This window comes from Apodemus sylvaticus, chromosome X (assembly GCF_947179515.1).
Source record: "Apodemus sylvaticus chromosome X, mApoSyl1.1, whole genome shotgun sequence".
NCBI classification, from domain to species: domain Eukaryota; kingdom Metazoa; phylum Chordata; class Mammalia; order Rodentia; family Muridae; genus Apodemus; species Apodemus sylvaticus.
In genome coordinates this window covers 131,422,114-131,544,009 of record NC_067495.1, presented here as the reverse complement: position 1 = coordinate 131,544,009, position 121,896 = coordinate 131,422,114, and the positions used below count along the sequence as shown (strand labels likewise).

The 121,896-nt window shown below is 40.9% G+C and overlaps 1 protein-coding gene across 1 annotated transcript; it reads left to right on the top strand.

Annotated features, from left to right (window-relative positions):
* The first annotated feature begins 1,124 nt into the window (after positions 1-1,124).
* Gpc4 (glypican 4) lies at positions 1,125-114,570 on the top strand. Its single transcript, XM_052171339.1, has 9 exons — positions 1,125-1,888; positions 74,715-74,873; positions 90,518-90,909; positions 102,183-102,348; positions 107,933-108,063; positions 108,157-108,303; positions 111,289-111,425; positions 112,007-112,182; positions 112,278-114,570. The coding sequence occupies exons 1-9, from the start codon at positions 1,729-1,731 to the stop codon at positions 112,481-112,483; spliced, it is 1,674 nt and encodes a 557-aa protein (XP_052027299.1). The 5' UTR covers positions 1,125-1,728; the 3' UTR covers positions 112,484-114,570.
* The last annotated feature ends 7,326 nt before the right edge of the window (positions 114,571-121,896 follow it).

Sequence of the window (121,896 nt, the reverse complement as noted above, 5' to 3'; positions counted from 1 at the left end):
TCTCACCCTAAGCTCTTAAAGCAGATTGTAACAATAACAACAGTAATGACAAGTTCACAATCTGCATGGTTCCCTTCATTAAAGGAGCCCTGGGAGCTTCAAAAACACTCATTAATGGAATCTGACAAAGCTTGGAAGGTGGGAAGACTCACCCATTCCCAGTTTTCTTGTGGCTAAATGCAGATCGGGAAGGACTGGAGATCCGGAGCTGTCCTTCCTTGCCACCACTATGGTCTTCCATTCAAGAGTCCGGGGACTTTGGACACATTGACCTTAGGTGAGTGCTAATTCTTAGCGTTTCTTTCTTTCTGCAGGGTGTCAATTCTTATACCCTACACAGGGCAGTGTGGGGCCAAAAGTTTTTCTGAGCAACCTTGCTCCTCGAGGTTCAGTCATTTTTTTCTGGTTAGTTTCAGAATTTGTTTACATTTATTGCAGAACGTTGGGGTGTGATTGTGAGGCGATCACCGTGTCGGGATGAAGCAGGCTGAGAAAGTGATTGCTTGAGTTAGGGACTAGCTTGTGTTCTTGGGGGAACACTGTGTGATGGGAAGCAGGTCAAGGGAGGCCAGGTGAGCCTCCCAGCCCAGCTGTGAGTTCTAACCCCCCCCCCCCGCCCCTGCCATCCCCCTCACTGTTTGGATCAAAACAACGCCAGTAACGTGAATGGGTTCCTTCCTCGTCCAGGTGCTGGTTAGAAGTGACCCTGGATGCTGGGTGGCAGCAGCGAGGCTGGTATTGGGGCTGAAGCGCTCAGTGCTGCTCTGGCCCATGGGGATAGCGTGTCAAGTGGCTGTGTGGTAAGGCTTGTGGCTCAGACAGGGGCTCAAGGCCCCAAGACCCAGGCCACCAGGATCTCTTGAGACTTGGCCCCTTAAGCGGGAAGAAACTGCCCTTTCCTCTCTTGGTGGGGGGCGGGGGGGCAGGTTCCCCGCCTCTGAAGAGGAGGGCAGGAGGGAGGAGCCCAGCAGGGCGTGTCGCAAGAGGGAGCGCCGCGCGCCCCATGCGGGCCCCCTAGGAAGTGGATTTGGCCCGCTCCAGATCCAACCCAGCTTCCAGGTTTTCTCCCGGCCCGGCCCTGCGTGCTCCCGCCTGTCTCGGGCTCGCCCCCCCTCCCCATTCCCGCCCCCTCCCTCCCTAGGGCCGCCCCGCTTGGCCAAGTTTGCAGAGCCTCGCTGTGCGAGCCGGGCCAGTCAATCAGCGGCAGAGCTGAGAAGGGCACAGCCGTGCGGCCGAGGGCAGTGAGCTGAGCCGTGCTGGGTGAGCGGAGCAGCGCCGGGTAGCTGGAGCCCCGCACCAGCGATCACCCGCCGACGCCGCCCACACTCTGCTCTCCTGCGACGCCTGCCACCTTCCCTTCCTTCCCTGAACCCCTCCGCCCCTGGCTAGCTGGCCTTGGTTCTCTAGCCTTCGGAGCCCCGAGGTCACGGATCCTCTCCCTAGTCCCTTGGGTCCCGCGCCCATTCCACGCCTTTTTCCTTGTACCCCACCCCGGCTGGACGCCTGGCACCGGGGACCGTTGCCTGACGCGAGGCCCAGCTCCACTTTTCGCCCGCGTCTCCTCCTCCTGCCCTCCTCCTCCTCCTTCACTACCAACTCCAACTCCCCGGTTCTCGCTCTGCTCGTGAGTGTCTACTCCGCGCCTCTCCGCCCGCTCCGCAGCGCTGCTTCCCATCCGGTCTCATTCTGTCCCCTAAAGGTGGGAGCGCGTCTGTCAGGGTCCGCACCATGGCACGGCTAGGCTTGCTCGCGCTTCTCTGCACCCTGGCTGCGCTCAGCGCCTCGCTGCTAGCTGCGGAGCCCAAGTCTAAAAGTTGCTCGGAAGTGCGACGTCTCTACGTGTCCAAAGGCTTCAACAAGAACGATGCCCCCCTCTATGAGATCAACGGTAGGTGGGAATCCTACACCCCCTCCCCTGTTACCGAGCGGTGGGTACCCCGGGAAAAGGGGCGGCCCCCCACGCCGCACCAGGTAGCCAAGAAGGAGAAACTGGCCGGCAGGAGCCAGCCCCGGCTTTGAGCGGGCACAGCGAGTGGAGGGACGCTGCGGGTTTATTCAGTGCCACTGAGGTCCTCTGCGGCTGCCCCTCACCCAAACCCGCTCACTCCCGGGAAGCCACTAGGAACTCTGGCCCTCAAAGTGCGTGGCATGGGCTCTCTTGCCTTTTCCGGGTTGAATTCTTTACAGGGTTCCCCGCTTTGTTGTGTGGGTGACGACGAGGCCGAGTGGGGGCGGGGTGGGGGAACCTCTTGGAGTTTGCAGATTCCTGGGGGCGCAAAACGTGCGACTCGAATGAGCGGCTCATTGACGTTCTCCTAAAACCCCCTCTCCCCGCCTCTCTTCCACCACTGACGCGGATTAGTTTTTAGGAGCTGCAAAGGCTTTAGAAGTCACCTTTAGAAAGTGAACGCTTTTCTCCGCACTCCTTCAAATCCCGACTTTTGGGAAGTCTCCAGCTTTCCGGAAGGTGTTGGATAGAAAGGGTATTTCCCTTCCTTTTCTCTTTTCTCACCTCATTTTAAGGGTTAATTGCACTTTCAATTACAGACCTTTGAAAGGACTGATTACAGGAAACCTAAATCTCAGTTTGGAGATGGTTATGCAAATGAAGATGGCTTTGCCTCTGAAAAAGTTCACCGGATTTCAGCGCTGGGAGGTTGCGGGGGGGGGGGGGGGGGTGCGTGCGGTATTTGAGGAAGTCCTCCTGGAGCGCTGGGGAGGCAGCTTCAGGTACGCCCTCCCCTCCTGTTCCCGAGGTCTCCAGGCCCGCCGGTGGCAGTGCCTGGGCGAGTCCTCCTTCCCTGTTGTATTTGATTTTTGAAGCCGCCAACTGTTGCACACAGCCCTTACGGGCTGGCGGCCGAAGCGGCACAGGTAGCTTGTTCACCCCGGGGGCTCAGAAGGAGCTATGAATCTAACTGGCTTTTGGCCAGCTTAACCTAACGGAAGAGTTAGAGATTCGAGCCCCGAAGGCCAAATCTCCATTCCAAACCTTTCATGGAAGTGTGCGGAGTGTGCCTTTGCCTCGCTGCACTGGTTGCCCGGGTGGGGCAGGCAGGGGGCCAGCAGCCAGCGAAGGAAATACTGTAATGTTAACCAGGCGCTTCCAAAGACTTTAGAAGACTTGGGGGTCATCTTTTGGAAGGGTTATTAATAACCTTGGAGATTAAGTGCAGTCATCAATTACATATAAATTACAAAAGTAATTGAGGGAAGTTGCTAGGCACTTTCAGAGTGTAACCGGCCTCCGTCTAGAAATAGAACTGAAGACATTGTTGGTAGTAGCCCAGGCGTCCATTGCACCTTGGCAGTTGTCAAGTAACTCACAGGCTACTGATGAAAGGCTGTTTGCCCTTCAGCTGCCTTTTTGGGAACTCAAGTATGTCCTCCCAGCCTCATGATTTTATTGGTTGTAGAGCTCTGAAAAGCCCCCTTTCTTTTCCCTTTTCCTCCTGCCCTGCCAGTAAAAGAGAATTGAGCCAGCAGCCTCAGAGGCTCGGAGCTCTGCAGGTCAGACCTGAGGTCTTTGTGCCCTGCGCTCTTTGGGCCTGGGTGCTTCAGAGATGATTGGCGTGAAGGTTACAGTTGTCATTCCCACATTCTGAAGGGAGGAGGCATACAACTATGCACTTAATGGGACAGTGACAAGTTTCCATCTGCTCATGCAAACAATATGTGCCTCTGAGAAGGATGAGAGGCATTTTGGCAGTGGGCTATCAAATCACCCTCCCCAGGTCCTTCAGGTTTGTGGTGTGCAGTCTATAGAGATGGCAGGGCATCTTCCCCAGACAGCATCTGATGGTAAAGGAAGTTTGAAAGGTGCTCAGGGACTCAGGGTGTTCCCTTTGATTGTCAAGGGCACTGGGAGATATCTGAGGTACTTCTTTGCATAAATGTGGACCTCCCTATCTGGACCTCCCCGACTCCCCAAAAGATAGGGAGTTAGTGCCCAGCAGCAGGAAATGGAAGCTAGTGTGCTCACACCCCAAACATTTTATTCTTTTTGTCTTGTCCTTCATCTCCCTCCCAGGGCTGCTGCTTTTATTTCCCCTTTTCAGTGACCTACTGGACCGCATTCTCCTGAGGAACAAAGGAAGTGCCTTTTTAGCTGGAATCCTTGGAAGACCACCAAGGACTTTAGCTCATGCAGTGCAATTTCGCACCACTTTCAACAATAACAAAAATGCATGACTGAATGGCTCAAAAATGTGGAGTGTTATAGGCATTCATTTGAGTCTAGGACACTGTCACAACACAGACAGACCCCAGCAAATACCTTTAGATGGCTAGTATAGAAGCAGGGTAATCTTTACCATCACCCTGGCCTCTCCAGTTGCTTACATTAGCCTCATCTTATGTGGACTATCCTTAGATAATTTTGGTCATTTGGGGGAGGCAGTTCTGGGGAAGTCAATGTAATGACTTGGCATGAGCCTAGATCTGAACGAATTAGTTGCCAAGCACTTTACTTGGGAGAAGTATATATTTTCTTCAAAGCCAGAGATGATTTTACAGGCAGAAGGTTGTGATGTCTACAGGACTAGTTCACCGAACCCTAGGCTTATCCAGGTTTAATGTTATATTTTGTTTGGAAAGAATAATGAGGATTGAACCTAGGGCTTTGTACATGTTAGATAAGCATTCCAACCCATGTGATATACCATACCCCACTTCCTGAAGTTTTATTCTTGATAGCCTTGCAGTTGGTCTTCTAGAGGTCTAGAAAGACTTTCAGCAGATTTGGTGTTCTGAAGGACTCTCAGTTATAGATCATAGTTGGGACAATCTTGATGTTCCCTTGAGGGTGTCAGGGAGGAAGTATATCATGCTGCCAGAGTTCTGCAGGTCCTGCATTGCCCACGTGCGTGACTCCAATACTTTTCAAATAATGACCAGTCCAGATGCCATGATCACAAAGCGTCTGTGATAGCTTTCATTGGCCATATTTTTTGGAGTGCCTGCTATGTGAAGTATTCTGTGCTTAGCATCACAGAAGCAACAAGAAGGGTAGGAAGATCAACCCCATTCCACCCCCCAAAAAACCACAGGGCTTGGTAGTAGGGAGATAAGCCATTCACACATACTTGGAATTCACCATAAGGTGTGATAAGTACCATGTGAGAGAGATGAGAAATGTGGGCTTGGGGGTATGTAAGTGGTAAAGCATGTGCTTAGCATGCGCCAAACCCTAGGTTCACTCGCCAGCACAAACAGAACACAAGGAGAAGGGATTGCAACTAGAGTACTAAATAGGTGGTGATAGTTTAGTATAAAATAATATGGTATTTATATGTTTTTTAAAGATCCATTTTATGTACATTGCTGTTTTGCTTACATGGATGTTTGTGTGAGGGAACTGGAGTTACAAACAGTTGTGAGCTGCCTGTGGGTGCTGGGGATTGAACCTGGGTCCTCTAGAAGAGCAGTCAGTACTCTTAAACCTTGAGCCATCTCCCCAGGCCCTGCCCTCTAAAATCCTAACTGTTTTCATTAGGATATGTGACAACTAGACCATAATAGCATGCTGGAATTGCCTTGAAGAGCATGGCATTTAGTTAGAAATAGAGTTTGTAAACAGTCCCTTTTCACAGCAACATAGAATGATACCTAGGGAACTTTGTACCAGTCACTGTGATCTTGGAGTCATTGTTTATGTTCTGTTTATCTTTATGAGCAAAGAACCTGTGAACATGTACCCACACTTGAAAATGCTCATATATGTGTCTCAAAGAAATCAGGGAATTACTTAAGCTATGTTAGGACAGAGGGGAAGGGAGGGATTGAAATACTGAAATTTTATGGTAAATAAGACAGCGTATGTGTTTCAAGATTTGTGTTTTCCCTCCATTTAGCTAGGTTAGATTTTTATTTTATTTTATTTCACTTATTTTTGAGACAAGGACTTAGGATGTAGCCTTGGCTGTCCTAGAACTCACTTTGTAGACCAGGCTGGCCTTGAACTCACAGAAATCTGCCTGCCTCTGCCTCCTAAGCACTTGGGTTAAAGGCATGCACCACCACCACCACCACACACAGCTGGGCTTGGATTTTGTTTTTGACCTTGTAACTTCTTAATATATTGGCCTCAGCAGTTTGGCTCCTTGTGTGTCATTTGAGAGGGTCTTGTTGAACCCCAGAGCCTGTCCCTTCAGTGATAAAGCAACTGTCTTTTGGATGTGCTAAAAAGAGAATTTAGTAATAGTTCTGGCTTATGCAGTTGAATCTCCTTTAGAATGTATAAATATAAAATGTTTGATTCAGTGTAATTACTATTTTACCTTTATTTGATTCACATCAGGTTGCATGCAATTTTGGGATTAGCTGAAGACTCCACTGAGGAAGGAAAAAGGGAGTTTTCTGTTATCTGAACATCAGTGTTAGTCTGAGTCACTCTTCTCTGGTTGTCCAGTAACATTAACTATTTTATGTAGCACAAGGTTTGTTCTTATATGCTCACAAAAATAATTTTTGCCTTATAATAGCTAATAGCTATTGTGTAGTTTCTTTCGACTCAGGCCCATTCTAAGGACTGTGTCTCATTTAAAGTCTACAACTATTGTCTATGCAGTCAAAAATTATCACCTTTAATTTACTCATAGAAACTGAGATTGGAAAGAACTAAATATATTCATGGGGCTGGAGAGATAGATGGCTCAGCAGGCACCAACCATCTGCAATTTCAGTCACAGGGGATCCAACGCCCTCTTCTGGGCTCCAAGGGCAGCAGCCATGCACACAGTACACAGGATCATGCAGGCAAATCACCTGTACACATAGGAGTAAATACAGTAATTAAATAAAACGTACATTCCGAGTTGTACAGATTGTGAGTGGCAGAGGCAGGGTTGGAACCCAAGTCCTCTGAATAAAATATGCACTCTGTTGTGCTAAGATGGGAAGATATATTTTCTGGTTCCATTGGAGGTTCCAGAGATCTAAGTTAGGCACTCACACTGTAGTGGAGAAGATCTAGTCACCTGTTCAACAGGTAAAATGTCAAACCCAGTTATAGATAGTATAGAGTCCATGGTAGGAGGAATATACATTATTTCTTCGACCAGAGGGAGCAGTGAGGGTTCGTAGAGAGGGAAATGTCATGGCCTATGTTGTTTTGGAAAGATAATTAGCAACACTTTGGAGTTAAAGAGTTGGTGAGGCAAGAGATAAAGGCAGGCAGATCTATTAGGAGGCTATTTAAATAGTTCTCAACTAGTCTACCTGCCACTTGACTTCCCATTCTGATTTGGCTATTGTCAACTGCTTTGGATGGAGTCATCCCTCTGTGTTGAGCTTCTGCGGCTCCAGGTATCTTAAATCACCCTGTTTTCATTGAGTCGCTGCTGAACTCTCCAAGGGTTCTGTACCCACCAGTAACAAGTATGTTCCAGGTGAGGGCCTCATGCATATGGTTCTATGGCACCCGTGATGTAACGGCATCATACTTCCATAGTATATGACAAACCCATTGGTCTGTTCTACTCCCAAGAATCTTGGACCTAAACACTTAAAACTGGAAAAAAATGAGAGTAAATTTTATAATATGTTGATGTTCCCTCAAGAGCATCGTTTTGCTTTGAGGGAGTAAATGTAGTTATAGAACCAATAACTGAACATTATAGGCACTTACATTATATTGTTTACATTCGTCTATCTGTGTGTATATGAGGCAGCAGCAGGAAGTTGGGGCACAGGTGCAGGTCAGATGTGCTTGTGAATGTCAGGATAGCTTGGGAGTGTTGATTCTCTTCTACCTCCGTGTGGGTTCCCAGGATTGAACTCAAGTGATCACACAGGAGGCACCTATACATGGTGAGACATGACCAGGGTCCTTTTATAGATAGGAAAGTTTAGAAAAATTTTGGAAAAGATTTAGAATTCTGTATTTCTTCATGCCTTCAGATACAGTTTTAGGAACAGACAACTGAAGTGGTTATGATTTTGCACACTAAGAAGAGCACATTACCGTGTTAGGTCTAGAATGTCGAGCTTGTTCAATGTACATAAATTATGCTTTTTACCTAAAATCTAAATTTTATATTTACTAAGTATGACAGGATCAGAATATTTTATATAAATAAGCAGATACATTCAAATGTGAACAGGTAACAGCATTTCCAATTCCACTTGGTGAAACATCTGTTGCTTACTAGGGAGAACATGAAAGTGCAGAGAATTCATGAAGCGATTCCATCCTGAAGGTAATTTGAAATATTATATTTAAGTTCTGATGCATTTAATTTAGCAATCTGGTGGGAGAGAAAAAAAATCAAAGAGATCCATCAGCCAGGTATTCAATTTTTGAAAAAGAAACTCTAACAAATGTTCGAAATTAGGGGAAAAATTGAATGGAAGAGTTAAAGAAAGTCAATAACCTCCAGGAAGCCTGGAAACTATGTAAAAACATCTTATTGGAAGCCCAGATAAATGTGTGCCAGACATCAAAAAGACCAGCTGCTTGGGGGAAGGAAAAAAAAAAAAAAAAAAAAAAAAACCAACCCGGCATGACTAACTGGCAGAGTGAAAGAAGTTGCTTCAGGGAAAAAAAGACTTCTCTCACAAAACAGAGGCTAGGGCAGGAGAAGTCCACCAGGTATGGCGAGAGGCAGGTACAAACTAGAAATTAAGTGAGACAAAAGATAATTGCCGGTGAATCTTGTGAGGTAGATTGAAAATTCCTCCATGTTACCAAGATGGTGAAAAATGTAGGTGGAGCTCAACTTTCCAAAGGAGAAGCAGTATGGTTTCTTTAAAGGGATATCATGTCTGATTAATCACCTAGCGTTTCTTGCCAGGAAAAAAAAAGATCATGAGAGGGCTGGGTGTGTGTCGTGCAGTGATAGAACACATGCTTAGCATGCGCAGGGTTCTGGATTCCATCGTCAGTATTAGTCATTCAGTCCGATCAATAAAAGCATTTGGATACTGGCAAACAGACATACATAATTTAGGTTTAAAAAACGTTATGTAACGGGATACCAGAGCTGAGAATACTTAAAATGTCTATTTATTTTGGGATAGGTAGGGATGTTGGTTTATTAACACTGGAAAAATTAATTGAGGGAGAAAAGCGAGTCTAGTGCCTTAGAAGTAAATGGAGACCCGCTCTTTTAGAATGAGTAGCTCTACCCTAACTCTGTGACAAATTTGTTGTCTGATACTTTTGAGGAGGATTTTCTTTCTTTGAAAAGGAGGGGGTGGGGTGGTTTTAGAATGGGGAATTTGAATGTAGAATTAGATTAATGGTTGTCAGTTCACATTGTACTATAGCATCATTTGGGGGAGATTTTAAAGCACACTGATGTCAGGGGTAGTACTCAAAAGCAGAATCTATGAGCTGGGCTATGTCTTGGCTGACTGGGTTGCCTCCTCATCTTCCCCCCTCCCCCGGTGTCTGATACTAGGAATTAAACCTACACTAGGCCCTCCCCCGCAGGCAAAGCGCTCTACTCCTGAGGGATGCCATGGGCCTCTTTTTCCTTTTGAGACAGGGTCTCATTAAGTAGCCCTGGCTGGTCTTGAACTCACTCTGAGGCTGAAAGCAGGCCTTTGACTCAAGTTCTTCTGGCTCAGCAGCAGTGGCTGGAATTTCAGGCCACTGTGTCTATGTTTTTTCTTAATGATTATCTGCAGTTAAAAACTGCCATTAATGATGTCTAAGGTCCACCTCATCTCTGAATTGCTGTGATTCTGAGATTCCGAACTCTCCAGTGCAATTGGCTCAGGTAAAAGCTATCATTGCTACACATGAACACTTGCTTTTTAATTTTGGCTAGTCTGGGCTTAAGTGAATGCCTATTAGACTTGGGGAAAGATATTTTAAATTCAAGATACAAGCACAAGCCAGAACCGACTCTTTCAAAGTAGAGACATAAGGACATTGAAAGCACTTCGGAGGGAATTAGGGTGAATCCAGCCTTCTTGTCATATATTGAATAAATGTCAGTGTGCATGGTGATATTTCTTCCTTTTCTCTTTATTGGTAAAATAACCCCAAATCTCTTTGTTCCCAACTTTAATGTCGTCTTTGCCACGTCTTTACTCTCTTCAAGTGTCTTATCAAGAAAAAGAAGTACCACAAATCCCTGGGCTTCTCCTCAGAGCAAGCATCCAGAACACAGCTGGGAATGTGGGAACTGGTGGAAAAGCTAAGTGATGGAGACAGCTGTCAGAAAGCCTGTGTATTCTGCTTGGAGAAAAGGCCTTCAGGACTTTATCATCAGTAATCACTGAGTGGAGCAGTATGCTAGGCTCCGGGGATTCCAAAAGGTGTAAAACTGGAATCAAGCTTTTGAGTTTACATCTGAACAAGACAGATAGATTGTGTAGATAGCATTTACCCAGGAAGAGATAAAGTACATCTGCTTTTCTAGCCTATAAGTTGTTGGAAGTGTGTGGCGGGGATGTCAGAGGGTATTATAGAAACTTTTTGTTTTTTTGTTTTTTGTTTTTTGGTTTTTTTTTTTTTTTTTGAGAAAACCTAAAACTTGACATCTGATGGAAGTGAAGAGGCTAGTGTGAAACTGGGTGAGTGTCCAGAAGCTGAACACATCACACATACAATCAGTTTGTTGGTCTGGGCCCTTTGATGCCTTTTAGGATGCCTAGACTGGAGACACCCTTGAATTTATAAGAGTTTTTTTAATTATTATTTTAAATTATGTGCGTGTGTGTTCCTGTATACATTGTATAGATGCTTGCAGAGGCTAGAGGTGTCAGTCCCCTGGTCCCCTCATGGAACTCGAGCGACAGATGGTTGTGAGACCCCAGCCATGGGTGTTGGGAAATAAACCCGTTTCCTCTTTGAGAGCAGCATGTAGTCTTAATTGTGCAGCCTCACTGTGGAGCCATCTCTCCAGCCCACAAAACACCCCTTTTAGGACAGGAACTGTTGGCTTTGATATGTTCTGAAGTGAAAGTTCTGAAAGGACATTTGAAAGAAAGAGTTTGCTGGAAATACTGGGAAAGTGAATGAAAGCCTCTCAAGGCAGTGGCAGGTGACAGGGAGTGGGGTTCAGTTAATTTATACTTTTGCCTATTGAGAATACTCAGGGTCTCAGTGAGTGAACCAATGAATATGCTCCTTTGTCTCTCCCTTGCCCGTCTTCCTCTTCTCTCTTTCCACTTCTCCTTTGCCTTCCCCCTTTCCTCTCAGCCACGTCTTTTGATTGTAGCCCAGGATGGCCACAATTTGCCATCCTCTAGTCTCATCTGCCCAAGTGCTACCAGTACAGGTGTACCTTTCATTTTACCTGGCTCGTGTTTTTATTTTTAAAATAAAGCTCAGCGGTAGAGTGCTTGGCTAGTGTGTTCAAGGCCTGACTTCTGTCTCCAGCTTCCCACCGCTAAAATAGGTTAAAGACTGTATATTATTAATGTAATGGTTTATTCACTTGAGAGCGTTTGTTCCCCTCTAGCTTCTCTTCTGAGCCCTCTAGAACATCCAAGTTAGATGAATCACCTGCTGCGCCCAGTTTGGGAAACCAACATTTTGACCTAAAGTCACACGGTGCAACAAAACTGGCTCTCAGGTTTAAACATTTGAATATTGGTTTCTCTTTTAAACATTTACCAAACTAAGTAAATGTATAATGATAAGAAAAGAAATGTTAAAAGTTAAGGATACTTAACTCTGTAGGTGTTTGAGCCTTTAATGAAAAAAGCCTCTTTTGCCCTGTTAGACCTGATCTGAGAGACCGGACCCCAGGTAGCCCCGTGGTAGGTTCTTGAGAAATCTTTTGTAGTTTCCAAAAAGTACAGGAATTATTAAAGTTTTATATTAATTCTGTGAATAGATTTTTTGGGGGTGTTCTGAGGGTGGCACCCCAAGGCCTTGGACATAATTAAAAGGCAAGGGCTTTACATCATTGAGCTGACCCTATTTCTGGGAACTGGTATTTTTATCCAACCTGCTCTGTTCCAATGTTTTGTCTTCCTCCAAGTTCATATATTGTGAGCTTAACACTGCACATGCTCATAGTATTGGGACAGTGGACTTATGGGAGGGAGGTGAGCGGTTTTTGAATGGGGTTAGTATCCCTATTTAAAGGCCTCAATGAATTTCCTTTAGCATGTGTTATATGCAGTCTGTAGTGGGAAGCCTGGCCCGTGTGAACTAGGAAGTGGCCCCTCAGCAGACACCGACTATGACTATGCCAGGACCTTGATTTTGAACTTCTTCTTAGCCTCCTGGTGGCGTGCAGTCCACTTCTGCCATCTATAAGCCACAAGCTCTACCTTACAAAAGAAGCAAGGCAAAGCCTAGCAAGCTTTGTCCCTCTCCACCTCCAGTGGGTGCTGTTCCTTGGCTTGCTCTGGGGTGAGAGGACAGCTGTGCCTGTGCTGTGCTTTGGTCCCAGCAGGAGCAGCAACTTGCTGGGCTTGCAGATGAGCTCCTGCCTGCCAGGTGCTCCTTTCCTTACTCTTACCCAGGCCCTCATCTCGGCTTCTCCCCACCACTCCTTTTACATTGGCTCTGCTCGGGCATCCAGCTTGTGTCTCCCACAGTGGCTGGAAATGGTTGCGTTTGCACTATAGTGCTTGGTTAGCCCAGGCCCTTGATATCAGCATCCCAGCAAGCCTGAAGTTCCCAGCATAGAGGTTTTTTTTTTTCCTTCTTCTTCTTCCTTTTCTTATTTCTATTCTCTCACACATTTGTCTCCATTGAGTGTTCAGTCTGGTGTTTAGTCAGAGACAAAAACAAAGTACTCTGTCCTTGCAAACAGCACTGGGAAGCATGTGCTTAGCAGCTCCTACTTGCAATAGTCCAGTCTGAGTGGGAGTGTCGTTTTTCTGGCAGTCACTTCACAGAAGTCCCTGCGCGTGCGCGTGCGCGTTTTGTGTGTGTGTGTGTGTGTGTGCATGCACACACATGCACCCCAGAATAGGTAGCCATTACATTCTTTACAATTTATAGTTGAATTTTTATCTACTATTGTCAAAATTGCTTTAATTATACAATATTCCCCTGTGCCAAGACTTTTTTTTCCTCAAAAAAGCAAACCAAGACAAACTTCTCAGCAGCATATCTTTATAGTCCTTCACAGTTGCTCCTCCAGGGAAGCCAATGGGTTAGTGCTTGGGTCCATGGAAAGGTTTCTTTTTTGTTGGCATTGGGGTGAGGGGGGTTGAAAAGAGTTCATTTTAAGCGGCACTTGAATGAAATGCCCTAGCTCGCTATGTCGTTAATGTTTGGCCTTGTTTACCCGCAGTGTGGTTCTGTCTTTGCTCTCTTTGGTCTGCTGCTTCAGGTCCACTGGGCCTGGATGCCCTTTGGAGACTGTTCTCGTGGGAGGAGGTCAGGTAATTGATTATTAAGCATTCATGTACAGAGGCAAAAGAAAGAAATAACTTTCCAATTTAAATGTCTGCATCCATTTTCTTACGATCTGAACCAAGATTCCAGTGACTGGATGGAATGTATTTTTTTCCTTTGATGGTCTTCTATGGTACTTACTACTGGGCCGTGTTTTCAAGATGTGCCCCGAATCTGCACTCTTCTTGCGATTGATCTCAAAACACTGCCATGCTGATCCTGGTGCCTGTCACCTCTTGCTTGGATTCATTAGTGGCTTATCACTGGTGTCCTTGCTTTCAACACAGCAGCCAATGTGTTCTTGTTTTCTTACACTTAACTCAGGTCACATTACTTTCCTCTGCTCAAGAGGCTCTAGTGGGAGATGGCTCGTAGGTAACAGCATTTCCCCCCAAGCCTGATGACTTTACATTTCATCCCCAGGACCCACATGGTGGAAGGAGAGACCAATTCTCTCCAGTGTTCCTCTGATTTCCACTTGTACACACCATCATCAAGTACATACACAAAATCAAATCAATCTAAATAAAGGTTCTAGTTGCTCTCTGTTTCCCCCAACACCAGAGTAAACCTCAGAGCTCCCAAAGCCCTATGGTGTCTGCCCATTAGGTGTTTTCGGACCAGTTTCTCTCCTGTGATGCCCCTGGCTCCACTCTAGTCACACTACCTTCTCTTCCTCAAGTACCCAGGCATAGTTGGATCTTTGCATGTCCCATCCTAGGCCCTCACCTGTGCTAGGTAAGTAGGGTTCCACCCTCAGACTTTGTACTTCTCAGTGCCGAGAATAGCCTGTGTCCAGACTGTAGCTCACCCCCTCACAAATTTCAGACTTGATCACTTATGCCTTACTACTGAAGCTTTTCTTTATCCATATGTAATAGGAACATGCCCTTCTCCACCCCCAGATTTTGTCATGCTTTTTCTCTGCTTTCTTCTTTGTGTTATCACCATCCAACCTTGGGGGAAGGAACTTGATCTCTTCGTTCACTGCCCAGCACTCACTGTCTTTAACACATTGTCAGGTACTCAATATTTGTTGAATGAAGGCATAAATGAGCATTATTATTTTTTTTTTGTAGGTAAGCTGCTCTTAGGAGAAAGCTTATGGTGACCATGAGACAATATCCACATCTTAACCTTTTTTCCCTCCAGGAAGGGGTACTCTAGGCTGAGGATTCCATCCCTATTGAGTTGGCTTTTCACTGGCAGGCACTGAAATTGAACTAGTGGGAAAGAGAGAAGTTAGCACCAGGCTTCATAGTCTTGCAGCTCACGGACTACCAAGGATGGGAGGAAAACTGTTTTCTTGAGTGTTTCAGACTATGAGTATCTTCTTACTTTCTAGGAGTCATGCTTTCTCATCCTCTCTAGCTGCCTGCCATCTCAACCCATGAACGAACGAACATATAATTTGTGTTTCTGGCAGTGAGTCCTGAGGCCAGTTGTAGAGTACTTATCAGAGCAGTGCAGAGGTTATGGACCTGTTATCAAGACCTAGAAGGAACCCTTTTTTTTCCTGGCCATATACTCTGGATGGACATCCTTATTGATGCTTGTTGGACTTGGATGGGTACTAGAAAGTTCGAAGTTAATTCTTGGATCACTTTTCTGTTGCATTCTGGAGAGAAATCAGTATATAAGCACCAAAGACTTCAGGTGTTTGTGAAAAGGCAGTGTTCACTCTCATCCCATAATGACAGAGTGCCTAAGAATAGTGTCCTTTAGTCCAGTAATGATTGTTAGAGTACACCACTGGCTCAGCAAAATATGGCTGGAATGCCCCTGTCAATTGGTAACTTTCTTCTCTGAGCCTTTTATTAGCTGTGACTAGGTGGTGTGTGCAGGTTGCCTCCAGGAGGAGAGTAGGACCCTGGCCCCTAGCGTGGAGAGCAAGTACAGAGAGGCTGGTCACACAGATTAGGACAGAAACAAATGCAACCCAAGTGATAAGTGCAGCATTTACAGGGACACAATGGGAAGCCCCACGATATGCTCAGCCTGGGCTTTTACCATTTCAAGAGTTAGTTTTTCATTTTATTCTGTTTTACTTTGTTTCTCTCTTTTCTCTCTTACTTCTTTTTCTGTGCTTAAGATTGAAGGACTTCACATAAACAGAAAATGTGGTCGACCATAGAGCTACAATCCATGCTACATTTCCCCCCCCCAAAAAAATTAGATGACTGTTGTGTATAAAATCCATCTTTAGATGGTGATTTCTTCAGAAATTCAAAGTCCTAAGGAGTTGGTACCATGTATGTAGATACCAGAATGTAGGCAATTCACTTACAGTCACAATGAGTAGCCTTGAAATCCCAGTATTTGGAGCATTGACTAGTCACACTTCTGGGTTATCTGCTCTTTCCCAAATGGTAAAGGCTGAAGGTCCAAGCTCTAACTGATATAGAATCCTGGCTGCATAGTAATGAATGGGATATACCAGTTTGTACTTAGAGAGTCAGGTCTTTGCTTCATGATGGCAATTCAGGTATACCCTGGTTTCAGTACAAATTGAAATGTGATGATTATGGCCAATGTCTTATTTGAAATACTGTGGCTTACTAGTATGATGAAAGATAAGTTGTCCAAATCAAAATAAAAGTATTTTTTAAAATTTAATCTTTGAGATGGTATTGGGATTATGAAAGACTTGTGATGTAGACTAAGCCGTGGGAGATCATGATAGAACTTAACCTGCGCTTACAAGAAGAGATTCAATATATTTTTTTGTTGTTTGGTTTTGAGACATGGTCTCCTATGTAGCTTAACAGAGATCCACCTGCTTCTGCCTCCTCACTGATGGGATTACAGGTATAGATCACCATGCCTGGCTTCTGCTTTTATTTTATTTTCATTTTTTTTTTTTGCATGCTTATGTGTTTGCTTTGAAAAAGAAAAAAAAAAAAAGAACAATCTATTTTTAGAGCACACAGCATTCAGCACTTCCATCAGCAAACTCCTAGCTTCTGTTTTGGGTCCTGATCATTTTCTTGGTTGCTTCTAAGCTTCAGAATGAATTAAATACAATGGAATTCCGGGGAAGAACATGTTTATTATAACATGTTACAGTGCAGTGTGTGTAAAAAAAAAAAAAGGCTTGCTAATCAAATGAGTAAATGTAACTATTATATTAGAAAGTGTCTAACATCCACAAGGAGGAAAAGTGTTAATAAATATGTCAGGAACCATTGAAACAGAACCATTGTGTTAATTTCAACAATATCTCTGTTTATTTTCTTATTTTGTGGTGTGTGTGTGTGTGTGTCACATACATGTGGAAGCTAGAGAATTTCTTGTTTCCACCCTTCCTCCAGTGCTGGGGTTATGAGTGTTCATAGCTCTGCTGGCTTTTTTTTTTTCTCCCAACTTAGGATTCAAACTCAGGTCCTTACTCTTTTCCACTGGGCCAACTCCCCAGCCCAATATGTCTATTTATAAAAGTAGATCTCTAAGTTGTTTTCATTGCTATACTTCCTGGGCTCACTGTGTATTAGAAAGTGGTAAATCTTCATTTCCTTCAAAATACTGTATGGTCCATCCCATATTCATTTCAATTACTCGAATTTATGGAAGGCATTTCTCCAATTGACCATATTAATATAAGAGACTAATAGTCGCTCTGCTGTAACGACAGGATATTTGTTTTCTTTCTTGAAGTCCCAGCAGCTGTTGTACCCTTATGTTTTGCACAGTGGAAAAACAACAGGGAAAATTGAGACATGCTTTTAATATGAGGAGAATGTAGTTGATCACTCAGAATAAGAGGAAATGATTGCTTTGGCACAGTTACTAATTTCAGAAATGTCTTTGAATGTATGCTATATGCTTGAATATTATGCCAATGCTTTGTGGTTTCCTAGGGTGACATTTAAGAAATGGAGATTTTGATCCTGTGTTTTGCCAAATATGAATTGCCCCAAGTTTTAGGGCATTTGTTTTTAATTGATTATAGAGGAATATTCATCATTTTCAACAGTTCCTAGAAATGTGATCAGTAAGTTAGGTCAGAACTTGCATGTTTTTTTTTAAATTATTTTTTTACTTTTCAGTTTTTTCTTTTTCTTTTTCTTTCTTTCTTTTTTCTTTTTTGTTTTTTTTTTCTGAGGACAGGGTTTCTCTGTGTACTCTGGCTGTCCTGGAACTCACTCTGTAGACCAGGCTGGCCTCAGACTCAGAAATCCACCTGCCTCTGCCCCCCAAGTGCTGGGATTAAAGGTGTGAACCCCTATACCAGGCTAGAGATTATATTTTTATAAGTCACATACTTTGTCATATTGAGGAAAGTAGTGATTGGAGAGATATCCAAGGGATCATGAATTTGTCATGAAGGAATTTCGATTATGACAGTCATTTTATGAAATAGTGCATGCCGTAAATTATTTATTTATTAAAAATTTCTCTGTAACATAAGCCTGCCTGGAACCTGCTATGTACCTCCGACTGGCCTCCAACTTCAAATTATCCTTTACTTGATATACTTTCTCCTGATGGTTGGGATTGTCATGATAGGTATGAGCCATCATGCCTGGCTCATCATTATTATAATGCAGGCAGAGTAGTAGTCCATTTAAATGTTAATAGATGAGCAAATGTTTGCGATTTTCTCTTACACTACAAATTTCCTTGCACTAGATTCAGACCCGTGAGATGGGTGATTTGTGCCCATGTCCCTTTCCAAACAATTTATTGCAACTTTGACCCAGCACGTCTCACCTACCTCTCTTCTCTTCCCCCATTTCCTAATATTTGTTTTCTTTTAATCAATCAATATTGAATTTTTCCATTTAAAGAAAAAACAACAGACTAAAATGATTTCATCAGCTCTCTAATTGTTGTACTAATGGATATCTTTTAGTCCCTCAAACAGCATAGGGACAGTTCTAAAAAGAGCTGGTTTCTGATCCTTGAACCATATGTGTTTAATTAAAAAAAAAATTCTGGCAGGACATGAAACTTTAAAAAAAATCACAAAATAATTAATGAAAACCCACCTGCTGAAAATTATTTTAGCCATATTCAATTGGATTCCTACAATCAGAAAGAAAATTGTTATTTACAGCATCTATTTTGAGTCACAAGAGATGACATTGACCGAGCATTCATTTTAGATATAATTTGAATACATTATGTGGATTAATCCACTTAATGCAAATATGAAATACAAAGAGTGAACACGGAGGAGAGAATTCCAGATGGAATGAAGAATTTAAAACCAGACCTATTACAGTAAATGGACTTTGGGCTTCTAAGTCACTGAGGCAAAACAGGACATCCAACTGCTTATGCTCCCCCGCCCCCCTATCTGATACAAGGAAACATAACAGTTCTTCAGGCAAGGTATTTTCTTAGTGTTTCTAAATCTAGAAAGAATTTATTATGGCAGGCTCTTTTGTAAGACATTAGACAGGGTAATAATCAGTGGTGTCAACATGATTTCACATGGCCACTTCTTCCACTGATCGCCCATAAAAGCCGAAAGAAACAGCAATCAAGAAACTTAGCCAGGCTGTCAAGTCTGTGGTGTCGTCGTGGATCTTTAGTCTAACGAGTGAGACTCTTCCCATCTCTAGTGTCCTTTGTGTCTGTGAGTTCATATCTCTTACTTTAGGAGCCAGAGTTCTCCTACATAATAGCTACCAACACCATTTTAACAGTAGTAAACAGCAGCCCTGTACAATAACCAGAAACCGGAAAATACTTTTGTTCTTTGTTGAATGTATATCATAAAAGTTCAAGAAGCTGTGTACCTTCTGATACTTTGTTCTTTTTTAAAATTTGCAAATTACATATACTTGTTTATTTCATGTATTTTTGTGTGTATGTGCAATAATTCATATGTGACAGTCAGGAGACAAGTTGTAGGAGTTGGCTTTCTTTCTTCCCTGTGGGTCCCAGGGATCAAACATAGCCGTGTGCCTTACCCCGCTGAGACATCCCGTCAGCCTTTTTCTTTAGTATTTATTTTTTTTGGTGTGATTTTTTTAAAACAAAAATTTTTAAGGTTAACTTATTTTTAAAAGGATTCTTTTCTTTTAGGTGTATAGATGTTTTGTCTGCTTGTACGTCTGAATTTCAGTGCCAGATGCTGAGAGTTACTGACAGTTGAGAATTACCATGTGGGTATTGGGAATCAAACCTAAGTACTTTGAAAGAGCAGCTAATGCTGGGCCATCTCTTCAGACCCTAAAGACATTTTTTTCTGGTTTTGTTTTGTTTTGTTTTGTTTTGATTGTTTGTTTTGTGAAAGAGGGTTTCTCTCTGTGTAGACCTGGCTGTCCTGGAATTCACTATGTAGACCAGACTGGCCTTGAATTTAGAGATCTGCCTGCCTTTGCGTCCCAAGGGCTGGGATTAAAGGAATATACCAAAGCTGCCTGACAAAACCTTTTATTCAAGTTCTGAAAATGAAACCCAGGGCCTCATGTATTCAGGGCAAGTGCTGTGAGCTCTAGCCCTGGCCTGTGCTGGTGAGATCTAGAAAGTGAAATGAATTTGGGGGTTCCAGATGGTACCTTCTCTTTTTTCAGATCTTTGTTTCCTGCCAGCCCTGATTAATAATTATGCTACTGGGACTTTGTACCTGGGTGCAAGTGTTGGCCTCTTGAGATTATGGTTTATGGCAAGTCACAAGTCAAATGCTTTGCAGTTGAAGATACTCTGTAACAGCCACAGTGACAAGTCACTTCTATATCTGGCTTTTTCCTATCACAGTCCAGCCCTGCTCATATGGGTATATTTCTACTTGGTTGAAGACACAATACATAAAAGGCAGGCTCATCTGTGTTTTGTTTTGTTTTCCCCTTGTGCTACCAGTTGAACCTTAGGGCCTCATGAGTCAGCCAAGTGTTGTACCTAACCACCAGGCTACATTTTCAGTTTGTTTCTGCTATTTCAGAAGTGAAATTATGAATATGGTTCTGTGGCTCTATACTGACAGTTTTTTCAAGTGGCTGAATAGTACCCGTGTGTGTGTGTGTGTGTGTGTGTGTGTCTGTGTGTCTCTGTGTGTGTGTGTGTCTGTGTGTCTGTGTGTGTTTGTGTGTTTGTGGTACGTGTGCTTGCCTTACACATTCTAGGCAAGTGTTCTATCTACTTCAGCTCCAGTGAGCTCTTTGATTTGATGCTGGGACAGAGCAGTGACCACCTTTATTTCTCACTTCAGTTTTATTGCCAAGTTTTTTACTTTCAGGAGACGTTAAAGAAGGCAATGTGCCCTGGGCAGAAAGCCTAGTCTAAGCACAGCATACTCTTAAACTCTTCAGAGAGCAGGCAAAGCAAATTCGACTGTTCACCCAGCGAATTAGCACCATAAGATCAGGCGCCCCTCCCCTCAGCATTTCCCAAACTGACCTTCAGTCTAGCTCTTGCCAGGAACCTGCATCTCCTTTGGTTTCTAAAAAACCAAGTTTAGCAATATTCCTGGAAACAGCCAGAGCATTTACTGGTGGAAAGGCGGGTTCCGCCTGCTGGTTGAGCATCCCCAGTTGAAGGGGTAGTAAGTACCTTTACCCTTGGCTTTTATCCTTTCATCAGTGGAAAGTTTCCCATATGTATGTCTGTGTATCTCACTTAAAAACATAGACAGTGGACAAACAAAACCCTGTCTGCTTACAACATTTGTCATCTGAACAGAACTTTTAGAAAATACTGACTGCTATCTTTCTTAAAAGAGGGGCTCGCCTTAACTTTCTACCCTCCCTCCTCTCCTACTTCATTACAATGAAATGATTCTATGACTATTACTTGTGAAATGGATTAATTCAGCCTCACATTCTTTTATGAAAATAAGTCTGCCCAGCCTAGTGTCTGTGTCTGGTCAAAGGGCGTTTCCTGTGTCATTGGCTTCCACGGTTTGTCTGCATCGAGCTTTGTGATCGGGAGGGTACAGTCTCGCCTTTTAAATTGTCCGCTTCATCTTTTATCTTCCAACAGGTCCTGGAAAGAAATCATCTAATAGCCTCTTTGCAGCATCAGTTTTTGAAAGATCCAAGGAGGCTTGTTTTATTTTGACAGGTGGCCAGTGAAAGAGGCGCTTAAAGGGTGGGGTAGAGGGAGGTGGAGCAGAGACATAGAAAGAGCAAAGGTTAGCCACTTCACTGGGGGCAGTCTGCCACATGGGGACCAAGTTTTTTATATCCTTTTCCTCAGTGGGACCTAAAAAGAAGATCTGGCCAATAATGCCCCATTAAACAAGACAGATTGTGCCTATTCTGCAAGCATATCTGGACCAGTAGGCTGAGGTATGCTGAATGGAAACTGATTTAGGACCTACAAGATACAGTCTCTGTGAGGAACAGGGGTAATGAATCATTGAAGGGTAAGCATGTGGATCCGTGGGGGTGGATAAGCTGCAGAGATCAGCCTCGTGTGGGGTCACAGCCTCAACCCTGGTGTTCAGAAAGAACCTTCACACAGCGTGATTTGCCCCAGGCTCGCTCGCTTCTGTCCACGCTGCCTGCACAGGTGGGAGAAATGGCTCCTGGCTGCTTACTGGATCAGGCAATGATGCACTTGGCTGAAGCTAAATACAAGGTTCCATTTCTTTTAACCTTTGGTGATTGGTATCACCCTACCCTAGATTACCACTTGTAGGACTAAGGGGCCTCTGCGAGATTTAGGACCATGGATATATTCCTGTACATGTTAATATCCTCTGTTATTAGGCTACTTTGCCCCTCAAGTCTCCATAACTTCTACTGAGCCCCCAGTTTAGTTTCTGTCTTCCAGCCCAGAATTATGCAGTACTATTCCAGGGGGCTTGCAGAAATGCTGAGAGAGTTTGCTTTTCTAATCCCATGCCTCATCTCTGTTCATGAAGCCTTTTTAAAAAATTGTTGACTATACTTCATTTAATGGGTTACAGCCTGTTAATAATTAAGACCAATATGTAAGGTTCAATGCAATTTAAAGAATTAACCAGTAGAAACCAGAGATGCTATGATAGTATATAACTAAATGGATGTGGGATCTACACAATTCTTTTGCAAACCCTCTTTTCTTGCTCTATCCTAGTTCTGACCTTGTGAAGAAGTGGTTGATAAGGGTAGAAACAGGGGGCTAAGAGCAACCCACGTGGCTTTTTGTAGAACTATTGTAACAAATTCCTTGCAAAAAGGACCATTGGAAGCAGAGAGAACACTCTGTGTACTGGGTTGTAAAGGGGGAGGTTTTATTGTGGCAGTCATTTTCAGAATTCACAGTGAAATATATACAGCACTCCTATAAGGAAGGGTGTTCTAAGCTCCAAAGTGAAGACATATGCCAGCAATAATCATAAGAAGAATCAACCAGGCCGGGTGGTGGTGGCACATGCCTGTAATCCTAGTACTTGGGAGGCAGAGGCAGGAGGATTTCTGAGTTCAAGGCCAGCTTGGTCTACAAAGTGAGTTCAGGACAGCCAGGGCTACACAGAGAAACCGTGTCTCGAAAAACCAAAAAAATAAATAAATAAATAAATAAATAAAAAAAAATAAAATAAAAAAAATAAAATAAAATAAAAGGAGAAGAAGATTCATCAACCAAATTAGACATGGGTCTCTACATACTTCACATTTGAACCTTGTTTTTAAAGAGATTTGGAAGTTTTTTTTTTTTTTCTGTGAATGACTGTTTTACCTGCAGGTATGTCTGTGTACCACATGAATATAGTTCCTGTAGAAGCCCAGAAGAAGGTCTTAGATCTGAAGTTACAGATAGTTTTGAGCCTCCATGTACGTGTTGGAAATCAAACCTGGGTTCTCCAGAAGAACAGCTAGTGCTGAGCCATCTCTCCAGGCCAAGTTGGACAATTTAAAAAAAATGTTTTATTTTGTATAAGGGAGTATATGTATACGTACATATGTGTATGTATCTGTATATACACACACATATATATGTTTATATATATATGTATGCATGTATGTATGTATAGGTACACATGTGCCATGGTACATGTATGGAGGTCAGAGGATAACTTTCAGGAGTCAGTTCTTATTCCACAATGTGTGTCTGGGAGATTTAGGTTTAGGCTTGTTGGCAAGTGTTTCAACCTGTTGACCCATCTTACCTGTCCTTTTGCTATGTGCTGAGCCAAACTGTTTATACTGCTTCTTTATTTTATTTTATTTTATTTTATTTTATTTTATTTTATTTTATTTTATTTTATTTTTGGTCTCTGTGAAAAGGGGCCTCTTGTCAAAGGAATTCTTTCCCTTGGGCTAAGTGCTTAGTGCTTCCCTGCCTCTTCTCAACCCCTGCTTATCTGTATGTATTACCTACCATACCAGCTACAACACATGCCATAGCATAAACACATCAAGATTTCACTGTAATACAGGAGGTGGTGCGTTAGACCTGGCCTGGGACTTGAAGCTGAAGTGCCTTCTCCCTGGCCACTAACCAGCTGGAGGAAGGCCGTGCAACACGTCTTCATACCAGGCCCTTGTTCCTAGCATTTGTAAAATGAGGGCATTGAGCTCGATTATTATGAAGATGCTGTCCAGCTATGACACTCTTTGTCTCATGGACAAGTGGGTTGAGAGCTGATGAGATGATCGGGAAAGAGAAGGGGACTGTGAGGAAAGACCCTTCCTCATTGCATATGGATTCTTGAATACAATCAAACCTTGAAATGAGCAGTTCTGGGTAACTGAGCTTTCTGAATGGTTTTTGTCTCCTTTCCTGCTGTCAGCTGTCATTCTGTGCTGGCTTTTAGCAATTCCTGTCCCTCCTCCTTCTTTGGCTGCACCCCTTGTGGCCTTTGGAATCACACCGTTAAGCTTATCAAAACTCTGTGTCATGTAAGTGCACATACATTGTAAGGTGAGGGCTCTTCTCTTTCTTCAGCCCATGATTTTGGCTGATCAGAGTCTTTGGAGGCTCATTTTTAGATTTTAGATAGGTAGTATGTTATAGGTTAGTATTGTTAATTCAGCCATTCAAATTAATAAATTAAGAGGGGGTTGAGAAGTGGGAACAGGCCTGACGTATATGGTGTACATATGTTAGAAGAGGCCCCCTTTCAGAAGAGATTAAAAAAAGCAGTATGAAGAGTTGGGCTCGGAGCTTTTGAAGACAGCTGGAGTCCATTCTGTAGCTTGGATTCTAATAAGCAGACTGGCTGGGATGTGTCTTTCTGCTCAAGGTTGCTCTCAGCCAGTGTGCTTGTCTGGCTGAGCCCTGGGATGTTGTATGAGAACTTCTGAATGGCCCTAGAGGGCCTATTCTTTTTTATTCAGTGCCTTATCTCAGGGTGAACTTGAACTCATCCATTTTTAGACAGTTAAATGTTAAGGCATTAACATCCCGATAGACTCTTCCTATACAAAATCTAATGGCAGGCACAGTCATTATGCTCAGAACAGTCTCTCAGACCAGTAAGCCAATAGGCATATGTACTTCCAATCTATGGACCTCACTACAAAGGTCTTCTATGGTCATAAATAGTGAGTTTGTGACAGACCATAGGCTACTTTTCTCCACCATTCTCACATTGCCATCTTGTGCCTGCCTCTTACCTCTCAAGAACAGCTGGGACTGCTCTCTCTTTCTTTGGGTCTTGACACACTGTTTTTGACTACTATTGAAGTTTTTCCCTCCCTCCCCTCTCTACCTTCTGCTTCTTTCTTTTCTGACCCACAGGATGGAATCCAGGGAGTTAGTTGTACATGCTAGGTAAGTGCTTAGTTTCATCCCTAGATGGTTCTGCTGGTCAACAAATCTCTCATGAACCTGTTTATGTTATGTTTGTTCACATACCCATGGTTAGCAAAGCCCCATATAATTTTCTATGAAAGAGTAAATGATTTGATTAGTGAATTGTTCGTTCATTTCTTGGGTAAGAATATATTAAGTATTTTCTACAGGCCCAGCCTAAATGCTAATTACTAAGATTTAAAAATGAGTCAGGTAGACATAGCCCTAGTCCTCAAGGCAATACATTTTATCTTATTTTAAAATTGGCTGTTGTATCAGGTGTGGTGGCTCAAATTTGTGTTCCCAGCACTGAGGAGGATGAGTCAGACGGTCAAGAGTTCAAGGCGATCCTTGACTACAGCATGAGTTCTAAGCTATCCTGGACTACAAACAGATCCCTGGCTCAAAAAGGGGGGTGGGTATGGACTTTTTATAATTGCCTCTGTAGGAGCTCCATGACTTCAGACATTATGTCTTACTGTGTTTTATAGTTCCCCATCATGTCTTGCATATAAGGTCAGGCTTAAGTAAATCTTTATTAACTTGATTTTAAAACTAATTTTCTCTTTTTGTGCCCCTATCCCCTGAAAACTCGTTTTCTTTCCCATTTAGAAAAAAAAAATAATAAAAGGAGTACCTCTGTGTGACCAAAACATCATCTTGGCTTTTGTACTTTGATCTTAGAACATCAGGGCCATTAGGCTTTGAAGCATGTCTTTCCGTCTACATCAAATGGACTAAAACCACAGCAGGCAAAGACCTAACACTGGAGAGTAGAGAAAAGGTCTTTTCCCTGTGAGGTCACAGCGGGCAAAGACAACACTGGTGGGTAGAGAGAAGGTTTTTTCCCCCGTGAAGTCTCAAAAGTATGGACTTCTGAGGCTATTTGTGCTCCCTGATTAAGTGCACACTGTAACTCCTCATCTACTTCTTAGGGTCAGCACTATTTGTACAGCAAACATATATGTTTACTGGAAACATTCAGTGTTGTTGCTAGCATAGAAGAATCCAGCAAAAGATTTGTCTCAAGAAGAACCAAGCGATTGTGACCACATGAAAGGAAAATGGTTACGGATCATCTGGTTCTCAAGTTTTCATCTAGCCTGAAAACAATTTCATCTAGCATGAATTCCACGTCACAGCTTGGAGAGGTTAAGACAAGAGTTTGGTTCAAGTCTTTGAGCCCTCATGACTGTCAGTGCTACATTAAAATTAGGATGCTAAGAAGCTGCAGCCTCACAGGTGGGATGTTCTATGTGATTAATAAGCAGCAAACATGTTCAAGTCTGATTATAAAATTAAACCCTGCTCTTGTTTACAGGAAATCCTGCTTCTGGTACAAATTCTAGACATTAGGCTTGTCTGGCATTGCCTATTAAGTGCTATGTAATTGTTTCTAAACCTTTCAGGAAATAATATTTAATATTTTAGACCCTGAAGATACAATTTGCTAATAAGGTGGAAATCTCATTGGGGATCTCTCTCTCTCTCTCTCTCTCTCTCTCTGCGTGTGTGTGTGTGTTTGTGTGTGTGTCTGTCTGTCTGTCTCTCTCTCTCTCTGTGTGTGTCTGTCATTTTTTTTTTTTTTGGAGATAGAGTTTCATGTATTCCAAACTGGCCTGGGATTTCTTACGAAGCTGAGGATGACCTTGAACGTCTCATCCTTCTAGTCAAGCCTTTCCAGGACTGGGATTAGAGGGGCACAGCATGGCCAGAGAGACTGCTCAGGGGTTTAAAAGCATATTCTGCTTGCACATAGGACAGGAGTTCATTTCCAGCATCCAGTTTGGGCAACTCACAACTGCATGTAGCTCTAGCTTCAGGGGACGTGGCACCCTCTGAGGGCACCTGCGCACACGTGTTCATACCTCCTCCCCCAACAATTAAATCTAAAAAAAAAATCTTTAAAAAGTAAATGTTTGCTCATCAGAATGCCTTCTACTTCTGTACTATTTTTTTTCTGACAGACAATTGGAAATGAGAAGAAATTAATAGGGCTAGAGATATAGCGTAGCTTAACGCCCTGTGTTTGATTCCTAGTACCTCATAAAGCAGTTGTGCTGGCCCAGTGCCTATAATTTCAGTCATCAGGAGGTAGAAATAGGAGGGCCAGAAATTCAAGGTCATTCTCATCTACATAAGGAGTTCCACAGTCCCAGCCTGGGCTACAAAGAATTCTATCTCAAAGGGTAAGAGGGAAAGAAAAAGAAAAAAAAAGCAGAAGGAATTAATGTCACTATAAGGATTATCAGCACATGTAATTGAAAGCCACTTCTGCTTCTATTACTGCAGTTGAAAGGACATACTGAGAGATCAGTAGCCCTGGAGCCCACCCCAAGCATAAGTGCCAGGCTTCCTCCATAGCCAGCCTTATCCATAAAGTCACTTGGTGCTTATGAACCAAGGCTACTGTACTATGGCCAAGTAAGATTTAGTGGCCATATGTGAAAGCAGGGTCCTGTCAGTCCACAGTAGATCATAAGTCACGGCGGATGTAAGCGCCTGCTCATGAGAGGTGCAACCATTTCTCCTTTAGGAGAGTTTCCAACTTCTGCCAGCACCAGCCTGTCAGATGGCATGGAATATCCTGATCTAACCCTCAGAAAGAGGGGCTAGTGCTTGGCTACTGCCTCCCTCAACTATGAGAGAGAGAATCTGGTCTCTAATGGCTGTGAGAATTAGCTCAAAGTCCAAAAACACCAGGTGGATTAACATGTGGGCTTTTTTTTTTTTTCCGTCCCTAAAAACCTAATTCTGTATAAAATTGCCCATCTTCTCAGAAAGCATAAACTTAACAGACTAGAAACCGGGGGTGGAGTAGGACTCCTTTGTCCTGGGAGAATAGGTACTTTTACTTCAAGTGTATCAGTGCAAATTAGGACTATTATTAGTGCTTGCACAGCATGCTAGTGATTGAGCAGGCCCTTAAAACAAGGGAGGCTAGGGCTTCTGAATAGACAGATCTCTGAGTGAATAGCCACCTCTCAGGTTGTTTTTTTAGTCTCCGAAGAATATGCACCTGCCTCTCATTTCCATTAATGTTATTAGGGGCTGCATATCACATGCTACACAGGATCATCAGGGTTTTTATTGCTGTCCTTTGAAAGGGAATAAAATCACGTCCCTTTCATTCTCCTGAAGACGTTATGTGTTAAAATTAAAGAGTCCTTGTGCTGTGCCCACTTGCTTTCCAGATAAAGTTTCCTGAGAATGTGCCTAGCCTAATTTTAATTAAAACAAGCAAATCCGTGTTCTTTGTTTAAACATTTTCCTATTTTATTTGTGTCCCTGGTAGAATCCTCTTAGAAGGCAGCTTAGAGGTTGGAAGTAAAAAAAGAGGTAAGTGAACTGAAGCTTCTGCTCAAGAAAATAAATGGCCGGGCCCAAATCTCCTGCCAAAGTACTGTTTTGGAAAAGTCCTTTCATTTAAGCATCAGCTTAATAATATACACACATTTCATATGGTCATGTGGGCCACAGAAAAGACCTCAGCAGGTAGATGAACTGTATTTTAACTAGTAGTAGAGTGCTTTTCACTATTTTAAATTAGTATCAGAAGTAACAGAATGGCTGTAGTAGATAAAGATCAGCGGCCGGGATGGAGAAGCTTATGGTTTTTACAGATTTACGTTCTTAAACAATTATTCATTTACTTTGTGTGTTTGTGCCCACACACCCAGTCAGAAGACAACTTCCAGGAGTCTGTTCTTTTCTTTTACCCTACAGGACTTGGGATTAAAACTTAATTGTTGGACTTGGCAGCAAGTGACTTAACCCATTGAGCCACTTCACTGGCCTTAAACTGTGGATCCTGATGAGTCCTCTAATAGTTTCATCAAGTGGCATGGAGAGAGTTCACCAGCCTGCCTGCCTGCCTGAATGTCTCTGCTTATCTTGCCTGGTTTGACTTCTTCCCCCCTTGCTCCTACTTTCCCTCCCTCCCTCTCTCCCTCCTTCTACCTTGCCACCCTCCTCTAAGGATTGAATAGGATATTCACATCCAAGACACATTCTATACCACTGAGAAATTTATATCATCTCCTGCTGGATAGTAGGGGCTTCTACCAAGCAGTACTTTAGATATGGTCAGATACTGTGCTAAGAGGGCCTCAGGTTCCAGGAGAGTCCAACATGACAGTTAATACAGGTAGTCTTCTCATTTTTATTGTGGGGGATTGTGGCAGGTCAGAAAGGGGGCTCTTGGCTAGTAAAAGAGTCACTGGGAACATCTAAGGATGGATAATGAATGGTTCAGATACAGAATTAGTTTGCAGCTCTTTAGGATGACTGTTTACTCTTGAGGTCTTGGATTTCAGTCTTTGGAAACGATGCATGACTTCCTGGTGCCTTGGTCTTACCTGCAGTTCTATTGCTCATGGCCTTGAAGCTTCAATGAGCCACGGCCAATGCTTTGTGTCTGCTTTTTGCTGGGACTTCACTCCTACTCATGTAATTGTGCATCCTTGCGTAACCTTCCAAACTGAAGACAGAGACATTTATAGCAACTCCTAAGTTTCTCTCATCTGTCTCTTTCCTCTTTTAAAGTTTGAACTTTGAGATCCTCGGGGGGGGGGGGGGGGACGACACTTAAAAAATGAGTTTAATTTACTGCAGGTTTTAAGAATAGTGTATTGCCCCTCTCCTGTCTGCAGCAGAAGGATATGGCCTTGTTTGACAGAGATCCTTGAGACTTACTAACTTCTGAAAATTCAATAGCACTATTCTTTCAGAAAACAAGAAAAATAGCATGTAAGTCCCATCTATAAAGGAGTCACAATTGTCTGAATTGTCTAGGTCTTTTACATGTTTATCCCATATATAATTGATTGTCTTGCTCATTGAAACATGTCAAAGTACACATCTCATCATTTTCATCCCTTTGATGAAAATTCTTATGTTACATAAATAATCATAAATTATTTATTTTTGAAGGCCTTTGAACATTAAGATTTAACCCTTCTCATATATATATTTTAATTTTAATTTTGTGTGTAAGGGTGTACCTGTGTAGGTCACAAGAGAATGTCACATGCCCTGTCACTGGAGTTACAGATGACTCTGAGGCATGTTGCAGGTGCTGGGAATCATTTGTAAGAGCAAGTGTAAAGAGTCATCTTAATAATTCCTTGGTCATCTTAATAATTCCACCCTTAATATTTCAGAATATTTTATTTTTAGAATTCTTATAGAATCAAAGCAAAATTGAACAGAAAGCATATCCTTCCTTCCTCCATGCGCATAGCTATCAACATTTTGGTCAGATTGGTACAGTAATTGCAGTGGATGGATCTGTATTGGCATATCATTATTAACCTAGAGTCCATGGTGTACATAAGAGGTTCTTCTTGGTGGCATATATTCTGTGGTTTGGGGCAAATAGTTAACATACACTAACCATTATAGTATGTTACCTACACATTCAGATGGGTTCCCTCCATTCCTTACCAGGGCTCAATAGTTCATTTCTTTTTACTGATAAATAATACTCAGTTGTACGGATGCACTGTAGTCTATATTTTCCCTTTTGACACCTGAGTGATATCTTGGTAGCTTCCACATTTCACAGTTATGATTAAAGCTGTTGTTAACATTTGTGTGTGAGTTTTTGTGTGACCACAGATTTTTCAGACCCTTTTGGTAAATGCCAAGGGACATGTATATTTAGTTTTGAAAGAAATAGCCGAAGGAAATATATCCCCAGGTGCCTGTGCCTTTTTTTTTTTTTCATTTGTGCCAAATGATTAGAGGTCCAACCACTTTGTAATAACCTCACCAGCACTTAGTGATGTCCTGACTTAGATTTTGGCTGTTTTATTTGCATCCCTATAAAATTGGAGTTAGGGTACAGCACTAAAGGACTGACTGAAGAGACGCACAAGTGCACTTTTCTACATGCTGAGTGGTTAAGAAGCACCTAGTTGTGACAGTGACTGTGGTCCTTGACCCTGAAGACACCTAGACTTTGCTTAGAGCATGGGTGCCAGTGTGAATGTGAAGTATTAGAAGGGGGAGGTTATCCAAACTTGAATGGAAAACATCACTGACTGCATTTGAGGTGGCTCATGCTATACAGTAAACACAGAGGGCTGGTGACTGTTTGCTCTGTACAGTTGGTGTCTTTGACACTCAGGACAGCTGGCTGCATTTTTCGACGCTCAACTCGTGTTTCTTGTGGACAGAATTGTGTGCATAAGTAAATGTGAAATTCCATATTATGCTCAAATTATGCCCTAATATATCAGTTGCCTTGAACCAAATTCACATTTGCAAAATAAATGCTATAGCATAATGAACTCTAATTAAGATCTCATATGTTCATTGTACCTCAGTGGAGCTGTTAGTGAGTGCTACTCTAGTGCTGGTATTTGGCCTACACTAACCAGGGATTCTTTCCCCAATAGTCAGTTGCTACACCTTGGCCTTCTTATGCTGCTCTGGAGGGCAGGTAGCCTGTGAGGCAGGAGTGCATATGTCTGGTTTTATATTGAGGAAGGAGTGCTGTCTTGTTAGGAGCTATTGCTTCCTCAAATTGCTGGTGTGGACAGAGCATTGGTTATCATTGAGCCTGTCTAACTAGGGCTGGCTCCATAGATGAGCCCTTAAGTGGACTGTCTTTCTGGAGTAATGAAGACTATATTAGAAGCAGGTCTTCTAAGCCGGGCGGTGGTGGTACACGCCTGTAATCCCAGCACTTGGGAGGCAGAGGCAGGCGGATTTCTGAGTTCGAAGCCAGCCTGGACTACAGAGTGAGTTTCAGGACAGCGAGGGCTACACAGAGAAATCCAAAAAAAAAAAAAACAAAACCAAAAAAAAACAAAAAACAAAAAAAAAAAAAAAGAAGAAGCTGGTCTTTTTTTGGGCTCTTGAATGGGGTAGTAACTAGCAGGGGCCAGATCCAGTTGTCTCTCTATCCCTTTCTTTGTACTTTCCACTTTCCAAGAGAAAACACTACTTTAGAGAATAACTGATTTTCAAAAATAGATGCAAAATCCCCGTTGTGTATAAATAGCATCCACAAGCCCTCCAACAGCAAGCAAATGCCTAGAACTAAACAAGGTGTTCTCTCTCTGTCTTGCTGTTTCTCCTCCTCTCTCCCTCTTCCTCCCTCTCCCTCTCCCTTCATCTGTGTGTGTGTGTGCGCGCGCGCGCGTGTGCGCGCGCGCGCGCGTTCGCATGCGCACACACACCCAGAGGTTGACTTCAGGTAGCATTCCTCAAGAGCTATTGACTTTGGTTTCTCTTAGCACACCATCTGACCATCTGTGCTCAAAGCCAGGGCTAGAGAGCCCCAGGGATCTATCTGTGTCTGTCTCCAGTGTTGGCAATTATAAGCACACACCACCCAGCTTTTTCACGTTGTTTTGGTGGGATAGAGTTTAGGTTGTGATGCTTTCACTTTAAGCTGAGCTAGCACCTGATTTATTTATTTTCAGTTTTAAGTTTTTATATGATTATTTTCAGTTGGAAGGTTTTTTTTTTTCCATAAATGTTCTGATCTATGTGTTTAACTTCTTATATCCCTCCTCACTAAGGATGCTTTGTATCCTGAGTGGGTCTCTTATTCTTGAAAGTTTTTTTTTTTCATTGACTGATTCAATAGGATCTTATTGATAGATAGTCTTACTTATTAGCGGTCTGTTGCAAGGACAAAAATGAGAGAACCAACTTAAAGGAAGAGAATGTTATTTTGACTCATACTCTCAGAGGCTTCAAGTTACTAAGTCACTTGACTCCAGTGGGCTTATGTTGAGGCAGATAATCATGGAAGAGCAAATCTACTCCCTTTGTGACAGCTAGGAAGTAGGGTGGAGGTGATCACAGAAAAGGTTCACATGAGGACTAACTTCCATCAATTTGGCTGACCATGTATTTTTACCTCCCCAATAATGCCATCAGGTTATGAATTCAGTGTCATTGATTAGGGCAGCGTTCTCATGATCCAGTCACTTTCCCAAAGCTCCACCTCTGAATATTGTGTTTGGAACTGAGCCCCTAAACACTTACTTTTTTTGGGGGGGGGGGGCATCGGTTTCATTGTCATATCAGACCTTAACGGTGTCTTGCCATGGAGAAGTTGCATGAGGTTTATGGGGCTGATGGGATGATTAAGATGGAGTCTTGGACCTAGAATCTGTTACTTTGAAGGACCTTTAGAGCATTAAGAAGGCAGGGCGATAGCTTAATGACATGACTAAAGGGCTTGCCCTGCAAGTGTGAGAACCAGGTTCAGATCTCCAAAACACAAATAACTAGAGAGTGGGCATGCCAGCCGCCTGGAACTCCAGCCTTGGAAAGGACAGGCGGGCTCCCTAGAGCAAGCTGATTAGTGAGACTAGCCGTGCTGGAAAGCATGGGGTTTGTTTTATTAGACAGTCTCACCATGGAACTGACCTATCTGGAACTTGCTGTATGTGTGAAGTTGGCCTAGAATTTAGAGACCTCTCGCCTCTGTCTCTCAACTGCTGGGATTAAAGGTGTGTGCCATTATATCTGGTGAGCTCTGTGTTTGATTGACTCTGTCTTCAGTAATAAAGTGGATGACAGAAAATGTTTCTCAACATCAACCTCATCCTCAGGTCTCCACGTGCATATTTACACATGTTCAAACACACACAGGTGTACACGCATGCATACACACAGAAGGAGGAGGGAAGGGGGGGGAGAGAGAGAGAGAGAGAGAGAGAGAGAGAGAGAGAGAAGTAAAAAAAAGAAAAAGTAAAAAAAAAAGTTTAAAAAAAAAGGCTGGAAAGATGGCTCAGTGGTTAAGAGCACCGACTGCTCTTCCAGAGGTCCTGAGTTCAAATCCCAGCACCCACATGGTGGCTCACAACCATCAGTAACAAGACCTGACTCCCTCTTCTGGAGTGTCTGAAGACAGCTACAGTGTACTTACCTATAATAATTAAATAAATCTTAAAAAAAAGAAGTGAAAAATAAATAAAATTTAAGACTCCCTAAATTCTTCCAAGAAATCTAGTTTTCATGGATGCCTAGATTTCTTGGTTATTGGCTTATTTAGGACCACTGATGTGTTTCATGAGTACATTACTGTGTCTAGTGTTTATAAGATAGGCTTTCTTAGGTTTGGGCAGCTGGTTTAGTGGTTAAAAGTACTGGCTACCTCTTTCAAATGTTCAAGGTTCAAGTTCCAGCACTCACATGATGGGTCACAACTGTCTATAATGCTAGTCCCAGGGAATGTGATGCCCTCTTCTGGCCTCCATGGGTGTCAAGTGCACATGTGGTACATAGATATCACACACACACACACACACACACACACACACACACACACGCACACACACACAAACCCAAATTGAAAAAAAAATTGAGAAAGTCAGCCATTCTGCTTTCTGCTTAAAGTAGCAAGGGTGGTGATTTTCATTCTTCTCTTTCTTCCCCTTTTCTTTTTCTTTCTTTTTTTCTTTTTTATCTTTCTTGACCACCACTTCTGTGCCAGTGCTCCTCTTGATTTTTATGGGTCTTCAAGTAACTCTCACAAACCTTGTTAAGATGACTCATTCCCCTGCCACTTTATTCTCCCCACAAGGGAGCAGAGACTTGCCTTCACTTTTACAAGATGAATCCAGGGCTTTAAACTAACTTTTTTTTCAATAGAAGTAAGATTTATTTAACAGCATGTAGCTTGGTATCCAGCTTAAAAAGAGCAGTTCAGTGGCAGTGAGTGGTCAGAGTGGTCTCAGTGGATTCATATTGTTGTCAAGCACCCACTGACATAGGTGACTGGGAGGAAGGCAGTGCACAGGATGCAAAGTAAGTTATACACACACAGACACACACACACACAGGCACACACACACACAGGTACACACACACAGGCACACACACACAGGCACACATACATACACACAGGCACACACACATATACACAGGCACACACATACACACAGGCACACACACAGACAGGCACACACATACACAGGCACACACACACACAGGCACACACACACAGGAACACATACATACACACAGGCACACACACATACACACAGGCACACACATACACACAGGCACACACACACACACACACACACACAGGCACACACACACACACACAGACAAGTTAAAAAAGATAGCACCTTTCAGTCCTTCCCTTCAATTTCTGGCAATAATCTATCTGGTTTTTTGTTTCTGAATTTCTCCATTTATCATTTGATAAACATTTTGGTTGTTTTTAGCCTTCCCACTACTGTGATCAACACTTCTAAGATTCGTTTACATTCCTGATTTATTTTCAGTCTCTAGGTTTAGGAGTACAGTGAACGAGTACCTAGTGTTTTGACATTTAACCTTTTGAGGAAATGTCAAGGTGTTTTCCGTAGTGACTAGACCATTTTGCATTTCCAGTTATGAAGTGAAACCAGGTCTTTCCGACTCCAGAGACTGTGCTCATTTTCTCAGGCCAGACCATATCCTAAGAACTCCCAAGAGGTTCCAGCAACCCTCTGCCAAGCCTTACCTTCAGCCAAAAAAAAAAAAAAAATGTCCCACATGTATCTCACATTGCAAAGGGAAGTTGTTGGTAATAGGACCCTTGGCTTGGGGAAAGAACAGGTGTTAGAGATGTGTCAATACTGGAGAAACTCCTCTTCCCCTTCGACAAGGGCTCACTCAGAGTGGAAGTTTTAGAAGCATAATTTTATGACTCTAATTCCAATTTCATGAAACATCCATGGTGAGTAAAATGATGGAGACAGAAATTAGAATCATACGGGCTGTCAGGAGTGATGGGGGTGGTATAGAGTTTGGACCAAGGATAATGAAAATGTTAAATTTTTGTTTGTGGTGGTAACTAAGCATCTCTGAATACACTGGAAGCCATCTTCTGGCATACTGAACATGGAGTAATATGTCTGAACTGCCCTCTTCATAGCTCACTTTGGATATGGATGTTTTCAAGGGTCTACTCCAGTGTCCTGATGCGATGAACAATGGTGCTGGGGGAGGGGAGAACAGTTCTCTGCCTGCCTCACAAGAGTTGTGGCACTGCACTGAGTGAAGATAGAAAGCACAGCACTTGGCATGGTGCCTGGCCCGTAACAAGCACTCATTGCTGGTTACTAAATATTAACATTAGCATCATAACATATTTTTGAAGTTCCAACTGATAGATGATATTTATGATAGGGCAATGAAGACAGGAAATAGCTAGAATTATTCTTAAAATTGAACTTCATCCAGCCATGCTGCCAAAGGGGGAAATGAGCAATACAGGACATGGCAGTGAGGCCATAATTTGAATGGTAACAGGAGATGAAGTCATATGGGAAGAGGTGTTGGGTACACGGAAGAGCTGGGAAAAGAAATTTGGTACTGAGGCAAGAGATAAAATTTTATTTAAAAGACTGCTTAGCCCTTAGAGCAGATATCAGGAAGTCCTAGACTCTGAGCTTAGGGGCCTCTGACATCCGTGAAATTCTCTCTGGTTCCTCCAAATGTTATCCCATAGATGGTTTGACCCTTACAGGCATTAAGTCCTTGAATGTGTCTTCTTTCCCTGATGCCTCCCATCTCCAGTGGCTATAGAAGTAGTTAGGTATTCGTGCTACTATAAAAAGCAGAGGGATAAGCTCAGATGGGAGGGAAGGCTGAGAGAGACAGGCATATGAAAGAAGAACGAAAGACAAAACAGCCACCCATCCTCCTTGGCCCATGGTCAGATAGGAGGCCCTCCAGGAAAAGCAGCCCCAGGGTTGTCTGTTTCTTTATTGAAAGACTGTGAGTACCTATGCGATGATATCCAGCCTTCTGCCCCTAAGGTTTTTGAGGAGTCAGATCTCAGAGGAAACACCGGAAGGGGCTAAAGCATGCTTCTAGGGAACAAGATTGCTGTTGCAACTGGATGGGGCTTTAAACTGCTTGTGTAAAGCATTCAGGCACTCTGGTCCATGGTTTATTTTCAGAGTGCTAAAGCCATTTCCTTAACTCCTTTTGGTAACTTGGGACAATTGTATTTTACAGCTGGGAGAACCCTGAGTTCCCTGCATATTGTCATTTGCTACCCAGAGCATCTTGTACATGAATGTCTGTTTCTGCGAGGGTGTTTGTGCATGGAGGAATGTCAGGTGAAGGCACATGTGTGCACACAGGAGCCCACACATGCTCAGTCATGTCACATAAGAGAGGTTAATTGGGAAAAGTCTGGGGGTGTAAAATGCCATGGGCTAAGAAAGCTATCCTATAGCTCAGAAGACAGACTTATCTGCTTATGTGCCTACCCACTGCCACCCCACCCTGCTTGTCAGCTCACTGTGGTCCCTCAGCTCCAGCCTGAGCACTTGGCCTCTTCTTGGCTTTGAGCCAGTGTCGAGTTAGGAGCCTGTGACTTTGACACTCCGGCCTTTTCAGTTCTTTTTGTTCAGAAGAAAGTTTCATCCTGGCTCTCTTCAGTGGCTGCTGAGGATTAGGAGAAACCTGGGGAGCCTTGGCTATGGGACAGCTCACAAAGCTGAGTTGGGCCATTTGAAGGGAGCTGGGGGCCCACTTCTCCCCGACTCATGTCAAATTCCCTTCTTCCCTTCTGAAATTAGTTTGTCCTGCTTGAAGGCCTGGTGGCATGATCTCCTAGAATATTTCTGTGATTCTACAGCAGCTACCTCAAGTGTCACACAGGTATCTAGACGAATCAAGTATTTTAAAGACTCAACAAAGATGTGAAAGAAGGCTCAGATGTTTTTAATGGTAATCACCAGTCTCAGACACTACTTGCTTTCCTGGGCTTGTGTTTCCCACTCTTAAACAAGGAAAGAAAGTAAAAAGCAAAACAAAACAAAAACAAACAAAAAGACAGGTCTGCTTTTCAGTGGTTGGAGAGAAAGGGAAAGAGGGAGGTGTGGCTCTTCTGAGAGGAACAGAGCCTGGGATCTGGTTCACTAAATGCCCACAGGCCATGGTAATTCCTTTGTGTACTGTTCTCTTATTTATTTATCTTATTTGTTTTTTTGTCAAATGTGTAATTGTGTGAAGTCTTTCCAGTTTGTCATTAACACATGGAAATTGCCACAGTTGAAAGGAGTTCTTATTTTTATGTTGAGACTTGTGTGTGGGGTGTGTGTGTGTGGGGGGGGATGGAGCTTAGTGGGGGGGGCACTGGATTAGTGTATGCCCTGAGTTCAATTCCTTACCCCCCCATCTGTTCCTGTAAGTAGTTTTTTGCTTTTAAATATGCATTCCATGCTTATAAATAGATTGCTTTTGAAAACCTGTTTCTATCACAATTAAAGTTTTACATTTCCACAAATTGTTCTTTGGGGTAAATTTACAAAAAAAGAAAGAAAGAAAGAAAGAAATACCTTTCTCCATTTTGTTTCTCTTACTACTTGAGAGAGAATTAGGTTTTGTACTGCCTCTATTAGAATTATTTCCCTGAGGGCATGTTAACAAATCAAAAAGCATAGACTACCACTATATACACATACCAGGGCCACTCAGTTCAGTTCCCGCAGTCCCTTAATACCAATGTTGGCTGAATTTCAATGATTGTGTTGTCCTGTGAGATTCTCTGTTGTGTGTGATAGATGCAATTTACGAATTGAGGGCTGAAATGGTCAGAAGCTTTGAGAATACTTTATTATGCATTGTGTATACATGGAAGTGTCAGTGCTATTTGTTTTCACCTACACTGACCAAGCAGGGAGCCAAACCCACGCAACCTTACAGTACACTGCAATAGTGTTAGTGCACACCAGAAGGGCCGTCCACGCTTTGGCCAGGGTCTCAGGCCCTCTGGATATTTGCAGAATTTGGAAGTTGCATGTGTACTGACTAGTCCAACAGCATGGTCAGGCGCATGCAAGCTCAATGCCCCCTTTCATAGACTTTTGTAGTGGGAATCAGAGAGGATTTGAGCACACTTGAGATCATAGTGTGTCATGGAGTGGGGATTGACTCTCTAGGTCCCTTTTCTTTGCGACATGTGTACCTGTAGCCTCTGCCCTGCTTCCAGCCGAACCATTCGAAGCTTCTAAAGATTGCCATATTGAGAGATGTTCTTGGTTCACCCTGGCTCAGCTCTTCTGTAACTCAACAGTTTCCTGTTCTTTTCCTCGCCTCCTACTTTCCATCTTTAGTCTCCTGGGATTCTCTTTCTTTTATTTTTGTTGCCCTCCTCTAGAACTTTCCTTCATACTGCCCATGACTAGGATGTGTACCTATGTGCATAAATTGCCATTTACATAAAGAATAGGGTTTGCTTTATTCCTTTGGTGGATGCCAGGAGCCCTTTATCTTGGTTCTCCAATTTCTTCCCATGATGCTCAGTAGTTGCAGCAGTGGCAGTATCACAACGTGGGCTCCTCTCTCCAGCTTGAAGGACACATACCTCTAGTATTGGGACTCTGTCTTGTTAAAGTAGAGGATTTTCAGTATGTTCAGAATTGTACAACTATAGCCCAATCTAATTTAGAACATTTGTCCCCCCCCCCCCAAAAAAAACCCATACTTCTGAGCCGTTACTCCTTCCTCTTTCTCTAAGCCTGAGTTTGATCATTTGAGATGGCTCACGGTATAGCCTAGGCTGGCCAGGAACTCTCTAGGTAGCACTGGCTTGGCCTCAGATTCACATCAATGTTTCTGCCTCACACTCTCCTGAGTACTGGTGTTAGAGGTCTAAGCCACTGGCCTGACATATCTATCTACTTTTTCTCTGCACACTGCTATCCATGGGCCTATTCCACAATTGTTTCTCAGCAACAGGTGTAGTCTTGACCTACTCACTTGTTCACCCTGATAGCTTTGCTTGAATTGTGCTCCTTTCTTTCATTAGCTCCATATATCACTGACTAGGGGCCTAAAGTTGGTAATGGGTCACAGTCATTCCTATTCTGGAGACTCCAAAATGGGACTATGGACAGCCTGTGACTGTGAATACCTTTCAGATGCCTGTTTTTTTGTTTTTGTTTTTGTTTTTTTTTTAACCCCAGTTTTTGCCAGATGCTTGCCTGCCTTTTGCCTGTGGGCCCCTAGGGAGAAAGTCTAGACTATTCATTGCCTCGGGAGAGAGCTTTTGGAATTTGTCCCAACATAGAGTGCAGTGCTCACCTGTCTTGTAGACCCGTGACAGGCACTGAATAAATGAACTTAACGCACTGATTAATGAAAGTCCCATTAAAGTCCCTTTGGAAACACCAGTCACTCTGGGAACTAGTTATAGTTATGGTAGTGAGCTACTTTAGAGTCTCTCTCTCTCTCTTTCCCCTCTCTTTGTTTTTCTCTCTGTTTCTCTGTCTCTGTCTCTCTCTCTCTCTCTCTCTCCTCTCTCTCTCTCTCTCTCTCTCTCTGTGTGTGTGTGTGTGTGTAAATAATTGAACTGTGAGATTATTTTAAAACAGGTAAAGTCCATGTGTGGTTGTGCCACCTGTAATCTTAATCCTTGGGAGGCTAAGAAAAGAATGAGATTTTGAGTCTACATAGCCTTCGCATTTCCAGCCAGGTTTATATAGCCAGACTCTGGTCACCCCAACAACCCCACTTTTATAAAAAAAAAAAAAGAAAAAGTACAGATGTTATCAGAGTGAATTCCTGGCATATCCCAATTTGTATTCTTAGCCAAGATGGGTGCTTTTACTGCCCACCATTTATTTCTGGCCAAAAGAATTCATAAAGTCTGCTTCCTATCCAGAGAAGGCAACATGGCTTTTTAAGTTTTAAAAGTACATGTGGCAGGGAGTAGAAAACACAAGGAATATTTTTCCTTTCGTTAAAAATATTTTTAGATTAATTTTTGTTTTTACATGTGTGCTTGTTTTGCTTGTGTATGTGTGTATGTGCCACATGCCTGTCGTGCCTGAGGCCAGGAAAGGACATCAGACTTCCTGAAACTGGAGTTTAGGTGACTGTGAGCCACTCTGCGTGCTGGGAATCAAACCCAGGTCCTTTGCAAGAGCAACAAGTATTCCTAAGCACCTAATCAGCTCTTCAGCCCTGGAACATATTTCTTTTTTTGTTTTGTTTTGTTTTGTTTTTTTTGAGACAGGGTGTCTCTGTGTAGCCCTAGCTGTCCTGGAACTCACTCTGTAGAGCAGGCTGGCCTCGAACTCAGAAATCCGCTTGCCTCCGCCCCCCAAGTGCTGGGATTAAAGGTGTGCGCCACCACCGCCCGGCTGGAACATATTTCTTTCTTTTTTTAAAAAGATTTATTTATTTATTATATGTAAGTACACTGTAGCTGTCTTCAGATACTCCAGAAGAGGGTGTCAGATCTTGTTAAGGATGGTTGTGAGCCACCATGTGGTTGCTGGGATTTGAACTCAGGATCTTCGGAAAAGCAGTCAGTGCTCTTCACCGTTGAGCCATCTCTCCAGCCCCTGGAACATATTTCTTAATCATTCCTGATGATTCTATGAAAAAACAGTACTCTGAGCCAGGCATAGCAGCTTCTGCTTAGTACTCGCCCACAACTCCAGCACCAGACGTATCATGGGTTTGAGGTCAATTTCTCCTTGAGAGTGAGTTTGAAGACAGCCTGGCTATGCCGTACAAATCAAAAGGAGGAGGAGAGGGAGAAGAGAACTCAGAGAGTTTAGATTTTTTTTTCAGCTCTTTTAATTTCCTTTGTAGAGTGGTGTTCATGCTAAGCATGTATGTTACCTCCCGGTTACACCTTTAGTCTTAGTTCTTAAGTTCTTTATTAAGAACTCCATTTGCTTGCAATGCACTGTACACTGCCTGGGCTGCTCAGAAGTCAGTGCGGATCTCTCTGCTGGTCCTAAGCGCCCTGCTGTAGAAGTTTCAAGAGTGTCAGTAAGTGTTGAGGGAGATTCTCATGGAGTCAGGACCTTTTGATGTCCAGCACTTGTTCACATCACTGTGGTAATAGCCAAAATTCTAAAGTGCAACCTGTAGAGTGATTCGGCTTTAAGGTTATCCAACAATTCAATATTAAAAGCCACACACTAAGGAAGAGAATTTTGAAAACTGCTTTGAACTTTCAAAGCTTGCTATCTAGAATATCCCAGGGACTTGCAAGACGTGATAAGCAGGAAGGGCAGAGGTTCAGAAGCCACGTGCTGGCTTTTAAGCAAGTGCCTAAAATGCTCCTAATTTGTACCAGAGACCTTATCAAAGGGCTTTTGCAAAACTTCCACTTCGTCAATTATGAGTGTTCCTTTAGCTTAACCTCCGAGTCCCAGGGTGGGTAGTGGAGACTTGTTGTCTCATTTGATTGTCAGCCATCAAAGCAGGTGAAGTCTTTCATGAGCAGATGGTGGCTGATCAGAAGAAGGATGGAGTTTAAACAGTCTCTTCCTTTTGGAGCTTGCTGACTGCTGACAAGAACACTGTCCCACTCGTGTTTCATGGATGTGAGCACTCATTCACAGTAAGCGTGTTAGCCCCATTTTGAATTGCTCCGTTTGGCACCTGTGAGGGAAGCATTCGCTATTAAAAAGAAAGAAAATTTGCACTGTTAATGTTTTACTTCTAAATTTTGTGTCTGTGAAAGTGTAGCTATGTGGGCTTTGTGTTCCTGCATGTGTGTTTATGTGCTTGAGGAGGCCAGAGATAATTGCTTTCCACTTGAATTTTCGAGACAGGGTCTCTCCCTGAATCTGAGTAAGCTGGGTTGACTAGCTAGCAAGCCACAGGTTTTGTAGTTTTCCTGTCTCCACCTCTGTAAGCTGAGTTTCCAGGCCTAGCTGCACCTGGCTTTTGATGTGTGCTTTAGAATCCAAACTCCGGTCTTGGTGCCTATTGTGGCAGACACTTTCCTGACTGAATCGTCTCCCCAGTGCCTCATTGTTAATTTTTATCAAAGATGGTTTTTCTGTGTGTACATTCTAAGGAAGGTCCTGACGGCAGGCAAGCTAAGCATACAGTGTCAGTAGTGTTGAGTAGTTTTATGAGTAGTTTTGCTTGATACAAAAGGCATACTGGTTGTTAGGAATAAAAGTAACATATCTGAATTTTTGTGAACTTTAAATCACTTTTCATAGAAATAGGATCTATGTTTTTCAAAGAGAAGCTTTAAAAGAGGTCAGAAAAATGTTTACAGAGACACAGAGCGTGTGTCTTTGGAAATAACTCCCAGTGCAGGCTCCTTCATGTACCGCTGAGGACAGTGCTTCTGTCGGTACACAGGGACAATAGCTGTTTGTCTCCAAAACATGGTAAGGGAATACAAAACTTTCACTGTATTTTGGCATTTTGAAAAAGTCCTGTAAAAGAGGGTGGTGGGATAGGGTGGGAGGGGAAGGGAGAACATATTCTTCTTAATGTCAGATGTCAATTGATCTATAATCGTTTTCAGCAAATGGGAGACTCTGTAAGAGCCAGGGCATTCTCACTGAATCAGAGTGCAGTTTTAGACCACTATCCCTGTTAACATGTAAGAGACGTGGCTATAGGGAGGAATCTTGACGTTGGTTGGCTCTGGGGTCCTTGGTCCTAAGAAGGTGTCTAAGTGTAGGGAGAGAGTGGCTAGTGATGAGCTTAAAGGTTTGCTTAAGAGACTTGAGTTTTCTAGGAAACAGACACCAGCATATTATATGATTATAGTTTGGTTATATCCTTGGAGACTTTACAAAACAATTGTGTGTGTATGCTGTGTATGCATATCTGTGTACACACACATATATGTGTATTAGTTTGAGACTTGTCACGTAGCTCATATGTGCCTCCAAATTGTTATGTAGCCAAAGCTGACTTTGAACTGTGATTTCAGATGTTGAGTCATCATACTCATTATTATTATTGTTGTTGTTGTTGTTATTTTGAGACAGGGTCTCACTGTGTAGCCCTGGCTGTCCTGGAACTCTCTATGTGGATCAGGCTGGTCTCAAACTTGCAAGATCCACTTGGCTCTGCGTTCTGAGTGCTGGGATTAAAGGTGTGTGCCACTATGCCCAGCTCAACTCAATTTTTTGAAAATTATATTTAAAAAATGGTGTTATCATATAATCTCTTCGAGGCTGCAAATGCAGGGCCAGAGCAGAGCAGTGCGGTGGCATGTAGGTTAGGTGCTGAAGGAGTACAGGCACTCAGCTCGTGCCATCACCTGCACTCCTATGTTGGATCATTATGTGCCATTAGAATGTCCTGAAAAGTAAATTGCTTCTCCTGGGCTGCCATTTTCTGTTTTGTGAGGTCATTGTTTTTCCCTATGAGAAATACAGAAACTGGTATAATGGCCTAAGGTTAAAGTTCATTATATTGGCCAATTTCTAACATTTATTTGTGTGTGTGTGTGCAAGCATGTGGTGCTCAGAGTACAACTTACGATTCCTGGGGATGAAACCCAGCTCATCAGGCTTGGAAGCATGTGCCTTAATCCACTGAGCCCTGTTGCTGGACCTCTTAACCAACTTCTGTTCTGTTAATGAAGTGGAGTACCTGTTAAAGGTACATGTCATGTGTAAAGAAGGCTTTCACTCTCTTAAAGCTTTTATTTGATGTGTGTTCCGATTCCAGAACTCAAACCCTGTTTTAGCATTGGGGTAGGGGCTGCTGAGGTTCCTGAAAAGATGACAGTGGGGGAAGCAAAAAGAAGTACAGTTCATACTGATGTCACTTCTGAAGTTCTGAAAGCAGAAAATAACTTTAAAAAAATGAACATTGGGACTGCTGTACTGTATAATACGGAGAAGATAATTTTAGCACTCCGGGAGCAGAGGCAGGTGGATCTCTGTGACTTGAGGCCAGCCGGGTCTACATAATGAGTTCTAGAACTGTCAGGACTACATAGAGAAATCCTCCCACTCCACTCCTAAGATAGAGAATACAGAGAACGAATTGCTTGTTTGTAATATGTAGGCACCTCCCCTCATCAGGCATATTCCTCTGCTCATGATAAACTCGAGAACTATGGAAGCCAGTGGTCTTAGACCTAGAAGTCAGGAATTAATTAATTAAGCAACAAATTGAAACCTCCAATTATGTTTATATTTAAACAAGAAGAAGATTCAGGACTTTGCTTAATTGCATAGTTTTGCTCATAACATACTGAATGGGAATTCGGTCAGAGACAACATGTCACATGCAGATACACACATGTGCAGAGAGCTCCTAAACATGAGTGGGGGAAGACACAGCCGGATGCATTTTTCCAATATTTTAACAAAAGTTCCAGAGCACTTCTGAAACAAAAGCATTAAGTATTGTTTGTCATCACTAATAAAGTTTGCTGGGATCTCACTTAATTTTTCTGTTTTACTTCACAAAATAATTGAAACTTCCTTTTTGCTTGGAGCTCAAAGCTACATTCTTAAAAGAACATCTCTTGTTTAGCATGTTTGGATTTTTTTTTTTTTTTTTGGACTCCTGAATATAGACCTAGTCTGAAAATAGTGATTCAGCTGGTGGTCGTTTAGGCCCTGGAAGGGAATGAGGTAAATCTGCAAGTGGTCCCTGGAGACTGAAGAGCATCCAAGGAAAGAGAAACAGAGGAAGGAAGAAGGCAAGAAGAGAAAAGTCTCCTCATGATGAAATGTCTATTTCAAGCATTGCTGGAGAAGCTTGGAAAAGTGGTCCAGGCTATAAAATCCACAAGATAAAACTGTCCCACAGCTACTGTGATGGTAGGAAAAGCTAAGCTTTAGTCTCCAACACATAAAAACAGCCCATCCTCTGGTGGAGGGACCCTCACTCCCCACCGATGAGCTGAAATGGAGCTTTTTTCAATGATTTTGGTCCTGTCGTTTTGCTCCTTTCTCTACAAAATTGCTTTTCCTAATTGAATAAGATGCCCCCACCCCCTAGTAACCATAAACCAATTCTTTCAAGAGAGCACACACCCCCTTTCCCTCCAGCCAGATTTTGGAACAGTGAAAGACAAAACAGATGGTTGACTATACCCCAAAATTTGGGGGATAGGTTTTGCTGCTGTTGCTTCTGAAGTTGGAAAAAGAACTCAGATTACATATCTGCTATTCTCAGTATAAGACAAAACAAACAAACAAAAAAAACCAAAAGAAAAAAAAAAGAACCATCAACTTTTTTTTTTTTTTGGAGCAATGTGGGTGGGTTTTAAGGAGCTCTTCTGTTTTTGTTATAAAACATTTGGTAAGAAGACACTTGACTTTGAAATTTTCTTTTCCTATGTACCAGCTCCAGAGAGCTGGCTGCCCACCTTCATTCGGCCTACCTTGTCAACTCCCATCTTTGAGTGAGTAATCAACTACTTGACAGAACTTTCTTATTTTAAAAGCAATCATATGGGAGTAATTTGGCCTCCTCTCTCTCTGTCTCTCTTTTTTTTTTAAATCAGGTTGAGTGTTAATTATTTTGATCTGCCTCTTGCATAGCAGCTCCCTAATAGCAATATCAGTCACAGCTGCTCTGTGGGTGCCCAACTCCAGATTTCTTGGTTCAGTGTTTCGTAGGTCATGAAACATTTTTTTTCTGAGTAAAACGATTTATTTTAGTCCTAATTCTCGAACTCTGGGCTTCCCCCCATTCCTTTAGGATAATTAAATCCTTAGTACCATAACCTTAACTAGTTATGTGCTGTTCAGGAATTGTCTTCTAAATGATTGTACTCTATATGGAAATAATGGTTTATTCTGCAAAGCAGGCTGTGCACATGCTGCAGCACTTAACTCAGTTTAAATTCATTGTGAACAGAACAGTGCCATGAGTTGAATCAGGCTGTGTTATAATTCACCGTGCAAGGAATTATTTTAGAAATATTTTGACATCCTCGACTAGGTTTTCATGTCATTCTTTATCAGATGCATCGTAATACTATGTTAGGCTTCTTTGCTTAGCTCATATTGTCTAATGGGAGAAAGCTCAATATTATTTAAGACAGATTCTAGTTATCTCACTGAAGTGACAGTGGTTTTGTGAGAACTGTAACTTAGCAGAAACATAAGAAAAACAGGAACCAGGGTCAAAAGCCCCACAGGGTATAAAAAGGTCATAACCTCTCTTAGAGAAGGCAAATGTAACCCATATACTGGTTTTTAAAGGGCACTTGATTGCATGAAGGAATGCAGCAACAGGATTTAAAGCAAACATACAGCACTAAAAAGGATTAAATTGTGTGCCTCACTGTGGGGAGATTAAAGGAATGGTTTTATATGACATTATTAATTTGATGTAGAATGAAATTAATTTCTGAGTGTCATAGAAGAGTAAGGACTGTAATTTGTGATATCTACTACAGTTATTATGTTTAAGGGAGGCTCTACATTTAGATACATGAACAAGGCTAAGGAGCTGTGAAAATAAGTGAAAATAATGTCAGGTACCCAGGATATTGAAATAATTTAAATACCTGGGATATTGAAATGATTTGTCTATTTTCCTAGACAGTAAAATTACCATGTTCTTAAAAGAAAAAGTTTTATTTATTTAATGTATATCTGCATGTATACCTACATACCAAAAGGGAGCATCAGATATCATTACGAATGGTTGTGAGCCATCATGTGGTTGCTGGGAATTGAACTCAGGACCTTTGCAAGGGCAGCCAGTGCTCTTAAATCACTGAGCCATCTCTACAGCCCCATATTGTGCTCTTAAAAATCCTAAAAGAGTGAAAAATGAGCCATCAAAAGCTTTTAGATGATTTGTCATGGCTCCACAGAACATGTAAAAACGGGGCTAGGTTGATTTACTTCTTTGAGAGCAGCGCTGGAGAGTGAATAAGGTTCTGGCTAGTGACTGCACACACACTGTACAAACATGCTGTATTCCTGACCCAATAAGGGATTTCATGAGTTGAACAGATGAATTTAGATCTGAGGTGTGAAGGTAAGAATGACTTGCAAGGAGAGTGTGGACATTGGGACAAGGAGAACCGCTCTGTGCAGCTACAGCCTTCAGGGTTTCTTGATCGGGGAGGTAACAACTACCCTTGGTAAAGCACCTTGACTGTGCTATGCTGCCAGGAAAACAATATCCCCAAACTTTCTAATACCCTTTCTATAGAACTCATTTTAAGAGAAGATAGTGTGGAATTTAGCAGGCTTTTACCCTTTTATTCCATAGAATCTCATGGCCTCAAACTCACTATGTAGCTGAGGATGACCTTGAATTTCTGATCTTCTGATATTACAGGTGTAAATTGTGCCAAACTTTGTATATTAGATGCTGAGGTTGGATCCTAGGGCTTCATGTAATTTAGATAAACCAGTTGAGCTATAGCCATAATCTCCAGTGTCATTATTACTAGTAATTTTTTGCAGTATCTTGACTTGGACAATAATATATGGGCACATTAAGGATATTCAAAAATAAAAGGTATTCAAAAATATTTTTCTTAAGTGCTTAGGGGTAAAAGATTACAAGAACTTTATATTATATAATATAGCCTATTGGAGGAATGAGGAAGGTGTTGATTTCCTAAAACAGCAGAGTCTATACATTGTAGGAAAGCAGAGGCAAAGAAGTCATATGGGTTGAGGCTCTCTAGTCTGAAATTTTCAAAGCTTCTAAAGTCTGAAACTTTTGGAGCTCTGACATGATCCCACAAGTGGAAAATACCACACTTGGTCTCAAGTGACAGCTAGGTCAAAGTAAAAATGCATGCCCACTAAAAATACTGTATAAAATCACTTCCAGGTACGTGTATGATGTGTACATGAAATAAATGGGTTTGTTTAGATGTCAGTCTCATCCTCAAGATGTCTGACATGTATGCAAATATTTCAAAATCTGAAAATCTCTGAACTAAGAAGGATTGCTGGTCCAGATAAGACATACTCAGCGTGTGCATAACCAGAAAAAATGGACAGACAGATGGACAGATGGGTGGATAGATGGATAGATGAATAATAGATAATAGATAGACTATACAGAATAGAATGGTGTCTGGCTCTGATGACATGTTATCAACATGAGCATTTCTTATTCCTGCCCTGGCTGCAGCTGTAGTTGAAGGAAAACCAGGATCTGTACTTCAGAAGGAATTTTATGAATGAGTCTCCAAAGATTAGCCTCCCTTCACACTTTGCTTCTGCATGGAGATCCAACATAGAATATGCAGCTAGATCCCTCCAAGACCTGTTAATATTTCTGCATTTGAAATAACAGATAGTGTGAATAATTTTTTGTGTGAGTCTCTTCCTAGGGAGCCACAAACCAGCAAAGAAGTACTCTTTCTGTTCCATCGGTGCTTTTAGTTTTTGAAAACCGGATGGAATACTGTAGGCTAAAGTATGAATTATTGTTTTAAGTTCAGTGGTCAAAGATTGCCTAGGGATCATCACAATACCCATTTGTACAGAAGTGTCCAAACTCTGTAGAATACATGTTTTGGAACCGGATTTATGTGTTTACAATTACAGTGTGTAGCTCAGTGGACTAGGAGCTAGAAGACTGATCCCCGGACTGTGCTCGATAACCTTGAATCAGTCATTCAATTCTGTGTCTTGAGATCCCATTTCTACCCTCTGAGGCCCAGGGTTGGGTTAAGAGAACCAGTTGTTTCCTTTCTCGAGAAGCAACCACTTGCCTCCCCTTGTGTTTTACTAGATAAAGGAGGAGAGAGAGGTCATGAAGGCTTTAATGTGCTTTAAGTTCTACCCTTTGCCTGAAGCATGAGAGGAAACTCAGGATGTGGAGTGAATTCTTTGGCAGGAGTGTGCAACCTAAGACTATCCAGGGTTAAGGAGGTCTAGGCCTGAACCTGGCTAGCCTGCAGGCCCTCAGGGTTATTTTTAGTTGCAGGGCACTAGGGTGGGTCAGCTTCTTTTCCAGGGCAGTGTTGTAAACTGGAGCTTTGAGTGGCAGGGCCCTCTGGGCAAGCTTTGAGTGAAGGCAGGATAGGGTCTCAGGCCAGCCCTGGCTTTATAACTAGTAGGACAGTATTGTAAAGAGAGCTGGCTTAGTGGGTGGCAGTTTGTAACTCCGTTGAGCAGCCTGTTTTGCGGGGGACACTGGTAGAGTACAATATAAGTAGCAAGAATGAAACTGAAAATCATAGATTTCAGTTAGAAAATGCCTTATAGAAGAATGTCTCTGAAAATGAGGGTATGGAGCCTCGATGATAGATCTGAGCAGTTATGTTAACAGGTTCCATTAATCTTCCTGATTTCCCTGTTGGTGGTTATCTGAACAAGTATTAAGATTTCCTTTCTTTTATAAATTACAACTGTTTTCCTCCGAACTAGAGTCATTTAAAAGGGACATTGCCTAGAATATTTTTTTTTTTTTTGGAAACCAGAGAGGGTGGTAAACTGTGTGTAGTTTCAGTTTTGCACGCAGGATGCTGAGGCAGGAGGATTCCCTTCAGACTGGTAGTGTGTTAGCCTGAACAACATAGGACTTTTATAAACATACATTAGAGCTTAAAATAATCCATAGGACATCTTCTTTGATGGGAAAACTGATACCCTACCACCATTTTAAGAGGTAAGAATTTTAGATATATGTAATTTGTGGAGTTGGTCCTGTGGACCCACTTGTTAGGTCTGTGTTGATTATTATTTTGGAAATACCTCTGCCATTCATAGGCAGTGAACCACGGAACTGACCCATTAAAAACATATGTTTATGTTTTCACGCAATAACATTTGGAATTCAGTCTTGGAACTCGGCACTGTGATCTAGAATCTTTTTATACTTTCAGTCATCATCCCAGTACATACTTGATTTGTGCCTTCAGTGGACACTCTTGATCTCTGTAACCTCTGAAGCTAGTTGCTGAGGACTTGAGATGGCCTTTGTGATAGCATGCTTACACTTGGAGGGCAGATGACAGTACTGGTGCCGTAATGTCCTTCCTGATCCACTCCTGAGGCTTGCTCTGTTTACTGCTGTCTAGTCACCTGCTGTTTCTGAACTCATTGCTCTCTGACCTGTTGACTACTGTGGGCTATTGCTCCATCTTTCTGCAGAGAAATGAAGGCGAGACAGCTGTAGACATTTAGGAAAGATGAGTAATATGGAAGGAACATAGTGCATATTTGAAACTTTTAACGGGCTTGATTCCTTGTGTGTCATTCCCCTTCCCTCTACAACATCAGTTGGTAGGTTTTGATTTTTTTTTTTTAAAAACAAAGTAATTGTAGCTTTGGCTTATTTAAGGGAGGTGGAGATTCCTGAGTCATTAGTGTTCCGGAGACTCTTCTATTACTGCATGTGTTCAGCATCTGAATAAAATCAAACCAATTGAGTATGATGGAGATATTAGAAGGTCTGCCTGGAGAAGGGATAGCGGAGCTAGTCAGATCTCAAACCTAGCCACTCCTTGGGAAGGTTCTCTCAAGTCTGAAGCTTGCTAAGACAGGGATAGAAATGGGGCTAGCAAGGAATGGGTTGGCACGAAGAACCACACTACACTCAAAAGCAGAGTGTGGTCATTTTTGTCTTTGATGTTTGGCACTGTGTACCACTGCATTTAGATAAACACTAAATGCTTGTTGATTGGCTAGGGACAGCTGGCGAAAGGCAAGCATGATAATGGTGAGAGGCTGAAACTCTGGAAAAGAGATGAAGTTTAACAATTAGGTGGAAATCACAAGATAACCACCCAAATTATTGCTGAAAGAAAAGAAAATAATAAATAAAAGAGAAATTTGGGAAGTAGAAAAAAAATAATTCCTTGACTATGGGGCTAAAATTCAGTAGCTATTATCAGGGGAAAGGCTTTGCCCGGCAACTGGAATAATGAATAAAGAATTTTTTTCAGAGTGAAAAGACATCAGCAAGCTCCATGACTTTCACAAAGGCCAATTACTGCCTCCCACCATCATTTGAAAAGGACATTCAACTCACCCATGCCAGGCTCCTAAAATAGTTTGATCATGTTTGCACTCAACTGTATTATGAGACTGTCTTGTTATAGCCCAAGACTGTCTTGAATTGCTTAGTGACTAGGAAGCCCACTTTTTAGCTGTGTTCAGAACACTGGGTATTCTTAGATTTTTCAGCTGCATTCATGTCTAGATATCTTGGGATAATTCGTTGTGTTCTGATCCTGAGAGTTGATTATGTGTTCCCTCTACCATTTTTGAAAGATGTAATCACATGAATGTTGTCAAGGCAGAAGGTCTGCCTCTTACTAGTTCATTCTGCTTTTACAATTCTCTCTCTCTCTCTCTCTCTCTCTCTCTCTCTCTCTCTGTGTGTGTGTGTGTGTGTGTGTGTGTGTGTTAAAGTTCAGCATGCAAAATTCTAGGTTGAAAACAGGAAGTAGTGACTAAATTTAAGTATGTTTTCTTACTTGAGGGATTAAAACCCTTGTTTTAGAGTGCTTTGTGTTTTGGTCCTCTCTCCCAATTTGAATGGCTTTGTTCTTTCTGTTCTTCTGAGTAGTAGCAATGCCAGCTTGTGGAGACCAGTGGTGTTAAGTTTCTGTCATTAGCCCACAATGTCTGTGGGCTTTCTTTTAGATGGAGATAGTTGGCTCTTACCAAGCATCCTACTCCCTGATAGCTGCTCAAGAAAATTAGAACCCTAGCCTGGTAGTGGGAGCTTGTCATGATTTAGGAGACTTGTCTGGTTTCGGTGTTTTAAAGAAGTTACTAATATTTTATTCCACATCGGAATAAAAACAAAGTATGTATCATAAACATGTTTGGATAAAGGAAAGGCTTTGGAGGTGGGGTATATGTTCTTAGCAGCAGTAGGGCAATGAGCTATCTAGAAAAGGCAAATTCAGAGCAGCAGAACGTTGACAATATCTGTTTAAGACTGTATATATGGGTTGCGGGGGGAGAAGGTGGCCACTTGGGTCTTCTGTTGGGGATGATAGGAATGGTTTGAGCTTGGTGATAGAAAGCCCTGTGAGTAATCGAAAAGTCACAGAATTGTACACTGACTTTGGGTAAATAGTGAGTTACATTTAAATTTGAAAAAAAAAAAATCTGATGTGGCAAGCAAGCAACATACCCAATAGCACGCTACATTCAAATCATACTTTTTGATTGGCATTATTCTAATGTCTAGTATTAACTAATGTGGGCTTAAAAATGTTACATGGGCTGAAAACATGGAATGCTTCAGTGGTTAAGAGCACTGGTTGCTCTTCCAGAGGACCCCGGTTAGATTCCTGAGGAGTATGTTTTATTTCTTGTTTTAAAAGATGTGTTTCCATTCTCACTCGCCCTCCCCTAAACATCTCGCCTCTGTCAAATGAAAAAGGATGATTTCTCTCAATTTCTCAGTCTGTGACTATTTCCAGGGGGATCTTACCCTCTCCTTTGCTGGTCACAGGTTAGAGAACAAGAGACCAAAGTTTACACCTAGATTAAATGTTGTGATATGTTGGATAAGTTTACTTTACTTTCACCTTTTCTTTCCTTTTTTCTTTTCTTTCTTTCTTCTTTCTTTCTTTTGTTTTCTTCCTTCTTCTTCTTCTTCTTTTTTTTTTTTTGCTTTTTTTTTTTTTTTTTGCTTTTTTTTTTTTTGAGACAGGGTTTCTCTGTGTAGCCCTGTCTGGCCTGTAACTCACTCTCAGAAATCTGCCTGCTTCTGCCTCCCAAGTGCTGTGATTAAAGGCATGTGCCACCATTGCTCAGCTGCCTTTACCATTTCTTAAGGAAATTCATCTTATGGTCTTAAGCTCTGTCTGTGTCTCAGTGGCTTGAAACGCAGTGAGTGAGTGGCCATTCACACACAGCCAGTTTTCCTACTTACATCCCTAGAGTGTAGAGGGAGACTTTGAGAAGTGAGAGAAATCATCCTTTTTCATTTGACAAGGGCGAGGTGTTAAGGGGACGGCGAGTGAGAATGGGAACACATCTTTTAAAACAAAAATAAAACATACTCCTCAGTGGAGTGCAGTTAAAACAGACAGATACTTGTGGTTTTTTGCTGCTGTAGCTGTTGCCACCATTGTAGCCTCCTCTGCCACCAGGCTGGCTCTGTTCTCTTCTCACCTATTTTCTGTGGTGGGAGCAGCTGTGGAGTGGTGGGAGCTGGAGAGGAGGCAGGGAGCCTTGAGGACCACAGCAGTGCCCGTTCTTCCCTCGGAGAGGAAACAAGGAGTTTACAAGCTTTCAGTGAAAAGTCGGCATTGTGCAACTTCTCATGAAATAAATACTGTGTGCCCGCACAGAGGATGCTTGTTCCTTCCAGAAATGCTGGCAGGATTGTAAGCTTTTCATCCCTCCTGTAGCGAGGCATCACTCTGGAGCTTTTAGTGTCTGATCCTGCTAAGAAGTAGGAAATGTTAAGAGGGCATAGTTCTTAAGAAGTGCTCTCCAAATATCAGTACTAAGTGCCATATATGACCACACACACACACACACACACACACACACACACACACACACACACACGAAATGCCATCTGAGATTGGGAGCAGTGATAGGCTCTGCTCAAGTTCCATTTTACGTCAAGGCCACCTAAAACTAAAAAACTACTCATAACTCATCCATCCTCATATAGAACATTTGTATCGTCTGTGTTTTGTCTCAGTTCCAGGGCATGTGACATTTAGTATATTGGCATTTAGAACGTAAAAGAGTGACTCACTGTTTTCTTTCCTGCCCCTTTTCCTGTCAGTCCATTCTTGAAGGTCTTTGCTTCCATCATGTGGAATTTACAGTCCCTTCTTGCAAAGCCAGTTTTAACATCACTTTTTTCTCCTTGACCTTGCAGGCTTTCTCATGCACAGGGATGTGACTTATATAATATAAGCAACTTGTTTTTTTCTTTAAAGAAACTGCTCTTTAGTCCTTCTTGTCACCCAGGCACCATTTTATTCCCTGGAGCACCCGATCCATTTCACGGTGAGTGGGGTGTGTGCCGTCCTGCTTCTGTGGCATGCAGTCTGAGACTGGCTTAGTTCTCTCAAGCACTCTTCTCTTGTTCTGTTCCTGCTTGTGTAGGTTCTGCTCCATTCACCATGCCCAAGTTGCCTCAAGAGGAATGCATTTAGCAGATGTGAAGTGTTCAGCAGATTTTTTTTCCTCTACACACTTGGGAAATTGTGTGTTTGAAGAAATAATTTGAACCCACCCCTTATTATCATGTTCACTTAACTCCTCTTTTAAATCTTCAGGGATTAATTTTTCATCCTTTATTTGCCTTGCTCTGCCAGTCAGTCCTCAGATGTTGTGTCTCTGGCAAGGACATCACACTCAGGTGGCAGGACCACTAATGTCCTCCCTCGGAATAGTCCTTAAGATTCCAAATGTACACCAAGCAAACCGGTTTTCCTTCCAGAATCCTCCCATATAGTTTTCTCTAGAAAACTCTTTTGTGGAAGTCTTTCAAGTTGTACCTTGTATCATGTGTTGGCTTATGTCTTTAAAATGATGACTTGGGTGCAGAATTGCTTAATGGTTAAAGACCTTGCCACAAAGCCTGATGACCTAAATTTGATTCTTAGGACCCACATGGTAGAAAGAGAGAGAACCAAAGCCTACTAAGTTGTCCTTAGACCTCTTCGGACATTTGTGCTCACACACATAGAAATGTGCTCATACACACACGCACACACAAACACACACAGTAAGTGAACATAATTACAATAAATAAATAAATAAAACAATGTCTTAGGTGGCTGACAAGATGGGTTCAGTCAATAGGGGCTGCCACGATCGACTACCTGAGTTCAATCCTGGGAACCCATGTATTAGAAAGAGAAATCAAACTCCAGCAAGTTGTTCTCTGACTCCACGTGTACATGTGCACTGGGGCATGCATGCACACGCACAGACATAAAAAGGAAACAAATACACTGGGAAAAAGTCGTGTCTTAGGATGCAGATGCATTCCTGTGATTCCAGTATTGGGGAGGCGGATCCAAGAGTATAAGGGATCACAAAACCTCTGTGCACCTTTCCTGGTGGTGTGTGGCTCAGTACTTGGGTCAGGCCCTGAGTTTATCTTGAGTACCAGTAAAATAAAATAAAGTTTCTGAAGGAAAAAAAAAAACCAAGAAACTTTGTGTAAGTTATTTTTGTTGTTCCCAAAGATTACTCTTTTAGGCATCAAATTGTCTTTCAAAATATTTCAAACATTTTCCAGGAAAATTGTTTCTAATATATTTGCTCTCCCACCTTATTAAAAAGATAGAAACAACAATCTGGTAAAGAAGACTTGAAATCATCCTTATGAGAGTCAGCTAACAAATGCTGTTATAATGCAGTAATGCCCTCAGGACTCTTTGAAGTATAAGGAACTATGCGCCCCTAAGCTAAGTGGCCCCAGACTGTTCTGCTGCTGTCGCTTCTGCCTGCCTTTTCAGCTGTCACTTCTGCTGTCATTGATTTTGGTCCACTCTTTGTCCCTTTTAAACCCAGGGCAGAACTGAATGTCTAGAAGTCAGATGGCAGAGTTGGTTAAATATGCAACTGAAGTATTTGTGTGCAAAAGAAAAGGCTGTGTCCCAGAGGGTGGCTTCAGCCTTCTACAGTAAATTTCACAGGCTGAATGTTTCTTTTGCCCCCTTTTCTCTGGGAAGGGGTTTTGGGGGGAGTGAAACTAAGGTTTGCTTTGTGTGGGGGTTCATCCCCAAATCTGAATCCATGCTAAGTGAGACATTGCTATAGTTCCTGGGTTGTTTGCTAAGTATCTTTAACATAGCAAGAGGTGATGCAAGGAATAGCTTATTTAATCAAAACAGGTCATATTCTTATTTTCCCATACTGAACCTTAGTTTCTTTCTGTGTACCTTTTATAGCTGTTTGTTTGTTTGAAGGAAATCATCAGTGACCCAGTCTTTTTCTTGACCTCTGATTTTTTATTTCTCTCTTTTAAGCCTTTAAGGAGAGTTCAGTTACAATACACACTAAGCTGCAGTTAGTGACTTTTGTTATATTTTTAGCATTCTTCATAAATTGTCCTTAATCTGTATACTCTCCTAGCTCCACCTGTTCCATTGCCTCAAGGATAATAGGTGAATGTGAATTTTTCCCCCTTTGCTAAAATTCTGGTTTCCCTCTTCCTCTTAAATCTTTCATTTTGCAAGTGTGTAGTGATTTCAACTTTCTTGTAAAGTTCACCCGAGTGCTTGATATGGAAATGAGTGCTACTGGTTTCTACTTCCCAGGATCCCTTCTGGAACCCTTCTTATGAATAGGAATCACATTGACAAGCACCAGTCTCTTGGGCACAGTAGCTGTTTGTAAAGACAGCCTACACATGTTGGCCAAAACAATTTCACCCTTGAGTTACCTCCAAACTGGCTGGTGGATACCATCTGGTCCCAGTGATTTATCTCCTCCTGCTTGGGTGACTAGATGCAGAGCATCGTGGATACCACAATTTGATCTAGTACCTCTGACCCACTCAGTTTAGTGTTCTGGTTAGAGAATGTGAGTCTCCTTAGAAGACAAAGAAGTCATTCAGTCACTTGACCATCTCCTTTCTAGCCCCATGACTGTGATGAAGTGGTTCCTCTAAATGGCTTCCTCCCTTTGATAAGCCAGAGAGGGAGAGGGAGAGGGAGAGGGAGAGGGAGAGGGAGAGGGAAAGGGGGAGAGGGAGAGAGAGGCAGAGAGAGAGAGAGAGAGAGAGAGAGAGAGAGAGGCCCCGACAGGTATACAATCTCTTATTGTAGTCTTTGGAATCTCTGTAGAAATTGCCCCTGTCTCGTTTTGATTTTGTGTTTAATTTGCTAGGCCTTCTCGGGGGTTTTTCTATCCCCAATCTGAAGTAGGTTTTTGTTTTTTATTAAAACAAAAACATAACTGCTTCTGTCTTTTTCTAAAAAGTAATTTTAACATTTATTATCTGTGTGTGTGTGTGTGTGTGTGTGTGTGTGTGTCTGTGTGTGTAGATCAAAGGGCAGTTGCTGGCATAGGATCTTTTTCTACCATGTGGGTCTCAGATCTAACTCAAGTTGTCAGGCTTGGCAGCAATTACCTCTACCCACTGAGCCATCTCACTGGCCTGTCTTCTGCTTTGTAAACACACTGAAGGTTCTGTTCTTATTCCCTTAACTCCTATGTGCTTAGCAGTCCTTAAACCCAAGGCCTTGTATATACATCCCCCTATGCATACACATTCTTTTTTGAAGATTTATTTTTATTATATTTTAATTATGTGTAAATGCAAGTAGGATAGGTTATGTTGCACATTGGAATCCAGAAGAAGACACTGAGTCCCTTGGAGCTTATGCTTTTCTCCTGTTATATTGTTGAATTTAATAATGCTGTGATTACAATCACACACTTGCTTATCCAGTTTCTTGGTACCCTAAATCCTGTGTACTGTTGGGATTCCAGCCAGAGGACTGCTGAGGTCGCCTGCCTTTGTATACACCTATGAATCTTAGGCACAAATGGGAGAGGGGAAGGGAAGGGAAATCTATAGTACCCGGCTAAAACTAAATAGAAGAAAATCTCTTTGACAAAGATATTTAAGACGAAAAGGGAGTATAAGGAAGTGATCAGGCAGTAAACTGACAGATGCGCTGAGGTCCATAAACTCTCATCAGCAACATCAAAAAAAAAAGAGTGTGTGTGTGTAAAAAAAAAAGGTGCTTAAATGCTAACCAATTGTGTGGAGAGCTGTCATTTCCATCTTTGTTCTCTCTTCCTTTGATGTGATAAGGAACAAAGTCCCTTCATCTCAGGGTGTTTTATTTATTTATATTTTTAGTTGTTATTTGACATACATTTATCCCTAGTAGACAGTCTGAATTTCTGCATCACCTGCTTTGCTTTTGCCTCACAGAACAGAATGTTCTTTCAACAAAATGACTGCTATTAGGAAAAGAGTGGTCATTAGTTGTGGCAGTGCAGTAGGTACATTTTTTTTTGCATGCAAATTTTAAAAGGTCATGTGCATATTTAATAAAATAACAGGAGTGTCCTTTTTCAATCTCTTTCATTTTATTTATAAGTAAGAATATGCTAAGATGCAAAGGAAAAGTATGTAGAAATACTTGGATATTGACACAAAATTTGTCCTCTAGTATATTAGATCAGAGTATGAATTTGCTGATATGAGTCAACTTTCAATCCCTTTTTTCTCATTTAATTTCCAAATTTATAACAACCATTTTAAAACTAAAAATTCTATAGCCTATATTTCATAAGGGGATAGTTTTGTTTTTGAATAAAGTGAAATTCTTGGTCAGCCTCAAATAATGCTTTGAGAGCTAGAGAGATAGCTCAGTGGTTCAAAGTATGTATTGTTCTTGCCAAGGACCCAGGTTTGCTTCCCAGCATCCACATCAGATGGTTCACAACTGTCTAAAACTCACGCTCCATGACATCTTTGGCCTCTGGAGAACACTTAAGCACATTTCGGCATGTGAGCATGTGTGTGTTATACAAGAGCACACACACACACACACACACACACACACACACACACACACATTTAAAATTACAGGGAGCTGGAGTGATGGCTCAGTGGTTAAGAGCACTGACTACTCTTCCAGATGTCCTTAGTTTAGTTCCAATGCCCTCTACTAGGGTTCAGGTGTACACGCAGAGAGAGCATTCATATAAATAAATAAGTCTTTTTTTAAAAAGTACCAAAACAAATCTTTAAAAATAAGCACTTTTAAGGCTACTGATACTAAGACACAAACACATTTTCATCAGTTAAATAACCAGAACCAAGAAGCTAAAAGGAGATACCTATAGTATTTTCTGATGTTGCTGTTCATATGATGGAAGCCAGGACCTTGTGCCGTTAAGCAATTCTTCGATCCCTGAGCTACACACACCCTGTGGATACTATTGACTTAGGGACTATATACCTTTAAATGTGTCCAACATTTCTCCAAAGTAGGCTCTGATCTTCTCCCCAAGTCATACCTGCTAAGCAACAGAATCATGCCTATACTCAAGTCTCTATGCTTCTCATAAAACATGGTGTCTCTGCTAAATGAATATCATCACAGAATTTTAGCCAGATTCTTAATTTAGTTCTAACAAGTGCACTATATGTAGTACACTTCTTGAGCCTCAATCTCCCTGGGCTACTGACATGTTAATTCAGGCTGCTGAGATGGCTGGGGGTTGGGGGGGAGGCAGGCAGGAGAGTAAGGGCATTTCCTGCCTGACATTCTGAGTTCAGTTCCCAGACTCCACACAACAGAAGGAGAGAGCCAACAACCTCAAGTTGCCCTCTGGCCTCCAGAGGTGTCATACCCAAAGCATGCTCACATCCATTTACATACACACAGACATAAAATAAATAAACAAATGTAAAAAGAAATAGCACATGCATGCCATTAGAATTTTAACTGCTAAGCAAAAAAAAAAAAGTTTTATTTTACTTCTAGGGATAGAACTAAAGGCCTCACATTTGCCAAGCATCTGTTTTGCTCCTGCTTTTCCTTGCCCAGGATTTCACTGTGTGGCCCTGGCTGTCCTGGAACTCACTCTGTAGACCAGGCTGGCCTCACACTCAGAGATCCGCCTGCCTCTGCCTCCCAAGTGCTGGGATTAAAGGCGTGCGCCACCACTGCCAGTGTGCTCAGCCTGAAATATTTTTTTTTCAGTAATAAGCTGATTAGTTACTTTTCTCACTGTTGTGCCAAGAATTCTTGACAAGAGTCTTAAGGAAGGGTTTATTTTGGCCAACAGTTTGTCAGTACCCATCATGGAGGGGAACACATGGCAGCAGGAGCACGGGGTAGCTGGTCACATTGCCACACAGTCAGGAAGCAGAGAGAGAAAGAGGATCACTCATGCTCCTGCTCAGCTTGCTGTCTCCTTTGTATTCGGCCTGGAACCTCAGTCCCTGGGATGGTGCCACCCATATTCTCTTCTTCTCTCTTAACCTTTATGGAAACCCTCATGGGCATGCCCACAGGTATGTTTCCATGGTGATTGTCAATTCAGTCGAGCTGACAATGGAGATTAGCCATCATAGACCCTGAAATAATAATTCATTTTATTTGTGGCCAAAAATTACAGAATCCTAGAGATTCATAGCAGACTAATGAAATGATGAACACGCTAAGACCCCATCCTTTTTCTCTTACTAGCAGTCATCAAGCTAAGTAGAAGAAACTCAGTCTCTGCTACCAAGAACCTTTTCTAGTCTGCATATGCATATACAGTGAGACTGAACTATAGTTCACCTCTTTGTGTGCGTGTATGTGTTTATAAGTAAGTGTGTGTGTGGGTGTCAATATCAGGTATCCTCTATTATTTTTTACCTTACAATTAATTTTCTTTGAAACAAGAGGGTTTCTTTAAACCTAGAACTCAACAATTCAGCAAAACTGAATGGCCAGAAAGACCCAGGCATCTACCTGCCTCTGATTTTCTAGCCCCAGGGTTATAATGGTTCATTTCTAAGTTCCTCTGCTTATACTGATGTACTATTAACATGGTAGAGTAGTTGGCAAAGTCCATCTCATTACTATAATCTCCGAGGCAGGCTAGCTTTATAAAGGACAGACATTTCATTAGCTCATAGTTGTAGAGATTCAAAGGTATGGTGCTGGTGTCAGCTTTGCTCTACCAAACACTTCTCGTAGATGGTGTGAGGAGTGAGGAGCTTGTATAGGACAAAGAACTTGCTTCTCATAGGACGCCAAAAAGGCTGGGCTTCCACAGTCTCTCCAGAGAGTCTACCCAAGTGACTTCCTGCTGGGCTTCTTAAAGCTTCACCCCAACTGTGCCACAACTGTGAGCAAGTCTCCAACATATGAGTTCTATGAGACCTCATACTATATTGAGACCCTAGTAGCTAACTGGTATTTATATTGGGCTATGTTCATTGTCATATATTAAAAAGTAGAACCAATAGCATAAACACATAGGTTATATGGTTTTCCATATAACCTAGTTGAACCTACTCTGTTTTGTGCATTTAATTTACAAAACTCAAGGCTCATAATGCTGGACATACATAGTTTTGTCTCAGGTTTAAAATGGTTTTCTGGTCCTACATCGAAACTGAGTAAATTGGATATAGTAAATGTAGATGATTCTGTAATACTGCATGCAATTTAGGATTGTGCTATTTTGGCTTAGTATTAAAACACAAGGTCAGATTGATTCAAAATGTGACATGGGACATTTATACTTCTAGTTAGTGTTTCTTTTAACACTATACTGCAGTGTTGGCATATTTGAGCAGATAATTATGGCATTGACAAGTATTAGCTTTATGATGAGGCCAGGGTTTAGTTCAGTTGTTATTTATTCCCATCCTTGTTGGCATATTTGAGCAGATAATTATGGCATTGACAAGTATTAGCTTTATGATGAGGCCAGGGTTTAGTTCAGTTGTTATTTATTCCCATCCTTGAAGGCAGATTCTAAAAATTGTTCCTTCTTGGTTACCATGGGATCAGAGGAACTACACAGAGGAGGTCACTTCATTTTTTTATTTTCCTTTGAAGTACTTTTAAGTATATTCTTAAAATATATCTTGAATGACATACCATTATTCATTTCCACATAGGATAAAAGATATTCAAGGAGAGGAAGAAAAAACAAGTGTATTAAATGACTTACGCTTTTCTGGCAGAAGGGCCTGCTACAAAAGGCGGTCCTTGATTTTTCCGAATGAGGCTGTATTTATTGCCCTTCTTCTCTAGGAAGGGTCATTTTAATAATTTTTGCTATCACATCAAAGACTCTTCATGATAATTATGCTCAATAATTGCAGTAGTAATGCTGTGTGCCATCTGCAGGCTCTGTGTAATGGAAACTAGGGAGAAAAACAGCCCTGTGCTTGATTCTTTATGGAACCCAAGGCTTTGGTACCAGGTCATCATTTGCATCACTGGGGGTGGGGGGCTCTCTTGTTACTGGTAGCACTAGCTTGTGTGCTTCCCTTTTGTTTCTCTTTCTTTCCTGGCACATCCCAGCCTTTTCTTTTCTTGCTCACTTCTGTCTCTTAGTGACTGCAGTCCTGAACCACCCACTTTCCATGATCATAGCTCATTCTAAATTGACAAAGGGCCAGCCACATTCTGGAAGTGGTAGTTAATTGGAATGTCTTCGGGTTCAAATGATGATGACAATAATTGCTTTATGAATTAATTGTTGGCCCATGACCCCCAAAATTAATGGCAGCCAAGTTGATAGCTTAGAGTAGTGCTACCAGCATGCGCTCACCCTGTTGTTCTAAGCCATGGAAAATTGACTGATAGTCTGAGTTTGTGAGCAGTGGGTCTCAAGTACCTTTGTCTTTATTAGATCCTATGGCAGATGCCACCATTCTGCAGCAATTCCACTTTCAGCCATCTCTGCCCAAAGTGGGAATGGAAACACACAGTCCTTCATTTTTGGTTTCATATACGACAGTCATATAGTAAAGAGAACAAAGACTCTCTGTATATTTGTACTGCCTCTATGGTTGTGTAGTGACTGAGGGATCGCAGTCCGGTTGTATGTGTATCCAAAGATCGCCAGAAATTAAGCAGATCTGTAAGGACTTGAATGCATAGCAAATGAGTGTTTGTCTTTGTTCCTTATAACTTCTGTTTTGTTAGAAAACTATTGATGATGATGATAATGATGATGGATGTGGAACCCAGGGTCTTGTGTATGTACATATATACTAGGAAAGTGATCTATCACTAAACTATATCTCTAGCCAATGTGAATTCAGTTTTTCATGTAAGTAAACACATAAAACCTTGATATAACATTCAAAGGTCTGCCTTCAGATATTCCTTTTCTTTTTCTCAAGATAGGATCTCACTATGAAGCTCTAGCTGGCCTGGCACTCCCTATGTAGACTAGGTTCCCTTTAAACTCACCTGAGAGCCCATGCCTCGGCCTCTCACGTGTTGGGATTAAAGGCGTGCACCAGATGTAGCTCTATTTTCATTTCCATGGGACTTTGGAAACTGAGAAAAAATGGTAGGTACCTCTTTGTGGATGAATTGGATAAGACATCCTTGCATTTGTCTTAAGATATCCTTTTTTTTAAACATTACAGGTCTCAGAAAAAAAAAAAAACGACTGATTCTGGGGTGGTAGAGAGGGTATTGTAAGGAAACTATTACAAACAGAAGATGGACCGATTTGTGTCTTTCTACCATGTTACCATTGACTGAATAATAAACACATAAACAATATCAATTTCATTGCTTTTAATCCACTAAAATTTCTGAATTTTCGAATTTCATTTGCTACTGGTAAAAAATAGACAATTTTAATCAGATCACATTGCATATTATAAATTGTATATAAGTACATATCAACATATATGTTATAGAAAAGATGAAAGGGGCAGGAGGAAGAGGCAGAGAGTTGGTACACATGCAAAGTAATGTCTCTGGAGTGTACAGAGCTAGCAGGTGAGAGCAGTTCAAATGTTCATTTGTTCTTTTCTGATTTAGTTTTAGTTATTGTTTGAGACAAGGTCCCTTGGAGCCCAGTCTAGTTTCTAACTCTGTTAGCATTACTCTATGAAACTGGCCTAAACTCTTGATTATCTGTTTTCTGTGCACTGGTATTGTTTATAGGTGTGTATCAGCACACATGGCTTTCAAATTCCTAAGTAGGCTATATGTCATGGGGAGAGAAACTATACTTGAGCTACATTTCTGAGGATAGAAATGGATGTGTTCCTGTGCCAGTTTTCCTAGGGGATGTTCATGACAAATCATCGGGTAATGAATGGGCCAGTGTGCTTAAGTCTTAGTAGCTCATATCTCATTCTTGGGGTATTCTTGCCTGTATAGTCCAAAGGTCAGGGGACTGGTATTTTATCAGTCTGGTATGATTGATAAGCCTGCATCTCCGGTGTTTCTGCTAAGATTAGATAATATTCACAGGCTTATTTACTGCTTTAGTAAATTAATGTTTCATGACACACTGATGAGTGATGGTGGTTCTTCACTGACCTCAACAAGATGTACAGCCATACTTGGCCAATATGCCAAGTTCAGTGTAGCAACTGAGGTCAAGGCTGTGCCTTTATAAAGTAGAGTAACTTAAAGTCTAGCCCAGCCTGGAAGATATTGCTTTGGACAGTGTGTAGTAACTTAGACCATGTACTCTGCCATCCTCAGAGGGGTTGCATTGCAGTCAGCCTTCTGTGTGGAGGATATCTGGATATCTGCCATGGTTGCCTGAGGATAGGTCTTTGTTTTTTTTTTTTTTTTTTTTTTTGTTGTTGTTGTTTTGTTTTGTTTTTTGTTTTGTTTTTTGTTTTGTTGCTTTCTCTGGGATCATCTGTGATTGCACAGGAGATCTGCTGGGTGCCGAGGAAAGGTTATGTTGCTAATGGCCAGACTTCCCTGACTTGAGGAATTTCCTTGACACTTTGAGCTTAGCCTTATATCTGTCACCTTTCAGAAATGGACCTACCAAGGCCTTAGTCTGTTATGATTGATAAGCCCCGTGCCTCTGGTGTTTCTGCAACCGTGACTCATGGCTTGGAGATGACAGTTGAGATACACTATTGAGCAATACAGAAAAAAGTCATAGCCAGGGGTGTTTCTTTTTTAGGCCACTTTGTTTGTAGCTGAGGCTAGAACAGATGAGAGCAACCTTGGGAGTCAGTGTCTGTTTTCCGTGTTGTCTTTCATTTATCCTCTAAGGAAGGAAACCTTGGAGATTGGGATGGAGGGTAAAGGTGAAAAAGTTCAGAAGAGAAACAGACTCAGAGAAAGTTGTGAGAAGCTTAATTTCATAGGCATTTGGAACAACAGCCGTAGAGCCTCTGTATGTATACTTCAAGGATTTCAAGATCACATGGGGCTCTTTCAGATCACTGTATGGTTCTGAAATCCATAGACAAATTTGGAATTGGATGCCATCAGACTTTCTGTTCAATGAGTTCAGATAAATGTTATAAATAAATTAGGATTTGAGTGAGATTCTCAGAACCAACAAAGTATGTGTCCTTGCCTCAGAGAATCAGTGTCAGGAAAAGTCTTTCTTTAACTGCCCCTAGTTACCCCTCAGGACCCCAACTTGTTTCCTTTGATACTTTTAGTAACACTGTTGAGGGCATATCTGTTGGAGTCTTGAGAGTTATTGGAGCGGTTTGTTGAAATTCTAGTATTGCTCTTTCATATTATTGTCTTGAGTGTTGATTGCTGTCCCTATCATTGAGTCCTAGAGGTAGTGTAGTGGTTGTAAGTGTGTAGAATAGATAAGGAAGACTCAACTGGGCAAACCATTTGACCTGGAGGAATTGAGACAGACAGTGCTCGGTGTAGTAATAAACATCTGTGATTCCAGAGCTTCTGAGTTGAGATGTGAAGTGGACACAAGGGAATTCCAATGAACAGTAAACATAACACACATAGACACTCTCTCTCTCTCTCTCTCTCTCTCTCTCTCTCTCTCTCTCTCTCTCTCTCTTTCTCTCTCTCCATGAGGGTGATTTAGATGCTCACACAATACAATACCAAGGAAATAGCACAGCATAGGTCAATCAGTATGCATTGCAGGCCATTCACTCTGGTTTGGAATACGTGATTTTGAAGTTCAAATGGGGATCTAAGATCCTTATGAACTTGTCATTTAACAAGTAATAAGCAGCCTATTTGGTCTCAATGTGGAGTAAAATTTAAAACTGTTAGGAACTCACCAAAATGAAGGGTGGGCTAATGGCCAGTAACACCACACACACACACACACACACACACACACATACACACACACCAAAGTGATTCTCAGTGAAATATAATAAAGCTGATTGCAGAAATGTGTTTCTCATCGGCTTCCTTCTCTTACCTTGCAGGATTAGTAGACCTAAGAATAATCGGCAGTCTCAAACCTTCCAGAGCTGTATTTTGGCAAGGTTTTTGAAAAATGCTAACTAGCTGTGTTTCTCCTACTGATTGGTAGGTGATCGCAAATCATACATCTGCATAATGACTGTAATTTGTGTGCTTTATTATTGAAGTTTAGGTCAAATGACTTCAGGCTTTCAATGTGCATAGCACGTTATATGCAGTAATTTCACTCCTTTTTGGAAGCAGGGAGGATGGATTAATGTATACGTTCCCCCACCTCCTGGGATTATTAAAACCCTCTGTGATTTGCTTTCTTTGTTTCCATGAAGTTCCTCTGGGGGTTTCTTAGGTGGCCTGAAAAGGCTGAACTTGTATAACAACCTGTATTTTAGCTTGCTTTGTAGCTACATATCCCATCTAGAAAGTGAACTGAAACTATTTTGGTATGTCTTAGACCAACAGCAAGGAATTGTTTTATGTTCACAACAAATAAAAATTAGAAAACGGGTAAGGTAGCAATTGAGAGATTAGGAAAATTGCTCCAGCAAATAATAGCTTAATGTAGCTTTCTAATATTAGAATTACATCAAGTATTGGTCTTTCTAAAAAGCATGTTGAAAGTCATAATCATGGTGCCCCTGGACCTCCGCCTGCCACATGTATTTTATCATTGATTGTTTATTCTTTTAAAGCCAAAATTTACTCTTCTCAAATTTAACTTTTCATTTTAGCAGATAATATAGTGATTTTTGGATATCCAGTTCCCATGTGTCTTCTTATTAATACCTGTCCTTAGTGTAGTACATTCATCCCAACTCATGAGTTAGTACTGATGCTTTACTGTCGACTCAGACCTATACTTCCCTTCACAGCTTTGTAGTGTCCAGTGCCTCTTAATATGCTGGCTATTGTACCTCCTTCACCAAAATCAGTTGTAATCACTCGAGAAAGAAACTGCACACTCCTTCATCATAGATACCCTTTTGTCCTCACCCCCATCCCTTCTATAATAACTGCTAATGTATTTTCTATTTCTAGATTTGCTATTGTTAAACATTTCTTACAAATGTAATCTTGCATGGACTCTTTGACAGGCTCCTTTTACTTGGCAATGTGTGAGCCTAGCCAGGTTGTAACATATATCTGAATTTTACTTGTTCTTATGATGGGATAATATTCTATTATACAGATAGACTGTATTTTGTTGACCCATTCCTCTGCTGACAATAATTAGGTTATTATCAGTGGTGCTGCTTTGAATAGAGACATAACATTTTATGACTTTTCTTAGATTTTTTTTCCTAGTGTCAGTCTCACCTGGGATACTGTATTGTGTTATATCATGTTTCCTTAGCACTCAGGGTTTTGGTGTTTCTGTTTTATTTCTTCCACCCTCTTTTTTCTGCTGCCCTAGATGGGATTCATGGGTGATCAGGCCAAGACTTTGTTTTATTGCTTAAAAAATTAAAAGCTTAAAACCCTATAAAAAAATCTATGAGTTTCATCATGATGCCTTCGTACATTCAGCCCTTGTGCTTTGCTTGGGTCTATCCCCAGTAAGTTTAATTAGTTCCCCTCTCATTAACCCCGTTGTCCCTAATAGTCCTCATTGCAAAACCTAGATAGCCTTGAAGCATCTAAATTATGTAAGGGATTGGCTTTGGCTTAGTTCTCTTAACATGATGATCTTCATGTCTGTTCATTTCTCTGCAAATCATATAATTTTGAAGAGAAACTCCATAGTGTGTGTACACCATCTTGTCTCATCCATATAACTGTTTCTGTATCTTGACTTTGCTTCTGGTGCCTCTAAAATGATTGTGCTTGAATGCCATCTTCATGGTCATATATACACACTACTCAGCTATTAGGTATGGTTTTCCTCCACATTTCTACCTCGTGTTAAAATAACTCTTTTGTCACCTAGTACAGATTGTCACAAATGTGACTAAATCTAGATTGTTGGCTGATTGGATTTTGTTGGTACACACCTGTAATCTTAGTACTTGAGAAAAAGAAAGACTAGGTTCAAGGTCATCTTTGGTGACACAGTTAGAGGCTAGCTTGGGCTATATCAGACCCCTTTTAACACCTGGATCAGCAATAAAACATTTTTTTTTTCATTTTCTTTCTAAACTCTATATCTCATGGGAAACAGTTTTTCTTTGAGAAACTGGTGCAAACTCATTGCCTCTTAACAGTTACACTTAAAATCTATCCCAGTTGTTCTTCTCAATGCATTTCTTACCCTTAGCATTCAGTTTGTATCTCTTTTTTCCAAGTGTGTTTGAGCCGGCCCTTTGCCTATGAGTAGAGAATGTATGCTTTCCCAATCACATGATGTGAGCTAACAGTTTTCTTCTCCATTTAAGAACCCAAATACTAGGGCTGGAGAGATGGCTCATTGGTTAAGAGCACTGACCGCTCTTTCAGAGGACCCTGGTTTGATTCCCAGCAACCACATCACAGCTCACAACTGTCTGCAACTCTTGTTCCAGGGGATCTGACAAACATGCAGTCAAAAAACCAGTGTACATATAATAAAGAACTCAATTTCTCTTTACAACATGTTCCATGGGAAGCTGAGTTAGGAGCATCTGAGCGTAATTGAACATTCTATGACACCCATTTGTGCATCAGTCAGTGTTTGGTAAGAGGAGTAGACGACGGATAAGCAAGAGAAAGAACATACTTTTACAGACTGTTCACTTCAAGTTGCTGTTACTCTGTTACAGGACTGAAGAGATTGCTAATATTCAATGCCTTCTTTTTAAAACATTGATTTCAACTGCCTTAAAAAAAAAAGAACCAATAAACACTCAGCAAGGTTTCATAGTAATTTTTTATGATTGTCTTTGGCTTTGAAAACTAAGGCATTTATTTTAAGACCAAAGAGAAATTACATAGAGCTGGTATGATTAAAAAAAGTTGAGCTCTTTGGAGTGATTTTTTTTTTTTTTATTTCAATGCCGTAGAGTTAAGCTTTAAAAGCATGGTTCATTGGATCTCAATTCAAGCCTCCTAAGACAGGGCTGGGCCACAAGAGAAAAAAAAAAAAGTAATCAAGGACCGCTTACAAAAAGCAACTTAATTTAGTTGCTTCCTTAGAAAATCAAGAAAGTATTCAGCTCACCTGCTTTTTTAAATGAAGAACAAGGAACTCTGAACAAGCACTACAAATAAAAAAATAAAATCAGCCCCTCTGTTTCATAATACATGCAGCTTAATAAGTGGGGTGTGGTAAAAAGAACAATAGGCAGAGTGAAGGCAGGGTAGAGAGCAGCCGGAACATATGAAAGTGATGTGTGTGCATATGAATGTGTATGTGGAATTGTGGAAGGAGGAGATTAAGTAGAGGAAATGGTAGCATGTGGGAAAAATGACAGTTGGGGATCCTAGTTCCCATTTGTCTGAAAACTACTTGAATCCAGAAGCCTATCTATCTATCTATCTTTTGTTTTTTGTTTTTGTTTTTGTCTTTTGGTGGTAGTGGTGGTGGACAATGCTGATTGTAGTTTTGGGAATATGTATCCAATAATGATTCCTTTTTTAAAAAAATCATATCAGGTTTATTTCCACTTATATGTATACTTTCTTTGCCTGTACATATGAATGTGTGCCACATGCATGCCTAGAACCCACAGAGGTCAGAAGAAGGTGTCAGATATCCTGGAACTGGAGTTACAGGTAGGTAGGAGTCACCATGTGGGTGCTGGGAACTGAACCTTCGCCCTCTGCAAGAATAGTCAGTGCTCTTAACCGCTGAGCCGTCTCTCCAGCCCCACTGATGATTCTTTATGCAAGGTGTATATGAGAATCTCATGAGAACCTAGTATACATTGCTTGTATCTAGTGCTGTCTCCCACTGATTGTTCTTGTTCCCAGATCAGCTCATTTGTGACTGAGCTCTCATAGCGTAAAGGAGTTATGACATCTTTTTTAAAATGAGAAATGTATAAGATGACCAGGTTTTAAAAGCAGGTCTCCAGAAAGAAAAAAGGAATTTCACAGCAAACATGTAAGCAGAAAACCATTCATATGTGCTCTGCCTTTCGGATAAGGCATTTTGCTGATTAAAGTATAATTAGTCAGAGGTTTTTTTCTTTTGTTTTGTTGTTTTGTTTTACATTTTCATCTTTTATATGTAGAGGATTGATCCTAGAGCCTTAACGCATGCTAGGTAAACATTCTACCAGTGAGCCACATCCCTGACCATGAAATACTCAAGTTGAGGAGATAAAGCAATGCCTGACAAGGGGAAAGAATACAGTGGGGGGGGGGGTATACATAATAGGAGATCAAACTGGATATATTTTAACTTGTGTCAGGTAATGAGTTTGCATTTGGCCATTCTTTTTTTTTTTTTAATGGTTTTTTTGAGACAGGGTTTCTCTGTGTAGCCCTGGCTGTCCTGGAACTCACTCTGTAGACCAGGCTGGCCTCCAACTCAGAAATCCGCCTGCCTCTGCCTCCCAAGTGCTGGGATTAAAGGCGTGTGCCACCACCGCCCGGCTGCATTTGGCCATTCTTAAAGAAACTGATTGCTTCAGAGTTAGGAAGAGAGTTCTTCACAAAGGAAATGCAGATATCTATTTTGTTACTACATTGGGAAAGGGGACTTGCAATGGGTCTCATACAATCCAAGCCGGTGTCTAGCTCATGATGTCACCAAGATGATGCTTTTCCAGAGGACCCATGGTTCAATTCCCAATACCCACATGGAGGCTCACAAATATCTGTAACTCTAGTTCTAGAATATCTAATGCTTTTTGGGGGGGCTTCTGCAGGCACCTGGCACATAGATGGGACACAGGCATATATGCAGACAAACCATTCACACACATTGAAAAAAATTAAAAGTACTCAATTTTATAAGACACATAAGTATCTGAAAGATGGCTCAGTGAATAAAGATGGTACCAACACACACACACACACACACACACACACAGCCCAAGACACTAAATAAATAAGGGTAAAACTTCTTTTTAAAAGAGGCTTGTTGCTCCAGTGAGTTCTTGGACATTCCTACTGGAACACAGCTATAATTCAAATGTACAAGACCGTGGCCCTTTTCCTCATTGTTCTTCTCAGCAGCATTAACTGCTCATGTCCCTTAATCCTCAGTATGTCTTGGGGTTTAATTTACAAGTATGTCTTAGATTATACAGGTCTTAGAGCTTTTGGCCAAAATGTTAACTTAAATTTTCAAGGAGTGCTTTTTATAAATGGAGACAGAGTGTTGTACAGAAGGCTATATAGCCCAAAGAATTAGTACTCTAAGAATGAGATATCTCAGAGGAAGATGACTTTGGCAATAAACACGTTATCTATGTTTTTACCTTGTTACTCCCCTTTGCACAAGGTGCAAGCCTTCCTCACCAGTGAACTGAGTCTTCCTGGAAAGATCTAACATGAAAGTACACAAGTCAACCTTATGAGGCATTGCCCAAACAATTGTGCTCTCCACTGTTCAAGTATAAGCAGGCCCTCTTAAGGTCCTGCTGAAAGCCTTGGTGGATGTAAGGAGGGTGGAGTGTGTGTGTTTTTATACTTCTCTTTGTAAACATTCAGCAAGGTTACTGGTAAAGCTTGAAGGGTGTGTTATGTCCTCAGTGTAAAAAGTCCTCTAGGCAACTTTGAATTTCTCAATGTCCAAAAAATTAGCATCATTTTCATTGGAGAAGAAGGTTCCTTCCCAATTTCTCACTATGTTCTGCCTTCAAGGTTCATGTGTGCATGTGCCTCTGTGTGTGTGTGTGTGTGTGTATGTGTAAACTCCCACACACATGCCAATTACTGAAGAAAGGGGTCTTTTGCTTTGGTAAGTTTTTATAGCACTCGGTAATTCAATAGATTATCCATTTTACTTGTGTGAACCTGCTAAGATTTGATAGACACCTGACCATGAAGGTGCCTTCAATCCCAACATTTCAGAGGCAAAGATAGGCAGATAAGTTTGAGGCTAGCATGATGACTTCCAGGTCATCCAGAGCCATGCAATTACCTTGTCTTAAAAAAAAAAAAAAGATTGGATCGATATAGCTATTTTTCCAGACTCGTGAGAATTTATTTCTACCTTGAAAATCTTAAACATGACCAATGGAATATTTGTAAGGGCTTGAGAATTAGCTAGACCAGGCTGGCTTTGAACAGAGATTTGTCTGCCTCTGCCTTCTGAGAACTGGGATGATAAAAGTATAGTACTACATACTTGGGGGCCTTTATACTGTTTTATGTGTTTAGACTAATAGAGGAAACTTCAAACTTAAGAGCAGCAGACAGCTGGCTATCTCTGTGTTAATTATGTGTACTGATACCAACAACCTGTAATGAGGGGATTTTGTTTTGGTTTTAAGGAAGGGGTTTCCATTAAACTGAACTTTAGCAACCATAGCCATTGCTTTTTGTTTACTAATGAGATCTAAGATATTCTATAACCTCACTCTAAACTCTGCTTCACAATCTCTAAATTGTTTTTCCACTCTCAGTAGAATTATCTATTATACAAAGCTTTTAGATATCATTAAAGAAGTAATAGTTTCTAGATGGAGATTTGAAGATTGTCCTTTAGTGCTGCACACTTTATTTTTAAAGTAGCAAAAGTCTCCATAACTTCTAATTGCAAATAATGACCAGGAATATCTCTATTTCTCTATCTGTCCATTTCTGTATCTATCTCAATGTATGTATGTATGTATGTATGTATGTATGTATGTATCCATCCTAAGTATGTAATTATTTGTATCTATGCATTAATAACCTAGCATTAATCAGCTGATATGCCAACACTTTTATATTCAGATCCCCTGCCCAACCCCAACACTGCTTTTGTGTCTGTGTTAAGAAAAGACTTGTTTTATGAAAGTACACAAAAGCCAAGCAGTAGAAAGATACATTTGTCATTCCATGGCCCTAGGTTTCTTCAACACACCAATGTGAAGTTTCCAAGTCTCCAGTGGACCCATTCCTGAGATTTCAAATTGAGATGACCTCTCCACTGTTATCTTCCCCGACTCCAGTAGTTGGGACAATAGGTATATATTTCAGGCTCAGGCCCATATTCCTGAGATCTTGATTCTTTTCAGATCCTTCTTTGTTTTATGTAAGTGGACAGCAATAGCAGAGCATTGGAAACAAGTCTTGGTGAAGGTGTTTACAGCTTTATTAAATCTGTAAATATTGAAATTATTCAAGTCATAGTACCTGATGTGGCTTAATTTTGAGCTTCACTGGACCTGTTTGGTCATTATGAGGGATGAAGCTTTGGTTTCATCAAAACATAGTTTTCATTTGGTAGCTAAGGAAGAACAAAGAGAAAAAGCCATAGAAGAACCTATTCAAACCCTTACCTCTAAATTATGGACAGCGTGTAGTTCTAAGAACTTTGATACTTTTGGGGCTAGGTTGCTATTGAATGATCCATCTGATGCTTTTCTTAACTCTAGGCTATATCACTACATAAAGACATTTATTGGAAACCATTGGTCTATGAGAGTATGAGGAATATGTCACCACACCACACACATTAGGTGGTTATAGTATGATAACCTGCCTAGAAAGTGCCAATACAAAAATCTTTGACATAGAGAATGGCCATCAGTTCTTCAAGAATTAGCATAGATTCAGATTTTCCAGTATAAATAGTGTGCTTCTGTACTGACCCCTTGAAATTATCACAATATTATAAACTTCTCTTTCTCTTGAAATATACATTCCTATCCTTAAAAAATATTTTGTTCGCATGACTTACATACACAGTATATCACAGAATCATAAGGAATTCATGAAAGAGATTTCTGTTGCTACCAAATGAGGCTGTTCTTTCTGCCTCACACCAACTTTCCTGTGGTTAGGGCATCTTCCGAATTGCAAAGCTCTTCTGGATTTTTTGGGGAGGTGGCTTTATTAGTTATTTTAATTTAGTTGATTTGATAATGAAAGTGAAAATTTTAATACAGTGCATCACAACTTCCATTTTAATGCCAATTCTAACTGTATAAGTTCATTAGGGTTGTATAGAAGTTAGGTTTGGTTAATTTTGTGTGTAGTTTTATTTGTAAACTTTTTTTTAACAATAAAGTTTTAGTTAAACAAAACAAAACAATCAAGTCATGAGATCTTTACCTTGTGCCGTGTAACCTTTTAAATACATGCAGTGTTTGAGCTGGCTTAAATGAAGTAGAATATCCATCTAAAATTAAGCTCTCCCCTCTTGAACCTGATGGTGATATAGATTGTCTTTTTATCTTCCAGGTGACCATTTGAAGATCTGTCCCCAGGATTATACATGCTGTTCTCAAGAGATGGAAGAGAAGTACAGCCTGCAAAGTAAAGATGATTTCAAAAATGTGGTCAGCGAGCAGTGCAATCATTTGCAAGCCATCTTTGCATCCCGTTACAAGAAGTTTGATGGTATGTGACCTGAGTTACATGGAAAAGCTGACAGCTATTTTTATATGATCAGTTCTCAGTTATCTTCTCTTCTCTCAGAACTTAAGTTTTCTCACAGAATGTGGTACTGTGGTTGTAGTACCACATAGGGGCTTATAGGGGGAGAGAGTTAAAAATAGATGGGTTAATTTAAATGCTTTTCCTTTTCTTTGGGTGAATGCTCCATAGTGTTGTTGATGCAAGTCACTGCAAATAAAATAAAATAATAAATAAAGAAAAGAAAAGGCTTCCTAATAAAAAGCTGTTTAAGTCTCTCACCCAATAGAGAGATTTTGTAGATGCTGGACTTTATTCTAAATTTCAAAATGATCACCCGCTAGAGTTCTTAGAATCCACCTAACCAAGATGTTTGGCTGTTAAGCATCTGTGCAGCCTGTAACCTGGAGATGGTTACTAGTCTGTGGTCTTCACGAAGCTTGGTTTCCTCTCCAGGATCATTATTAGCTGAGGTTGGGCATAGTCTTTCCCTGGAAATCCACAGCAGAATTCTAAACTCTCTCGAATGTATACTCCATTTAATAGAGAGGAAGTCGTCAGATGAGAGGCACTTCAAGCCCTACCTGAGTCCACACTACAGATAACAGATGTGAAACTATACTATGTGGTCCCAAACACCCCAAGATTCCTTTCTGTGATGTTACTCACTCATGATCTTTGTGAAGTAGACTTGGTTTTAATCAGAACAATTTGCTTTGTGCCTGTTTTAAAGGCCATTCTAATTACATAGTACCTTTGAAGCAGGCTTTTCTTGACATTATGCATGGTGAAGTAGTACATGGCAAATCTTCTAGATGTGAAAAGGCTTTGAGTTTCCCTGCAAAGGGCTGTTACCATGGTGAGAAGTTAGACTAAATTAGATTTGATATAGCTGATAAGACAGTCCCCAACTATAGAACAGGTTATATTTCAGTCATTTATTTTGAGAGTTATTATTTGAAACCTTTTTTGTAACCAGTTTAATAAGTATTAATAAGCTGTCCAGGAGAGAACTATGACACATTTAATTTGTAATGTAGTTGAACTTAAATACTGCCTGGGTATTATAGTGTGTGCAACTGATCCTATTCATTGTTTCAAGTACACTGTGTGCAGCATGTATTTGGTCTTGTTTTTGCATGCAGAGACTGGGGAAGGAACTCAGGACATTTCACATGCTACACATGGCCTTGACCACCAACCTACACCTCCAATCTTTGTGGTCTTAATTCTGTCTCCTTTACCTGGATGAGCGAGAATAAATATATGTATCTTTGTATTTGATTAACCCAACCCTGGCATGTGTAACTCCTTCTGTTAAATACTTTGTGCTCATAATTTGAGAAGATAGGTATTATTGGCAAGTACAATGCTAGTCCCACCTGTCTCTGGGTCACTGTTATTACTGAAAGCGTTGACTCATTCATACTCTCAGTACCTGTCCCTTCTGAGTCCATCTAATTTTTTATTTTTTGAGAGGGAGGCCTGTGATTTGCTAGTTTGCTTTAGCTTTCCCAGTGCTATGCCTAGCACTAGGTCTGTTGGTCTGTTGGAAGCCATTGGGCTATGAGAAAATGAGGCATAGCTGTGCAGTACCATGTCCAGAAACACTGAACATCTCTTGTCTCTGACATATTTGAGAGGTGAGTGTTTTCCAAATCATCACATGGGACTTTCATGACCAAATTAGAAAGGAAACTTAAGTCCTGCTCCTGTTGACAGCATTATGCAGTGGAGTTAAACTTGTTTCCGAGCCACAAGTCCATCTTCCCTAAGTTACCTCGTTTCTTTTATTCTTTTTTAGAGGGAGTACATCTGAGGGTTAATATAAAGCATTTAATATAGGCTTCAGTTTGAGAGAAAGAGAAAGGTGCTCAGCAAAAAGGAAGACTCAACCAAGAGCATAGGTGTGGGCTTCTCAAAGAGAAAGTTGTGGAATCCACCTCTGGGTATAGACTCGGCAGGCATATCTTTCTCTAGAGCCCACAGTTACTGTCTATAGGTCTGATAGTTTAGCTGCTTCTCCCTTCCTCCTCATGGTTTTGTAGCAGTATACTACGTAGCATGATTACAATGTGCATGCTTTCTTTTAAAGAAAGCTGTATGGAGAGCTGTTATCAGTAAGTGTTAACATATGCTTGCTTTTTATTTAAAACATAGAAACAATTGTTCTTCTCATTTAATAAATACATTAAAACGGTATCTTTATCAGTTCCAAAACATACTCAAAAATGATTATAAAAGCTCCTGAATATGTCTTCTGGCTCTAATTTAAAACGTGGCAAAGACAATGAAGTTAATGAGCACCAATTAAAATTTGTTGTAAGCCACTGAAATCTGTTTGGTCTGGAGATCAGAACAGAGCTCAAATATTGTACACATTTTTTTTAAGTTTTCTGATACAATTTTCCATAATAAAACATCAGCTTAGCAATCTTTTAGTAGGTGCTTCATCAGTTGTTTGGCTGATATATTTTTTTAAAAGATCAGGATGTTGAGTAAAGCACTTTAGGGTTATTTCAATACTCTGAAGTCCATAGGTGGTTGTTTTGATCAAAGAATTGTTCAAAGTATGATTTTTAAAAAAAGGACAAACCATCTATCTTTGATGTAAATGGAGAATCAGCAATTGGACAGAGAAACAAGATGGTGGCTGGGAAACCAAGAAGGATGGCAAAGTTACAACCCCCACTTGAAGATATATAGTGAGGAAATAGCAAAAGGAGTAAGGCAAATAGCAAAAATCAACAAAAACAAACAAAGCATAAGAAATAGGTCCATTAACTTCCAAAGAACATCTGGCTGTGTCCAAGATCAAAATGCAGACTCACAGAGCCAGATTTTGAGCCCTGGCAACTTTCTGTGTTCTCAAAATGTATGTATATGCACGAGGCTGGAAATGGTCTTGCTCAGCAGCACAGTTTTTGTTCATTATGACTCCATTGCAAGTGAGTGCTGTAATACCTGCTCTGGCATAATGGACTCATCAAATGTGAAGAACAAATCCTTTTGCCCATTTATTTGTCTTTAAGGATTTGGGGAGAGGCTGGTTGGTTTTTGTTTGTTTGGTGGTTTTTATTTTTACTTTTATTTTTTTGCTTCCATATTTTCCATTTTCTATTGTTTTGTGTTTCTCAAGTAAATACAACGTTTATAAGTTGATTTGTACATTCTAAGCTGTGCATGTATGTTTTCAGATCTAGGTAAATAACAAGAAAACACCTAATTTACAATATTTCCATGTAGTATTTTCAACCAATTTCTTAGGTTTATTTTCCAAACATTAAACTTTTATTGATAGTAATAATAATAACAACAATAACAAGTATTCTTTTGTGTGTGTGTATACATGGTGTGGTGTGTCCATTGTACAGGTTGTGTTGATGTCAGGCATCAACTTTCAGGAGTCAGTTGTCTGTTTTTGCTGTGGGTTTCGGGGGTTATACTTAGTCTGTAACTACCGAGCCTGTGTCAGTGGGCCTCCTATGCTTTCAATATATGCCTCTGGGTGCGAGGACTGGCTTCTGTATTTTTCTGTCCTTCAGGCTTTTTTGCCAACTCTTTATCTTAAAATGGTTCTAGAGCCAGAGCATTAGAGTGACAGGGGTAGCTGCTCCCCCTCTTGGCGAGTCTTGGGAATTTTTTGGTAATAAAACTGCTAATTAGCTGAAGCAGTTGTCTCATGAATATGCTAATCAGTCAGTGAAGTGGGTATTGGGAAGAATTACTTGGCAAGGGGAATAGAAACAGAAGTGGAGCATAATCCGTGTTTGGGGACTACAACATAAAGACCCATCCCCAAAGGTCTGGCATCTTGTGAGACTCATTCTTTTTAAAAGAAACATGAGTTATTAAGGTGATCAAAGCTGCTGTCTTAAATACGTTCCTCGATTACATAATAAAATGATATAATAACCATGAAGAAACACTACTGCTAAACAACTCCCTGAATTAAACTATTTGCTAGATATTTTTCACATTAAATCTTAAGGCTCTAAAGATGTCACCTGATACTCATCTATTGGGAAAACTCTTTGTCATTTTAGGAGGAAATTAAGCCAGTTTGATTGGGAGGCAGAACACAAGGAATTGTCAGCCTGATTCTTCAGCAGAACCCTCTGTGACCTGGGGTAATTAACTGGGTCTCAGTTTTCCCATCCATAAAATGAGGGGGTTGAGCAAGATGCTCCCTCAAAACCCTTTCAAATTCTAAAAATTCTGTGAATCTTTTAAATATGGGACTAGACCAGATGCTTTAGTGAAAGGTCTTCTAAGATGTTAATTAGCCATCTGTATGGTACCCTCAGCTACTTTCCCCAGGTCTTTCTTTGAAAACCCTCCCATGAGCCTGCAGCTTGTTAACTTGAATAATAGTAGAAAATTTCTAAATTAGCTTAAAATGCACATAAAAGACATAATTGTCCATCCCATCTCTCGGCCTGGGCTGTGTAAGCTAGAGTGGCCCCCCACTCTCATTGTGCTTATCTCACACAGGCATGACATGAAGCGCTCTTCAGACTTAGCTAAAGCTGTGTTTTAATCACTGTAGTTCATTCATATCAGCCATTATTTCATTAAGCCAATAAGAAAAACTCAGGCTGTTGAAGGCATTTGAAGTTGTAGGCCTCTGAAAGTAATGAAGTCGGTGTAACTGAGCTGTCCATTCACCTTCAGTGACAGATATATTTAAGTGAGCTTCATGGCCATTTCTAGAATTTTCCTAGACCTGCTCCTAACTATATTTCAATTTCATGAATTTTTTATTAGGGTGAAGAGTTTGTTGCTTACCCATAATTAATAAAGACCTTGCTTTTAGGTTTGGAAAATAAAACCTAAAAGCCATATGTTGAATATTACAGAAATGCATATAGTAATATAAACAGACTATTTTGTTAGCTTTTGTTTTTTGGAGAAAGGCTTTCATTATGGAGACCAGGGTGGTCTTAAAGTCACAGAGATCCACCTGTGATTAAAGGAGTCTGTGACCACTGCTGGCTTTAGCTTGAGATTTTGAAGATTTTTATTATTTTTAATTATGTGTAGATGTATGTGTTTATGTGTGAGTGTATGTGCAGGGGTGCAGGTGCCCAAGGAGGCCGGATGAGGGCTTCAGATGCCCTGGAAGTAGAATTACAGGCTGTTGGGAGCCACTTCATATGAATGCTGCCAATTGAACTTGGATCTTCTGCAAGAGCAGTGTGTATGCTTAAGAGCTGAGCCATTTCTTGATCCCCTAGATTGATTTTAATCTTCACTTCAGATTTCAGTCCTTAAAACTTTAAAACAAGCATTCCTGTTTGAAACCTCATTACAGTGTATCGGGCAACAATTCACAGGCAGAGTAGCCACCAAGTACAAAGAAAGACAGGAAGCCATCTGGCCTATTTAAAAATGCATTGTCCTAGATCACACTAACTGCCTTTCATTTCTTTGGAATGCACTGCTATTTTTCCCATTTTCTTTTCCATCCATGCAGTACGGACCTGTGTGGTTTTGCTAATCCCTTTAAAAGGGCTTACTTGTTAATTTTTATTTTATGTGTTTGTATGAGTGTCTGCATGCACATGATTTGCATCAAGTGCATGCCTGATATCCATGGAGGTCAAAAGAAGTCAGTAGATCTCCTGGAAGCTGTGAGCCACCATGTGGGTGCTGGGAATTGAACTCAGGACCTCTGGAAGAACAGTCAGTGCTCTTAACTGCTGAGCCATCTCTCCACCTTACCACCCCAACTCTTTTTCAGTGTATCTGTGAAGCTTGACATGAATGAGCACATATTGGTATCAGTGATTTTTTTTCTTGCCTTTTGAATTGTTCTCTGAGGTGTAAGCATTTGCTGTGGCATTAGTTATCCCATTGGATTGAAAGTGCATGTGCAGTTCCTGCAGAATCCAGAACAATGATGATGGCTGTTGTTGTTCATTGGTCCAGCACATCTTCATCATCCTCCCTCTTGGGGGAATTAATTAATGAAGCAACCAACGGGAACTTAAAATTAAACATGACTCAAATATCAAGTGTAATTCATGGACAAACCTTTCAGGTGATTGATGTAAGAGTGTGTTAGAAGTCTTAAATAGCCAGGCAATGGTGGCACACACCTGTAATCCCAGCACTCTAGGAGGCAGAGGCAGGCGGATTTCTGAGTTCGAGGCCAGCCTGGTCTACAGACTGAGTTCTAGGACAGCGAGGGCTACACAGAGAAACCCTGTCTCAAACAAAAAACAAAAAACAAGAAAACAAGTAGAAGTCTTAAATATATTCAAATCCTTTGACTTAGTAATTGACTACTAGCTATGTATTCTAAGGAAAAGGAGAAGTGCATAAAAAGCAGTGTAAGATGTTAATAAGGATGCACATCACAGTATTAATTAAAATACGAAAATATTGGAAAGTAGCCAAAATGTTACATGTGGGAGAAATAGTCTTCCTCAAGAAAGAGCACACCAATTGGTTATTTAATACCAAATGATTAACCCTGAAAACACAGGTATAAGTAACATTATACAGACTGAGCAGGTTGTATTTAGGAATATATATGCATCTACATGTTCAAATGAAATGCGTGTAACAGCAACTAATGAAAAAAGAGTCCATGAATATGAAAGAGTACAGGGAAGGGTATATGGGGGGCTTGGAGGGAGGAAAAGAAAGGGGCAAATGATGTAATTATACTATAATCTTAAAGAAATACTTCAAACAATTAAATGCTTACCTTAAAAATGATGCCTCTGAAGAACCTTGAATCACATAGGAAATATAAGTATGTAATGTTACATGACAGAAACAGGGAGGCCCCAGACAATGGGTCACGTGATACTATACATTTTCATGGGAGAAAAGACAAAAGAAATTCAGCAAGCTGCTGGAGTTTTCTTTCAGTCGTGGAGGTACAGGTAATTGGGGCCTTCTACATACCTATCATAATTTTCAAATTGCTACAGTGAGAAACATTCTGTTCTGTAAACGAAGCACTTTTCTTGGTGGAAAAAAATAGACCCTCGTTGGTATTTTTAAAATGATGTTTTTCTTTGTTGTCACTGTTCGATGTAGACAATTTGGGAAAAAGCAAAAAAAAAAAAAAAAAAAAAAAGTGCACTGATGCACCTGAGTAGAAGAAACGAAGACCCCTTTTGCAGACAGGAAGGATGTTTTTCTGATCACAAAATACTGTGAGGGGAAGGGGCCCTAGTATACTGTTGTAGGTGTTGTAAGAGTGTCACAGTAATGCAGAATATATTAGATAGACCATATACCATATCATGTGGTGTAGCAGTTCCACTGCTGAACAGAGAACCAGTACAAATGAAAGCAATCTCTTACAAAGTCATACTGCCCATACTGTTGACAGTGACCAGAGTGTTCATTCAACTTGTCTATCAACTGATTAGTGGAAGAAGACAATTTGATGTACACACACAGAATGTGATTCAGCTATAAGAATGAAATCCTAACATTTGTGACAACATGGAAGCACTACATGAGTCTTTTAAAACCTCACAAAATTTGTGAGTAGATTCATCGAGGGAGGAGGAGTAGAAGGGAGGAGAATTGGGAGAAGGTTGGCCATTGGTTACTTGTGTAGTTGCATAGAGGAGTAAGCTCTGGTGTGCTGTTACCAAGTAAATGTACCATAAACAACAATAATGTATTGGATATCTCAAAATCGAAGTGAAGAATATAAATACACTTGCCAAAAAGAATTGACAAAAGTTTAAGGTGAAGGTATATTAATCCCTCAAGTTGATCATTACCTAATGCATTTGTGAATCAAAATATCACTCTTACCTCATGAATTTGTAGAAATGTTATATAAGTCAAAATTGGAATGCTGGGGCTGGAGAGATGGCTCAGGGATTAAGAACACTGACTGCTCTTCCAGAGGTCCTGAGTTCAAATGCCCTCTTCTGGTGAGTCTGAAGACAGCTACAGTGTCTACATATGCATATACATATGAATATGCATATACATATGAATATACGTATGAATGAATGTCATTGAAAATTTTGAGGGAACAAAAATTTGAGAGACATTGAAAAATGTCATCTTTGATCATTAACATTCCATATTGTCACTGTATTTATACTTCATCCTTTTTTGTGTGTCAACACATAATACACATATATCCATGAAATTAGAATCACTAAATGACTTGGTGCCCTGTTTTTTCTTGACATGAGATCATGAATGTGTGTGTGTATACATATATACACACATTATACACACATATATACACACACATACACACACACACACACACACACACACACACACACACACATGGATTTGTGAAGCCATATGACAACCTGTTGAGTGTTGGACACAAAATGTACATTAGAATGCTTGCTGTGGTTGCTGTAGCACCCTAGCTTACTTATATATGTCTAGAGCCTTCTCTGTGGGGCTACTGGGTACAAAGAAATATGAGAGTGCTAAGTCCCAAGTGGCTAGCTCTGTAAACTGAACAATACTAGAAGAAGTACTAAGTACATAGTGCTCAGTCTAAATCACTGGCCAATATAGCCAAAAATCAAGATCCATAAGAAAATAAATACTCTATTTTCTCCCTAAGAGAAGTCACTAATAACATTAACCTTTGAAAGAAAAGACTGATCCTTTGGCAGGATCCCCTAGCACTTTTTGATATGTTAACAGCCCTAAATGACAGCTACAGTTGGCCTGCCAACTTAGGGATTACCTATTAATTTCCTATCTCCTGCTAAACATAAGTTGGTTATGTGACCTTTTAGTACCCCCATGATCTCTCACATGCTGTCCAAGAGTTACATGCCACAGCAGAGGAAAGTGACTGCTACACATGATCAGACTACTAAAAAGATTAGGTATAAGAGGAGATAGTCACAAAGCCAGCAGTTCACATTGTCAGGAAAATGCTTTCTGTTTCTCCTTCTCCCTCCATTCGTAGATGCCCATCTGTGCTGTTCTTCATTACATGCTTGCTTGCAGTGAAAATTGTATAGACTGACTCCTTCAGTTTGCCTACCAGAAAAGGATGAGTTGCTGTACTTACAACGGCTTCTCAAGAATTTTGGTGCTGTGATAACTTAGTGTTGGCAAGCCATACTAATGCTGTGAGATGCAGCATTTATAGTGAAGGAGAAATTAATCCTTATGTGTAAAGACGGCTTCCTCATAAAGTAAACGCAAAGGGGTGATTTACACTACCAAACAAATGGATTGAATAGAAAGGGCTTCCAGTCTCTCAAGGTCATGAGTTCATTCTAGAATACATTCTAGCTCATTCATCAATACCCAGTCGGATTGTTTATATAGAAGTAACTAATGCTATTTAATAGCACAAGCAGAGCTCCCTTGACCCTTTTCAAGAATTTTGAATGTTTATTTGATGCAAGGCAAGTGGCTGGCGATAGAAACTCCAGAAGTACATGATGTTCTTTTTTAAAAAGCAGGATATTTACATAGAATATGTTTATAGGAAAGGTTGGCGTTTCACTCCAGTTTTTCCCATGTTAAATCAGTCCTTTTAACACTATGAATAATTGAATTTTAGAGTCAAGAAGTGTTTACAAGCCCCAAGCTCAATTCTTATCCCCACTACTCTCCTGGTAAATATAATAGTGTGCATATAAAATGCATGGGAGGAGAGGGGTAAGAAGTTCTGATTCTTAAATTTTTGATGTGTGCAGTGCTTGTGGCATTTAGCTTCCAGGTAGTATAAACTCTTTGTAGTTGCTGAGGTTCCCTTCCTTAGTTTTCACTCAGGAGTCGCTTCTAGTCTCATGGATGTCTGGGACATTTCACAACATTGCAAGGTAGAGCCATTAAGCATTTCCTTTTGGATAAACAGCTCCAAGTTTTATAAGGCTTTAGGTCTTCTTAGCAGACCTCCAACAGCCTTAGCTTTATTTATGTTCCCCCAGATGGATTATATTTGACACCACTAGACAAGACATAAACCAGTCTTTAAAAAGATGTTTGAAAGTCTTGTTGACATAAAGAAATTCTAGGAGTGACAGTCACATCACTCCTTGCATTATTAGCACTGTCTAGGTATACTGAGCATTACCTTGTACCAGCATTAGCCATGCGAGGTGAGAGAGAATATAGCCTGGTTTGTAGTTTCCATCAAGGACTTAGGCTTTTTCTTTTTCTGTTTTTTTTTTTCTTTTTCTTTTTCTTCCCAACCATGACATGTAGTTTCTAAATAGGAGGTTTTGTGCTTCCCCCCACCAGTCACACTGCTTTAAGTTCATAGCATGCTAGAGTGCTGATTTCCACCCCAAAGTTGCGGCCAATTGTGAGCCCAAGGAGTAAGAACTGCTTGATCCACACAACATGTGTGGGTAAACTTCCAAATGGAAAAGTACAGAAATAAACTTGCTCACAATTGCTCAGTTACTGCCTCTTCTCTGACTTTCTTTCAGACCTGTAGTTTCAACTGAATTAAAACAGACTCTGTCTGAGCAGTATTTTTGCACAAGTACAAGCAGTTGCTGTATAGGAGCTCTAACTTCCAATTAACTCAGCCTCTGATCAGTGGGAACTCTGGTTTATACCACCCTTAGCTGGCTCCCTTCGCCAACTCTTGTATTATAATTGGTTTCATTAACGATTATGGAGGATGATTGCTATGCATCTTGGCCTAGGCAGGTCTTCTTCAGCAGTTAGGATCTGACCCTGACTCCGAGGAACAAGAATAACGCTCAGGATGGGTGGGGCACAGATAGAGATGAGAATTGCAACACTTACAAATTGCTATGAAGGATGGCTGTGGCCCTGTACTTGATTGTCTAATGTGTGCTCTGTTCCTTATTTTGGAAGGAAATGTCATGGGAAGAATAGTAGGGAGCAGTGGCGGTAGGATAGAATTATGCATGAAAATTATGATTTGGTTGATACCATGTCTAATTCTAGAATTGTGTGATGTCTGCCATTCTTTTAAGCCAAAACAAAAAACCAAGTGGAATAGTCCCATTAATGAAATGAATGTAAGGGGAAATGAACTTGGCTCTCATGAATTATTTGTCTGTTTGACTCAAGGGGTGAGATAGATAAATATTGAAGAACTCGCTGTATGAAATGAAGGATTAAGAATTGCATAGATGTTTGAAAGTCTCTCGTGCACTCATAAAGCCACAGTGGAAAGTGGCTATAGTAAAGGAAAATTGGATAGGGAAATCTGTCTCTCTAGAAAGTTTTGTTGTAGTCTGATTGGACAGAAGAAAGCTTAAGGTGCATTGTAAAGCTGTGTACTTTGACTTGAGTCCATAATAGGCACTCAGTACATACTTATCAAATGGCATAGCCATTTAGCTGCAAGGTTTTAACTTGTATTAGTTTTATAGAATTTCTCAAGCATTTATTAACCACATACCCATTCAGAAATTCTTTATATTTGCAACTTAAATGGCCACATAAAAGACTCTTTTAATGTGTGAAGGCAAGAAGATAAAATTTCTGGGTAATGAGATACATTAGGATTTGGTGTGTATGTGGCACCACACTAATCTCCTAGAACACATGCTGCCATAAACACACACATACTTGTGTATGCAACACAGGCTTACATTTCCAAGACAATCTTGAGTCATGAGACCCAATGTAACGTCCACGTGGTAATGCTGGACAAAGGGATATGTTACCATCAAATCTGTTTCCTTTTCATTAGGTCATTTTTCTTAAGTTCAGTGTAGCTGTATTAAGGACAGCTGTATCCATAGTCAGCTCCTGACGAGAGTGACTGAATTTACTTTAATCTCAGCACCTAGGAGAGAGAGGCAAGCAGGTCTGTGTGACTTTGAGACCAGCCTGATCTACATAATGAGACTCTTATCTCAAGAACAAAACAAAAACAAAAAAAATAGACTGATGAACTTTCTCTATATACTGTCCTTGGCATATAGTACTCTGAAGCCTAATGGATCAGCCTTGACTCTTTCAGAAGTTTTAAATTAAACTGAGCTCAGTGGACCACTGTGTGTCTCCTACCCTGTCAGATCATGACTGTAGGTGCTATTGATTAAAAATGCAACTGATCATTCAGATTTACTGATTCAACAAATATGAAGCAGAAGGCAAACAATTCTTCACACCCAGTTTCTTCTGGTATATACAAATGTTATGAATAATATGATAAAATATAATATAAGGAAGGACCTGTTGTCAATGTTAGAATTTTTTTATGTCATGAAATATTAAGAGCTCTCGGTTGGCATAAGGTTTATATACTGTTCTCAGTAACCAGGCTTTCCCTTTCCAATCTGCAAGCATACCATACGGAGCATGTACTAACACAATCCATTTGCACATTTCATGCCCCTGATCAACAAGCACCATTTTACCAAGGATGCTGGTGAAAAGGCACTGTAAAGGACACAGACCAGATGTCATTTACAATTCCTTAGTACCCTCAAGCCCCCCCCCTCTACTTGGAATTATGGGAAAATGCTGCATGCACTAGTCAACTATGTTAACAAGTATTTGAAAGAACCCTATATAAGAAAATTTATGCCCAAGAGATCACACAACATTATTTCTAGGAAGGTAATAACATTTTTCAGAGGAAATTCATTGGGAAGAAAACATCATCCCTGCCACTAAAGCAGTACTGCCCCACCCCTAAATGCTAGTGAGCATTGAAATGGAGACATTTTTCATTAGTTAAAGAATTGTCAACACACCAGAGTCACATTTGGCTAGATCCACACATAGAATTTTTGGTTCAGTGAGTCTGGGTGGAGCCAAGACTTTTTTTTTTTAAGATGTATTTATTTTATATATAAGTACACTGTAGCTGTCTTCAGACACACCAGAAGAGGGCATCAGATCCCATGACAGATGGTTATGAGCCACCATGTGGTTGCTGGGAATTGAACTCAGGACTTCTGGAAGAATAGTCTGTGCTCTTAACTGCTGAGCCATCTCTCCAGCCCTGTTTGGTGCACCCTTGGAGAACTTATCAGGAGATAAGACAATAAAAGGCCTCCCACATGTATTTCTCACAGTGTTCTTCTCACATGTTCCTGTGATGCCTTGTTTGGGTTGTTAAAAAGTCCCCAGAGATGTGATAAAGCATCCTATTGGATGTGTCTGTGGAGGTGTTTTCCAGAGAAGATTGGCATGTGGCCCAGTGAACTGAATAGCACAATACCCTGGCTTTGGTGCAGGCAGCACCGTCTAATAGGTTTCTGGCCCTGATGAAATAATGACACACAAATGGGGAACCCAGCTCTTGCTGATGGGTCTTTTTAAGGCAGTGTGTTTTACTCTGCTGGTGTTTAATGCATATCAGGTTTTCCTTGGCACCAGTAGCTCTTCAGGAGACTTCCAGCCCTTTGGGCTTCATAGACTTAGGGCCTACCTACTGGTCTCCCTGGCCCTCCAGTGTGCTGATAACCATCTCGGGACTTAGCAATCTCTGAGGTTTGGGGAGCCAGTCCAATAATCGGTGCTATCATTATCCCCCTTTCGGTTCTGTTCCATTGGAGAACCCTAGCACACGTCTCGTGCTTCTTTGGATACTCTGCTCTCACTCTAAGGGAAAGAACATTGGTAAAAAGGCCATCGAGGAAGCATGGGCTTCTTTATTTGGCTCCTGTGCAGAAGGGCTCTGAAGAAAGCATTGGAAACAAAAGACCAGAAGTAGTGGAAAGGAAGGGGAAAAAATCCACAACTAGGAACAAGGGAGAAGAAACAGCCCAAGAAGTAAAAGTCTAAAAATCTGGAACCCAACAGAATGCTGAACCTTACCCCTAAACCTCAAAGAAGCAAGTGTTGATGAGTTAGGGGCTCAGAGCATTGGTATGGGCTTTCTTGGCGTGTGTGGAAACCCAAAAGACTGTACTTATTAGTCCAAGGGTTTTGAAAACTATTTGGAATTAACCATCAGCCTCTGGTTTGTCCTCCCAGCGTGGAAAGAGAACGCTTTTGTAGCGCTATTGCCTTTTGATAAGCTCACCAGTGTTCTGCCTCTGAAGTGGCACCACCCTTCCTTCTGATCCATGTTCACTTAGACACAGTTTTTCATTCGATCAAGTCCTCATAGTTTGCTCTGGTATTCATTATATTTCCTGCCTTTAAACTTAATATCATGGGGTATTTATTTTTATACCAGGCAAGAAATTCTTTAAGAATGATTAATGTTAACTTCTCACACTTAAAAAAATATTCTTTGGGTGAACGCATATTTGCGTGCACATGTATGAGTGCAAGCACACATGACAAAGTATGGAGTCAAGGTCATAGGATGACCTGGGGTGCCAGTTCTCATCTTCCATCTTGCTTATAACAGGATCTCCCGTTCACACCTGTGTTTGTGAAAGCTAGTTAGCCTGGGATTTCTCCTGCATTTCTTATCTCATTAAGCTTCAAGAGAAAATTAAGTTACAGTTTTCACTTAAAACTTAAAGCCTTTAGCACTTGGACTATGACTGTATATGGTGGCTAAGGTATAAATCTGAAATATCCAGATATTGTCATTTGTATTTTTCAGTTATTTTTCTATGGGATTTTACAAATATATCAGAGCTGTGATGGCATCTCTTATAACTTTGTCTTTGCAATCTTCAAAAGAACATCATAATGTCACAGTATGAATCCTTTAGGAACCCAAAGTCAAGTTGGATACCACTAAGGTACACTAATGCTACAGAGAAAACACTCAAGAAATTATTTGCAGCAGCTTGTATTTGATTCTAGGGCCATTTGATTAAGTTTTGTACCCCCAAGCATTTTTCAAGCATATTATATAAATAAGTAAAGAAGAAATGAGATAAAAAACAACAACTTTTGAAACACCTGTCCTAATCTTAGGTCATAATCAGGGGGCATGTTTGACTTCGGGTTAGAGCAGTGGCTCTCAGTCTGTGGGTCGAGACCCGTTGAGGTGTCAAATGCCCATTTCACAGGGATTCCTTAAGGCCATAAAACATATGGATATTTAAATTTTAATTAAAAGTAAAATTAGTTATGAAGTGGCAGCAAAAATAATTTTATGGTTGGGGGTCACCACAGCGTGAGGAACGGTATGAAAGGGTGTCAGCATTAGGATGGTTGAGAACCACTGGTTTAGAGTCTTACAATAAAATGTTTTGGGGAAACCTCATCTTTTAGACATATTGTTCATTCCTATGTAGGTCTTGTTTGTTTGTTTTTAGTTGTTGTTGCTGCTGCTGTTTTCTGGCTTGTTTGTCTGTTTATTGGTTTGTTTGAACATAGTCCTCTTCAATAGCCTCAAATCTATTGTGTATCTGAGATTGGCCTTGAGCTCCTGATCCTCTTGCCTCTCAAGAGCTGGCCTTACAGGCAGGCGCCACCATGTCCAGCCTACTGTTGTTTATTTTATTGTAGGATTTCAGAATGTTGTGCTGATTCCTGAGAAGCTGCTGATTTAAAATGTTCTTATCCCTTCCCTTAGATGTAGACATCTATGAAAAAGTAACTTCCTGATATAGATTTCTTTTCATTGATAAATATTTTGAGATGTGAATTCCTCAGAAGTACACTTTATATGCAAATGTGCTTTCCAGTTCAATCTCACAATTGTTTTTCTTTCCTTTTCTAATTTATCTCATTCAGTTATTTAATTACTAGAAAACAGCCTTTCTCATTTTTTTTCTCTCTCCCTTTTTTGGGGGTTTTCTTTTTAGAATTCTTCAAAGAACTTCTTGAAAATGCAGAGAAATCCCTGAATGATATGTTTGTGAAGACATATGGCCACTTATACATGCAAAATTCAGAGCTATTTAAAGATCTCTTCGTAGAGTTGAAGCGCTACTATGTGGCGGGAAACGTGAACTTGGAAGAAATGTTAAATGACTTCTGGGCTCGCCTGCTGGAGCGCATGTTCCGCCTGGTGAACTCCCAGTACCATTTTACCGATGACTACCTGGAATGTGTGAGCAAGTACACCGAGCAGCTGAAGCCTTTTGGAGATGTCCCTCGGAAGCTGAAGCTCCAGGTTACCCGTGCATTTGTCGCCGCCAGGACCTTCGCTCAAGGCTTAGCAGTTGCACGGGATGTAGTGAGCAAAGTCTCTGTGGTAAGTTCTCTGTAGGTATTCTGTTTTGATTTTTTTGGTTGGTTTGGTTTCAAAAGGAGGTTGAAGAATGGTTCAAAACCAAGTCATTAGCGTTCCATTGGCTCAATAACAATCTTTTCTTGGTCTCTCACCTCCCACACTTTGTCCGCAGGCATGTGTTGTTTAGAATTATTCACCAGTGCTAGGGGGAACATCTTTATATATCATTCTTATTTTCTGTAGTTTCCGTGGTAGCCATTCTTAAGTAGGATGTACGATGTACCTTGACTCTAAAATCTTAATTTTAAAATGATCTTAACAAATTAGCCTCCATCTGGTTTTAGTTTTCTTCTTGCGAGAATCTCAATCTCTGTCTCCCTCCCCCCCCCCCTCTCTCTCACACACACACACACTCGCTCCATGCTTAGTTATTTCAAATGACTAGGAAATCATCTGTATCCATGAGCATTTGTTTCCTTACTATAAAGTGTGCTCGGAGATTTCATAAGATACTGTGCACTATTCAGGTTTTGATCATGACCTTGTTTATAGGATTTTCAGTGTAGAAAATACTATTGCACTATGTGATCAAATGAACCTCTTGGGAACTAAAAGAATTGAATTAGGCCAGTTTCTTTCAGACTGTTCCATGGAGCCATCTTAGAAGGGACTTCATGAGCATCTATGAGGTGAAGCAAAGGACAAGGGCTCTTTTGTATTGGTGTGTATAACACTGAGCCATCTGTACCTTAACTGCCACACAGAAGCTTTGCTCTCTTACATTTTCTGCAGGAGGGTCAAAGTAAAAATGCTTCTCCCTTCTGAGAGATTTCCAGCTTTTTTTTTTTTTTTTTCTGTAATACTTGGCAATGCGACTCAAAGGCATTTCAGGTGCCTAGTCAGCCCCTGAATGGTTTTGAAGGACCTTGTGCCACTACCCTTATGTAAAGCATTTGGGGATTTGGGGCTGGAGAAGGTTTTAAGTATTCAGAGCTTAATGACTGATGTGGGAGGGGCCAGCTCCTTGTGGGTGCTACTACCTCTGGGCAGGTGGTCCTGGTTAGAATAAGAAAGCAGAGTGAACAAACTATAGAGAGCAAGCCAGTAAGGCACTATTCTTCCATGACTTCCCTCTGTGTGGACTGTGATCAGAGGATATAAGACAGACCTCCCCAGGTTGCTTTTAGTCATGTTTTTATCATAGCAATAGAAACCTAGCTAGAGATATTTTATGACTTAATACCAGAGAAGAAACAGACACACTGGAGCAAAGTTATCTTTGTCAGATTGCTCCTAGGGCTCTTACCTTAGGCTCACAAGTGGACAGCTAATATGTAAGCTACTGTTCGAAATCCTACGTGCACAGATCGTGGCTTTTGTCCTTTAGTTGTTTTGGTGATTGGACAAAAGGTTAACGTCAATATTGAACAGTATTATAGATACCAAAACACCCACCAGATTGACTGCCATAGAGCTCATCTACAAGTAGGATGACCATGTAATTTATTATCTAAACAAAGGCACTTACTGTCTAAACCAACAGATGCTTATTAACAAACATAACCAGGCAACAGGGACCGCTGACTGTTAATGAGCAACTAAGTGCCCAGAATGTACTATCACCTTGGTCAGAGAGGAAACTGATGTTTACCAGAGTGAAGCAAATAGGTCTGGAGACTGGGATACTACAGAAAATAGGTGCTGATAGGTTGGAATTAGAAAACGGTATATATATTTACTTTCGTATTCTCTTGATTCCAGGCTGTAAATTGTTAGGAATTTCTTTGTAGAATATTTTTGTTCACCTTCTCTTTTCCTTCTGATACTTTCATTGTCAGTGACAAATTTTTGATGAGGCATATAACCTAGGGTGTAGGGTAAGTGAAGCCGGGGAAGAAAAAAAAGTAATCTCAATGCTGTGCTTCTGTTAGCCTGAGCAGTCATTTTAAGCTTGGTCCCAGTCTGAAGCAGGCCCATGTTAATGGATGGCATAGCAGTTCACCCGGCATATTTACTCAGTGTTAACAGTGTCTTATGTTCATTCTAAGATGAGTGGGCTAGAAGGAGCAAGTGTATAGTGTAAATGTCTATATATCCATGTGGACCTGTGTGCTATATACACAAGTATGCAAAGACAAACTAACTGTTTAAAACGTACTCTCTTTTACTAAATGTAAGTTCTACTGTTAGTTCAGGGTAAGAAGAAAAGCTGCTTTTTAACATAACTCCTTAAACATTTTCATTTCAGAATTGAGCTCAGTTCTGTATTCATTTTGTACTTCTTAAAAGACTTGTTAAAAGATAGTTCATAGTTTTATGGAAACACAGAGAATACAAGATATGTCATCTAACTTACACAGGGCAAAGGTTATTTGCCAGTTACTTGGCTAAAAATAATACCATTAGACTATGTTACATATTATATTTGTAATTGAATAATAATAATAATAATGTTTTTGCTTCTGTATGGAACAACTTCTGAACTTAAGGAATGATTTGAAACAAAAATATTTTTTATATATTTTTTTATTTTCTATATTCTTTGTTTACATTCCAAAAGCTTTCCCCTTTCCCAGTCCCTCCTTTCTTGAAACAAAAATCTTAAACCAAAGTTGCTTATATTATTATTTTAATAACACAATAGCAAAATACATAAACATTAAATCAGTTCCTGAAGATGCCAAAGTAAGAAATCTTGTATGGGATGTCCCTATGTAGCAGTATGCCAGGCATATTTGTATATTTGAAAAAATACTTATGTTTTAATAGTTTTGGACTATAGCTCTCTGTTAAGCAATTAAACTTTTACTATGTGAGAGATGTAGTGAATGAGCTGTCAAATGTATTTCAAAATACGTACAAAATCCATATGATTAATTTATAATTTGGATTCTCTACTAGTTTATATATTGAGTAATTTTTTTCATGTTTATGGATTTCTTCACTTACTAATCCTTGCCCAAGTGAATTTTCTTCAAAAGAACAACTTAGCATATGTAGCTTTTTGGTACCTAATAAAAGTATTGCCCTCTAGTCTGAAAAAAAAGCCTTTTAGAGTAGAAAGTATATTTACCAATTGAGACCCAAATCACTTGGCTACAAAGAGGTGTTTAAAGGTAAACTAGAAAAGCATTCTGGCTTTGGGGTTACTTGTTGAATACTTAACTCAGAGATGGTCTCACTTTCTCTTTATAAGTGAACAACACCCTGTATTTCCAGCTTCCTTTTCCACTTCTAACATGAATAATGATTCGACCAACACAATGCCTTTGAAAGGTCCATTGGCACCAGCAAGTTTCCTTTCCTTCCATAAAAGGGCACTACTTGGTTGAAGTACTCTTGCTGGGCCTCACATTTGCTGGACCCATCAGTGTCAGCACACTCCTTTGGAGCCTCAGGATTCCAACTGCAGAGATGCCCCCTTTATTAGTAACAGATGGTTCAAGAGGATCCTGCTGCTACTCATCTTTGTATTACTTATTCCATTGTTATCTGTCATGCTTCATGATGCATTTCTTACCTGCTTGTAGCAGCAGTTTTGCCTGAGAGGATGGAGTCTATTGTGGTGCTTAAGAAATGCACAAGTGGTTACATGCATCATGAAAATTAATAGCTCTTCTGCCAAAGAGATACATTCTCATGGTTTCAATTAACACTGGCGTAATGGGTCTATGTCTACACCCGCATGCCAAACTACAGGGACTATAATTAGAAAATGGTGGTTTACCATCAAGATGCATGAATGACCATCCTGCCTGGAAAACAATTTCTGTGGATTCCTCTTTACTTCTCTTTATTATCCAATGATTCCAAGTTCTACACCATTTTTATATTTTTCCCATACCATTATAATGCAAATAAGCTTTAAAAATATTTTACATAATTTTTAATTTTTCCCATACCTTTATAAATGGAAATAAGCTTTTAAGAAACCAAGTATAAACTTCCATTCTACCTTTAGTAGTATTTTTCACTTAAATGTAAAGGATAGACTTGCAAAGGGCATGGTAGAACTCAAGTGTGGTGGGGATAGGGATGAGTTGGTATATCAAGAGGCTGAATAAGTGAAAGTTGCAAACAGTGTAATCATATTAAGTGAATTAAACCAATCTCAGGACAACACATACTGGATATTTGCTTTATGATTCCTAAATTTTATATAGATACATCAACTATGACATAAAAGCAGAAGAAAAACTGTCCAGGGCACAAAAGGAGACTAATGGGAGGGAAAAGAGAGAGAAGGGTGGGGTAGTGGAGTGTGGGAAGCCATGCTCAATGTACTTGTATGGAAACATTTTCTATTACAAGGTAATAGCACCACATACAATGAATATATACAATGAAAAAAATTTTTTTAAAAAATACTGCAAAGTAGAAAAAATAAAATGTGGACTCTTCAAGGGAGTTAATATAATCATATTTTCATTTTATGGTAGCATAACTGGGTCTAGTGATTTCAGACAAAAATAAAAGTTTCTGGTATTTGTACATCTTCTATCTACAATGTGCCCACAGGTATTCTTGAGTGAATGGGAGCTAAGTCTATAATGCTTTCAAATTTTTCTTATCAGACCAACAGGGAAGAATGTCTCGTGTGTGTGTGTGTGTGTGTGTGTGTGTACTGAATTCGAGATGACTTAGGAAATTGCTGAATAAACTCATCACATCCCACAGCAAGTGTGGGCTTCCTATCTCTTTTTCTTACCATAATTTGGTGAAATATTTCCTGTTGTTTTTATTGGGTGCTTGTGTTACCAGGCAACAGATGAAAATCTAGACCTTTTCTGTTTGTTTGGTGTGAGTGGCTGTGTTAAAAAAAAATGCAGGGGAGGGGGGAATTGCGCAGTGACACATGCGTGTTCAGAGCTGGAATAAACTCCAAGGTAATGTGTTTCTAACTTGAGAGCAGCACGCTGACTGCCGTCGCTGTGTAATGTGGCTTAAAGCTCCTTGTGAATTTCTGAAATGAAATCCAGGCTGTGGGAAGAGTTCTGCTCCAGCATTTTTCTCTCTGTAAGCTGTTCGCTGGAGTTTTTAATGTGGGGCTCAAATATGCAGGTTATTTGGTAGAAAGGCTCCATCGATGTTTTATTTATTTATTTATTTATTTATTTTAAGAGGCTTTGACAAGGAGATTTTTCTATAAAGGCTTTTTATAGCAGATATGGCATACAGATGTCATTGCTGTTACCCCCCTCCCCATCCTCTCCTTCCTTTCCTTCTTTCTTCTCTTCCCCTCCCCTTTCTCTGTTTTTCAGCTCTAAAATCTCTGTCTTCAAGCTACCTTCCCAGCCCACAATGAATACTTTAAAAAGAAGTTAAAAAGAAGATGAATGTCTTCCCAGTGACTTTTATTGCGGTACATTCTGAGTAGCTTTCTGGAGTTGTCCTAATACTGGGAAAAACAATTAGTCAGCTGTAAAGAATTTTAAGTGTCTTAGAAGTTGGCTTTTTTGTATTGGATTATGGATCAATCACTCAAATTGATTTTGGTGTTTGAGTTAGTACAGAGATGTTCAGTCCAGAAGCTAAACCCTCCTCAGCACAAGTGAATACATGGTCTCATCTTTCCATAAATAATGCCATTCCTTCTTCCTTCTAGAAACCTTGTCCTCCTATAAACCTTGTCCTTTCTGGTAGGAATTCATTAGCTCTGCTACACTTCACTGAAGTTCTTTAAAAGTTTCAGAACTTAGATAAAAGATGAGTTGTTTTCCAGCTTGTTTGGTTAACAGGGGCACTTTTTGTGGTACTAGGAATGAAACGCAGGGCCTTTTGCTTGCTAAGCAAGTATTCTGCCACTCAGCTACCGTGCACCCCTCCCCCCCAAGCAAAAGCAATGCCTGTTTACTATATCCACTGGTGTTTTCTTGAGCCTTTGAACTCTTTGTGAGCAGGGATAGTGAGTAATACACTGTAATTATATCTCTTTTCTCACCCCTATAGCAGCTTGAACAGTTTTCAAGGCATGGTACTGGCACTGAATAAGTCATTATTATTTTATTAAACAATATGCCCTCTCCTCCCAGTATCTAGTATGCATTGCTCTGCTCTGTATATAGCCGTATCCTAAGTTGCCCTCTAACATAGAACCTGATTCATTTTGCCAGTAAATATGAAAAACTACACCTTATCACTAGAAAGCATCTAGCCCTATAGCTGAGTGTTCATTGAGTGTGCTGCAAGTGTGTGAAATCTGAGAGTCCCTGTGCTGCCTCCAGGCTTCCTATATAGGCTTTGATTCCAAAGAAGTCATGTAGGTATTCACCAAAGCATCTGGGGAGCATAGTACTTTCCTGGTGTTTGTGAGACCTAGATTTGATCCTCACCACTGACAAAGATGTAAGACATCAAGGAAGTTAACTGCATGGACTCTAGAATCCCTGACAACCTGACTCAGCTGTTAGCTATGCTACTTTTCAGAAAGACACCCCCTCCACAAGTGTAAAAGCTAAGCAAGCATGTTCTCCATGAGTGCTTTAAGCCATACTTTTGTTCAAAGGTAAAAGCGGTGTATATATATATATGTGTGTGTGTGTGTGTGTGTGTGTGTGTGTATGTGTGTGTATATATATATATATATATATATATTCCTGTTCTGTCTTCAGAAGCTTTGAGAATCAACTATACCCCTATGAGAAGTCTAAAAATTGTGACATCTTCTGAAATATATTCATAAACGTCCACCCCTATTCTTATCCCAGCCCTAAGGACTTGGGAAGTGAGTCACATCTGGACTCAGCAGACCCTTCAGAATGAAAGAAAAACATAACAGCTATTAGTCAAGAGATGTGCCCCAAAGTCACAGTCAGATTGAACATTTTAAGTAGCATGCTGTGCCACAGAGGAAAGTGCATAGCTGAGGATGAGATGGAGACCCTGGAGCATATTGCTCTTTTAATTATTCCCTGTGTGGCACGATCTGCTATTTGGTTATGGGACTTCTAAAGTAAATCTATTTCAGTAAGTGAGTTTTAGAGAGAGTGAAGGCAGGTATTGACTTTCTTTTTGATGATCACCAGGGAATAGAATGTAAATGAACTTGATTTTCCCTTTTTAAAAAGCTCCCCCAGCAGGTACGGTGGCACACAGCTTTAATCCCAGCAGAGGCAGATGTATCTCTTAAGTTCCAGGCCAGCCTGGTCCCAAAACAAATTGTGGTATTATGACTGTATGTTTGCTTATGAACGAGAAAGATCTAACCTTTCACTCCTACCCAGGAGTGGAGAGATCCCATTGGAACCTTGTGGAGAAGCATCCTGCAGTGCTTGGCCTGCTACCATGTGACAGGCAGCAAGAACCATCACTGGATCAATGAGGCTTTAAACTTTTGCCCGAGACTCCAGAAGAGAATTTCCAATGCACCACTACTCACACACTAGTATTTGTCTTTTCTTTCCTGTGTTGATTGATACACCTTTGGCTTATTAACTAATCTACTTTGCCTTTTACTAAGTTCCATTTGCTATAACCCCAAGTGGTGGGGATGTTGCAGAGTTAAGAGTGAAGAGCTGTCCTTGTTACATCTACCATCCAGGCTTAGGCAGGTTGATACAGCTTGGGCACAGGACCTGAAATATTAGTTTTTTGAAATGTCTTCTACAAGGAGGTCCCTGGCTATTGAAAAAAAAAAAACTCTTTATACATGTTCTCATCCTCCACATATCCTCCACATATCCTCCTTTACATGCATACATACATACATACATACATACATACACACATACATACATACAGACAGACAGACAGACAAAATTTATTTCTGGCTTTAGTACTTAGAATGTCCTTCATCCCAGGTTTCTTATAACTTCTCCATCTCTCTTTACAGTTGTGGTATCATTTAGTTTTCCCATAGCATCTCATACCCAAGTGCCTTGTGATCGTTTTTTAGTAGTTAATTTACAAATCACATGGAGAAATTGAGCTGGAAAAAAATGTTGCCAAACCCATATCCATAATCTTCCTTTAACTAAACGCCACTGTGTCGTATCATTTGGTCTCTGACTTTAAACTGAAGACCCCATCAGACTCATTTAGGGGCAGGCATCACAGGGTCTACTGTTTTAATGATTGGACTTGCAGTTAAACTTGGGATGCAGTGTGTTGCTTCCTAGAGTTATCTCCCTGACTCCATGAAAAATAAATAGTAGAACAAATGCTTTGGAAAATGCTTCTCGAATCTAATTATCTCAACTTGAACATCTTTGTTTACTTCCTGAAAGGATCTGTTCTACCTTGGGATTTATTTATGTTCTATAGAACAGATTTCCTATTCTAATATGGAAATTCTCACCTATCTTGATATCTGTAATAATGTCAGTCACGTGTGAAATGCTTGACATCTCCTTGTTGACCTTTTAGGGTATTTAATCCATCAAGATATTGTTGGCTCTTAATAGTAATATTTCATATGCTAAATACTATTCCATAATTCTGTTCCTCTTCTCTGCTCCTCCTCCCATTCCTCTGCTGCTTTCTATCTCTTTTTTTTATTACTATTATCTTTTAAGCAGGGCATCACTATTTAGTCCAGACTGACTGGTATTTGCTGTATTTTTGCCTCCATCTCCCATGTCTGAGATTAGAAGCATGTTCTAACACATCCAGCTGTGTTGTGGGTTTTTTTTTTAAATAAGTCATTTACATAACCTTTACATCTCTAAGATCCAGCCATTTAGTGGTCTCTCTAATGTGGACTGGGACTAAAAATAAAGGAGAGAAATAAGCACTGCCTAAGAATAGAGGTTCCTATCTGCTGTTTAGGACGACAGGAAAATGTGACCCATTTGTGGAATCTTTGTGACATAGTGTTTGATAAGTTGTGATACTGGAATCAAATGTGGAAGGGTGGCTGTCAGCAGGTTGTTTCATCTCTTTGGCTTCAGTTTGCTTATCTCTACAATGTGAGAACAGCATTACTGGTGATAGTTGAGGCCCCTTCCGGTGCAGACTCCTGAAGTCCTCTGACTTGGGCACCCTTTCTTCTTGAGGCCTCCTTGTTCATCTGGAAAAAGAGAGGTGAATGAGCATCAAAGTCCTAACAAGGTGTGACTTCAAAGGAATGAACTTTCAGCTATCCAGAAAATCTAGTTATATAGAGAGGCCAATCCTCAAGGATATTGGTTAGCCAGAATTTTACTGTACATTAATACATAGTTAAAGTGACTAATTTTGTGTTTAGGAAAACATTTGGGACTGGTTAAAACTGTGGAAAAATTCTAACTCTTTATAGAGAATGTTGACTTTAGTGTATACAATTACCATCTTATTGTATGTTTTCCCCCCTTTATGCTAGAGTTCTTTTAGGAATAAACCAGAGAAGTGTGTGTGTGTGTGTACACCAGATAGGAGACTGACAATACTAATCCCTTGTTTCTGTTACTAAGGGCGCTGTTGATAAGTGATATCCAAAGTAGCATACCAGAGCAGGTGACGTTCATTGCCAGCTACCCAGCACCACAGTGCTAGCATCTCTGGGATGTATTTGCTCCCTGTGATAGTATCTACTTCTAAAAGTTTATGTCTGAAGAATTGCTTGATGATGATAGTGAAGGGTGCACTAATCCCATGATAAAGGCTCCAAAAGAGAAGATGGCAGAGAGAGTAAGTTAGAAACTTTCAGTTAGCTGCCGGCACTTGATTCTTAGCTGTGATTCTTTTTACCTATTGATAGAAAAGAACGACAGGATGGGATTGGCTCTTTCATGACCCCAAACAATTTTATCCTACAGAACTAGAAAGATGACAGTAAATGCCATTTCTCTGCAGAGGATGACTATCCTTGTCTGACTTGAATAGTATTTTTATTGTTGCTGTTTGACTCCTTAGCAGACATTCATCTGTAGGGTCTCCCAGTTTCTGATCTGTGTCCAAGCCCTTCTAAATTCTGGTCACACACATTCTTGCAACATCACTATTCTAAATTCTTCTACCTTATTCTGAAAATTCCTACTGTTTGTTCATTCCATTGATGTCCCTGGGATGGTCTCCATTTAGTTCTTCACTTAAAATTCAATAGCTTCTTCAAAATTGAACAGAAGCCTCCCATGTTACAAGAGCCACTCCATGCTTGACTGTCCACAAACACTGCGAAATTTAAACTGACCCCACCGACTGGACATAGAACAAAGCATATACAAGATGTCCTTGGCAAACCTAGTTGGGAGTTGGGATGTAAAGGGCAGTCTTTTTTTATTGGATATTTTCTTTATTTACATTTCACATGTTATTCCCTTTCCCAGTTTCCCCTTCAGAAACCCTCATCCCATCCCCCTGCCTCTATGAGGATGCTCCCACATCCACCCACCCACTCCTGCTTCCCTGACCTGGCATTCCCCTATACTGGGGCATCTAGCCTTCCCAGGACCAGGGGCCTCTCCTCCCATTGATGTCCAACAAGGCCATCCTCTGCTACATATGTGCCATGGATCCCTCCACGTGTACTCTTTGGTTGATGGCCTAGTCCCTGGGAGCTCTGGGGAGCTCTGGTTGGTTAATATTGTTGTTCCTCCTATGAGGTTGCAAACCCCTTCAGCTTCAGCTCCTTGTGTCCTTTCTCTAGCTCCTCCATTGTGGACCCCATGCTCAGTCCAATGGTTGGCTGTTAAGCATTCCCTCTGTATTTGTCGGGTACTGGAAGGGCCTCTCAGGAGACAGCCATATCAGGCTCCTGTCAGCAAGCACTTCTTGGCATCCACAATAGTGTCTGGGTTTGGTGACTGTATATGGGATGGATCCCTAGGTGGGGCAGTCTCTGGATGGTCTTTCCTTTATTCTCTGCTCTACACTTTGTCTCTGTATCTCCTGTTTTTTTGTTTTCCCTTCTAAGAAGCACTGAAGCCTCTACACTTTGGTCTCCCTTCTTCTTGGGCTCCATACAGTCTGGAGATATGACTCAGCCATTAAAAGCTAGGCTCACAACCAAAAAATATAAGAAAGGGCACTAGTAGAATCAGTATTTGAGAAGTTGTAGCAATGTTGCAGTCTGACATTGAAGAAAGCAGCGATTGAAGCAGGCTATGCACAGGGTCTTGAGTTCCATCTACAGTAGAAATAGCAAACAAATGAAGAAAAACAAACCTCATGGGATATTCACCCCAATGTTAACTCTAGCTTTCCAGCACCTGTCTTCTTCCACTTGTCTGATCTCACTCTAATTGATTTCCATTGGAGGCAGCTTCCGAATTGGGAACAGCATCAGCTCATCCTTAAGTTCATGGTTGATGCTCCAGTGTCAGTTGTGTCTATTTTAATTCAACCATGACTTTCTTTTTTTCCCCATTACCCATTAGGTGAACCCCACAGCTCAGTGCACCCATGCACTGCTGAAGATGATCTACTGCTCTCACTGTCGGGGTCTGGTGACTGTGAAGCCCTGTTATAACTATTGCTCAAACATCATGAGAGGCTGTTTGGCCAACCAAGGAGACCTTGATTTTGAGTGGAACAATTTCATAGGTAAGCAAGTGATTGATGTATGTCTTTTACTAGATATGACTCCACTTCTGGCCACAAGGACTGTTGTCCTTGCCAGCTATGAAATTTTCAATTCATTTTAGTGTTAGACGTTCGCAAGCATCCTGGCTCTGTTACATTCAGCACTTTGAGGTTAGTCAAATCATTGACTTGAATTTAATGTTGCAGAGGTACCTTTTCTTTTCTGTGAAACACTTAGGTCTAGTCCTTATCCTAGGTCTCTCTCTCTTCATGTTCCATGTGATGTACAGTCTTCACAGAGCCATGAAAGTACCTTTGAAGAGTCCCTCTAGGGCTGGCCAGGTGGCTCAGTGGGCAAAGTGCTTGTTTTGTTAGAACAAGGGTCTATGTTTGGTCTCCAGAATCAGAAGAAAGCGAGGCTTGGTGGTATACTTGTAATCCCAGGACCTGGGAGGTAGAGACAGTCAGCCCATCCTGAGAACAGTACTTCAGGACAGTGAGAGAGACCTTCTAAAAAAGACTAGGGTGACAGTAGCATTCATGGGGAACCTGAAGTTCTTTTTTTTTTTTTAATTATTTGATATGTAATGTTGATATAACAACAACCTGTTTCTGCCTGCTTGCCTGTATGCCTATGTCTGTCTGTTTGTCTTTCTCTGTCTCTCTCCTTTTACATTGCAACTGAATCTTTGGCAGACTGGTCAGATACCCATTTGATCATCGGATTAGAACTCTGATGTGGAAAATTACTGTATTTGTTTTTGTAGGGGACTTAGCCATGGTTGACTCCTCTATGTGAGTGGACAGAGTCTTTCTCTGATGATTTGGGAAGTAGGGCTGTTGAGTGTTTCTGCCACTTAGGAAAACATTACTAGACCCCAGACCATACTCTAAGCAAGCTAGCTAGGTTCTGAGAAGGGCAATTACAATTTCTGGGAAAACACAAGCAGTCATCTGCTTTAGTACATCAGTCCTGAAACCTCCAAGGCCAACATTGAAATTTACAAAGCCTAGCACTGATGGAACATCACTCACATGCTTAGAGTGTACCAATTCATTCTCTCACTCCCTAATCACATTTATAGAATTGCAGTCTTTATAGAAACCAGGTTTTTGCTAAATCATTGGCATCATGGGAGCATGCATGTAATTTGTTGCCTTTGATTTGCTTTATTTTGTTGCATTTTGTTTGTTGTGTGGAGCTTAGGTTTTCTTTTCTTTCCCTTTTTTAGAGGGTAGAGAAAATTGTAGTAAGAAAATCCTTTTTTTAGACTGACAGTGACTTGCCATATTAAGTCTCTTTGAAAGTGTAAGTACTTATGCACAATCATGGTTTAAATATCTCAAAGCTGGAAACCATGAGGAAAGAAAGCTTTTACATACATCATGAAGTCAGGGGAGAAATCAAAAATTTCCTATGGGAATAAAAATTCTGGTACTTCCCCATCTAAGGTCATTCCCCCATTAGGTCCTCCCATAGCAGGTTGTCGCATTTGGAATTCACTTACTTTTCCCTCCCAAATTTCAGTGTTGGTTGGCTGGATTGCTTTGTTCCTTGCCATGTAGCCCAGGCTGGCCTTCAACTCACCATCCCCTAGCCTCTGCCTCCAGGTGGCTGGAATTACAGGTGTACTGTACCACAGCTGGTTGAACTTAGTTCTTAGGTGGTGGGGCTTTTATTTAATTTTTACACATAGTAGGCTTTTCTTTGGGACAAGTGTATCTTTGGCATGCAGGACAAAACCGTGGTGACAGTGATTAAGCTTTGGTTCCTTTCTTACCTAGGCACCCTGAGGACAGTACAGGGGCATTTGCCCCTGTGTGCTCTATTATTTCATCCTGCCCAGCAGCAACTACTACCAAGACCCTCTCACATCCTTGCATTAAACTGCAAATTTCTCTACATTTCTTCTAAGATGTTACAGATCTGCAGCATATCACAAACATACTCTGGCTGGCTTAAGTAATGTTTTCAGCCTTAAGTTTGTTGCTGCTGTCCTTGGAGTATAGTTTTTAAATTGCATGTGCTGTCTGTGAAGAAACAACATTAAACCCAAGTGGAAGTTGATGGGATTTTGGAATTGATTTTCTGCAGCTATTTTAAATGATATGTTTTGGAGTGGTGTAGTATGCAATTGTATGTAAATATTTTTAATGTCCACACTACTCTTTATTTCTAATAAGCTGATTTAAAAGACCGGACGTAACAGACATGTTAATCTTCTGTTCTTTTTCATGGATTTTTCACAAGGCTTTAATTAATCTCTCCCATGGTTGTACAATTCAGTCCCAATTACACACCTCTGCTATAAATACTCATCTCTCTCTGTCTCTCTCTGTCTCTCTCTCTCTGTCTCTCGAATTTTTCTTTGCTGTTTAAATGACTTCACAGTTACTGCATAGTCAAGGATTTGTTTGTTTGTTTGTTTGTTTGTTTGTTTTAAATAACACCTTGGGGTTAAGTTAGGAAACTGCATTCAGCTCTTCAGTCAGGTTGGGAGTCTGAAGATGGAGGTCTCTCATTATTTATTAGACACAAAATGAAAACGGAATCAGTTTCCCTAGTGAGAAGGGAATACATCTTTTCCAACCTTGTTTTTTATGAGCATGCATTAATTGTACATAATAATGGGTTTCATATGACATTTCCATACATGCATATAATGTATTTGATCATACTCATCCTAATTACCCTCACTTGTCCCCTCCCACTCCTGCTGATTCCCAAGAAAGGGATGCTCTTCTGGATGAGTTGGGAAGGGGCCATTTAGACCAGTGCCTTGAGCTGCTCTCGTGGTTGGACCAGACTTGATTCTTTCTGAAGCCGAGGAGGGATTTTTTTCAAGTCAGCCTCGCTGCTGGACTCTCCCTGTACCCGCAGCTGCATCTGCCAATCTTCACAAGTTCTAAGTGCTACGTCTTGCCAGTCTTCGACAGGATGGATGCAAATATAGGAAACACCTTTGAAAACTCACCTTTATAAAAGGCTGATACAAAGCCTTCAATGTGTAAAGCAAGCCAAATGCTGGCCCTTTGACTGCCCCAAAAGAAGTTTATTTTCGGAGAACCATAAATTATTCTTAGGTTCAACTTGTCTGCCACATACTGTGCCTCTGTTAACCCTCATTTGGCTTGGAGCCAACCCTATTAATGTTACATGTTGTTTGCTGCCGATGGGAATTTAGTATTGGAATTGCTGACAAGGACACTAGCAAGTATGCTATCACATGCATATGAAAACTGTTTCCTCTATCAACCAGAAAGAAATAAAATACCAGACCAGCCATCTTTAGATTCCTCATGGTAATTCTTAGGGGTCTGGGGGAATGGTGGCAGTTAATGGTCAATAGATGGCCAGTTATAACTTCCTGCAGGGTTAGAGCTTTCGCTTTGGACTGTGAGCCACTGGCAGAATGCATCCTCGCTGGCATTTTTCAGCTGGGCAACAAGAAACGCCATGGCTCTGGCCCCAACAAAGGCCCGTTTCCCCTCTCCATTCCCAGGTCCTTGTGTATGGCCAGCAGCTCTAAGTTTACAAAGACTCCAAACAGCCAGAAGAATTGGGGTTTATGTTTCCATTCAGTCTTTTGCAAGCACATTAGCAATCAATCTGGCCTTTCCTCACCACTGGGGGAATAAGTAGGTACAAAATGCACCCCCCATTTAAGCCTCTGATTTTAGGTGTTTATTATCTATTCATAATATTTTTATTTGGAGTCAGCAATATTTCTTGGCTTGCGAAAGAATGTGGCGGTCCTGACACTTGACAGTGACGAACCATATTTACATTGTGCTCCACTTGTTTGCAAAAGTCGCCTTTTCACCAGCACATCAAAAGCATTTTTTCCTCTCTCCTCTATTACAGTAGCATATTCATGCTGTCAGCCTTTCCTTAAAGGTTAGAGGCGTCACTTTATTGGTGTTTACCACAATGTAGTCTGAAACTTCATTTGCTGTTACTTTAAAATATTGCACTTCGCAGAAATCTGTTCATTGTGGTGACTTCGGAATTGTAGTTTAGAGAAATGACCTTATACTTTAAAATATTGTGTAGCATTTGTTGTAGGTTGAAGATAAAAGGTCGAAAACTAATTTGATTTTGTTTACATTTTGATAGTTAAAGCTTCCCCCCCCCCCCCACACACACACACTAGAAAATTCAGGTAGAGGCTCCACTGGGGAAGCAGTTGAGAGGGACACCCAGCCTTCTGGAGAAGAATACTCCTTTCTGGTTCTTGACATTGAAGTACCTAGAGGGAGTTGACAATGGGGATCTAACTCCTTTGCTTGTCATTCATTAGCACTTAAGTGTAAAAGAGAAAACCCCACTTAAGTTAACTGTTGGGCTCAGCTTTTCCAGAGCTCTATTGGTGCCCATCAACTATATCAGGTGCTTCACAATCGCCTCTAACTCCAGGTCCAGGAGATCAGACAACTGTAGCTCCACAGGCACCCACTCATTTGTATACACACACACACACACACACACACACACACACAAATTAATAATAATAGAAAGGAAACTGGAGAGATGGTTCAGTGGTTAAGAGCACTGACTACTCTTCCAAAGGTCCTGAGTTCAATTCCCAGCAACCACATGGTGGCTCACAATCATCTGTAATGGGATCTGATGCCCTCTTCTGGTGTGTCTGAAGACAGCTACAGTGTACTCATATATGATAAATAAATAAATCTTTTAATAATAATAGTAAAAATCTTTTTTAGTTTATTGTTTAATAATTATGTGTCCCATTTCTCCTTGGGTGTGGGGATGGATTTCATTTCTAAGAGTTCTACTTTTATGCAAGTATCAGGTAAAAAATACCAAGTCACGATCCCCAACCGCACAGATGGCAGGAAAACAAATAATAGCTTGTTTTCTTTAAGGAATCCGGTACTTGCTAGAAAATGCCAGGTTCCTCCAAATCTAAAAGTGACTTGGCGGTATCAGTAAAGTGACACACCACAAATGGACAATTGTTTCTGCAGTGCATATTGTCTCATGGTTTCACTACAAAAGGGCATATGTGTTACTTCTAAAGCAGTCAAGGCCTCACACTAGCAACTGAGCTGATCTTAGCCCCCAAATGGCATGCCTCAAAGTTTCATTATTTGAAGTCATTAGAATCCCCAGAACACTTTCATTTCTATTATCCAGCCATGCACGCGGGGATCTGAAATGTCTCACTAAACGAAATGAAAGAAAAGAATTGGTGTGCCAGGATTGTAACTGATTTATGTTTTCAAGTCTCGTAAATGGAACCTGAAAGGAAAAGATCCCAGGGAAGTGTGTGGGAGAACAGGCCTGGTTGGCAGCTGGATGCTGGCTGACATTCGAAGGACTGAACAATCCCAATGATAGATGACTCCTGATTGAATTGCCACAGAACAGAAAATTCATCTGGCCCCTTCACACTTCAGCATACTACCGATACATAATGTATATTAGCAATTTGAACTCATGGAAATGACTAGAAAATATGAATAAATTGAAAATAAAGTCTGTTTTCTTTCTCTCTCCAGAAAAAAAAGGCTGTGAAATAACCAAGACTGATACTCAAATCTGAAGTAATGATGCATTCTGTTTTTCTCCAAACCTTGTTAGATGCCATGCTGATGGTGGCGGAGAGGCTGGAGGGTCCTTTCAACATTGAGTCTGTTATGGATCCCATTGATGTGAAGATTTCTGATGCGATCATGAACATGCAGGATAATAGTGTTCAAGTGTCTCAGAAGGTATTGAAGGCAGGATGCTGGGCAGGATAGCTAGAGATGCCCTCTGTCTTATCCTGTAAAATCCCTAATATAACTCACTCACCTCCAATGCAGGTTTTCCAAGGCTGTGGACCTCCGAAGCCCCTCCCAGCTGGACGAATTTCTCGTTCCATCTCTGAAAGTGCCTTCAGTGCTCGATTCAGACCTTATCATCCAGAACAACGCCCAACCACGGCAGCTGGCACTAGTTTGGACCGACTGGTAAGCACTTTAGCAGGGATGGGTGTGTTTAATGACAAGGAACTGCAAACATTTTCTTAAAAACAAACTTTTTGTTGGAAAAGCATATAAGTGTGAGTCTTGCGTCTTTTACATTCTGGCTTTTTAATGTTGTTATATGTGGGTGGCAGTAAATGTGCTTTATTTTCTGTCTAAGAAAGTTCCTGTATTGTTAAGGAAATGGGTTGTAACACATTTCACCTCCCAACTTCTCTTTAATGTTACTGTGTGTTTACTGAGCATCTGTTATATACCTGCCATTAAGTCATGCCCAAGGGGAAGCTCAGAGCAACAAGACAAGGTCTTGGTCTCTAAAGACTTCGACAAAGGGAGAGAGGGCATCAGTCTAAGCTGTTGAGTAGGTGCCAGAATAGCCTAGTACTAAACAACTTAAAATCCTGAACTGATTTCATGTAACATTAACTTCTTAGAGTCATGCATGGATTTACTTTTTTGGCCAATAAGACCAATAATGTCAATTTAAGACATCCCCACATTATTTGTGCCATACCCAAAATCTCCAGACATGATCACTATCTGCCTTGTACATACAAAGCAAATGAGCAAGTACCTCTGGGTAAACAGGATATCTTTACCAGTGGCTATTTTTTCCTAATCACCTTTTCAAACTAAATGTCCTCATAGAGAAAAACAATCTCGATTCAGTCTATCTTCATTATATTTTAAATATTTCAAAAACTTGGGTGATGCATTTTACTGTGCTGGATTTTTTCTTTCTTTTTTATTATTATATTTTTTTTATTTTCTATATTCTTTGTTTATATTCCAAATGATTTTCCCTTTCCCGGTTCCCCCCTCCCCATAAGTTCCCTAAGCCCCTTCCCCCGCCTATTCTCCTATCAACCCCCTCCTACTTCTCTGTCCTGGTACTCCCCTACAATGCTGGAACAAGCCTTTTCAGGACCGAGGACCTCTCCTTCCTTCTTCTTGGGAGTCATTTGATATGTGAATTGTGTCTTTTGGGAAAGGATCTTCACCAACCCTACATCCGACAGAGGGCTAATATCCAATATATACAAAGAACTCAAGAAGTTAGACTCCAGAGAGCCAAATAACCCTATTAAAAATGGGGTACAGAGCTAAACAAAGAATTTTCACCTGAAGAACTTCGAATGGCTGAAAAGCACCTTAAAAAATGTTCGTCATCATTAGTCATTAGGGAAATGCAAATCAAAACAACCCTGAGATTTCACCTTACACCAGTCAGAGTGGCTAAGATAAAAAACTCAGGAGACAGCAGGTGTTGGCGAGGATGTGGAGAAAGAGGAACACTCCTCCACTGCTGGTGGGATTGTAAGATGGTACAACCACTCTGGAAATCAGTCTGGCGGTTCCCCAGAAAATTGGTCATGACACTTCCAGAGAACCCTGCAATACCTCTCCTGGGCATATACCCAAAGGATTCCCCCGCATGCAATAAGGACACATGCTCCACTATGTTCATAGCAGCCTTATTTATAATAGCCAGAAGCTGGAAAGAACCCAGATGTCCCCTCAATGGAGGAATGGATACAGAAAATGTGGTATATTTACACAATGGAATACTACTTAGCAATTAAAAACAATGAATTCATGAAATTTTTAGGCAAATGGTTGGATCTGGAAATTATCATCCTAAGTGAGGTAACCCAATCACAAAAGAATACACATGGAATGCAATCTCTGATGAGTGGATATTAGCTCAGAAACTCTGTGCTGGATTTTAATGTTAAAGTGGTTTGAGGGGAGAGAGCCACACGGTGTAAGGTGAAAGGAGATAATATTATGATAGAATAATTAGATACTTTTCAATACCAACTCACAATCCCCAATGCGCAGATGGTAGGAAAAAAATAGCAGCTTGTGTTCTTTAAGGACTCCAGTACTTGATAGAAAATGCTAGGTTCCCCCAAAGTCTTAAAAGTGACTTGTGGTTATCACTGAAGGGACACACCACAAATGGACAAGATTGCATATATGTCAGCATGCTGTGGCAACCTGGGAATAGAGCAGGAAGCCTGGCTGGATATGGATGTGAAAGGAGGACAAATAATGCCAGTAAAACTTTCCTGTGTGATGTGGATGCTTGGTTCAGGCTATAAAGCCCTGGAGTAAAGATTGTGTTTACAGAGTATAGGGCTTGGTGTGCCTCTGATGGCAGTTCCATGAGGAGGCAGACAGCAGATCCAGGCAGCAATTTTAGAGTTTGCATTTGAGCTATTAATTCCTTTGAGAGATTAGTTATTTCTAAGTGTAAACCCTATATTTTTCTTCAGCCTGTACTTGAAACAGTGAGTTGTGTATAATCCACAGATACTTAGAAATGATCAAAAGCTATAAGTAGTTTGGATTTGGCTTGGTTGTTTGAGATGGTTTTATGTTAGCAAAATTGTTTGCCTGCTTGTGATTTTTAATTATTATTTCATATATATGGTTGATTTGCTTGCATGTATGTGTGTGTGTGACCTGTGTACCTGGTAAATGAAAGGGCACAAGAGGGCATCACATCCTCTGAAACTGAAGTTATAGATAGTTGTGAGCTATCAAGTAAGCACTAGGAATAAACCAAGATCTTCTGCAAGAGCACCAGGAGCTCTTAACCACTGAATCATCTCTCTAGCTCCATTGTTTGATTTAAATATGTATATAATGTATTTTGATCATATGTATCCCTATTACCCTTTTTTGTCATTTTCCGAGTTAGTCCCTGTTCTACTTGTGTGTTGTGTGAAGCGAGGGTGGGGGGGGGTATTTACAGAATCATCAGAAGCTTGTCAGTGGCTATACCTCTGACAAAAATGGAATGGGGTTTTGCTTTGCATCCCAGGCTGATTTTGTAACTCAGGCACCACTGACCTCAAACTTAAAACCTTCCTCCTGCCTTAGCCTCCTGTCTGCTGCGATCATACATGGTAGGTTTGCATTCGTACATGGATGAACCTTTTTTCATGTTACTTTTTCCCTTAGGTTACTGATGTCAAGGAGAAACTGAAACAAGCGAAGAAGTTCTGGTCCTCTCTCCCAAGTACTGTTTGCAATGATGAGAGGATGGCAGCAGGAAATGAAAATGAGGATGACTGCTGGAATGGCAAGGGCAAAAGCAGGTCAGCCTCCTGCCCCCACCCCCCAGTAGCATCCTCTCCCAGCCAGGGTACCCAAGGGAAGCAGCTTACAGTAGGTAGTGGTGATGACACAAGGTTTCATGATGACCTTAGGCATGAGCTTCCCATTTAGTTGTTCAAAAAGGCACCCAGAGACTTGCAAAGGACTAGGCTTGGCGGTAGTCATATTCCAGTATTAAGAGCTATTAAAGAACATTTAGTGCCCGTGGCCCTTTGCTCAGGGGCCAGGCTTTATAAAGCACCACTACTCAAAAGGTCACATTCTCTTTCTTGATTCTTTGTGTCTCACCTTGGCACACTCTGTGACTGAGATAAGTACCTATCGAGAGGGTGTTTTTTTTTTTTTTGTTTTTTGTTTTTTATTTCAATTGCCACAAAAAAGGGATCACTTTCAAAAAGGCCACAGTCAGATCACAGAAAGTACCCATTCCCAGGATAAGGAGTAATTACAGTTGATTATAAATGGAAGAACTTCTGTTCTACCATGCTCAGTGGAGAGCCTAAAATTGAGCAAAGTCTTCAAGCTCAGTGATCATGTCAACAGGACCATTTCTTCCTTTCAGATACCTGTTTGCAGTGACAGGAAACGGATTGGCCAACCAGGGCAACAACCCAGAAGTCCAGGTTGACACCAGCAAGCCAGACATACTAATCCTTCGTCAGATCATGGCCCTTCGGGTTATGACCAGTAAAATGAAGAATGCTTACAATGGAAATGACGTGGACTTCTTTGATATCAGTAAGCCTTGGTGACTTTTAAGTGCAGAGTTTTTTCTTCTCTGGTTTGGTGACAATGCATGCAATGGACTCCCTGTTCTCTTCTTTTCAATGTAGGTGATGAGAGTAGTGGAGAGGGAAGCGGAAGCGGATGTGAATATCAGCAGTGCCCTTCGGAGTTCGAGTACAACGCCACTGACCATTCTGGGAAGAGTGCCAATGAGAAAGCTGACAGTGCCGGTGGTGCCCATGCAGAGGCAAAGCCCTACCTCCTCGCTGCCCTCTGCATCCTGTTCCTCGCTGTGCAGGGAGAGTGGAGATAATTGTCAAACTCTGAGTAAAAGTGTTCATCATCAGAAAGTTCAAAGGCACCAGTTCTCACTTTTTTTTTTTTTTTTTTTTTACCATCCTAGTGACTTTGCTTTTAAAATGAATGGACAACAATGTACAGTTTTTACTGTGTGGCCACTGGTTTAAGCAATGTTGACTTTGTTTTTCCTCATTCACTTCAAGGGGACAGCGGGGCCTCCTACCTTTAAGTTTGTTCCTGCCTCCCCCCCCACCCCCGCCCATGCCCCGCCCCCTGCTCCTTTGAGACTCCTGTTATGCTTGGCTAGCAGTGTAGGTACAGAACTGTAGTTAGTTGTGCATTGGTGATCTTGTTTTCTTTGTTGGCTTCTCTCATTTTATTTGTGGGGTTTTTCTTTTCCAATTATGGTCTCACCTTGTTTCTTACAAGAAAACCAGGGTCCTTTCTTGGCATGTAACATGTACGTATTTCTGAAATATTAAATAGCTGTACAGAAGCAGGTTTATTTATCATGTTACCTTATTAAAAGAAAAAGCCCAAACAAGCTGAAAATTTTCCATTTATCCCTGTTATTGTAGCTGCCTTATCGGGAGAGAAGTGGAGTTGACTTTGGGTTTCTTTTCTTTTCTTTTCTTTTCTTTTCTTTTCTTTTCTTTTCTTTTCTTTTCTCTTCTTTTCTTTCTTTTCCTTCCTTCCTTCCTTCCTTCCTTCCTTCCTTCCTTCCTTCCTTCCTTCCTTTCTTTCTTTCTTTCTTTCTTTCTTCCTTTCTTTCTTTCTTTCTTTCTTTCTTTTTCTTTTGTATTAATTTAGGACAGAATGTGAAGGCACAAGCAGGGTTCTGAGCCAATTGCCAGACTGTGTTCGAACACCAGGACAAGAACAGAATGAGACCTTATTCATAGTTGGAGGTTGGAAGAGACTGCAGATCACCCATTTTTATTGAGTTGAATCACACATGACTCGATTTCTTGAACCCACCCAAACTTAAAGTGGACCCCCTCCAGGAAAGTAAAAATTCTTGATGTAGTCTCCCTTGAAAGAAGAATGGCACTCAGGGGGTCCCACTTAGCCCATGGACACACTGAGGCTTGGGGATGTTTATTAAACACCAGACAAGTTTTTTGTACCCATTTTTGTATTAGTGCTGACACTCTGTTTTTTTTATCCCAATGGCAGTAGCAAGTGACCAGAGATCTCATTTGTTCCCCCCATTTGTGTTAGAGTGATGCAGATTTCTGACCTACTGAGCACTCTGGGAAGGGTGCCATAACCTGGGCTCAGTGGATAGCTGTTAACACTCTTCCGAGAGCAGTTTTTGTCTGTGTGTACATACTTGCATTGGGGGGGGGGGGTATGTTTGTTTGTTTTAGATTCCAGTTTTTAAAAGTGTAAGGTTATCTACTTTTTTTTTTTTTGCCTGTTCCTTTTGATCAGTCAAATGAAGGACTTAGAGTGGTCTGCATCCATTTGCTACGTATCCCAGCCTAGGAGCCCACAGGGAGGAGAGCTGAGTGCTGTTCTCCGGTGTCTTATCTTTTGTGGGAGAGATGAGAATAGGTAAAACTGAGAAGAGCACATCTTCTCGGTGACTCTCAGCCACATGGATGGAGTGGCGAAGTTGTCCCAGGCCAAAGACTGTCCACTGCCTTGCCCCCTTGGAAGCCCTTTCCTTGTGTACAAATAACCAGTCAAAAAATCTAGAGAACATAGTAGATCATTTCAAAGTGGGTTCTCAAGTCTTCAGGAAGACTACAACTGTACAAGTCTCTTCCTGCTCTAAAAGTCATTTAGATCCCAGAATTCTACTGAACTGAAAGCCCACAGAGAGGCGGTTTCATGTTACTGTTCAATCTTCAGCTGTAAGAGGAAATCTCTATTTTTATATTGAAACACAATTACTTGATAGCTCAGGGTCTACATTTCACTCAACTTTTTACACCAAATTCTGAAGAATGGTCAAAATAAAATATTGGGGGCTGTTGTAAACAGAGGCTTAATTTTATTAGAAGTAGCCAGTTATTTATTAAAGCATGATGTTAATAAAATAGGCATATTCCGGCTGGTGTGTATAAGTGTTTGTTTTTTTTTCTTAAAGAAAAACACAGAAAACATAACTCCATTTATATAAGAGGAAAACTAGATTGTAAATAGCTTGGGCTGCCTTGTGAGAACTTGGAAAATGTGCTGATAGTTAGAAGTACCTCAGTTGTGAGGAATTTCCTTTTTAGCTTTGACTGCTATTACTTTTACTTGGTAGAAATGAATCTGGTCTCCAAAATATGGCTCAAAGAGTTGTCCCTGTAGACCTTGTTAGATTGTTTTTAATTTAAAACATTGAACTCTGCCCAGCTGTTTTCTTTCAGTCAAGTCCTCCAAACTAATAACATTTTCCGAATTAAATATTCTTGAAGGTTTCTCTGGACGCTCGCTGATTTGTTTTCTTTCTTTACATTTTTTCCTCTGTTGCCCTTTTATTATTTAAATTGTCTTTTGCTTTTGAAATTGAACTATGAAATAAACAGATCATAGATTTTTTCCATTCAGGTTTGACTGGACAACTTTTGGCTTCTCACCAGCTGGCAGGCTGATCCTCCCCCTCACCACCACCCCCTCCCCCCAATAGAGAAGAAAGGCAAGTTGAGGATTTGAAAACCTTTAGAGTTTCGAGCAGGAGGCAGAATAAAAGCCTTATAAGCAGGACCTGACTTTCCTAAAGTTAGCAGTACGTGAAGGATCTGAGTTTTACCAAGTTATTGATAAAACACTTTTCTTTCAAACACTTCACATACTCTACATTTAAGACAGGCATCATGGAAGAGATTGCCAGAAAGGGGGAATGTAAGGCAAAACAGAAAAAGTTTCATAATTCAACTTGTATATTTGTAAAAGAGTGAGCACCTGTTATTTGGATAAAAGTAAAAGAAGTGCGAAGAACTGATTTGCACCTTTAAGTTTGAATTAGACTATTTAAAAACCTACGAGTTTACATGAAATATAATTTGTCACTTGTGATAATAGAACCAACAATAAAATAAATAGATGGTGCCATACATAGTTGTACTTCCCAATTTGTGTTGAAAGAATGTTATTTTCACAGTGAAAGAGTTTTGTAAGTTAATGACAGTATTTAGTACGGCAACTGTTCTCAACCCATAGGTAACAGCCACTTTGGGGGTCCAATGACCCTTTCACAGACTTACATATCAGATATCCTGCATATCAGATATTTATATTACAATTCATAATCAGTAGCAAAGTTGCAGTTATAAGGAAGCAACAAAGCTAATTTTATAGCTGGGGATTACCACAACACGAGGAGCTGCATTACAGGGTCAGAGCATTAGGAAGGTTGAGAAGCACTGCTCTAGAGGAGTGGCTGTGTCTGTGAGATAGACAGACATCTCATTGGCAAATATAAATTCCTATCTTGCTCTCTGGAAACATCAGAACAACACTCAGAAATTGTCCAACTCAGAACTTACTGAGAAAAATGCAACTGCATTCTACGATAACCTTGTAAATTGAGTTTCTATATTTTTTAACTCCTAATTCTTCTAAAACCTTCCGTGTACTTAAAACACTAGTTGAAGAGAGCTGGAAAAGTATCTCAGTTGGTAGAATGCTTGGCTAGCATATTTGAGACAGCCCTAGGTTCCATCTCCAGCACCCCATAAACTGAAGGATGCTGCGCATGTGGGGGCAAGAACATCAGAATGGCACATTTTATCCTCCTAGTTATGTTAGCTGAAATATATTAATAGTGGAGGGCTAATGATAATGGATCTGAGGGACTAGACACCTACACTGAGAGCATGACTTTCCATCCGTGCCATAATTTGATATTTAGTGCACATGGCCCAGAATCATCTCAGTGCAGTTTTTTAAGAAGCCAATATTAAATAGAAAGATGGACCATCTAGAATTATGGGGGTACAACTCAAGCTCACCACATTTGTTTAAGATTCAGCTCTATTATTACCATTTGAGACAATACTCACCAAGTCTATTGGGGAAAAGACAGTACCACTAGTAATAGGGAATGGGTCAAAGGAGCTCCTTTGACCTGGAATGATGTACTTGTGATTTCCTTGTACAAAGTACTCTTTCTTGATGCTTTCTCAAGCTCCTGATGCCCTCATCCTTATCAGACACCACACAAGATGAAGAAAATATGTAGGAAAATATGTAAATGGATTCTGGTTATTGCATGAAGTTACCTGGTCTATAAATAAGGAATTATTACACACAAATTCATTTTTGTGTAAATTGGAATGTAAATGGCATTGGATCCCATTACAGATGGTTGTGGGCCACCATGTGGTTGCTGGGAATTGAACTCAGGACCTTTGGAAGAGCAGTCAGTGCTCTTAACCACTGAGCCATCTCTCCAGCCCGCTTTTTTTTTTTTTCCTCTAAAGATGATATCTTGTTATTTTGCCCATGATGGCCCTCAGCAACTTGGGTTAAGTGATCCTCCTGCTTCAGCCTCCCAAGTAGCTGAGACCGCAGATGCATATCACTGTTCCTGATAACTATTGTCTTTCTTGTCCACCCTCGTCTATATCCCTTTGTTCTAGTGATATGGAGGGAGTCCAGCATTTTGTACAAGTTAAGAAAGTATTCTGCAACTGAAGTACACACCTGGCCCTATTTTTGGAATTTCTTAACAAATTAACAGAAACTTAGGAAAAAAATGCAGAAGAAGAATAATTCATCAATCTCAGCAGATAAAGGCTGATAGTAGATGACCTCAGAGGAGCCATGTACATCGTGACTCCAGAATGATTACATGATCATGTACTCGGATATCTGGAAAAGTGTTTTGCAAGAAGTTTGTCATAATGTTCTTAAGTCTTGTTTCTTGTATGATAGTGCTAGAAGAACATTTGTATGTGCACATAGTCCCACATATAAACTATGATTGATTGATACTGTATTTTCAAGTACTTAACCCCAGGTAGACCTTACTCTGTCGCTGTGGACTGTCTTCCTCTAGCTGTCAGTGGCATATGCTTAGGAAATGCAGACTGATTTTAATAATAGCCTAAAGGGAACATAATTAGAAAGGTAAGTCTCCTGCCAAGAAAAAATTACATATAAAATGCATTCCAGAGCCCAAATAGCATTTCTTAGATTTACCACTGCCTGGGATTTTTTTTTAAACTCACCACATATAACCAAAATGGACCATTAACCTTTCTTCATGGGGACTCACTGTACAGTGTGCATTTGGGTATGGGATTGGCCACAATTCCAGCCATTGGTTGACTTTTCTAAACATATATGTAGATCTCAACTCTGTTTCAATGAAATGTATCTTTAAAGGCCTTTCATGGTCCTGCTCTAAACTCTCAAATGGAGTGATTTTTTTCAACTCTTTGTTATTTCATTCTGAATCGTTTGCCACCAGCTTTGGCGGTAGCAATGAACAGTCACTTGGGCACATTTTACTGCGATGAGAAAACGAACTTTTTGCTATTTAGTTACCTGTAATGTTCTGACAGAAGTAGGGTGGTGTCTTAGTATTTTAATGTTGGGAAAAGATACTGTGACCATGATAGCACTTACAAAAGAAAGAATTTTAATTGGGGCTGGCTTACAGTTTTAGAGGCTTAGTCCATTTTCACCTTGGTAGGAGAATGGCAGTACTCAGGCTGACCTAGTGAAGGAGGAGTAGCTGAGACTCCTACATTGTGATCCACAAGCATCTGGGAGAGAGAATTGGGCCTGGCATGGGCTTCTGAGACTTCAAAGTATATCCCTAGTGACATACATCCTCCAGGAAGCCTACACCAGCTCCAACAAGGCAACACCTCCTGATCCTTTCAAATAGTGCCACTTCCTGGTGACCACACATGAAAATCTGTGAGCCTAAAGGAACAATTTTTATTCAGACAACCACAGATGGGAAGAACAATGTACTTGGCACTAGGACCAGGCCATGATGAGTGCCACACACGGCCCTGCAGATTAGAGATCACACCACCATCCAGAAGGGTAAAAGGTCTGGAAGAAGTTAGGAAATTTGTGTAAGGATGACATGCAAATATGGTCAAGAAGCTGATTGGGAACAAAGCCAGGTCTCCCATCAGAGCTCGTTTGTTTCAAAAGCTGCCGATCTTTCCCGGATCTCTTATCTTACTCCTCGGAATCTTAACCATTAGGAAAGAAAGAAGCTTATCAGGGAGGCCACCTATAAGGGTGTCCTCCTAGCCCTGAGGAAGGGCTAGGGAATGGCTATGAAAGGTACTGGCTGACTTGGCTGACCCGAGTAAAGGAAGTCCAAGGCCACCTGGAAACAAATTCAGATCTCACCCAGTGCTTGTGACTTCAAAGCTGAAAAAGATCCAGTGATCTTGCATGCTGCCTACGTGACATCAATATGCCTGCTCTTTTTCTTTATTCGATATAATTTTTATTTACATTTCAAATGAATACCCCTTTCCTGGCTCCCCACTCCCAGAAAGTCCTATAAGCCCTCAGAACCAATATTAAATGATCCTCCAGAACAGCCTCCAATGATGAGGGTAAAGTGTCCTGGTAGGTACCCTGGCACCTGCAGTGCTGGGAAGGTTCAACTAGCTGAACAATGACACAAGCTGATGAGGAAAAAAAAAAACCCACAATTTCTGTAGGGAAAAATCCATACCTACTTTACCAGCTGGGACTGACTCTCGTCACAAGTAAAATCACCTTCAGTTAGGTAAGGCCCAATGGGCATAATCCGGGCTTCTTAACATTCTATCTTAAAGGTTAACATCCAAGTCAGAGATTGGACAAGGAAGAAAAACCAATAGGCACTGTTCCCAATGGTGTGTGTGTGTGTGTGTGTGTGTGTGTGTGATATGTGTGTGTGTGTGTGTGATATGTGTGTGTGTGTGTGATATGTGTGTGTGTGTGATATGTGTGTGCACACATGCAGGCAGAAAGCCAGAAGTTGACACGGAACATCTTTTTACTGCTTTCCCCCTTGTACTTTGGGATAAGGTCTACCACTGAAGTCAGAGCTCAATGTTTCTGCTCCTGGGATAACTGTGCCCCTCCAAACCCTTGCTGGGGTTACTGGAATGGGCTTCTGTCCCCAGTTTTATACATAGGTGCTGAAGATTTGAACTCAGACTCATGTCATGTTTTCACAAAAGGCATTCAGCACCCTGAGCAAGTCCCTAAGTAGGCTGTTGTTTAAAAAAAAAAAGGTTTCTCCTACTGGATTTAGAGCACACTAAAGAAAAAAAAACACATTCAGAGATAAAATCCATGTTCTAGAAAGAAGCCTTTCTGTTTGAGACATATCTCCAGTCCAGGCTGGCCGTGAAGTTGTCATACAGCCAAGGCAAACTTTGATGCAGCTGGCTCTCCTGCGTTCTCCCAGGTGCTGGGGTGGCAGATGTGTACCACCACATCCAACTGAGAAAGGTATTTTTGACTTACCATTTTCCACCCAGAAAAGGAACCCAAAGCCTTTGTTAGGAACGCATGTCCCAGCATGCCTATTTGGCAGTGAGCAGACTGAAGCAGGTTCTGAGTACCTCAGTGTCCTCAGAGACACAGAGACAGTGCAAACAGCAAGGACTGGGGCTCTACCGCCAAGTAAAGAACAAGCAGGACATGGTTTGTCATTGTACCCTGGGCGTACAGAACTGGGAGCTCTTGCGAAAAGGAGCTCAGCCATACTCTCTTAGCTCAAGACACTGTTAGCTGATGGTGGCTATCCAAGAGGATACACAGTCCTTAGATTTCAAAGGAAATTCCTAGTGAAATGACAGGGGATTATATTTGAGGTGCTTGTCAGAGATAAGCTTTCTTTATTATGTCAGTTTACCCTGCTCGTTAGGTTATCAGCCTACATGTAAATCAGGCCTCCTGGATAGACCCATTTTATGCCCCACATTACACAGTTTCCCAGTTTCTTTTATGGGGAACTTAAACTATGTCCATGCAAAGAACATAGAAATCCTTGTCATACTGAGAAACAGACTAGAGAGATGAAGTACCCACAGGATGGCCAGTCATTGGATAGCAGCAATCTCTCTCTCTCTCTCTCTCTCTCTCTCTCTCTCTCTCTCTCTCTCTCTCTCTCTCTCTCTCTCTCGGTGTGTGTGGGCCTTGAAAACCACATAGAATTTGAGGCAAGACTATAATTTATGGCATATCCTTTCCTGGTCTCCACGTGGGAGGGCAAGAGAAAACATGTGAAGTGAAGTCTCTTCCCCAAGGAAGCCTCATAGTCCCACTGGAGGGGCAAAGCTGGCCAGGAGACATGCCAGTGAGTCCATACGTTCTCAGCTGGCCTGCAGGGCCCTGGACAGCTGTGCACCCCTATGGCGGGGGAACACATAATGCTGGCCTCAATGGGAGGGTAGAATTTCAATAAACAAGCAGAAGATGGAATTAACCTCAGAGCTCCTGTGGGAAGAACTCATGATGGGTTTTCCCTGTTGTGTGAGTGTTACCAGTTGCTGCAACTGTGGGACACAGTACTGGCTGCTAGCAGTCAGTTGCAGGAGGAAAGGCAGGAAGGTGGGGCTGAATGTTGTCTGTGGACCATAAAGGGTGAGTGGGCACTTGTGCTGGTACTAAGGGAGGCAGAAAAGAATTATGCTTTTAAAAAACAAAGCAGAGGAGATGGAGAGACGGGTCAGAAGGTAAGGACACTGGCTATGCTTTCAAAGAACCTGGGTTTGATTCTTATAATCCACATGGCAGGTTATAATCATCTGTAACTCCAGGTCCAGGAGGTTCTAAGCCCTCTTCTGACCTCTAAAGGCACAAGGTATCCATATGGTACACAGATAAACATGTATGCAAAACCCTGGAACACATAAAAATAAATAATGATAGAAAAGTTGAAATGGGTATGTGGTTCCACAGAAAAGCTTTTGCCAATCATATACAAACAAGCTTCACTCCCCGGAAGCACAATAAGCATACAGCGGAAGAGGCTGGGCCCCCTAGTACAGGACTGGGGAAGGATGGCCAGGATGATGCCTTCAAAAAGCCAGGCAAGGACATCTAGAATTTAAGTGGATATGTTTATATGTAAGTTCTTGAGTGGGGCAAGACATGATGATAGTGGGCATCTGTAACATGGACCTTTTGCAGTTATAGTTAATGTGGTGCTGAGAATGGAACCCAGGGCTTTGCGCCATGCTAGGCAAGTGCTCTACCAACTGAGCCATATTCCTAGCCCTAGATGTCATTTAAGTAAAGCATGTTAAAAGTGATCATTTAATGAAAGCAAAAAGAGATTATGATAGGGAGGAAAAATATTAAAGAAAGGGAGGATGAAGAAAGGGGGAGGGTATCAGACTATATGTCTCCAAAACCTAAGAAAAAGAAAAGAAATTCTTTGTAATGAAAAGTACTATAGATGCAAATAAGCAACAGATATTGGTAGTTTATGAATGTGGTCCTCCCAATTCCCAT

What these genes read in the sequence shown, in the direction of transcription:
- Gpc4 (XM_052171339.1), top strand. Translation starts at nt 1,729, where the DNA reads ATGGCACGGCTAGGCTTGCTCGCGCTTCTCTGCACCCTGGCTGCGCTC. An exon ending in CCCCCTCTATGAGATCAACG is followed by an intron (nt 1,889 to 74,714) that starts GTAGGTGGGAAT and finishes TTTATCTTCCAG; the next exon opens with GTGACCATTTGAAGATCTGT. An exon ending in AATGGCAAGGGCAAAAGCAG is followed by an intron (nt 111,426 to 112,006) that starts GTCAGCCTCCTG and finishes TCTTCCTTTCAG; the next exon opens with ATACCTGTTTGCAGTGACAG.